This window comes from Musa acuminata, chromosome BXJ2-3 (genome assembly GCF_036884655.1).
Source record: "Musa acuminata AAA Group cultivar baxijiao chromosome BXJ2-3, Cavendish_Baxijiao_AAA, whole genome shotgun sequence".
NCBI classification, from domain to species: domain Eukaryota; kingdom Viridiplantae; phylum Streptophyta; class Magnoliopsida; order Zingiberales; family Musaceae; genus Musa; species Musa acuminata.
This window is the reverse complement of record NC_088340.1, coordinates 33,906,926-34,017,500: the sequence shown is the minus strand read 5'-3', so window position 1 is coordinate 34,017,500 and position 110,575 is coordinate 33,906,926. Positions and strand designations below refer to the sequence as shown.

General features: G+C 38.9%; 12 protein-coding genes, 1 long non-coding RNA gene and 2 other non-coding genes across 38 annotated transcripts; 9 read left to right on the top strand and 6 right to left on the bottom strand.

Moving 5' to 3' along the window:
• Window positions 1-488: 488 nt before the first annotated feature.
• Window positions 489-14,207, bottom strand: LOC135607822 (cytochrome P450 71A1-like). The gene is made up of 2 exons (XM_065099941.1): window positions 13,154-14,207; window positions 489-1,247 (listed from the first exon to the last, which is right to left on the bottom strand). Exons 1-2 carry the CDS (start codon window positions 14,084-14,086, stop codon window positions 672-674), a joined length of 1,509 nt encoding a protein of 502 aa, XP_064956013.1. The 5' UTR covers window positions 14,087-14,207; the 3' UTR covers window positions 489-671.
• A 1,355-nt stretch (window positions 14,208-15,562) lies between these two features.
• On the top strand, window positions 15,563-16,467 carry LOC103978593 (LOB domain-containing protein 1). The gene is made up of 2 exons (XM_009394438.3): window positions 15,563-15,895; window positions 15,962-16,467. Exons 1-2 carry the CDS (start codon window positions 15,617-15,619, stop codon window positions 16,304-16,306), a joined length of 624 nt encoding a protein of 207 aa, XP_009392713.2. The 5' UTR covers window positions 15,563-15,616; the 3' UTR covers window positions 16,307-16,467.
• A 2,314-nt stretch (window positions 16,468-18,781) lies between these two features.
• Window positions 18,782-27,299, bottom strand: LOC135607821 (tetraspanin-3-like). 2 transcript variants are annotated; one of them, XM_065099939.1, is made up of 7 exons: window positions 26,997-27,299; window positions 24,160-24,252; window positions 23,548-23,841; window positions 23,383-23,416; window positions 22,279-23,234; window positions 19,256-19,604; window positions 18,782-19,181 (listed from the first exon to the last, which is right to left on the bottom strand). In XM_065099939.1, exons 5-6 carry the CDS (start codon window positions 22,810-22,812, stop codon window positions 19,260-19,262), a joined length of 879 nt encoding a protein of 292 aa, XP_064956011.1. In that variant the 5' UTR covers window positions 22,813-23,234; window positions 23,383-23,416; window positions 23,548-23,841; window positions 24,160-24,252; window positions 26,997-27,299; the 3' UTR covers window positions 18,782-19,181; window positions 19,256-19,259. The 2 variants fall into 2 exon arrangements, with proteins under 2 accessions (XP_064956011.1, XP_064956012.1); XM_065099940.1 differs by having other exon boundaries at window positions 18,782-19,168.
• A 669-nt stretch (window positions 27,300-27,968) lies between these two features.
• Window positions 27,969-35,976, top strand: LOC103978590 (uncharacterized). 17 transcript variants are annotated; one of them, XM_065099925.1, is made up of 11 exons: window positions 27,969-28,647; window positions 29,230-29,287; window positions 30,493-30,616; window positions 30,712-30,858; window positions 30,939-31,055; window positions 32,065-32,177; window positions 32,507-32,566; window positions 32,908-33,024; window positions 33,099-33,894; window positions 34,581-34,681; window positions 35,552-35,976. In XM_065099925.1, exons 1-8 carry the CDS (start codon window positions 28,397-28,399, stop codon window positions 32,986-32,988), a joined length of 951 nt encoding a protein of 316 aa, XP_064955997.1. In that variant the 5' UTR covers window positions 27,969-28,396; the 3' UTR covers window positions 32,989-33,024; window positions 33,099-33,894; window positions 34,581-34,681; window positions 35,552-35,976. The 17 variants fall into 17 exon arrangements, with proteins under 17 accessions (XP_064955997.1, XP_064955995.1, XP_064955999.1 ...); XM_065099923.1 differs by having other exon boundaries at window positions 32,908-33,894; XM_065099927.1 differs by having other exon boundaries at window positions 32,908-33,898.
• Window positions 35,977-40,771: 4,795 nt separating this feature from the next.
• Window positions 40,772-49,652, top strand: LOC135607818 (calcium-transporting ATPase 1, endoplasmic reticulum-type-like). Its single transcript, XM_065099920.1, has 8 exons — window positions 40,772-42,557; window positions 44,403-44,472; window positions 44,582-44,703; window positions 45,277-45,555; window positions 45,651-46,028; window positions 47,710-47,819; window positions 47,978-48,206; window positions 48,816-49,652. The coding sequence occupies exons 1-8, from the start codon at window positions 41,151-41,153 to the stop codon at window positions 49,398-49,400; spliced, it is 3,180 nt and encodes a 1,059-aa protein (XP_064955992.1). The 5' UTR covers window positions 40,772-41,150; the 3' UTR covers window positions 49,401-49,652.
• Window positions 49,653-53,605: 3,953 nt separating this feature from the next.
• On the top strand, window positions 53,606-59,027 carry LOC135607819 (UDP-glucuronic acid decarboxylase 1-like). Of its 2 annotated transcripts, none has more exons than XM_065099922.1 (7): window positions 53,606-54,362; window positions 54,853-54,995; window positions 55,182-55,261; window positions 56,504-56,587; window positions 56,699-56,773; window positions 58,390-58,482; window positions 58,574-59,027. In XM_065099922.1, exons 1-7 carry the CDS (start codon window positions 53,725-53,727, stop codon window positions 58,766-58,768), a joined length of 1,308 nt encoding a protein of 435 aa, XP_064955994.1. In that variant the 5' UTR covers window positions 53,606-53,724; the 3' UTR covers window positions 58,769-59,027. The 2 variants fall into 2 exon arrangements, with proteins under 2 accessions (XP_064955994.1, XP_064955993.1); XM_065099921.1 differs by having other exon boundaries at window positions 53,608-54,358; window positions 54,849-54,995.
• A 1,255-nt stretch (window positions 59,028-60,282) lies between these two features.
• On the top strand, window positions 60,283-69,905 carry LOC135607816 (ABC transporter B family member 20-like). 2 transcript variants are annotated; one of them, XM_065099918.1, is made up of 12 exons: window positions 60,283-60,550; window positions 60,631-61,216; window positions 62,580-62,634; window positions 62,713-62,888; window positions 63,042-63,242; window positions 63,872-64,131; window positions 64,216-64,526; window positions 64,644-64,864; window positions 64,958-65,298; window positions 65,606-66,393; window positions 66,471-66,712; window positions 68,405-69,905. In XM_065099918.1, exons 2-12 carry the CDS (start codon window positions 60,827-60,829, stop codon window positions 69,632-69,634), a joined length of 4,215 nt encoding a protein of 1,404 aa, XP_064955990.1. In that variant the 5' UTR covers window positions 60,283-60,550; window positions 60,631-60,826; the 3' UTR covers window positions 69,635-69,905. The 2 variants fall into 2 exon arrangements, with proteins under 2 accessions (XP_064955990.1, XP_064955988.1); XM_065099916.1 differs by having other exon boundaries at window positions 60,283-61,216.
• Window positions 69,906-71,067: 1,162 nt separating this feature from the next.
• Window positions 71,068-73,642, top strand: LOC135607817 (soluble inorganic pyrophosphatase 4-like). Its single transcript, XM_065099919.1, has 5 exons — window positions 71,068-71,187; window positions 71,805-71,946; window positions 72,054-72,082; window positions 72,387-72,650; window positions 73,435-73,642. Exons 2-5 carry the CDS (start codon window positions 71,814-71,816, stop codon window positions 73,513-73,515), a joined length of 507 nt encoding a protein of 168 aa, XP_064955991.1. The 5' UTR covers window positions 71,068-71,187; window positions 71,805-71,813; the 3' UTR covers window positions 73,516-73,642.
• A 1,829-nt stretch (window positions 73,643-75,471) lies between these two features.
• On the bottom strand, window positions 75,472-76,262 carry LOC135607815 (histone H2A). The gene is made up of 2 exons (XM_065099915.1): window positions 75,962-76,262; window positions 75,472-75,874 (listed from the first exon to the last, which is right to left on the bottom strand). The coding sequence occupies exons 1-2, from the start codon at window positions 76,172-76,174 to the stop codon at window positions 75,635-75,637; spliced, it is 453 nt and encodes a 150-aa protein (XP_064955987.1). The 5' UTR covers window positions 76,175-76,262; the 3' UTR covers window positions 75,472-75,634.
• Window positions 76,263-81,879: 5,617 nt separating this feature from the next.
• TRNAV-AAC (transfer RNA valine (anticodon AAC)) lies at window positions 81,880-81,953 on the bottom strand. The gene has a single exon. It is a non-coding gene; the product is annotated as a tRNA-Val (tRNA).
• Window positions 81,954-82,015: 62 nt separating this feature from the next.
• Window positions 82,016-82,089, bottom strand: TRNAV-AAC (transfer RNA valine (anticodon AAC)). The gene has a single exon. It is a non-coding gene; the product is annotated as a tRNA-Val (tRNA).
• A 74-nt stretch (window positions 82,090-82,163) lies between these two features.
• Window positions 82,164-85,064, top strand: LOC103974617 (THO complex subunit 4A). The gene is made up of 5 exons (XM_009389481.3): window positions 82,164-82,397; window positions 82,501-82,647; window positions 83,091-83,159; window positions 83,233-83,417; window positions 84,684-85,064. The coding sequence occupies exons 1-5, from the start codon at window positions 82,239-82,241 to the stop codon at window positions 84,841-84,843; spliced, it is 720 nt and encodes a 239-aa protein (XP_009387756.2). The 5' UTR covers window positions 82,164-82,238; the 3' UTR covers window positions 84,844-85,064.
• A 6,039-nt stretch (window positions 85,065-91,103) lies between these two features.
• LOC135607813 (E3 ubiquitin-protein ligase XB3-like) lies at window positions 91,104-94,428 on the top strand. The gene is made up of 8 exons (XM_065099914.1): window positions 91,104-91,420; window positions 91,510-91,569; window positions 91,677-91,748; window positions 91,862-91,980; window positions 92,091-92,231; window positions 92,338-92,445; window positions 92,888-93,143; window positions 93,686-94,428. The coding sequence occupies exons 1-8, from the start codon at window positions 91,238-91,240 to the stop codon at window positions 94,067-94,069; spliced, it is 1,323 nt and encodes a 440-aa protein (XP_064955986.1). The 5' UTR covers window positions 91,104-91,237; the 3' UTR covers window positions 94,070-94,428.
• A 1,583-nt stretch (window positions 94,429-96,011) lies between these two features.
• Window positions 96,012-104,579, top strand: LOC103974615 (uncharacterized). Of its 5 annotated transcripts, none has more exons than XM_065099911.1 (6): window positions 96,012-96,395; window positions 96,464-97,219; window positions 100,145-100,355; window positions 100,916-100,992; window positions 101,566-103,285; window positions 103,763-104,579. In XM_065099911.1, the coding sequence occupies exons 3-6, from the start codon at window positions 100,196-100,198 to the stop codon at window positions 104,440-104,442; spliced, it is 2,637 nt and encodes an 878-aa protein (XP_064955983.1). In that variant the 5' UTR covers window positions 96,012-96,395; window positions 96,464-97,219; window positions 100,145-100,195; the 3' UTR covers window positions 104,443-104,579. The 5 variants fall into 5 exon arrangements, with proteins under 5 accessions (XP_064955983.1, XP_064955984.1, XP_064955985.1 ...); XM_065099912.1 differs by having other exon boundaries at window positions 96,012-96,808; window positions 96,877-97,219; XM_065099913.1 differs by having other exon boundaries at window positions 96,012-96,808.
• A 580-nt stretch (window positions 104,580-105,159) lies between these two features.
• On the bottom strand, window positions 105,160-106,161 carry LOC135606524 (uncharacterized). The gene is made up of 3 exons (XR_010484840.1): window positions 106,004-106,161; window positions 105,755-105,841; window positions 105,160-105,422 (listed from the first exon to the last, which is right to left on the bottom strand). It is a non-coding gene; the product is annotated as an uncharacterized LOC135606524 (long non-coding RNA).
• Window positions 106,162-110,575: the final 4,414 nt, after the last annotated feature.

Below are 110,575 nucleotides of genomic sequence, written 5' to 3'. Positions count from 1 at the left end.
TGAATAAAAAATGTGCTGCTTTGAGTATGCTATGGATTTTTGTGCTTTGTTGTATTGTTGTTTATTTATGCAATGAAATTAATTCAGAGAAAATTCTCCGTTTTGCTTAAAGAAGAGATAGGCGCAATGTTGATGAGGCAAAAAGAGCTATATATATGCTTTTTGCTGATTGTTCTTTGGATGCTAATGCGTTCTAATCTAAAAGATGTGATGTGTGAGAACATTTGCGCTATTGAGAGGAGATTATAATATACTTTTGTGGATTCTTGTTTTATATGCTCAAAGTTCATATTGGGCCTCATTTTTTTGTGCTTCCGAGGTAGACAGGGGGGCCTCGGGACACTCGGAAAGGTGGATACAATTATTTTGGCATCACAGCTCGAAGAACATCTGAAGGTAGGTGCTATATAGTGTTATAATTCGAGATAGACAGGTGCTATACAGCGTTCCACATGCATCATGCAGATCACAACATACACACAACAGTGTATTATCGAAGCACCAACATTAGAATGCCGAAAGGTAGATACAAGTGTTTAAGCATCACAGTTTGAGGAACATTGTGGTATCGTTCGATGGGCTTATGATAATGCTCAGGTTCGGAGTTCATATGCATCATTTACGTCATAGCATGCACACAACAAGTTATTACTATTTACTAGTTTCCTTTTCTAAGCACCCCATGGTTTGGCAACAAGATGAAGCCGCCCTTGTCGTTGTGTTACGATTCCAGGGGCCTCGTTCATTTGCAGCTCCTCCCTCGTCAATCCACCAGGCAGCTCCCAGTCGAAGCGGCTCACCAGGTTCGCCAGCGCCAGCTCCAGAGCAGCGACGGCGAAGTTTTGACCGGGGCAAATCCTTCGGCCTGCTCCGAACGGCACGTACCGGACATCGTTGCCCGTGAAGTCCAATGCGCCGTCCGCGAACCTCTCCGGCCGGAACTCCTCCGGCGACTCCCAGCTCCGCGGGTCTCTGCCCATCGCCCACGCGTTCACGAAGACGCGCGCCTTCTTGGGGATGCTGAACCCTTGTATACTGCAGTCTTCCAACAGCTCGCGCGGGAGCAGCAACGGGGCCGGAGGGTGCAGCCGGAGGACCTCCTTCACGACTGCTTTCAGATACGCCATCTGGCTCACCTCCGCCTCTCTGATCAATCCCTCCCCGCTGCCTCTTCCTCTTCTCACTTCGTCTTGTAATTTCCGCATCGCTCGGGGACTCCGGATGAGCTCCGCCATGGCCCATTCTCTCTACGATGTATCGGTACCGGCGGCGAACATGTCATGCACAAGTTGGTTTTGTTAGAAAATAAATAGATAAACAAATTGCAGAAGAAGTTGATTGTTATTAACATATCCCCCTTCCTTTTATACAGGTTAGAAGAGAGAATTTTCCTCAACAGGTTAGAGGATTTCTCTCAACAGAGTAGAGAGATTTCCTCAAACAGTTAGGGAACCCGCAAGATGGTGCTCCGATCAAGGAGGCGAGCTAGAGGCTTCGTAAATGAGTCGGCCAATTGATCAGCCGTATGAACATGAGAAATACGAAATTGATGGCGGACAACTTGATCGCATACAGAGTGGAAATCGATAGCAATATGTTTCATACGAGAGTGGAATACCGGATTAGCGCACAGAAAGGTAGCTCCAATGTTATCACAATATATTGTAGGGGTGGAATCGATGTTGAGTTCCTGGAGTAGATTCGTGATCCAATTGAGTTTTGCAGTGGTAGCAGCAATGGCACGGTATTCAGCTTCAGTTGTAGACCGGACGATTGTCTTTTGCTTCTTAGAACTCCAACTGATTAGATGAGCACCAAGGAAGATAATATACCTTGATGTGAATGTTCTATCATCAAGTTTACCTGCCCAATCAGCATCGGCAAAGGCATGAAGACAAAGTGGAGAGTGTTTACGAAAAAAGAGTTCATGATTTAGGGTCCCTTTAAGATATCGTAGAAGTCTCTTGACCGCAGACCAGTGTAGAGTAGATGGTTGATGCATAAACTGTGATAATTTGTTGATAGCAAATGAGATGTCTGGATGCGTGAGAGCTAAGTATTGTAAAGAGCCAACAACTTGGCAGTATCGAGTGGGTTCCGTAGCAGGACTTCCATCCGATAATTTGAGAGAACCACTAGTAGAGATGGGGGTTGTAACTGCATTTGCATCATGCATGTTTTTCTTTAATAACAAATCTTGAATGTACTTGCGTTTGTTAGGATTGGAGCGGCACTAAGAGGGGGGGGTTGAATTAGTGCAGTGGATTAAAACGTCGGTTTTGACAAATCTTTCGTACGATAAAAATCGAACTCAGAAGTACTTAACTTGAAAGCGTATTCGCAAAGTTGTGCAGCAAAGGTAATGAGGAAATAAAGCAAGTAAGAAGGTTTGCAGTAATGTAAATAGCAGTAATGAAATGCAAACCAAAGATTACGCCGATTTTAAAGTGGTTCGGTCAAATGACCTACATCCACTTGCGAGGCCCCTCTTCGATGAGGCTCCTACCTTCCATTAGCAAATCTCTTGAAAGAGAAGGGTAAATACCCCTCTTACAACTTTCTTTACAAACGGTTCACTCTCTTACAGATTTTTAGCAAGAAAGAAGGAGGTGAACACTAGCAAATTGAAAACAAGACTAGCTAGGACTTTTCTAAGACCTTTCTCTCGATCAGTTGCTTCTCAAAAAGTTCTAATCTCAACTGAGATTTGAGGGGTATTTATAGGCCTCAAGAGGATTCAAATTTTGGGCTCCAAAATTTGAATCCTCTTTGGTTCCCGATGCTGGCGGTGCCACCGCCTGTCACTGTCAGACACTGACAGTGGACTGGTGGTGCCACCGCCACGCCAAGCGGTGCCATCGCCTGCACTATTTCAGCTCACTGGTTGGGCTCCAAACTTGGCCCAAACCAGTCCGAATTCGAGCCCAATTGGCCCCTACTTTAACACCTAATCCTAACCCTAATTAATGTGCTAACTATGAATTTAAAGACATTTCCTAAGCTATTACAAAGTCCGTAAGTCAAGACTTTTTCTGGCGAGCTTCCGGCGAACTTCCGACGGTCTTCCGACGAACTCTCGGAAACCATTCTGCGGACTCCCGGCAAGCTCCTAGACTTCACGATTTGATCTTGGCGAGTTCCAATGAGCTTCTTCGGCAAGCTCCGATCTTTCTCGGTGAGCTCCGTGAACTTTCAACGAACCTTCCGGCGAGCTTCCGAAAAACCCTTCGGCAAGCTCCCTACTCATTCTCGGTTAGTTCCGGTAGCAATCCCGACGAACCTTCGGACTTCCGTCGAACTCTCGAACTCGCAACAAATCCTTCGCGCGTGACTCCAACACTTTGTTTCGCTTTATGTCTTCATCGTTATCGTAGTTAATCCTGCACACACAAGCCAAAACTCTACTCCGATTTAGACAATTATTACAATGCGAATTCACATTCTGTTGCCCGGCACGTCATTGGTTGGCGCTTCGTCCGATTCTTTGGCGCATCGTCCTCTCTTGCGGCTTTTTGCCCAATCGGCGGTTGACCTCTGCAACCCCGATATCCTTGGTGCAATTCCGCTCTTGGCCCGATGCCCGACGTCCGAAGTGTTCTACCATCCAATATCCTAACGTGATCTCCTCCGGCACAACGTCAATTCCTCCTGCGTTTATTGTCTAATCCTAATCGAGTAGACCTGCATCACTCAAAATACAGTTAAACATCTAAACACAATCAATTAGTTTCATCATCAAAATCCGAGATTCAACAATCTCCCCCTTTTTGATGTTGACAACTAATTGATGACTAATGGAGTTAACCTTAACTTCCCGGAGTTTAACCAAACTCCTCCTATCAATATGCCATTGATAAAACACTTGGATTATCCCAAATCCAAGCAACATTCATCACTTGTTCTGATAAACATTTAAACCATCATGCAAATATATAAAATATTCAATTTAATGCATGAAGTCATCAATATACTTCTCCCCTTTTGTCATCAACAAAAAGGAGAAGTTCTTACTCTTATGTGTTTAGAGAAAAAAAGTTCCATACATTACATGAAAAACATAGTATCAAATTTTATCGTCATGCAATCTAGCAATTAAAGATGTGTAAGTTTAGCATGTTTGCTTTTCTTGAGATAACAACTAATTGTTTCTCTTTAGACTACAAGCTAGCAATTTTCATGATATGCAAGTTGCAAGCTTAGCAAATTTTTGCTTCCTTTGCAATGTTTGAGCTAGCAATTTTGCTTCCATAGCATGTTTTGTATTTTGAGATAGGCAAGATAGCACATTTGCCATTTTTGAGATAATGATTATAGCAAATTTTACATCATGTAAGGTAGCAAATTTTTGTGATGTTCAAGATAATAAGTTCTTTCTTCTCTTTTGAGAAGTGCTATTTTTGCTTCCTTTACAAAGTACAAGCTAGCAAAGTATTTGAAAAAGTGAGCAAGTTTTGCAATATACAACCTAGCAAAAATTTCGAAAGCAAATACAAGATAGCTTTCTTGTGTAAGCTCATGATTCTTGCTTCCTATTGCAATGTACAAGTTGCAAATTTTGCTTCTTGTGATAGGCAAGATAGTACTTTTGCAATTTTTTTTGTTTCTTAAGATAGGCAAGCTTGTGATGTTTAAGATAGCAAGCTCTTTCTTCTCTTTTGAGAAGTATCATTTTTGCTTTCTTTGCAAAATGCCAAACTACCAAGAGACAATGTTTTACATGAGGCAAGCAAACAATTTAGCAAGTGTTACATTTGCATCTTCTCTTTAGATGTGCATGAAAGTAAATAACTTTTTACATTTTCTTGACATTCCAAGCTAGCAAATTTCGGTGATGTTCAAGATATCAATTTCTTCTCTTTTGAGAAGTGTAATTTTTTGCCTTTTTCTTGAATTGTGCTAGCAATCTATCTCCCCTTTGTTATTGTCAAAAAGAAGGGAGAACTCAATGGCTAAAAATTTCAACCATTCAACAAGCCAAATATGCAAAGAATTCATGAAAGATATCAATAAGGATCAATTCGTGAATACCAAAGATATGATTCATGGTTTATTAAAATTCTTCTTAACAAGTTCACGATCAAGATTCATTTGAAAAGATATAGCACAAAGAGCAACTTGAAACATTATTATCAAGATCACATTTTAAAATATTCTAAATATCAAGATATCAATATGACACACTTCATTGAATTCTTAGAAATCAAAAGACAAGTTACACTTCATTTGAAGAATTCCTTTTTGATAAATGGAGGGAGCATAATGAACGATCTTGATTTATAAAGAACTTCATGTTATAATTATCAAGATCATGATTTTAATAATTATTTTTTTTAGCAAAGAATCAAAAAAACACTTTATTTTTGTATAAGAAATCTCATTGTATTATGATTTATAAATTCTTTCTCTACACATGAATCATAGGAGATATAATAGCAATGATATCATGATTCATTTGGTAATAAATAGCAAGGAGAACAATTTGTTTCATGCATAAGAAATCTCAATAAGATCACATTTCACAAGAAATTTCAAGTATCAAATATCAAGTAATCATCATGTTTCTTCTTAAGTCAAGAGGTCAAAGGGAAAGTTCATGATTCGGTTAAAACAAAATTTCATTCAAGTTAATTAAAAAAATCATAATCAAATTATCATTTTTGAGATTCATAACATGAATAACGTTATTACTATTTCATCAAAATCAATTTCGAGATTCACACAATATCATGAAATCATTAATCTCGATAAGATGGGAAAACTATTTTCTTTTTAAGTGATTCTTTTAACACATAAAAAAAAATCATTCATAATTCAAGTGATTTACAAGATCTCATAAATAAATTTATCACTTGTATTTCATCAAAATCGAGAACTCTAGAGATAAAAAATGATTGAAGCATTTAACATGATTGAAGCATGATTCATATTTAAAATGTATCTTATGTCGTAAATACGAATCAAGCATTTGTCAAATCTGAAATCATCCTCAAAATTATATTCAATAAATTCATATATGACAAGCACAGATTTATTGAAAAATCAATAAGATAGAGGATTACTTTTCATTTTTATAAATTTCTATATTAGCATGCCTTTTTCATTTATGTCAAATCAAAACATACATCATTTTTAAAGCCACTTTTATGTCAAATCAAAAACTACATCATTAAGCTTGATCATTATGCATTACTTCAAATCAAACATGATTTCATTTATTTTCAAAATATTTATCATGATAGAGCATATAAGCCAAAGAAACTACTAAACATAAAATATATTCATCAATGATGGTTTCATTGAGTATAAAGTAATTTCAACCAAAATCATTTGTTATTTGTTATAGTCATACATTTTTCTTTTTAGGTGAATCTATCTTTTCATGCTTAGTTTGCATGCAAAAGCCGTGCATCATTTTCGAAAGCAACTTTTATCATGGTATAAATTGATAATCCATAAATCGTAAAAGATCATTATGAAAATCTTCAATAATCAATAAACTATAAATTACCCAAAACTCATCATCATCATGCATAGCTTCAAAAAATAAATTTATTAGGCATGATATCATATTTCATAAGATATTTTTAATCAAAATCATTTTATTTATCATAAACATACAATTTCATGATTATTTTCAAAATTACTAGAATGATAAGCATGATTTATAATTTTTTATTTTCATGTAATTAACCCTAAACTAAATTAAAAATAACTCATGAAAAGTATTATGTAATTTTAAAATAATTCAAGAGAGTTGAGTTACTTACCTTGTAGTCGAAGCTTGTCAAAGCCCAATTCGCCGTTTCACCTTTGGAAGTTCTTGATTCATCCTGCCTTCATATTCTTTGGCCTCTTCCTCCGTTCAAGTTCATTATTTATTTTAGATTTTTGTTTAATGAACTTATTAAGATTTAGTGTCCGAAGTTCAAGTTCATCATTGTCCTCATCACTTGAGTCATTGCTCAAGTGGTATTCATTTGTTCGGAGTTCCAAATCCTTCCTATTCTTTGGAAGGTGGTTCAAGTGTTGATTGTGTTCATCATGTGCATTGCACACCATTTCATATGTCATCAATGAGCCGATAAGTTCTTCAAGTGGAAAAATATTTAAATCTTTTGTTTCTTGTATTGTCGTTACTTTTGATTCCCAAGCTTTAGAAAGTGATCGTAAAACTTTACTAATAAGTTCAAAATTCGAGAAACATTTGTCAAGAGCTTGTAAACCATTGACGACATCCGTAAAACGGGTGTACATGTCAACAATGGTTTCGCTCGGTTTCATTCGAAAAAGCTCAAAATCATGCATTAAAATGTTAACTTTCGAGTCTTTGACTCTACTAGTTCCCTCATGCGTGATTTCAAGTGTTCGCCAAATATCAAAAGTCGTTTCGCACGTTGAAATCCGATTGAACTCATTTTTGTCCAAAGCACAAAATAAGGCATTCATAGCCTTTGCGTTTAAAGAAAAATACTTCTTCTCCAAATTCGACCATTCGTTCATCGATTTAGAGGGAAGTTGAAAACTGTTTTCAACGATATTCCATAAATCCAAATTCATAGAAATCAAGAAAACTCTCGTTCGAGTTTTCCAATAAGTGTAGTCCAATCCGTTAAACAACGGTGGACGAAAAACCGATAAGCCCTCTTGAAAGCCATGAAGAGCCATTTCTCTCGGGTGTAAATCCGAAATGAGAAATACCGGGCTCTGATACCAATTGTTAGGATTGGAGCGGCACTAAGAGGGGGGGGGGGGGGGGGTGAATTAGTGCAGCGGATTAAAACGTTGGTTTTGACAAATCTTTCGTACGATAAAAATCGAACTCGGAAGTGCTTAACTTGAAAGCGTATTCGCAAAGTTGTGCAGCAAAGGTAATGAGGAAATAAAGCAAGTAAGAAGGTTTGCAGTAATGTAAATAGCAGTAATGAAATGCAAACCAAAGATTACGCCGATTTTAAAGTGGTTCGGTCAAATGACCTACATCCACTTGCGAGGCCCCTCTTCGATGAGGCTCCTACCTTCCACTAGCAAATCTCTTGAAAGGGAAGGATAAATACCCCTCTTACAACTTTCTTTACAAACAGTTCACTCTCTTACAGATTTTTAGCAAGAAAGAAGGAGGTGAACACTAGCAAATTGAAAACAAGACTAGCTAGGACTTTTCTAAGACCTTTCTCTCAATCAATTGCTTATCAAAAAGTTCTAATCTCAACTGAGATTTGAGGGGTATTTATAGGCCTCAAGAGGATTCAAATTTGGGCTCCAAAATTTAATCCTCTTTGGTTCCCGTTGCTGGCGGTGCCATCGCCTGTCACTGTCAGACACTGACAGTGGACTGGCGGTGCCACCGCCACGCCAAGCGGTGCCACCGCCTGCACTATTTCAGCTCACTGGTTGGGCTCCAAACTTGGCCCAAACCAGTCCGAATTCGAGCCCAATTGGCCCCTACTTGGGTTATAGGATTAACACCTAATCCTAACCCTAATTAATGTGCTAACTACGAATTTAAAAACATTTCCTAAGCTATTACAAAGTCCGTAAGTCAAGACTTTTTCTAGCGAGCTTCCGGCTAACTTCCGACGGTCTTCCGACGAACTCTCGGAAACCATTCTGCGGACTCCCGGCAAGCTCCTAGACTTCACGATTTGATCTTGGCGAGTTCCAACGAGCTTCTTCAGCAAGCTCCGATCTTTCTCGGTGAGCTCCGCGAACTTTCAACGAACCTTCCGGCGAGCTTCCGAAAAACCCTTTGGCAAGCTCCCTACTCATTCTTGGCTAGTTCTGGCAGCAATCCTGACGAACCTTTGGACTTCCGTCGAACTCTCGAACTCGCAACAAATCCTTCGCACTTGACTCCAACACTTTGTTTCGCTTTATGTCTTCATCGTTATCGTAGTTAATCCTGCAGTACGCCAATGCGGAGATTTTTGGGCTTGATGAAGGTGGTGGGTTCAACGTTGGGGGATGAGGAATTCATGATAGCTTGTAGGTTAAGTACCTGACGAGGTTTAAAAATATCATGCTTAGAGCGAGTGGTCATAGGATGATTAGAGACGACAGGGTTGGGACGTGATGTTGGGTGAGGATCTGTGACACAAGTCGGGTCAAGTGGAGACACGTCAGGGGCACTTGGGCAAGAAGGAGGTAAAGAGGATGGTTATGTTTCGGAACATATTACCCCATCAATTGGGGAAGAGTGGAATGGAGTAGGAACAGAGGAAGCAGGCAAGTGTTGAACTGGAGTGATATAGTGCGGATCAGGAGGGGAGGAAGTAGACGAAGTCATGGGAGGCTCGTCCGATTGGTCCGAAGGTATACACTAGTGAGATAGTGAAGTGGTATATATGGCAGGATATGGAAGGGTTTGGAAAGGAAAGTTAGACTCAACAAAGACAACGTGACGTGATATGAAGATTTTGTGAGTGTGGAGATTATAGCAGCGGAAAGCATTATGTTCAAGTGAGTAACCAATAAAGACACAAGGAGTATATCGGGATGTTAACTTATGGGAGGCATAGAGACGTAACCAAGGATAATATAAACAACCGAACACTCGGAGTTTACGAAGGTTAGGGGGTTTGTGAAATAGTATGTCAAAGGGGGACTGGTATTGTAGAACTAGTGTAGGCATTCGATTAATTAGGTAGATAGCAGTTTGAAAGGCTGTTGTCCAAAAAGTTGAAGGCATGGAAGCCTGATGTAGAAGTGTGAGTCCAGTTTCTACTATATGCCGATGTTTCCGGCAGAACCAACTAGTTTAGGAGTATGTGGGGGAGACTTGAGATGTTGAATGCCACAAGCTGAGAGATGGGATGCCAGGGCTTGATATTCACCACCACCATCAAAGTAGACTGTTTTAATGGTAGACTAAAAATAGTTTTCGACCAACTTCTGGAAAGTGGAAAAAAAATGAGAAACATCATATTTATGGGAAAGAGGATATATCCATGTGTACTTAGAGAAGTGATCTACAAAAATAACATAAAATCGGAACTTATCAAAAGATAAGATTGGAGCAGGACCCCAAACATCAGTATATATAATTTCAAAAGGTTTAGAGGAGGAAATGGAAGATGAGCCAAAGGCTGCCGATGACTCTTATTACTAAAACAAGCATCACAATGCATCATAGAATTAGTGGACTTAAAAATAGGAAGAGAGTAACGATATAATAATTTCTGCTGAATAAAGGATGAGGGATGACTAAGCCGACGATGCCACATATCAATTGGAGCCGCAATAGAAGAATGAACAGTGGGCTGGGTTATTCGAGAGGCTGATAGCCATTCGTAAATGTTGTCTTTATTTGGGCCTTGGACCAATGATGCCCCCGTGCTCAAGTCCTTAACAAGAAATGAATTAGGAAAGAATTCAATGGAAGTAATGTTATGTTTGCAAAATTGAGAAACAGAAATGAGGTTGCGTTTAATATGAGGGGCGCATAAAACATCATCGAGGGTAAATGTATTAGAGTCATAATTAAGCGTTGTGGAACCAGTATGAGTTATAGGAAGTCCTTTACCATCACCGATGATGATATCTTCATCGCCGCCATAGGGATTGTGAAGAGACAAATTCTGAAGATCAACGGTGATGTGATGAGAGGCACTAGAGTCGACAATCCAGTTGGACTGGCTAGGTGTCGGAGAAGTTAGGAGATTTGCCTGAGGCCAATGTGACGGAGCAGGGAGGCGGGGACGAGACCGGCAAACTTTAGCGGAGTGGCCGACTTTGTTACACAGTTGGCAAATGACCCGTCTTTGATGGCTCGATATGGTAGGATGCCAAGACGGATGATGGCTGGAGTTGCCACTTTGCGAGAAGTGATGACTAGGAGGATAGGAGGGGTGTTGCATGGAACTCACAAAATCAAGAGGTGCATTAGCCAAACCTTGGGTGATGTTCAGCGAGTACCGAGTGCTCTTCCGTTTAGACTTGTGACTGACTTGAGCAGTGATAGTAGATCCAGGTAGTTTGTCTGCACGCTTCAAGTACATCTCGTAGTCAGTCAGCTTATCATAAAGATCTTCAAAAGAGACTAGTGAGTCGCGTACCCGAATTGCAGCAGTCAATTCCTTATAGTCGGTGTCGAGACCATTGAGGGTATGAATGACAACCTCTTCGTCACATAGGGAATGACCTATCAAGGCCAAGTCATCAATGATAACCTTGATATGTTGTAGATAATCAGAGATAGTACTTCCCTCTTATTTTGTCACCATAAGCTTGGATAGAAGACTGAGCTTGCGAGTACGCGAATGATTTGCCAGGGTGGTTTGCAGTGTAGACCATGCATCGACAGCTGTCACACATGAAGATATCAAGGGAGCAACGGATCCAGCAACTGAAGCTTGAATAGCTTGGAGGATGAGACGATTTTGACGTAGCCACAGTTTGTGAGCTGGATTGGGTACTGGACTGGGATCGCCGGGGATGTTGAGCATGGCCGGAGGACAACTGAAAGAGCCATCAATGTAATCTAACAAGTCATATCCAAATAAAAGATTAGAAAATTGAGCTCGCTAGGACGCATAGTTGCCACCCTTTGATAACTTAAAGGGTATCAACGTGGCAGCATTGATGGAGATAAGCCCTGTAGAAGAACAAGAAGTGGGAGTCCCTACAGGAATTGAAACATTAGAAGAAGTGAACGAAGACTTTTTTTTTCTCTCTCTTCGGCTTTTTTTTTTTTTTGGAAGAGATGCAACGAACCTTGTGTGATACTCAAGTCACACAAGGTGGAGAATGAGGGAGGGGGCTGCTGCTATAGATTGCTGCAACAGATTGGGCAATCTACAACAGTGCCCAAAGCTGTCGGCAGTTGCTGTGGATTGCTGCTTACTGCAGCAGATTGCAGAGGCTGCAGTTCACCGGAAGATGGCCGCGAAAACTACAACGGTACTCAAGATTGTGGTTCGCTACTGTGGATTGCTGCTTGCTGCAGCAGATTGTAGAGGCTGCAGTTCGCCGGAAGATGGCTGTGAAAACTGCAGCGGTACTCAAGACTGCGGTTCGCCGAGAAATGGTCGCGAAAATCTGCAGCGTTACTTAAGGAAACTGCAGTGAGAGAAATCTGCAGCGATTAGATGTATAGAGAAAAGCGACAGCGAAAGCTGTTGCGGTAGAGGAAGGAAGATGCAGCGGTTGCGGTTGTTGTTGGCTGGGAAGCGACCGCGACAGCGAAGGAGGAAGACGCGGCAGCCGTCGTTAAGCAAGGAAGACTGAGCGAGGAAGACACCGTTGTTCGCCGTTCGTCGCTATTGAGGAGGAGGACACCGCTGTTAAGGAGGCGCCGTTGTGTAGAGGGAAGCGACAGCGAAAGCTGCTACGGTAGAGGAAGATGCAGCAGTTGCGACTGCTGCTGGCCGGGAAGCGAGGAAGACACTGCTGTTCGCCGTTCGTCGCTATTGAGGAGGCAGTGAGAGAATGTTTTCCTCCTTGCGTGACGGCGACGGAGAGTGTCTGCTGTAGGCAGCAAATAGGAGAGGGAGCAAGGCCGGCGAAGAAAAGCAAGACCAGCGATGAAGGAAGAGAAGAAGCGGATGAGCAGAGCCAAGACGGTGCTCGTTAGCACTGGCTCTGAATCCGTGTCTTGTGCTTCTTCAATGACTCCGCTTGAGGCAGTGTGTTACTGTGGCCGCTTGGCTAACACTCGGCGATACTGTTGTCGCCAAGGAGAAACTGCTCTGATACCATGTTAGAAAATAAATAGATAAACAAGTTATAGAAGAAGTTGATTATTATTAATATATCACATTCTTTTTATAAGGGAGAATTTTCCTGGATGGGTTAGAGAATCTTTCTACAGAGAGATTTCTTTAAACAGTTAAGGAAATCTCATCTAGTTTAGGGTAGCGGGGGTGAACTTTGGATCAGCGGAAATAGCCGTAAGGCATCGGCGTTCGACAGTGCCACAATGGGACAAAATATCATCGTTTATTTTGTCTCTCCTGAGAAAGGAAGGAGGAACGGTCAGAGTACATGTCGTCGATCGATTTCAGAGATGGTGGCCGCGAGAGACAGATGTCAGGGATGAGGCAGAAAGTCGCGTGGCGAGCGGTTGGTAATTTCGATTTTGACCAACCGATTCGAAGCGGAGACAGGACCATGTGAGAGAGAGAGAGAGAGAGAGAGAGAGAGAGAGAGAGAAGCGTACCTCCAGAAGTGCCTTGATATCTTCAGTTGTGAGGACGAAGTCCATCGCTGCATCTTTCTGCAGAGAGAGCAGAACATCCACGAAATCCTTCTCCTCACCGTCGTTTTCCTCCCCACCATGCTGCGCCGACCGAACTGCATGTTCCTTAATCACCTCATCTAGCAACTTATCCCACCTCGCCTTGTTCTTGTTGCATCTGGCCACACTACCGAAGAACATATCCAGCCACCCTAGCCACGGGAAGTAGTCACCCACGTAGATCTTGGACAAAAGCACCGAGTTCTCGCCGGCCAGCTCGGAGAACAGGCGATTCCTCCCTTCTTCTCTCGTGAACTTCCCTGAAACAACTCGACAGAGTACATCGTTGGCGAAAGAGTACAAGACCTCGGATAAGTCGATGACGTTCGCCGAAGCCGAAGCCTGGGACGAGATCTTTCCCATCATGGATTCCACCTCCTCCTCCCTCATTAGCCGGTACGACTGCACCCTCTTGGGGCTCAGCAGGTGGACGGAGCAGATCTTTCGGAGCTGCTTCCAGTAGTCGCCGTAGGGCGCGAAGGCCAAGTCCTTGCACCCGTACACGAGGATTCGGGCCGGCTTGATAGCTGGCCGGCTGGCGCAGGCGTGGTCCTGGTTGCGCAGCACCTCCCGGGCGGCGTCCGGCGAGGAGACCACGAGCGCCGGCACCTGGCCCAGGCGAAGTAGCATGAGCGGGCCGTGTTGCTGCGACAGGGCATGGAGGGAGCGGTGCGGTAGTGGGCCCAGCTGGTGGAGGTTGCCGATGAGGGGAAGCCGCGGCGGGCAAGGGGGATGCCCACGGGAGTTCCTCTTAACCTGCAGCAGAAGCAGCAGCAAAGAGAGAGGCACGAGTATGATGAAGAGGGTCGTGAGTAGAGATGGGTCGAGCGGCGCCGTCGGCAGGGTGGAAGACATGATCGCCTGTGGCTGCTCGTCTTCTCTCGTGCATATCGGAAATGAAAGAGACCAATCGAAGCACGCAAGTATTGCTTCCAGCCCAACATGTAAGAAAAATTACCACACAGGAGAGTAAGTGAAACGGTGTTATGTAAAACCCTATTGTTAAGGGTCCAGTTTTTGCTATTGTTAAGAGTATATTTTGATTGTTCGAACAGAAAGTCTTCTTTTTTTTATAGTTTATTTTAAGGTGGGAATTTATGGAGTTAGACATCTAAAGCCTACAAAAACTAAGTGGGCTCATTCCAGATAATGCCCTCAGATACTAAAGTTTTGAATGGTCATGCTTTCGTTGTTCGATATATCTTGGGGGCACTTGCGTAACCCCTTTATTAGTGACCATATGAGAGAAGGGTGTTATATAGTCTGTTCAATAAATAAGATGTGAAAATTGATCACAACCAACCATCCTTGCTGATCCCGAGCCATTCGATTGGAACTGCCATCACCGACTGTTATGCCTATTTACCATGTTGTTTATGTGATATTAGCTCGGCCATGTGTCAGCTAGTGGCTTGGACGTATGGAGAGGACCCTTGTTGAACATAAAGTGACAATGATAGCATAGAGTGTTTGATCAATCAACCACGTCACCTTTATCGAGAAGTTCTAAAATAGTTGGTCGGGAAGTACGGTTCTGTAGTTAGTGTAAGAGATGATAAAATGTATCCAACTTAGTATTCTTGGGCTATCTAACTCGAGCTATTGGACTCGATATGCTCGACTTGACATGCAAACTCAATAGTATTAGTGTGTCATATCGATGGAGTACTTGATTGGGCATGATGACCTATGGAGATGATATAGTCGAGTGTGGTGGTTCGGTATGATAGTATGATCGGGTGTGGTGACACGATAGCAGTGCATGTAGATCGATGAGACCGCAAGGTCAGGGGCAATGGTACTCAAAGGGCCAATGAAGCTAGGCGTGTGGTGAACGAAGGGCTAGGAGGTCGGGGTGTAATGGCATGCCAAAGGCCCCATTAATAGAGAGGAAGACTAAAAATTGTCCAGCCTTTATCAATTTGTTTCGGACAAAGACATTTGATTATTGGAATTTAAATCAAATCTATTGATTTCCAACTTTGCTAGCTGAGAGCCTAATTTCTTATACCATTCTTGTGGAAATCCAAATCCTCATTTGAGAGAATTTAGAATCATACCATCTCAATTTAAAACAATAAATTATAATTATTATATATAATAAGACTGTATGTTATATTTTAAAAAATATTAAATAATTTAAAATTATATATATATATATATATATAAGTGATAATAATAATAATATCAATGAGCATAATAAGCATTGATGATAATTAATCGGATCAATTTATATTTATTTCTCACATCAATTCTTAAATTTTGGATAAAAAGAATTAATGGTCAAATTCCCAATTTTTGTGTATGCTCTGTCGGCGGGATCTTTGGCACTCTATAAATTGCAATGGTCTGAGGAGCCCCACACGTTCGTTGCACTCTCTCATCATGTCTTCTTCGAGTGACACAACAACAGCATCGGCGACTACAACCATCGTCGCTACTAAGACGACACCTCCTCCCTTCTCTCCCTCGCTTTCCTCTTCTGCTAACTCAGCTCCTCCTCCACACCCAACTGCTCCCAGCCCTTGCGCCGCTTGCAAGAGCCTCCGCCGGAGATGCACCGTTAGCTGCCTTCTCGCGCCGTTCTTCCCGCCGACCGAGACCCTCAAGTTCACCACCGCGCACCGAGTTTTCGGCGCCGGCAACATCATCAAGCTGTTGCAGGTAAGCCGTCGATAGTTCAATTCCACGGTCGAGAGTGATCTTTGATGCCGTCTCGGACGCTTACAGGACCTGCCGGAGAGCAGGAGGGCGGACGCGGTGAACAGCATGGTGTACGAGGCGAACGCCAGGTTGAGAGATCGAGTCTACGGGTGCGCCGGAGTCATCTGCCACCTCCAGAAGCAAGTGGACGAGCTCCAAGAGCAGCTGGCCCGAGCGCAGGCGAAGCATGTCATCTTGCAAGCTCAGCACGCACAGCTGTTGGCTTCAACGGCGACGGCTCGGTCGCAGCAACAGCGCCCGGCCGAGGCCACGGATGGCGTCGTCGCCGATTCTTGCATGCTTCAGAACGGCGGATACTGCGTCGACGACTGCGGCCTGGGATCGGTTTGGGAGGAGCCCCGGTGGGCATGAGAAATCTGCAGGTGCTTCTCGACACGCATGTAGGTAATTTAGCTTCTCATGAGATGAAACAGAGCAAGAAAGAAGTTATCCATGTCGTTGTAAGACAATCATAAAGTGCTTATACTTTAGTGCATAGCATTACAATTCTATGAACATAATACTATTCTATTTTCTGGGTCTCTGATGAACACATCTCCCAAAAGAGGGAATGAGTAGCAAAACATTAAAAAATCAACTTTGCAATTAGAAAGCATGAAGTTTGAGAGAGACATTAATCTAACAAGTAGCAAATGTCAACAGAAGGAAAGAGCAAATTTTCCAAGTAACCTTAGAAGATGCAGCAACAGTACAAGCCTCAAGTCTAGCTTTGATTTGATGGTCAGTAAGTTTGGCCGAAAGCCCTGTTTTGGATCAAATGTTAGGGGAGGCTTCTATAATTAATCTTTGTTTTGTTTCTCAATAAGATTGATTGATTGATTTGCTAAGCCATGACTTCAGTTGTTTTAATGTCCAAGAATTGGTCCCAAAATTCGATCACCATCATGCAGAACTTCAAAGTAGTATAGAGATGATGATGGTGATACCAATTATAATTAAGTAGTTATAGTGATGGTATCAATCAATAGATAATATAATCATTCTACAGGATGAACTGCAACTAAACATCAAAAACCTTTCTTTTGGCTTCAGCATGACTAAATAAAGATTGAAAACATACACTTGGAATGAATCATGTATTGACTCCATCAGACTGAATGCAAGAACATGCTTTTGACTGTTTCCAACATGATCAATAAGAAACAAAAAAGGATTTATCAGTGGTAACAAGTTACCTAAATGGTGGGCTGCAAAGTTCTAGCCATCTTCCAATATGAATAATTTTTGACTAGGAACAACACCCCAAGGCATGCCAAACTTATCTTAGACCAAACATGTCATTAAAATAAATCCCAAAAATAACTTCTTGGTCAATGTAAGTAGAAGCTTTGATTTTTCTTTACAATTCTTACTTGCTGTGGTGATGAAAAAGACGGTCTTGGTGACAATATAATACCTACACTACAGGTAAAGATCACCATAGGTTTGATGTAATTTCAACAACCACAAGTCTCATTCATGGATACAAGTTGACAAGAAGGGGTCAGTGCTAACAGGTTACCTAAATGGTGGGCTGCAAAGTCCTGCAAGCTTGCCATCTTCCAGCGTGAATAATTTTTGACTAGGAACAAGAAGCTAAGGCAGGCCAACCTTATCTGAAACCAAACATGTCATTAAAATAAATTCAAAAAATAACTTCTTGGTGAATAGAAGGAGAAGCTTTGATTTTTCTTTATGATACTTATTTGCAATGGTGACAATATAATACCTACACCACAGGTAAAGATCACTACAGGTTTGATGTAATTTCAACACCCACAAGTTTCATTCATGGATTCAAGTTGACAAGAAGGGATCATACCAGATTCAGGTCAATGAAGCTTTCTTTCTTGGTAATTTTGCACTCCTCATGAATTTGGTAATGATCCAATGAGAGTTGTACTTTACTTCCAAGCAATCACATCTTCAAACAAATTGCAGTTTATATGATCTACTACTAGCAAGCTGACAACTTGAGATAGAAAAATCTGAATTGGCTACTCATCAAGATAATAGCTGCATAATAAACTTTTTTTGCCAATGATATTATCCAGTTAAAATATCATTGTCATTCACAGCAACAAAATAAGCCAAATGGGCATGAGCCTAATTCCATATTATTCCTACAAACTTAATTGTACATCTGAAGATAGTATATAGTAAGCATTTGAAGGTGAAACTCCCAAGTCTGATGCAATGAAGAATGCCCAATTAACTATGAGCAAGAATATGTCCTTCAACAGAGTTATATTTCCTGTAATTAATTATTTCCAATTCTTTTTCCACCAATTGGATATTCAATTGTACTTCAATTTAATTGGAAAGCCTTCATATTTGTGCACACTAAGACATAGACAATAGACAAAAGTAAATATGCACATACTATAGCTTCTTTGCCCTAAAGCATGGAACATTAGTTGGGGTTCTTTCACAGATTTTCCCTTTAAATATTGAAATAGCATTTTGACCCTAACTATTTTAATATAATATTGCAGTATATATATATGTATATATATAATTAATATACAAATTTTATATAATATAAATATAATATTTTAATAATTTTGAATCAAATGCTTAAGCTTTTTGCTGATCACCACCCTGTCTCATACATAGCTTTATATTTCCAACATTAGGAGTCATATGACAAATGAACACTATCACTGAAGCAGAATCTCAAACAACTAATATGAGCAGCAAAGAGCAAATGCAATGGCAATTGTTCATGGCATGAACTGATGAATTAAAATTTTTAAGCAAAAAGATGTCAAAATACAGTAACGTCAAAGCCAAATTATCTATTAATCAATATCAGTTACACATTTGCCCAGGAATTAAGCATCAAAATAACAAGAAGAACAATTTCGTCAAACGTGAAAAAATTCACAAATGAGATCAATTCGAGCAATCTTCTATACTAACACAACTAGTATGGATGTTGGATTTGGCGATTTGATAACATTCGATGTCCAAGTTTAGAAGAAAACTATAACAAGTCCTGCAAACTTCACTGGCTTCTTAGTGAAGTTAAATATGCAGATCATACAAACTAATGAAGCATTTTCCAGGTATACAAAGTTTGACACAAGCAACAGAATATTGAAGATTGCAGACAACATTTGAAGTGCGGTTGACTGAGGACTGTGTAGCATACAAAAGAAAACTGAGACAAATTGAACTATTACTACATGGGAAACGCAGCCAGTTGAAATTTGATGAAGCCTTTCCGCTGTGCTACAAATATGAACTTTTTAAAAGTTTAATCAAACCTTCAAGCATCCAAAATGTCTCTATTGTACATAACAGCACTGATCTACATACCTGTCTAAAACTGGAACCGGCTAGGCCTAGATTTAGACATCCTGTTCTCTCCAAAGGGCTCATCATTGTCTGCCCTTTTTGCATTTCTGAATGCGGCACAGCCAATCACATAGACAATGACAAGGATTATGAGCACAACAATGTTAATCACGGAGACCTTTCTCCAGCTATGCCTGATGCTTGCAAGAACCCCTGCCTTACACGAGTCACACTGGTAGCACAGCGACTGCTGATCATTGCTCCATCTGGTGCAGTCCATGTCATTCACAACCATCCCTGCTCCTGCGGCCCAGAATGTCTCATTTATGTATGTATAGCCGCATGATGTTGGAGGCTTACAACACCCAGACTGCATCATTGAGAAACAAGAAAGTTGAGCAAATGGTTGTTGGTTAAAAAAGCCAGTTTACTCAGAAAGTAAATCATCAAAAATGTGTATGGCAAATAAAACAATCTCTAGGTTTACAATTAAGGTAGGTTAGACACAAATCTCACACAAAATACTTGATGTATAATTTTAACAGCTGAAATATCTCACAACTATGATAAAACTATTTGGAACTTATGATCAACATACTTGAATTGGGACAAGCAAATTAGGTAGAAAGAGGTGGTGATATACCAAATTCACTTATCAAAGGTTGAGAGTTCGAAACCTTAGCTGATATATTTATACACTTAAACATTGGTTTAGTGGTGGTGCACCAGACTAACTTACCAATGATCGAGGGCTCAAAACCTCATTTGATAAATTTTACATCTTAATATTGATCTAATGGTGGTGTATCAAACCCACTTATCAAATATTGAGGGTTTAAAATCTCATCCGATATATTTTTACACCTTAAACATTAGTCTGGTAGAACTAGACTAACTTACTAGAGGTTGAGGGCTTAAAACCTCATCCGATATATTTTGCATATTGAACATTGATCTAATGGTGGTGTATTAGACTAACTCACCAAAGGTCGAGGGTTCAAAACCTCATTCGATATATTTTACATCTTAAGCATTAGTCTAATGATGGTGTTACCAAATACATTTTTACACCTTAACATTGGTCTGGTAGTGGAGTTCCAAACTAACCTACCAAAGGTTAAGGGTTCGAAACCTGATTTGATATATCTTAACACCTTAAACAATGGTCTGGTGGTGGTGGCCGTGTACCAAACCAACTTATCAAAGGTTGAAGGTTCAAAGCCTCATTCAACCTATTTACACATTAAACATTGATCTGGTGATGGTGTACCAGACCTTCTTATCAAAGGTTGAGGGTTCGAAACCTCAACTAATACATTTTTTATACCTTAAACATTGGTCTAATGGTGATAGTGGTGTACCAGACTAACTTACAAAAGTTGAGGGTTTGAAACCTTGTCTGATATATTTTAAAGATGTCAACTAGCTTAGCTCACCACTTACCCTTTGTAAAAAGAAAAAGACAGAAAGCAACCAACTAGTAAGGATACTCAATATTATGTAAGTTAAAAAGTATGGCTAAGATATGCATGTATTGGTGTTTGTAAAAAATATCTTTTAGACCTACAGAAGCTATGTTACCACTTAAAACCAAGGTGCAAATCCTTTGCAACCTTGACTGTAGAGATTCTCTGCAATCCATTATATGAGAATGTCATATTGGTTGAAAAAGTGTATTCTCCAAATATCATCACGTCGGGAAGGATAGCTATCATTAGGGAGTAAGATATACTACAGTGAGGATTGAATAAGAAATTGCCACATATTCAGGTTGTACAAATCCTCTACAACCTCATAGGTAGAGAATCTCTACTGCATAAACAGAGTAAACTCTCTCCATGCTATATAGTAGATAAGGTAATCAGGGCATAAACAATTACAGACAAACAAAGTCTTCAACTAAGGTGGTATAGTGCAGGAGATGCAGGGAGGGTTGAAGAACATGAATGACCATCCACTATAAAAAAGAAAAAGCACCGTTGATTCTATATGAGAATGATGCCACTTCAATGCTACCTATGTTTTTTTTTTTTCAATTCCTCCTATACAGGATCCCACCACTGAAAATAAGTAAAAAGAATACCTCATTATTCAATCATGCAGCTATGGTGACCGTCCTTTTCACTTGCTAAGTAAAAAGGTAGAAGAAAAATAAAGAGAAGACTTATTCTAAGTGGTTCAGTAATTGGCGCAGCTCTGGTGATCCTTGAGGAACTTTGTTCGACAAGGCTTTTTAACATTACTATCTGTCTACTTGCTTTGTTGTCTCAGCTACCATTCTTTTACTTCCTTTTATTAAGATTCAGTCAAATTAGGACTGAGCTTCCTGTTTTATTTTTAGATCTTGATATGACTCCTGGACTTCTTAAAGATGATTAGCATAAGATTTCATTAAGGGAAAACCAAAAAGAAGCAAGTACACCTTTGTTATGGACATTCTAGTTACTTATCCTTTACACGCCAGAACTCCAATCTTCCATCTATACGTTGCTTATGGGCAAACACGGTCGGAATTTTTCATTTTCTTTTCCACATAAGCAAAAATAAAGAAAGGGAAGAGTTGAGTAGGAAAGCAAGAAAGGAAAAGGTTTCCGAAATCAGAAGAAAACCAGTACTGTTTCTCCACATTCTCCATATGCTTGCACTGGTAATAGAGACCAAATCTGATTGGACATGCTTGTAGAGGAAAAAAGAAACAATAACATCAAAAAGCAGGTGAAGACACTAAACATTTAAACTATTTTACTAAAAGTATTGCTCAAAAAGCAAGAGAAAATCCAAGATCTAATCTTCCAAAATCAATTATCACTAAATCCGTAATTAGGATATCCCACTAACAAAATTATTACTGTTCTAATCCTCTGCTCGTTAAATAAATAAATAAATGTTTCACCAAAAGACGGCATCTGTTGACTTGTCTGCTCATAAAAAATCGATCCTTAATCCAAAGATGCCCTCTTTTTTATCGCCTCCTTGAAGAAACTCCGATCTTTCGCAAATGCAAACAAAGATACAAATAAATGACAACGAATCCAAGTACTGACCTCGATGGGGGAGAGATTCCTCCGGTAAAACATATCCGGAGACTCAGGTACCAGCAGCCCTGTGGTGGGATCTCGGGAGTATCTCGTCATCTTGGAGCATGCATGTCCTTCGCGGAGGCAGGCGCTGATCTTGGCCCAGTACCCGGGGTCGGATACGCGGTCCTTGAGCCAGCCGGAGTAGTCCGAGAGCTGGTACTCGAGGAAGGCGCGGTTCATAACGACCTGGCCCTGTCCACGGTCGGTGACAGCGAAGGCGAAGACAACGAAGCCAAGGAGCGCGGTGACGACGAAGAACATGGCGAAAAGGTAAAGGCGGAGCAGCCACGCGAGGCGGTAGCAAGCTCCGGCGAAGCCCATGAGAGAGATGACCATGATGGCGACGCCGATGATGATGAGCGGCCACTGGAGGAAGCGGAGGCAGTCGGTGGAGTTGGCCTTGGCGCTCAGCCATATGCCGCCAGCCAGGATAGGAATCGATATCAGGAACGTCACGAAGTTCACAGCCCCTATCAGGGTGTTGGTACCTCGCATCATCTCTCTTTTATTATCGATGATGACACTCCGTCTCGCTGCCTTCTCTGCTCTTCTCCTCCAAGGTAGAGTCTTTATTGCTTAGCTCTCTCTGTTCCCTTACTTGGCCTTGATGTTTTGGGGGAAGCGAGGTTCAGGAATGGATGAACGGAGAGAAGAGAGACTGCTGAAGCTCAGGAAGAATAAGATATACTTCTGCTGCTGGGTTCAGGGAATGGCAGGTGAGCTTTAATAGACAATGGGGGAGTATCATGCAGTTCGAATGTGAGAAGACTTGAAAAGAGAGACAAGGGGACAGGTTCATGTATTGTTTAACCTTTGTGGAACTTGCCAGGTAAAGGGGGGAGTTCAGTAAATCCAGGTCTCCAAGAAAAGAACAGATTCTGCGAAGGTAGAAAGACTTCCAGGAGCTCACAATTGGTTGCCTGGAGAAACAGTAACAAGTTCGCCATTAATATAGCTAATAGAAGTTTTGATCGACAATGTTCATGGTATTCTAACATAAGGAGCAAACAATCATTAAGATTGTTTGATCATCCCTTGGTTGCATCCCTTGCAGGAATTCAAGCTGACCTGAGAAAGTGATTGCTCCATTGACGCTCATCTTCTGCTAAGAATGGACAAATTCTCAAGATCTCAGTTTGTCATCTTGAGTAAAGCAAAATGGAACTCGGTAAACAAGTGAGATGAGTGAGATTGTGTTCAGAGATGACTAAGATGCATCAACGGAGGCGTTACCTTCAAACTTTGGACTGACAGGTGTGGCTTTCTGTCGTCGAATGTTGCCCATAACTTTCAGCAACGCATCATCTGACAAAGACACCGCCCAGAAGAACCCAAATCGTAAGTGAATCATAAAGCCATTTTGGTCGGCGATTGCGCAGGAAGAGGAGCACGGAGTATAAAGGAAGAGGGGAACAGCGGAAGCGATGCAGACGCGGGTCGTGGGACCACGTGGGGTTCCCCTTTCGTCGGCGCAAGCGTGGGGGAGCCCACGCCCTCGTGGGTCACATGCACCGCTGCCGGGCCCACCTGCTCGTAATACGCAATTCATTCAGCTAAAACGCCTATACTAATCGCAATTAACTGTAATCAATACTAACTAATTTGAATTAAATATATATCTTAAATACTCTTAACAATTTTATGATCATAAAAAGTTTTTAAAGGATATTAATGTCATTTAAAGATTTAATTAATAATCATATATATATATATATATATATATATAAACAACTTAGATTTACAGGAATAAATTGAAAAAAATCACTTACTTTGATATACATATATATAATTTCAATAAAAAAAGAAGAATATAAAGCATCAGGTAGTTGCAAGTGCAATATGTACCAGAGTGCATTTCCATGAACAGTATACTTTGTCATCTTTAATGAATCTTTAAATATCTTTCATATTCTTATGAGCTCCATGGCTAATGGCGTTCTGAAAATATAAACAAGTAAAGAAAATCAGTGTTATAATAACTCCTACATTTAAGAAGAAAAACTTCAAGTTGGGACATGAAGAATATTCAAAGAAATATTATAATCTTAATGGACTTCATTCAAGCATTTAACTATACAAACTCTTCATTCTAGTCATGGTAAGACAAGTGCTATAAAGTATTTTAAAGCCTAGCTTTGAAGAATGAGCGCAATACAATTATTCCAATGCATACACTATATCAGTTTCCTAATTGCTTTCACAACATAAAATCAATAAATAAAAGGTAAAATCCACAGATTTATGGAGACGTGAACTAACATTAGGATCCTTGATATAGATTCTTAGTACATAACAAATGTGCAAAATAAGTACAGATATAGGATCCTTGATATAGATTCTTCTTCAAGTTGGGACATGAAGAAGATTCAAAGAGACATCATAACTTTAGTGGCCTTCATTCAAGCATTTAACTATACAAACTCTACATTCTAGCCATGATAAGACAAGTGCTATAAAGTATTTTAAAGCCTAGCTTTGAAGAATGAGCGCAATACAATTATTCCAATGCATACATTATATCAGTTTCCTAATTGCTTTCACAACATAAAATCAATAAATAAAAGGTAAAATCCACAGATTTATGGAGACGTGAACTAACATTAGGATCCTTGATATAGATTCTTAGTACACAACAAATGTGCAAAATAAGTACAGATATAGGATCCTTGATATAGATTCTTCTTCAAGTTGGGACATGAAGAAGATTCAAAGAGACATCATAACTTTAGTGGCCTTCATTCAAGCATTTAACTATACAAACTCTTCATTCTAGCCATGATAAGACATGTGCTATAAAGTATTTTAAAGCCTAGCTTTGAAGAATGAGCGCAATACAATTATTCCAATGCATACATTATATCAGTTTCCTAATTGCTTTCACAACATAAAATCAATAAATAAACGGTAAAATCCACAGATTTATGGAGACGTGAACTAACATTAGGATCCTTGATATAGATTCTTAGTACACAACAAATGTGCAAAATAAGTACAGATATAGGATCCTTGATATAGATTCTTCTTCAAGTTGGGACATGAAGAAGATTCAAAGAGACATCATAACTTTAGTAGCCTTCATTCAAGCATTTAACTATACAAACTCTTCATTCTAGCCATGATAAGACATGTGCTATCAAGTATTTTAAAGCCTAGCTTTGAAGAATGAGCGCAACACAATTATTCCAATGCATACACTATATCAGTTTCCTAATTGCTTTCACAACATAAAATCAATAAATAAAAGATAAAATCCACATATTTATGGAGACGTGAATGAACATTAGGATCCTTGATATAGATTCTTAGTACACAACAAATGTGCAATAAAAGTGCATATATAGGATCTTTGATATAGATTCTTCTTCAAGTTGGGACATGAAGAAGATTCAAAGAGACATCATAACCTTAGTGGCCTTCATTCAAGCATTTAACTATACAAACTCTTCATTCTAGCCATGATAAGACAAGTGCTATCAAGTATTTTAAAGCCTAGCTTTAAAGAATGAGAGCAACACTATTCCAATGCATACACTATATCAGTTTCCTAATTGTTTTCTCAACATAAAATCAATAAATAAAAGGTAAAATCCACAGATTTATGGAGTCATGAACGAATATTAGGATCCTTGATATAGATTCTTAGTACACAACAAACGTGCAAAAAAAGTGCAGATATAATTCCAAAAAGTCATAACAGAACAGATGAATGATGGGTGATGATCCTACCTTTGCTTAGCCAAGGTTACACTACTTTTGTGCCTTGGTCTGGATAGGAGGTACTCAGCTTTCAAAAGATGAAACCAAGGCAACCAAGCTTTGGCAATACTTGCATACCTGAAGCAGAGGAGGCAAGATGACTTGGAAATGACTACAACATATATGGGTGATGATCCATATATAATCCCCCAAGTAAGCTTTATGAATTGGAAATGACTAAAACATTGGTGATTCCTCATTGTCTGATGAGTATTTCTGAATAACACCTTCCATGAGTTACAGCTGAGGGCTTAGATTTTGGATCTCAGCAACACTGCTAAACCCAAATGCTTTCTCCCCTTCTATCCCCTTACCATCTTTTCATCAAGATTACACAAGAAAAAAAAAATATATTTGTTGGCAACTTTAAAAAAGGATATGACAAAGTTATATAAAGACCTTGTTGCTAAAATGGAAAACATATCAACAAATCTAACCATCATATTCGATAGATCCTTCTTGACTAAGTTTCTAGTTGTACATTTTTGGTTGGAGAACAACTAGTGTTGAGAAATGAGGACCTCCACAACAAATAATTTCATATTTTGAAGAATTTCCTGGAGGAAATGAATATTATGCTGCACAACAAATATATTCAAAATTCAACCTGCGCATAAAAGAGCAAATCAAAGAAAACCCTTTGAAATGCTAAAGGCATTGACTTGCTTCAACAAATAAAATTTGAGATTTCCAAATCTGTGAGCAGTTTGCATTCTTCCAATGCAACATCCGACCTACAGGGCGTTGTACACAGCATTAATCATGCATTCACATTTTTTACTGAAGTCTACTTAGTTTCATGGTACATCACTGTACTAATTCCCAGTTGGACCGGTACATACAGGGCAGTTTACTCGATGTGCCATGATACTAAAAACCTTGGTTTCTAGGATTTGAGTAACAGTGTCTTTCTTATCATAACTTACCATATAGACTAAACATCGTTTCCGAGGAGGTCGCGGTACCCGCCCTCCTCGGACGCGGTTGGCTGCCGCTCCTCCCGCTGCTCGATCACCGCCTCGGAAGAGATGGAGGTGAAGGGCGCGGTGCGTCCGGGTGGTAGAGAAATCCAGTGAGGTGGAGGGAGGGTGAAGAAAAAGGTACTAGGGTTCGGGCGGGAGAAGAGAGGCCGCGGCGTAGAGCGTCGTCTTTGAGGAGTCTCGCTAAACACCGCGGTCGAGTTGCAGCAGAGAGTTTATCGTTTGGAAGCTCGGGTGGTCGGCCAATTGGTATTGGATTGGCCCATTATGTGGTGAGACTTGGATCCGTTGATCACGACTTCGATCGATGCAATTGATGCCATGGAAATTGACCTTATTTTATAATATAACATATATCAATTAAATATTTTAACTTAAATCGTTCTTTTATTATTGGGTATTTATGTCCCTAAATATCACTGGATGGATAGGCTAATTTGGTATTACAATCATCACATCTTTTCCAGTCATCCAACAATGATTTTGACGGTCTAAACGACCTTTTAATTTAATATAGTTAGTAAGGATTTTTTTCTCTTTTTTTTGCATGTAAATGCCTTTTGTAAATACTAAATTACATACTTACCCCTTAAAAGTCCAAATATAAAAAATCCTGATTTAATATTTACGAATCTTAAAGTTCTTATAAATAAATAAAATATATTTTTAAAATAAAAAAATTGACATATATGATGCCTAGACTCGAAACATATCACTTGTGCAATATATTACATAACTAATCAAGATATTTAAATGAAAGAAATAATAATATAATCAGAAATAACAGCCCAAAAGTTGGGCGATTAGGCTTGATAATGAATCACGTGAGTATCACGTGACGGGCGATTTGATTCGATGCCGTAGCTTCCCTCTCCCTCCCTCGGCCGAACTCTTCCAAGAAGCCAAAACCAAGTGGGCGTTCCTCCACCGCCCCCCTTTCCGCCTGCCTTCCCTTCTTCCATGTGCGCGACGCTGAGAGGAACCCACTCCTTTGCCTCTCCCAAGCACAAAGATGGCAAGTAGTGTTAGGCTGCGCAACCTCCGCTCTCCACCACCGCCCCCCAAACGCACAAAAGACGGCCCACCATTCCCCCAATTAACCCCATTCCCCGTGCGTTGCTGCTACGCCACCCGCTGCCACTTCCGCGGCCCTTGCCCGACCTCTTGCGCTCCCTTTCGCGGGCACTTGCTCGTGGGCTTCTCTGACCGCCCGCCCATTGCCGTCGCTGTCAGCCGCCGTCCCTCACCTTCTCCCCCTCGTTATATGCCCCAGGCTGTGCGCCGAATCGAGGTATTGAGGTTGGGGGCAGAACCGTTGAGGGGAGGATGGGTTGATAACGGCGTCGATGGCGGTCCACCGGATTCTTAGCCTCCGGCTTCTTTCCTACCTCTGCTTCCCTCTCCTACTCGGCTTCCGGTTCTACCGATGTTTTACGTACCCGACGGAGAGCGCGAACCGCTCGACCCCGTCGTCGTCCCGCCCCGCGGCGGGCGTAGACCGGACCACCAAGAAACTGCGGAAGCCCTACACCATCACCAAGTCGAGGGACAGGTGGACGGCCGAGGAGCACGAGAGGTTTCTCGATGCTCTCCTGCTGTAATGTCCACTCGTCATCCTCCTACTCTCGTTCTCTTTTTACATGGTTTCATGTTCGTCGATTATTCTTCTCCTCTGAGCAATAAAATTTTTATGATCCTTTGATTGGATCATATGATGCGAATTCTAGATGAAAAGAAATAGTAAGAGTTAGTTTGAGTTAGGTGACTAAACCAATGAATTAAATTATTCATACCAATGATTTTGTTAGGTAACATAATAAATATCAATTCCGACTTCAGCTTATTAAATTGATGGCTAAATCTAATATTTGTCAACTGACTCTTTCTTAACGTTCATTGTCCTCTTAAAATCTCTCATCTTACACAAAAATAATATATATATATATATATATATATATAGAGAGAGAGAGAGAGAGAGAGAGAGAGAGGTAGTGTATGTCCTGTTAGTAATTTCTTTGTCAAGTTGCAAAATAAAATAATCACTCATAACTTGAAAGAGTAGATTATGAATTTGATATAGATAATGATTTATGGATATGAAAAGTCATAGTTTGAATTTTGAGCATTCCTTGATGGTTAGAACTATGGCTTCTAAAATTTATATTGTGCTGCTAATCAGGTTTGGTCGTGATTGGAAGAAAATTGAAGAATTTGTGGGTACCAAGACAACTATTCAGGTACATCTTCAGTTTTGCAACTCTGGCATCTGTTACTCTAGGTTTTATTTCTTTCCCTCTAACTTCTCTAATAAGATTTAATATGGCTGGTAGTGGTGTATCATGTATTAAAGCTTGTAAATGTAAATCAAGTGTATATATATATATATATATATAATTTAGCCACGAAAGATTTTAATAGTTTATCATAAAATTCAAATCGCATCTTCAGCACTTAATCTTTGGTGAAAAAATAAATTTAAAAGATTTGACCAACATTTGTTATTCTGCTGTAAGCTTGTCATAGAGGAGGCTGACATGCTCATTTTTGTTTCTTTCTTTTTATTCGTCAGCTTTGCTTAGGAGATCTTAAAGAACATAATATTCTTATCCATTTCCTAATAGCAATTACATATGACATTTTTTGTCATAAAATGGTACATTTACTGACATAAATAGATATGATCTTATTGTCAGATGATTAAGATCTCCTCAATGCTAATTCTTATTAAATAAGGATATAAATAGATGTCATGATCACAGTTTGTCACACAATATAGCAATATCTTCTCTTCAGTTTGTACTTTTATGTATATGTTTTTTCTTGCCTTTCTTTGTCTCTAATCGCTTCTCGACGACCCTATTATTAGTTTCTTAGAATGTTCTTGATATCTTGTTCCTTGATTGATTATGTTTTCTTGGTCCGTTCTTAATTTCTCGAGTCATTAGCTAACTTTCTTTAGAGGAAAATATGAAATATTTTAATTGTTTGTTTTGGTTTTTTCCACGATCTTGTTGATTAGATAAAAAAGAATATACATAAGCAAATATTAAATGGGTAAACAATAAAGAGTAGAGTGAAATGAAAATAACAAGGTTATATATATATATATGTATGTATGTATATATATGTATGTATGTATATATATGTATGTATGTATATATATGTATGTATGTATATATATATATGTATGTATGTATATATATATATGTATGTATGTATATATATATGTATGTATATATATATATATGTATGTATGTATATATATATATGTATGTATGTATATATATATATGTATGTATGTATATATATGTATATATATATATATGTATATATACATAGATACACACACATATATAAATTACATATATATTTTTTGATTGCATCAATTTGAATAAACTAATTTACTTGTTTTGATTGTTCCTGGGCCTGTATTTGTTGTCAGATTCGCAGTCATGCTCAGAAGTACTTTCTAAAGGTACAGAAGATTGGGTTAGCTGCTCATGTGCCACCTCCTCATCCTAAACGCAAAATGGCTCATCCAACCCAGCAAATCACCCCCAACAATGGTTTTTATTCTGATTAGAAAGCAATATATTTCCTTTTTTTTGTGTTGGATATACCTTCCTATGAATTTTGACATTTAATAGACTGCTTTTGATAGAGATAGTATCTGTGGATTGCCTTTATGCATCTTCTCGAATTCTTCCTGCATGCTCTGTCTGGGATAATACCTCAAATGATATAAATTACACATCCAGTGAAGCAACATCTCTACCTGCTTGCTATACCATCCGTCCTGATATTGAAGGTCTGTACTGTCCATAATTGTAGAAACATCCTTTTCATTTTTTGCTATAATAATTCGTTTCGTCAATTTGGTTATTGTAGGTGACAGTGGAATATTTGGCAAAACAAGCATATATAGTCAAAACATTGATTGGAGTGGCAATTTAAGTGGATCTTTGTTAACTCATCGGGCAACAAAACAAAGAAACCCACATCCAGGTAATTTTCGCACTTGCCACAGACTGTACCCTTCACTTTTTATCGTTTAATATCTGATTCCAACTTCAACGAATTTCAAGTATGCAACGCATAAAATACTTGGGAAGCAGTAACTTTATGTAAATTAAGTTTGTTTTTTGTATATTTATATGAATAGTTGAATTTACACACCACTAGCATATTCAATAACCTAAGGATCACCATATTTGTAAAAGAAATGATCAAAAGAACTGGAAAAGCAGAGGCTTTTAGTGCCTTGCATTTATTATAGTTTTGCATGAAAGGGGAGGTCTGGTTATACTCCAACAATAGTGAAAAGATTATATACATGTACTTCTCTATAGAACCTTTCATCAGTGACCGCTTGGCATGGTTTTATCCTCTGTTTGAAATGGCCACGTACAAATTGTTTGTGGACATATCCATATTCTTAATACAATTAGTCATTTTTTTTTATTTCTAGGAGGATATTAAGTATGTCTAAGTGGGATGGAAAGTTCCCAAGGGCAGCAAAGATCCCATTATTATGAGCGAACTGAAAATTTGCAATCTTTGGTACTCAGTAGTAATTTTTATCTTTTAAAGGTTAATTATTTTTCTCTTTGGACAGCACCTATGTAGAAAAAAAACATCTAGGAAAATGTATACAACTTTTACACCCAACTCCATCCATATTATGTTATTGAAGATTGTTGTCATAATTACAATCACTTTCAACTATCTGATCGAAGTTGTGTACAATTGTTTTTTTCTTTTGATATGCATGTACAAATAGTGTATGATATCATTCACCCAAAATGGGGTTTGAGTGAAGCAAATTGCATTTGTTTACATTTATATGTGAATTTGTACTAGTGATTGTACATTTATGTGCTGGTGATGCATTCAGTCGTTGGACCGCTGTCAAGCCTTATTCAGCATTTAATTTTAATTTCTATTCCATTAAGTCTCAGCACTGTTTACTATTTTCAAGTTATATCTGCATTGTGCTTATTACTTACTGTACCAGACTTTGCTCAAGTGTATACCTTCATTGGAAGTATGTTTGATCCGAACATTACATGGAGAGCGGAACATTTCTTTGAAAAGTTACAAGATGTCGATCCAGTTACTGCTAAAATTGTAAGTCAGCAAAATATTTTGAACTTCATATAGCCCAGTATTTACTATGTTTATCGACCATGGAACTTCCTTCAATTCTAGTTGGAGGAAAGAATTGTGAAATGTTAAGAATCTGTATAGTCAATTCTTTTTCATGGATATCTTCTAACTTGCCTTACTCGAGGAAAACAAAAGTCCTCGATCATCATGTAGAGTTGTATGGATGATTAATGGATATAAACACTAAACACATACCTTGGATCTAAAGAATGAACTTATGTCAGCTTGGATACTAAATTTAATGTTTCTATCATTGCTTCATTGGACTAATTTTTTCTATTCACATGCAGATTCTGATACTAATGAGGAATCTTGCTGTAAATCTGACTAGCCCTAGTCTTGAACCTCTGGTGAGTATACATTTTGACTATTGTTTTGTGTAACATCATGTGTTGTGATCTTACTGATCCTGCAGTTTGTAACTAGAAATATGTTGTGCCATTTTAAGATAACTGCTCTGTTGTATGGAATTTGTCTGCCATTCCTTTTCTCCTGTCTTACATGCATGAAGGCCTTCTTTTTTGGGCATCTTGCGAACAAAATACCCCTCTTAATTAAATTGCCTTCCCAAAATGATTTGAAGAAATTGCAAACTCATTTACGTTTTATGGATTACTTGTTCTTTGGATATGCAGCGTGTGTTCCTTCTCCGATGTTAATTTTGTGTATCATTCCGTGCTTCGTTCCACAGATAAGGTGGCTGGGCAGGTATGACGTGAACACAAGAAAAGTGGCAGCCATCGGCGGAACTGCTGCTTTTGCAGATATATAATCTTACCTTTTCACTTCATCTGAATAACTTGTTTCCGTACGTGAAGTCTTCTTATCATCTTTATCTACTTCATCTGTGACACACCTGTACTATAATTCTCCATGCAACAGAGGACATCATCAAAGATCCGGAAGACGTGAGTGAACAACTGGGAACCATCGTCGAACGTTTGATTCCTGCAAAAAGACACACCGGATTACTCCCTGAATTCCACCATCCTCATTTGCCATGAATATTTATTGCATGTGTTTGAAGTAATTCTTGAACTTATGATGATTTAGTAATCTTTGATACGATAAGTATTTGGATGACTAGTTTTCCTTACAGTGCATTAGTTTTGATGATACCACTCGATACAATGGTACCAAAAGACCCTTTTGCTTTTTTTTGATGGTTTTGAATAGATCTTTTGAATCGTTTATTGCAATAAAGAAGTTTATTGTTGTGATGAAAGCCTTTACTCGCAGTAACTAAATTTTATTTGATTTAAATACTCTTATACAAGCGTTCAATGCTCTAAAAAATAAATTGTTCTTTTCTATTTTTTTTGGAAAGTTATAAATGAGAGCGGAATATGTTTTGTTTTATTTAATTGCTTCTGGAGATTTGATGGAGTCTGACAGCCCGTAAACCCGACCAAAATATCTGGATGCGGATCCTTTTGGTTCAAGATCCGATAAACTAATTGGATCGGATACGAATCCTGAATCCTGAACCTACGCGCGATAATCTTAATATTATCGGATGCGGATTCGGATTTAGCTCGTTTCAATCCGATAATATGTTACCGTCGCGGTGGCATATACTGAGATACCAACGACCGTTGACGGGAGATTGCGACAACGATCGAAAGCAGCCACCGCCACTCCGGTCGCGGTGCCGAACGCTAATCCCGACAACTCTTCCGTCAGTACTGCACTTCTCTCTCCTCTCTTTCCCCCTCTCTCCCCGGCAACAAAATTTGGGTATTTTCCACTTCTTTGAAGATTCTGATGGGCATTAGTTGTTTTAGTCGTGTTTTCGTTTCTATATGAAGAAAAATGAAATTTTCATGTTGATTTTATTGTTAATTTGATGCTGACTTATATCAATTTGATGCCTTGTTTGCCATCATGTTGCATTTCGATTTCGATTTCGATTTCGATTTCATATCACGGCATGGCACTTGGTTAGGGCATTTTGGGATCTCCCTCAAAGAGGGCTTTTTAGAGTTCATGTTTGGTGTAAATTTCAAGGGGTTTCGACATAAATGTTTGTGAGGTTTAAGGTACTTTGAAAAAAAAAAAAAGTGAAAATGTATAAATTACGGCAAACATCAATCGATTGAGCTAAAACTTTGGGTTATAAGTTCTGAATCGCTTGGCCCGATGATATAATTATGAACCTTTAATCATTTAATGTAGTCAAGATCATCTTTTGGTGAAGTTTTGTTTACCAAGAGGATGCATGTTTTCTGTCCCAGTAGCTCTAAGGTTTTCTCTCGTTCTCTTTATTTCCATTTTGCATACAGTTTCGATGACAAAACTGATTGAACCCTTGAACCCATGGTGAACTAATTGAACCTTGATTCTTCCTTCATCTTGTTTTTTCAGATATCTTGGTAGATTTCCTTTTTGAATTATTAAATGGTTCAATTGTTTGATCAAGAAAAGTGCAAGAAACCAAGCTTATACTGCAGAGATTGGTTTTGCAGGTAAACAAAGACTTTAGTTTCCTGTACTGATGACAATTTACTTTTCTTATGGATCATTTTCGTTCATTGATGTATGCCATTCTATGTGAATCTTTGCTATTCTCTATTTATGGACTTTCCTTCTGGATTTCTACTTCATATTCTGAAGCTTTGTTACTTTAATCGTTGAGCCCGTCAAATATGACCATCTTAAGGTGATGAATATCATCATTTTACTTTTGAGTGAAGCAAACATATTCAACAATGCTTGCCCTAGGAATATGGATATATTACCAATCAAAGTTTGAGATGCTCATCCTCACCCTCAAGTCAACCATGTTAATTGGACAGATTACCCTACTGTGTTGTGGGAGAGTTCCTGGATAATGCTTAAAAAAAAGCATCCGAATTTGTCTATCTGGTCTTGACTTTTTAAATTGGGAGTAAGCCTCGTAGAATCTGGAAGAGTCCATTTTGAGAAGGGAAGGTTGGAGTTTGGCGCTTGGAAATAAAAGCTCAGATTTATAGGGCAAATGAAGACAAAAATCCTCCGTCCATTAATCTAACCACTCGAGTCATATTTCGTTCCATTGATGCTTGGACTATATGCATTACGACAAAGGTTGGAACGTGGATATCTTTCTTGATTAATGTGTGTGAACTCAATTCAGGCATGATCAGGCATGATCGCCTATGGAGAGAGTAAAATGGGTTTCATCAGGGAAATGCAGAAACTTCACTTTCATTCTGGTTATGTGTTTGTACATAGGTGTATTCATAACCTCATATCATAATATTTGTTCGTTATATTTTTTATGTTGTGGTAAAAGTCCTGACGACTTTGGTAAGAAACACCTGAATGAACTAAAGTTTCATTTTACTTGATTGCAGATTAAAGAAAAATGGGAATAATTAGGAGCAGTTTCTCGTTTTTGCTAGGAGTCGGCTGTGGTGTTTACATTGCTCAGAACTACGAGGTTCCAAACATAAAGAAGCTTGTGAGTACATGGATGTTGAAGACGAAGGACATCGAAGAGACTTATCGAAAGCCCAAGAAAGATGAAGACTAGAAGCATTCACCTATGGAAAATTACACTTGAGAAAAAAGATCAGTAATACACAGCAAAAACCGCCCTGATGCCATACAGTGGCACAAACAAATAAATCTTGGGATCACATTTGTAACCCCTGAGATCTTGGCAAGTAGTCGTTACACTGCATTCTCAGTTTTTGTCTATATTCATAATTGAAGTGTTTTCGCCAATTGCCTTTTGTTAATGTGAAGTTTTGAAATAGAATTATCTTTTTTGGTACAATTCTGCATACTGAGTGGACTGTTATATATCTGATATGATTCGGTACAATTAGAACATTAACTTATCGGCACGCGGACCATCCTAACCAGATGGTGTGCTTCCGAAATCGGATTTACTGTCTGTGTTATTATAAATAAAAGTAAAAAATAGTGGTAATAAATAAGTCTAATTAATAAATAAAAAATCCTAAAATAAGTCTGGAATTATTACATTGTAGAGAGTAAAATGTTACACGACCCATTACAAAGCCACGAAATGCAATCAGAGTAAGATTCGTCAAAAATTAATTAGAACATCATTCGATGTATTTGTATGAAAATAATAATAATAATAATAATAATAATAATAATAATAATAATAAAGGAATATAATTATTCCAATGCAAGGAAACCTAACAAGTTGAGGTAACATGGTAAATCTCTCTATTATTTTGAAAGAAACACTTCATAGAGTACAAATGGCAAAAAATATATATTCCAATAGAATGAATAGGTTTAAAATACAATTATAATTTTCTTTCATAAATATTACAATAGAAAGTATACAAGACATTTTTTGTGTAAACTCAGATTCGTACAACTTCATATTATCACACAAATGTCTCTCATGTATATTCGAAAAAAAATTCAAGTATATATTGTAAGCATAAAACTATCATTATCTTAAAAAAATTTAAAATCAAAATTAAAATTAAATAATAATAAATCAAGATCAAGCTTATATACCTTTATGTCATAATCAATGAAATATCTCTGTCGGATCTAATAACATACCATAGTCTATAAGTAGCAAGCATCGATCCTTAAAAATCATAATAAGTAATGGAGTAAAGACTAACAGATCTACAATATCTATCCATATATATAGTCCCTAAATGATCATATATATATATATATATATATATATATATATATATATATATATATATATATATATATATATATATATATATATATATATATCGATTAAACATAGGTTATGTATGGTGCGAAATTAGTCGCGAGATCATGATCACGTTGGCAGATGAGTCAAAATTGGGGCCAGAAAGCGAACAACACTTTGGATCCCATCATAAATTATCCTCTTATATTTCATATTGAATTTGCTAGTTTCGACTCTTACACATGAATTGAAGTTCCTCAAATAGTTCTCTTTTAATCTTTATCCCACAAATTCGTGACAGAAACTGATCAACTTTCATTCATGACTTTAGTAGAAACTTTGACTGAATTATATATATATATATATATAATAGAATTTTCTATCCCGCCTTATCAAAAAATTATAGGATTTTGATTTTTCAAATATACCAACTATCTTTCCAAATGATACTTGGGAGTTTTCTTTTAAGTAAGCAATTCGATTAACTTTATACGTTGCGAGAAATATTATATTAAAAATCTAGAAATCTTATGATTTCAATCAAGATTTTTTTTAAAGTATTGTTAGTTAGTTTAACTTCACCTTCTAATCAACTTTTGTTGATGCTTTTAATTGAAATAAGGGGAGTTAATTGGCAAAGTGTAAAATTTTGTGTTTGCAATCGTAATAGGATCTATATTAATCGATAAAAATATCTATGATCAACATATTATTATTATTTATTATTATATATTTTTAAAAGAATTATTATATCACATTCACATGTGAACTTAAATCAAACCGAGACATACATATCACTTGTGCAATAATACACTATGACAATAACATAGGTCATTATTATACGATCGATAAATGCAGTAATTATTATTTTTTATGCATGCTTATACAAAATGCACAAATCTTTCTATTAAAGTAAGTTGATAGAGTCCATGCCCACTTAATATCATCTCTCTTATGTGTTTTATGTCCACAAACATGATTGGTGGTATGTGTACTAATTGAGGTATTAAACATAACATAGGGAGGCCATGGCCTCGCGTGGGCCCCCACAATTTTATGGGAGGCTGACGTTGGATGTCGAGTCAAAGTTGAAGCCCGTTAAGGGAATATAGGTCTCATGATAAAATATCATTTTAATTTCTTTCCATGAAATCTACGAATATGTTGGACTCTTAAGCCTAAATCGAATTAGGCTTCGGATTTACGTAAAATTATGTTACATCGCATAGACAAAAAGTATATGTAAAGATTTATTATTTGATTTATTTTTCATATTAATCAGTTTTTTTATTTATATTTTCTTGAAATAATCATCCTCTTCTCAAGTATGACGAGTGTTACCGACTTAAATTTTTTTACTTATACTCAATAATTGTGTTATTTCTATGACACAAGCTTAATTGATGTGGATTTGGTAATGAAGTGAGAGAGAGAGAAAGAGAGAGAGAGAGAGAGAGAGAGAGATTTAACATAGAATGTCATTCAACATGAGTCAAAAATAAGAAATCTTTTTGTATGACAAAAAAGTTGAAGGAATTAGGTGAATTAAAATGAAATAACTGTACACATAGATTTCAAAAAATAATAATATATAAATGTTTTCATAAATATTGTATAAAAAAGAGTACTATATATATATATATATATATATATATATATATATATATATATATATATATATATATATATATATTCAAACTTAAGACTTATCAACCACACAATAATATACTAACCGATATATATCAATGCATACAATCCTCTATTTTCTAGATAATAAAAAAATATAATAAAAAATGACTTACATAGATATGCCCTAAAAATGTGTGATTGTCTTCTCTGATAGGATATTATCTACAAATGCTACACCTCTAAACTTCATCAATCCATCATCACTCATAATATCATATTATATTTTCTATTGTATCTTTTTATAATTGGACATTAATTCTTACATATAGGAGCGAATAATGTGATGTATTTCCATTAGTGTGTTACACTCATTTTTTCATACATGCAATGACAAAATCATAGTAACCATTTAGTCCTCATCATAATATATATGGCAAGAATCATGTTATATATTTCCCATGACTTGTATAATTTGGCTTTGACCAAATGAATGAATGTATCATATCTTACTTATGGATTAAAAAAGAATCATATCTTCTTTATGGTTTTATTAAAATTATATTTTTCTTTCATCTTTCTTCATGGAAAAAAAATATATCTTTCCATAATTTACCCTTAGTCGATTCAAAGTATTCTTATATGGTTGGAAATCAATTAGTATAGAATCATACATACATATATACATACATATAAAGATATTTAAACTTATTATTGGAAATCAATCGATTGATAATTATGAATACATGAATGCATGTATACATTAGCACGAGCATTAAAATAAAGTCACATTAAAATCAAAGTCATGATAAAAATCCTAATCATTCATATCACCGAATAAATCTTTCTATTTATCTACTAAACTTAAGACTTAATATCAGGACACAGTTTCATGAAACATTCGAGCTAACGAGTCTATTCGGATGAGATTATTATTTGGTCTCAGCGATGTGAGACTATTTTCTAGAGGTGTATCCACTCTTACTGTTCCACGAATGCTACTTAACAATCACTTGAATCTTCACATCAATTTTCATTCATAAATCTAATAGAAACATATTATCCACAATTATGCATTCAAGCATGCATTATACTAATTAACAATTACATGTACATTAACATACGGATTAATTTTAATCTAGTTAACAATTATGTACACAAGCATGCATGTGGAGATAGATACATGTACATCAACATTAAGAAAGATTCATATACGATCAATTTATACAGTGTAATGCCTCTTTATACAGAGAAATTTAATTCATGAGTTAGATTCTAATAATCTGTTTCACGGATTCCTTAAACAACAATTCCACTAATACATAAATATTTTTGAATATTTCAGTTAGAATATAGTGTTATCTTTCATTCATGAATATAATTGTTTGTCGCTCTAACTAATTAAAAATATTTCTTTTTAGATCGCTTCTTACAATGCAACTGCGATAAACAACATAAAACGTCAATCATCTTAGTATCCTAAAATCTTACATAGTGTAAGATTGGATGAAGCTCCTCAATAATAGGATGGTGCTACACCATACTTCGTGACAAAAAGAAGATCTAATTTGAATTGTTTTTAGATTTTATTATTGAGTACTACAATGTCACATAAATAAGATAAAACTAACTAGATTTATGACATGAGATATTAGGTTTAGGTTTGGATCAAATATATTTGAATAAAAAATATATAAATCAAATACAATCTTTATGCTTTCACTTCTCTCATAAATATAATTGATTCTCTCACATAAAGTGTATATATTAACCAAATGTTCCCCTCAATAAAAACAAAAAACACCCAAATAAGACATCATAAGTGGGAGTGATGCCCTCCTCATACATAAGTCATAAATGACAAATCTAACAAGGAATCGTCTTCCTCTAAACCATCAATTGGATCTCATCATCCTCTGACACTCACTCTATTTGTATTATAAGTCTGCCGACTTTCAAACAATTAAAAATGAAAGCCTTTATGTGCATACGACACACATCACCTACTTCGGTTATAAACTACATGCCACGTGGATCCGATCACGAGACGACACGTCACCTAACATTTTCTGATCGCGTCGGGCCACGGTGGCCCTCGGAAGTTTCCCGAAAGTTCCAGCCTTTGAACTTTCTCACCCACAAAATACACGAGTGGGTCCCACGCCGCCCGCGCCATTGACCCAATCGCGAGCGGGTGAGGGAAACAAAGGGTTCGGTAAGTGGTCGCACGTCAGTCGGGAATTAATGCTGTAATGGCGTTATAAGAACGGTGTGGGTCCCAAGGGCCTATCTCGCCTCGCCAAGCCGTTGCTTTTCCCGAGGGCCGATCGCTTGCTTTGAGGGATCGCTGTTCCCGTCGTAGTGAGACAGCGCTACGGGAGCGAAGAACTCCGACCCAAGACGTCTGCTTCGGATCGCAAGCCCGTTTTGATTTCCCTCCCATTTTCGATTTGTTCTTCATGACTGGGATTGCTTGATCGGTAACTGGGCCTCATGTCGGTGAAAGATTAGGGATTTCTTTCTTCCTTCTGGCGGGGAGATTGTTGCTAGGGTTTCTGGATTTGGGATTTTAGATCGGTCGGTTGATTACCGGAAGCGTGGGTTCGAGGGATCTGTAGAAAAGATTGGTTTCTAGTTTAGGGATTTCTGGTCGGAACGTGGTGGGGATGGGGAAAGGAGGGCAGGATGAGCGGAAGAAGGGTGGATTGGATCCCCCGACCACGAGTTTTCCGGCCTGGGCAAGGACCGTCCAGGAGTGCGAGGCTGAGTTCAAGGTTTCGGCAGAGTACGGGCTCCGATCCGATGAGGTGCTGAAGCGACGGGAGATTTATGGGTTGAACGAACTCGAGAAGCACTCTGGGCCGTCGATCTGGCAGTTGGTTCTCGAGCAGTTCAACGACACGCTGGTCCGGATCCTCCTTGTGGCTGCCGTCGTCTCCTTTGTGCTCGCTTGGTACGATGGGGATGAAGGTGGCGAGATGGGGATCACTGCCTTTGTTGAGCCGTTGGTGATCTTCCTTATTCTGATAGTGAATGCGATCGTTGGCGTTTGGCAAGAGAACAATGCCGAGAAGGCACTTGAGGCCCTGAAAGAAATCCAGTCTGAGCATGCTGCCGTTAGAAGGGATGGGAATTTGATTCCGAATCTGCCTGCTAAGGATCTTTTGCCGGGTGACATTGTGGAGCTCAAGGTTGGAGATAAGGTCCCGGCAGATATGAGGGTTTTATACCTGATTAGCTCCACTGTGAGAGTAGAGCAAGCATCTCTTACCGGAGAGAATGCTGCTGTGAATAAAACCAACCACCATGTTGAGCATGAAGACATAGATATCCAAGGGAAGGAATGCATGGTTTTTGCCGGTACCACTGTTGTGAATGGCAGCTGTGTCTGCTTGGTCACACAGACGGGCATGAACACTGAAATTGGTAAGATTCATTCGCAGATCCATGAAGCTTCACAGAACGAGGATGATACACCATTGAAAAAGAAGCTGAATGAATTTGGAGAGGTCCTTACGGCTATAATTGGAGTAATTTGTGCTTTGGTTTGGCTTATCAATGTGAAGTACTTCTTTACCTGGGAGTATGTCAATGGCTGGCCAAGCAATTTCAAGTTCTCTTTTGAAAAGTGCACTTATTACTTTGAGATTGCTGTGGCCTTGGCTGTTGCAGCAATCCCAGAAGGGCTGCCTGCGGTGATCACTACTTGCTTGGCACTGGGTACACGGAAGATGGCACAAAAGAATGCCCTGGTCAGGAAGCTTCCAAGTGTTGAGACTTTGGGTTGCACAACTGTGATATGCTCTGATAAGACTGGGACATTGACCACAAACCAGATGTCTGCTGTAAGGCTTGTTGCAATGGGGCGCTGGACAGATACACTTAGAAGCTACAAAGTGGATGGTACCACATACGATCCTCATGATGGGAAGATCTATGATTGGCCAGCCACTAGCATGGATGTGAATCTTCAAATGATTGCTAAGATTGCAGCTGTCTGTAACGATGCAAGTATCACTCAGTCAGGACATCATTTTGTTACCAGTGGTATGCCGACAGAGGCAGCTTTGAAGGTAAGAATACATATGGTCGCTTCCTGCCAAAGTTCATTCCTATTAGTAATTTTTAACTCAATATCAATTATCTAGTTCTTCTTAAAAATAATGTAAAGTTTTTGTAGCCAAGTTTCATGGATTCCTTTCGACTGTAAATAGGGGGATCTAGCTAGAATATAGGGCGATAGGCCCCCACTGACTTCTATTCGTTCCCCAACAAGTGGATCTTAAGGTTCGAAAGGAAGACTTGGGTGCAAGGAGAAAGGAGATAAAGACCAGAACGGAACTCTGCCTCTTCTTCTCTAGGTTCCGTTTCCGTTTCCGTTCCTAGCGAGCTAACATCAAACAATTCCCTTCCAAACTATCCTACTGCTATTCGCTTGCCAATCACCTCCAAACTCAAAACAAAGAAAGCCCAGTTGGGATGGCAAAAGAAGGATTCCCATTCCCCTGCCTGGCAAGAGACTGCATGTAAAGATCTAACAATCGAAGGAAGCGCTTACTTCACGTAGTAAAGCCTCCAACTCGATGAAGTACACTCTCAGCGAGAAAGAATGAAAGTGGAACTGCCAACTCAAACCGACGGTAAAGGAACTCGCACTATTGATACGTGTCAAAATACTTACATACTTACACTTTTGGGAGGAGCGGAAATCCAATTCTGGAAAAGGGACTGCACCAATCCGAACTCACAAGGTAAGGCGGGTCACCTATTCCCTCAGCTGGCACAACAGCAAAGATATGGCCCACAGCTCGCTAGAAACTTCTTCTAAATAAAAGGGCTTTACTTAAGAGTGCAATTATATGATATGGGCTTAGCCTTAGGAGCTTACCTTAGTGCTTCCAATGAATCAAAAAGATTATGATCAGAATTACGACTGGCAATCGACTTTCTTTATCATATAATATGAGAAAGCACTTTCGTTAACTGTATTGTTTATTCGCTTGTGACTTAATAGAATTGAAGGAAGAGGGGGGAGTGCCAACTTGAAGGGATATCTACCCTTTTTACGGTATGTTGAAAGTCAAAAGTCAACTATAGACATTTAAGCTTTTTTAAGTCACAGTAAGAAGGTATCTGTTTAAGTTCATCTATATCTGTTTCATAAGTTTAGATATATCTGTTTAAGTGAATCTATTCTCCTCTCCTCTCTTTGGGGTTATGTTATCCTGAGCCCCCCCACCACTGCAGTCTTAGTGTGATTCCGTCTAGCACTAGCAAAAGAGAGTGGCATTCCCCTTGGTTTCACCCGGCCGATAGAAGGTTAGATTAGGAAGTGGAATTCTGCTCTAGGCGAAATACAAAGAAGGATCTTCTTTCTTTCTTTTCCAGCCCTGATTCGGCCTTAGCTTAGTTACTAAGGAAGCGGATCTCTATCTACAGGGATTCTAGACTTACCGGTATTGGAAAGTCGCTTCTTTCAAACTTAGCCTAGCCTATTTGGTTCTTGGGTTTTTTTTGTTCCTGATGACTGCCCTAATACGTTCTTTCGTTCATTGACATCACAAGGCTTGTTTTGAAGTGCTTAGGATTTTTAATTTAAAAATGAGAAGTTGAGTCCTTGCCTAGGTGAAATACACTATGCACCTTTTTAATTAAGTAATTAATGACAGAGGTAAGTTTAGAGTATCATAGCATGAGTAATTTTCAGCAGTTATACTAGACAACATACTATAAAATAATTATCTGTTCTATTTTGCTCTTGCTACGAAACTATTAGTTAGTAGATAAGCTGTGTGTATCTCTATTTGAGTCGTATGTATTCAGATGTGACTTGAGAGGTATGCATGTAATTTGGTTTTTTTGATTTGATATTTACTTGACCTATCTTTGTTGATGAATGGTGAATATATATCGATCAGGTTTTGGTTGAGAAAATGGGACTTCCTGGAGGATATGATCCTTCTTCATTGGACTCGGCTGAAATATTAAGTATGTTTGAAGCCTTAAGTGCAGTTTATAATTCAATGATGTAGTTCAGATTTTTTTGCATGCATGCATGGCAGTCTATTTATTAATTGACATCTTTTTATAATTGGAGGGTGCTGTAAATGGTGGAATGGAATTGCCCAGAGGGTTGCAACTCTCGAGTTCAATCGCACTCGAAAATCAATGGGAGTTATTGTGAAATCAAAATCAGGAACCAATTCTTTACTTGTGAAGGTATTTCTCGTTTTCTATCCATCTAGATAAAGATTATTTGGAATCATTCTCTGAATGTAACTGATGGACAAATAACCATTTGTGTTTCTTGGCATCCATGTTGAGCATGTTGGTGCATCTTATTCATTGAGAAAATTTGGTACCAAATATATAGATAATGTACTGCTTTTAAGCTCCTGGCATCTGGCATATCTATATTGTGCTAGTATAGTATGAAGTCACAATGGCCCATATAGCTTATGCATCCATTGTCCTAGGAGAATATCCATGATATACGGACTGTGAAAACACTTGATGTTGGTTTTATCTGCTGATGAGGTTCTATTTTTGGTGTATGTTAAAAGGGATTTTTCTTTCTCTTTTACACTGTTATCTCTTTCTATTTCTTAGTCTGTTGTGGATGTATAATTCGTTCCTACTTTGTTTCTCCTAGACATATTAATTATTCTGCATGCTTTGCAGCTATTAAGTATTTGGAAGCTCATACGATACTTTATCATTTGAACTTCTCTGCAGTATCATCTGGCTGGAAAATCTTTACTATAATAAATAATCAAAGTTACATTGTGGCAGGGTGCGGTGGAGAATTTGTTGGAAAGAAGTACCTACATTCAGCTGCTTGATGGTTCTGTAGTGTTGTTAGATGACAATTCAAAAAATCTGATTATGAATGCTCTGCGTGAAATGTCAACAAATGCATTGCGCTGTTTGGGATTTGCCTATAAGGATGATCTAGCCGAATTTTCAGCATATGATGGAGGAGACCATCCAGCTCATAAACTTCTTCTTGATCCATCAAATTACGCATCCATTGAGACTGGTCTCATATTTGTTGGATTAGTAGGGCTGAGGGTGAGATATCTTGTTTGAATGAGTCAGTCACTGAGTCTTTTCCTTTATGTGCTCTCCAGCCTTTGTCTGTATTCTGATTTTTGGAATCATTCTAGGATCCTCCACGAAAAGAGGTTTACAGAGCAATTGAAGATTGTAGAGCAGCTGGCATCCGTGTAATGGTCATAACAGGAGATAACAAGGAAACAGCAGAAGCAATTTGTCGCGATATAGGCGTATTTTCACCTGATGAAGATATACATTTGAAGAGCCTCACAGGCAAAGAGTTTATGTCATCCAATGATAAGAAGGCAATTCTGAGGCAAAACGGTGCTCTTCTGTTCTCTAGAGCAGAACCAGGGCATAAACAAGAAATTGTGAGATTGTTGAAGGAAGATGGCGAGGTTGTTGCAATGACAGGGGATGGAGTAAATGATGCTCCTGCTCTGAAAATGGCAGATATTGGTATAGCGATGGGCATTGCTGGGACAGAGGTCTGTTCTATCCTGCTTCTTATTTGTTCTTTTATTCGTTTTGTTCTTTGTAATTGTGTATTGTGGTATACGAGTAAGAATTTTCCCATGAGATATGGTGAAATCATCATATCAACAATGATTAGCAACATAGTGTTCGTTAAGCTATATCTTTCCTTAATATCTGTTTCTATGATTTGTTAGCATTGACCTTCCTAATTAGGGTTATTCCAATTCATGGAGAAAGGCCTCCCAAGGTGACTAATGAGAAATAATCTACTTAATTGCTAGAAGGTAGCAAGTATTTTACAAAAGTGAAATAAGATGCCTTAAGAAGGTCTTGAAATGCTTACTCGCAGGCTTTTGTCTTCTGTGCCTAATTACTTTTGAACTAAATCTAGGAAAAGTGAAATAGAATCACTCTTATTTATTCTCAGTGGCTCTTCCTAAATATTTCACAGCCTTTAGCTTATTTCTTTGCTCAGGCATAATTTGTAATTTCTTTTATGGTGGAACAATTTTCAGTTCTTATCGAGAAGGGAACTGGGATACTTTGTTTACAGAAATCAATATGAATCTTTTGGGGTGAACTGTTCTATAAATGTCATTAAAGATTTCAAATATATGTTTCTAAAGAAATAACTTATGTTTTTTAGTTAGTGGAAGGTCATATGTCACACTTAAGCTTCTTGTCTGTTATAGCCGAGTGACCTGTGTAGGGATTTCAAACCTCGGTTTGGCATAGCACCTTAATTGATGGCCTTGACTTTCTAGCAAAAGCTTGTAGTGCAGGCTTCATTTGCACATTCCCAATTGTTCTGGCCAAAGTATTTAAATCTCAGTGCAATAACATTTTAGGTAACTAATCATTGCTATACCAGATGATCTACTGATCTGTACTGCTTGATATCAACAGAAAAATAATTAAAAAACAATTCAATACTGATCGGTTTTGATCTATATAGTCCAGTACCAGTTCTTCTTAAGAAAGGTAATTACTGGGCAGTATGTACCACTTCAACCAGTATTTGGTTCCATGATGTGTAGGGTTTGGACTATTTCTTTTAGTAGCATTCCTTCTCCTTTAGGCATGACCTAAGTTTGTAAGGAACACAATTTGAAGTTTCAGCCATAGCCGGTGGCCAGATTGAAATGTTTTAATAATCTTGACATTTCAGCAAATCTGGATTTTTTTTACTACTTTGCTTACAACATTGTTAAAAAAATAAAGAAAATAATGAAAAGGGAAATCAATGGAAAGAAAAACTAATTATTTTTCCTTCTGGTTACTGAAAATAATGTTTGATGCAATTTTATGATAACATGAATTTAAAATTGAACAATTGCATGAAGCTATTAAAAAACTAAATTTTAATTAGTTTAGAGCAATTGAAGTTCATTAAGCCATAAGAAAATAATTGAAGTCCCATAGACTTCTATTTGCTTTATCCGCTTAAAAATAATTGTTTGTGTTTCTGCTGACTGAAATACATGATCCTGATCTGAGATGCTTGATGACTACTGCTGGATGGTTATACTTCTTCCTTTTTCTCTATGCTGTTAGCCATCTGAATACTTGTACGGTCTTATGATTTTGGTGATGGTGAGTGTTGTTTAATGAGTTATAAGGCAAGGGCCCGTCTGCCATATTAGTTCCCTGCATCAGCTGTCTTTTAGTATCCTTGAGTATTTCTTCTTCCAGGTTGCTAAGGAAGCCTCAGATATGGTGTTAGCAGATGACAATTTCAGCACGATAGTGGCAGCTGTTGGTGAAGGAAGATCAATTTACAACAATATGAAAGCGTTTATAAGGTCTTAACTCTTTCCTTCTGTTCACTCATTCAAGCCATCTATCTGAGGCTATTTATCAGATGTATAATTATATCTTTTTGATCATAGGTCTTGATGTTTTATGTACCTTGCAAAATTTCTTTGATGATCTTATGTACACGTCTCTTTACTAATTGCAGATACATGATCTCCTCAAATATTGGTGAAGTTGCTTCCATTTTTCTAACAGCAGCTTTAGGCATTCCTGAGGGGCTGATACCAGTTCAACTTTTGTGGGTCAATCTTGTTACTGATGGCCCTCCTGCAACTGCTCTTGGATTCAACCCACCTGATAAAGATATTATGAAGAAACCACCTCGAAGAAGTGATGATTCACTAATTACTGCATGGATTTTATTTCGTTATATGGTGAGTCATTCTTTTTTATTGTGATTTATATTATTAATGAGTTTGCAATGAACATGAATGGACTCTATCAATACATCATGGATTTTGCTGTTATTTGATGCCTAAGCCAGATCCTAATTCTGATTTCCTCTGAGGATGAACCTCTGCCTCCTGCTTTGACTTGACTTTGATTCAGTTTCTACCTTGCTTGACGATGGCTTGATTTTAATCTCCTGCTTCTGTTACATACCATAAACTATGGTTATTTATACACCCATATTTCTTATCAATATTAGTGTTGTCCAACCTATATGTGAAGATGGCCACTAAAGTAAGGGGGTGGAGATTTAGAAAATCTTGAACTTTGGGAGAGGGGATAAAGCTTTCGGATAATAATGTTTTTGCAGCCAATCCACCATAGACTTCAGTTTTGCCTATAGATTGTACTTTCATAACTTTTATCTTCCAATTGACTGACTAGGAGTCATTTAATGGAAATTAGAGACATGAATAGGAGCTGAGGTGTTGTTGCATGCATTACTAGTTGCACCTTCTACCGAAAATTTATATGCTCATAAATACGGTGCCTGCTTCATTCATGGCAGCTGACTCTTATAATTCCTTGTATAGGTGATCGGGCTATATGTGGGGATTGCCACTGTAGGTATCTTCATCATATGGTACACTCATGGTTCCTTTATGGGCATTGACTTGAGTGGTGATGGCCATACTCTTGTAACCTATGCTCAGCTTTCTAACTGGGGAGAATGCTCCTCATGGGATGGCTTCAAGGTCACTCCATTCACTGCTGGTTCACGTCGCTTCACCTTTGACACTAATCCCTGCGACTATTTCCAGACTGGTAAGGTGAAGGCAATGACCCTCTCGCTCTCCGTCTTGGTGGCCATTGAAATGTTCAATTCCCTTAATGCATTATCGGAAGATGGGAGCCTCCTGAGCATGCCTCCCTGGGTTAACCCGTGGCTTCTCTTGGCCATGTCAGTCTCATTTGGATTGCACTTCTTGATACTATATGTCCCGTTCCTGGCCCAAGTGTTTGGAATAGTGCCTCTCAGTTTCAACGAATGGCTCCTGGTGTTCGCGGTTGCACTTCCGGTGATCCTCATCGACGAGGTTCTCAAGTTTGTAGGGCGCTGCACAAGTTCTTCAGGTGCCAGGAGACGATCTGCATCCGCAAAACACAAGGATGAGTAGATGCTAACAGATTTGGAGATGCATTTCGACAATTTTGCGTCACCTCGGAAGGTAAAGGTTGTTCTGGTCCCTCATTCAGTTTGAGAATTAGGCAACCGGGATCTGTTCAGAAACCCACCTGGCAATGAACTTATATTGGATTTGGAGATTCTCGATTTTTAAGAAACATTTTTTTGTCATGCTGGATTACACAGATCCATTTCATTGGTAATACTTATGATGTTAATGTTATTACGAGGGGAAGTGTGATAAGACCCTAAAGTCTTAACGTAGGCTCTGATACCAAATGATAAGATCCTAAAGTCTTATCGTCGAAGAAAGGGGAGAAATGAGATGATAATGATCACTTCGAGGGGATCGGTCTCCTAGGGTTGTCCAAAGACATAATAGTATTTTTCATAGATTACTGAAAAGAAGCAGTTACATCTCTATTTATAGAGTTTCACCCAGAGTCCATCAGGACTTGAACTCTAATAATAAATAAATATTAGATAAATCTCTACTTGACTCTAACTGAACCAAATCGACTTAATAAATAAATGGATTAAACAGACTCAATAAACATTATTCAAAAGCTCAGAAAAATGGTCCTAACAGTTCCTCCCTCTTCAAATCAGCCTTGTCCTCAAGGTTGAGCAGCATCAATCTCGGGGAGCTTGTCTTTTAGCACTTCAGTCATAGGTTATCTGTAACGCATCATAACTCGTTGATCAAGTAAGTATGATCTCCACTTTTTAATAGTGTAAGTAACAAGTCGGTCTTTCAATGTAGCAATCGTTGCATGAAACTTCTGGCCCTGTATAATCAATTTTATCTTTAAACCTTTGCTATCACAAGTGAAAATCCGTCCATCAACGATCTTTACTTCGAATCTGTCATAGTCTTCAATGTGGTGGGCCAATCGGTCAACAATCTCACTGTCCATAAAATTATTAGTGCTATCGGTATCAATCAAAACTATAACAGGCTGATGTTCCAGAGTTTCGCCAACTTCCATAGTTTGCGGGTTAGAGTAGTCGGTTAATGCATGTCTTGTATATATGGTAGGTCCAACATCTTCATTAGAATTTATACCTTCATGATCGGAGTCCACATTCTTAGCTTTCGGTTCCTCTCCAATTGGTTCAATCATCAAAAATTGCCCTTGTTTACATCGGTGCTCCATACTCCATTTTTCATCATAATACAAACCCCTTGCTGATCTTTCCTTGCTAATTTTTTTCTCATGTAGATTTGTAAATGAGATCGCAACTATCATAGTACGGGGTTGACGAGCCTTAACTTCACACCGGATCTCTGGAATAAGTCATTCAATAAATGTATCCAGAAGTTGTCGGTTCGACCAATCTCTAGCTTGATTTGATAATCTTTCAAACCTACTCTGATATTCTAACACTGTAAAAGTTTGATGAATTTTGGCGAGCTGGCAATCAATATTCTTATATTCGGATGGGCCAAAGCGAACAAGAAGCCCTCTTTTGAACTGCTCCCACGAAGGAACTCCGTGAAAAGTTTCATACCAATCGTACCACTGGAGTGCATCTCCCTCGAGTTGGATTGAGGCCACTTCTACCTTGGATTCTTCTGAGGTTCTGTGAAAACGGAAAACATTTTCTGCCTTAGAGATCCAATTGGTCGGATCTCCATCTTTCCATCTCGAAAATTTCATCTTCATGTGTGAGTAATTTGTGTCATAAGGCTCCCCAGTAAGTCCTTTTTAAAATCATTAAGTACTTCTTATAACCGGTTCTCAATTCTAATTTCCAATGCTTCCATTTGTGCTTTCACTGAGTTATCGGTGGCCATTGCGTATGACTGCAAATCTGTAATCTCAACTCCTGTTTTTGGTGTCGGTCAAGGGCATCAATACTGTCGATGCGAAGTTGCCGAGGAGGTGGACGCCAATGACAGTGCTGCAGTCGCTGCGTTGGAGGAAGAGTAGCTACCCTGTTTCTATCGTTGCGTGTGGTGAGAGCACCGGGGTTGGAAGGCGATTGCGTTGATGTGACTGTAGCTGTTGCGACCCAAGGGGCGATCGCCGAGCAACGGGGTTGAGGCTGCGGTGATGGCAACCTGTGGTTGTGGCAGAATATGCTAAGCAAGGGGGAGGCAGCGTTGATGCGACCGAGGTTGAGAAGAGGAATCGATGTTGCGTGCGCTGCTGGGGTTGAGGCAAGGCAACGTACTTGCTGTTGTTGCTGCGTTCGCTGTTGGAGGGCGACTGCTGCAGAACGAGGGGTTGGTCGTTGGCCGGGAGCGACGACGGTGGTTACAATCGACAGCTACGGCAGTAGAGGGTGCCACTGTTTTTGTTGCTGCGTGGTGGTTCTGTTTTTGTCGCACCACCGAAGGAGTTGGCCGGAAGGATCACGAGCGGTTGAGGAGAAGGCTGCGGTGGCTGGAAGCACCGGTGGTCACTGGCCGGAGCGCAGCGTTGGCGGTGGAGAAAAAGGCAGCGAGCATCGTCACTGGCCGAGAAGTTGCGATGCTGGAGATGGGAAACGGGGTGCTCTGTTTCTATCGCACCACAGCCGGAGCCGCTGGCGATGCTGGAAACGGCAGCGTGGCGGTGATCGTGCGGTCGAGAAGCAGCGGTAGCGGTGGAGAAGGAGGAGTCGGCGGTGTCACGGTTGGGAACAAGGGCAACCAGTGAGTTGCCCTGTTTCTGGCACTACGGATGCAGAGCAAGGAGGATCGGCTGCTGGAAGGCGTGCGACGGTCGTCGCACGGTGGCCCGCAGCGGTGATGGGTCGGCTGGTCGGCAACGGCGCTGGAGGGAAGAGGAGTGCTGGAGGCGGCGCGGCTGGTGGAGGCGTGGCTGCGATCAACGAGGGGCTGCGGCAACAGAGGAACTCTGTTTCTGCAACCGTTGCAACGAGGGGCTGCGGCTGCGACCCAAGGGGGGGACACGGCTAGGGTTGCCGTAGAGAGGCAGCGGTGGTGGCGCGACTGGGAGCAGCGTCACCAACGATCGCCGAGGAGAAGAGTCGAGCGGCTGCGGTGCGACGCAAAGGGAGGCGGGCGACGGCAGTAGGGCTGGGATGGACGCTGGCAGCGTCGTCTCCTGGCCGGGGAACAGCGGCGGTGGTGGTCGACGGCCGGGAAGCGGGGCGATGGTGGGCGCTGGCCGGAGAGCAACAGCGGCGGGTGGGCTGGCCGGAAGCAGGGGACGCAGGGGTGGCTGCGGCTTCTTCTTCCTCTCGTGTTTCTTCTTTTCTTTTTCCTTCGTTTTTTTTTTTTTTTTTTTTTTTGGTGCGAGATGAGGCAGCAAGAAGGTTGAGCGGTGGTCGAAGGTCGCTGGCCGGGGAAACAGCGACAACGGTGAAGAAAGAGTTGCCTTGTAGTGGTGGTGCGGAAGAAGGGAAGCAAGGTTGCAGCGGGTTTCGCCAAGGATCGTTGCTCTGATACCAAATGATAAGACCTCAAGTCTTATCGTAGGCTCTGATACCAAATGATAAGACCCTAAAGTCTTATCGTCGAAGAAAGGGGAGAAATGGGATGATAATGATCACTTCGAGGGGATCGACCTCCTTAATCGCTTCGAGGGGATCGACCTCCTTGATCGCTTCGAGGGGATCGACCGGCCCTCCTTGATCACTTCGAGGGGATCGACCCTCCTTGATTACTTCGAGGGGATCGACCTCCTAGGGTTGTCTAAAGACAGAATAGTATTTTTCATAGATTACTAAAAAGAAGCAGTTACATCCCTATTTATAGAGTTCCACCCAGAATCCATCAAGACTTGAACTCTAATAATAAATAAATATTAGATAAACTTTTACTTGACTCTAACTGAATTAAATCGACTCAATAAACAAATGGACTAAACATACACAATAAACATTATTCAAAGTAATAAATATTATTGAAAGCTCAGAAAAAAATCCTATCCTACAACTGTAAATCGTCGCATGTGCAACGTGACAATCAATAATTTTTATCTAGTTTTTGTTTCTATAGGGGAGAGAATGTTGTTCGTACTTCTCTGCAGTTCTTTTGTTATCTTCAGCTTCAATATTTGGATCTTGGGCCCATTCACTCTCTTCTGGTACATACGTCAGCGCCATGTCAGCAACGGCCGAACAGTCAATTATTCTTGCTGTTGATGTTATTTTAATTACCATCAAGATTATTATGAGGAACACGGGCTTATCCATGACATCCGCACGCACAATGCACGTGCTGCGTCGGGTCACCCGTCATGGTCCTCTCCCCCTCTTCTTCACCTCAACACTTCAGCTGGGTCGGCCTCGCTCTCACCGTACCCGGTGGACTGGAGGCATAATTCTCCGCCTGCGGAGCGCTTCAGCCGTCCGATCCCGCGATGAAGCAGCTCCACAAGCAGACCAGCCACCAGATCCCCACCCACGCCGCCAAGCCTGCCAAGCCCCCCTCCCGGTCTGCCGCCTCCGCTTCCGCCCCCACGTCCTTCCTCCGCGCCGCAGCCTGGTACCTCCTCCGCGAGCAGCGCCTCGTATTCGTCATCGCCGGCGCCGTCATCGCTTCCACCTTCTTCCTGCTTCATCCCTACCACTCCTCCTTTCCCCTTCTCCACACCTCCGATCGCTTCTTGCACGAAGGGTTCCTCCCCGGCGTACGCCACCCCTCTTTCTCCTCCCCCTCCTCCTCCGGCGGCAGCGTTGCCGTAGGTGGCGGTGGGCGGAGGGTGCCTGTGGGGCTGAAGAAGCCGGCGAAGCGGATCGTTGTGACCGGAGGCGCCGGATTCGTCGGGAGCCATCTGGTGGACAAGCTGCTTGCCAGGGGGGATAACGTGATCGTGATCGATAACTTCTTCACCGGGAGGAAGGAAAACGTGGTGCATCACTTTGGAAACCCCAGCTTCGAGCTGATCCGCCACGATGTCGTCGAGCCGATCTTGTTGGAGGTGGATGAGATCTACCATCTCGCTTGCCCGGCGTCGCCAGTGCACTACAAGTATAACCCAATCAAGACCATTATATCCTTCTGAGTTTGCTGATGGTTTCCATTTTGTACATTTTATTCAGGATTCATACTTTGATTTGAGGAATTGATGCCTTTGACCTGAGATGGATTTGGAAGAAAAATTCGTTTCTGCTCTAAATTATGTCGTAGTAATTGCTTTGGAAAAGAAACTATTTCCATAGATGATTTAGCCTCAAAGTGCAATTTTCTTTTTCAGTTGATGTGCATGAATTTATAGCTTGTTACTGTATCTTTTGTAAGTTCTTGTGTGATAATCTACTAATTCAAGTGTTTGTTGTTGATTTTTGTTTTTGTGCACTGCAAAGATAGGAATGACACATCTTGCTAATCTTATGCAACTTCTCAGCAATTTGTTATCCCTTTGTATTGCTGAATGTTTGATTGGATTCTTTTGGTATTGCAAATGATAGGCTTCTTGATGTAGCAGCAAAGATAATGTTTTATTCTGATAGAACTGATTCAAATTCTTAACATTTGAGTACAAGACAAATGTGATGGGAACACTAAACATGTTGGGTTTAGCAAAGAGAATTGGAGCTCGATTCCTATTGACAAGTACCAGTGAGGTGTATGGTGACCCACTTGAGCACCCACAGAAGGAGACCTATTGGGGCCATGTCAATCCTATAGGTGGGCAAACTTCTTTTCGATCTCATTCATGCTTCTTTGAAGAAAACTATGAACCCTACTGACACACTCGTTCTATTATTGCACACATCAGAAAGAGTGTTAAGCATTTCCATTTTGTTTGTATGTGTGTATGTTAATATACCCTCGAATACCTAAACACATCTTAATGTTAATGTTTATCCTCAGGTGTTAGGAGTTGTTATGATGAAGGAAAGAGAACAGCAGAAACTTTGACCATGGACTACCATCGTGGTGCTGAAGTTGAGGTGACTTTATGCAGTTACACTCGAAATAAAATCTTTTTCCCTTTGAATTGTTAGTTGCATGGTGAAGTAGTGGTGCACAAATGTGACAATGGCTAAATATGTGGTGCCACTAAAGAACCCATAGTGATTCAACTTCATGTTTGTTAGGTTTCTGATGTCTTACGCTAACACACTTGCATAATGATACCAATAATTTTGGCACATGTTTTTCACTAATTAAACATGATCTAGTTGAAGTAGATCTTGAAATCATTTAACCAGGCAATATATCAGCATTAAGTTTAGATGTCTTTTTCCTTCTTAAACATGAAACAAAATTTGTGTTCATTTGGGTGCATATACATGTAAGACTTCTTGATTTAGGGCTTTATATATAATATTTCTCATCATTAATGAGGTGTATAATTCCATAATATTTTTGCTGTTGTGTATTTTTATAGTTTAATTTGATCAAAGTTTTGGATATTTGTACCAACAGAAAATCTTCTCCCAACTGCATTTTGCATCATATGTCTTGGGAAAGAAGAAAAGTTCATAATTTGAAAACATAAATTAAAATATCATGAGCAAATGAAAGTGATTAAAGCAATGTTGTTCATTGTAAAATTTGAATGATGCAGTGCACTTGATACCATAGACTCGAGCCTAATGATCCTAGTTCACCTTGATTTATTACATGCAAATAGATTCAAGCCTGACGGAGACACTTGGTAAATGCACCCTTTCTAATCATGGGTTAACAAACACTGTATGCACTGTTGGCATGTGCCATGCTAAAATGCAAATGAAGAAAAAAATTTGACCAGCCAAGGCTTGGCTTGGTGTGACTTGGGCCTGGAAAACACTTGCGACTTGAAAAGTAAAAACAAGGGATTCCTTGCTAAGGATTGTGATCATTAGATTGTCTTCTGCCAAGATAGTGTCACTGTGTCAGCACCGATAGCTGCATACTGGCTCATAAAAGAAACAAGAGATTTCATTTACCGTGTCGTTAGTGTATCTTTAGACTGAACCAACCCAAGAAAAAACTTTGCCGGGATAAAGAATTTAATGGTTCCATACTATTTTATTGCACTTATTATCTTTCTCATCCTTGAGAAAATGCTTGGGAACAATCTGGCTTAATATTTGAAAGTCATATATTGCCCTCATGCAGATACTTTTCTCGGTAGCTCAATAGTTGCCAGATTTCTCCAAGTAGAAAACTTGTTTATGAAATTGATATGTGGGATGCATTTTCAGGTCCGTATTGCACGAATATTTAACACATATGGACCTCGCATGTGCCTAGATGATGGCCGGGTTGTCAGCAACTTTGTTGCACAGGTATCTCTTCCTTCATGTGCAATATCTTTTCTTTTGTCATGTACATTCATGATCAGTTGCCATGAAGTATGAGTATAAGGATGTTATGATCATAGGAATTAAACTTTGCAGGCACTTCGTAAGGAACCTATGACGGTTTATGGCGATGGAAAGCAAACTCGAAGTTTTCAATTTGTTTCAGACTTGGTATGGAATCATGCTATAGTACTTTTTGTGTTCAAATGTAGATTTGATCTACGTGATTCCTCTTGTGGTTTTACGAATTGTTGCCTTAATTCCCTATCTCTTTTGATATAAACCTATTTTTTTATTAGTCTGACCTTTTCTCCCTGAAATTTTGATGGTTGGCATGAATGCCGGATTTGAAATGCTTCTCATCCTTGAGATATTTAAGTTTCTGAAGTCACGGATAATTGTTAAGATCCTGGTAACCTGAGATCAACATGGAGCTTGCTATCTGAGAATTCCAACTTAGGAACCATCCAGATATATTCCATCTATGGTTCTCATGGTAAATATATTAAGTTTATTCAGGGAAGGGGTTCATTTATATTGAGTTGAACAAATAGGAATTCCCACCATGTGGAAGTGACACCAAGAGTGAGATTTTTAATGGCTTAGGACTCTTCTCCATAGTTGTTGTGTTTGATGGCTATCATTCTCCTTAAAGATTCTTGTCAAGCCTTTTCTCCCAGAGTTTAAATATGTCGACATGAGAGTTTCACCATTGGCTTAAATTTGCCATTATTATCAATTTTACTTTGGGTTGATTGCACGCGAAGCACTATTATGGTATTTGTATACCTGAAATGTGTTCACTATATACTGCAAGTCCACAACATCATAAGATTATGTAGATATGGATAACAACTTAATTTATTATTAGCATAGGATCATTTATGTATACTGGCTTAGTTCATAAGACAAATGCCCAGCAGACATGGTCAGCTGGAGTTTACAGTACATGTAAAATTTTACTTTTTACAACTGTTCAGCTATCACAATTATAGGGCAAACGATAGTCATATTCTTAGACTTATCCTACGGTGTGTTGTTGCATGTCTATATGTAGAAGTTACTTCATCATGAGGTACTGGCCCTATAAACACTCCTAATATTTAGGTGTCCAATTCAAACATAAGATGCTGCAGAACCAGCGACATTAGTTTACAATAACTTTCTTGATGCTTTCTTTAGGTAGGTGCCTGGCATTTCTTTATTAGTTTCCACAATGTGCATGCTCTAAAATTAGCCTACTATGACTTCATTTGCTGACAGATGCTTATATCTTTTCAAAGAGTCATTGTTTGATGAAAAATATGGCTTCTCGTTGTTTTTGTTTTTGCTGGTGTTCTCTATTGTTCTTGCTCGTTATAAGAAGGATTCCAAAAGGAGGAAAAGGGAAGAAAATTTTGATATTATTTTAATCAAGCACTGATATAGATCTCTATTAGGGCTTCTACAAAATACACTTCTTGATTATTATAAAAATGGCAAGAAATAAAGGTTGAAAAAGATCATGACAGAATATGAATAGGAGGTAATAGTCTTGACGTTTGGGAATTTAGGAGGTCTTTGCCTATCAATGTTTGCTCGGCCTACAAACTTCTGCACCTTTTTTTTGTACCATACCGCACTTTCTTCCTGTTCTCACTTGCAGTTTCCTAAGTCAGAATTTGATTGAGATATCACGAAGAAGAACGATCCTTTTCTCAGATCATTTATTCTCACGCATTAGATTCGTGCTGGCAGAGTTACTAACATAAACTCTTTTTAACAATCTCGACATATGAACTTGCTAGGTTGATGGGTTAATAGCACTAATGCAGAGTGAGCACATTGGACCTTTCAACTTGGGTAATCCAGGGGAATTCACCATGCTGGAGCTAGCTGAGGTATCATCACAAAACTTAAAGACATAAAATTCCACTAATCCGTTCCACCCATCTTCATGTTGTAGTAACAGGAATTCCAACATCTTTGCAGATTGTGAAAGAGGTTGTTGATCCTTCTGCAACCATAGAATTCAAGCCCAATACTGCAGATGATCCTCACATGAGAAAACCTGATATATCCAAGGCAAAAGAACTGCTGAACTGGGAGCCGAAGATTAAATTGCGACAAGGGCTACCCCTAATGGTGACCGACTTCCAAAAGCGTATCCTAAGTGACGGAAAATGACCTGTCATGAATGCCAAGTTAAGAGTGTACCATACAACACACCATCAGCTTGATCAATCGGTATCTCCGTTGTTGTAATTTATGCATCAGCTTGATCGTTTGGTATCTATGTTGTTGTAATTTCCACAAATTCCAACAGTCAACGGTTGCTTCATTATGTATTCCATGTGAGATAGGTTTGACCACTCAGAACTTAAAAGAAAGGAAACTTACTGTATTTATGCTGTCTTATCAAGTGAAGGAAACTTTATTGGACTCATCATGGCTGGCTTATTTCAAGTCAAGCATTCCATTAGCTTGGTCTCTGGCAGATTTGTCTTGACCACACTAGATTTCCTTTTAGTGACTTGACCGGAGTTTATTCTTCCCGATGTGTGTCAAGATCTTATTGGTCAACTTAGTCCAAGATGCACTCTTTGACCACCATTTTTGACTGTTGAAATGCCTGAAAAGAACTTCTTCCACTTCCCCTTATGATTATTACTAATTTATTGCTGTTGTCGTGGTTACCTCAACCATTATCAGTTTCCTTTTTCATGCAAAGTTAACTCATAAGTTATCTTTAGTATGTCGATTTTTATACTTTTAAAAGTTATATTATAATTTTTATATTTACGAAAATAAAAATATTTAATTATATTTATCTCAGATATTTTCATCGGTAATATCGAAATAAGATTAAATATTTTATTTTCATAAATATAAATATTCTAATATAATTTTTAAAATTATAAGAACAAAAGAACTGCCGCAGTCTCCGTTTTGTCCGACGCCGCTGTCCGTTGCGTCGCCGAGCTCGGAACTCGGACCGTTCCCAGCTCTATAGAAGGGCCAATATGCGTGCGGTACGCTCACCGGTAGCGCACCCGCCGCGCTTCTGTTCTCCGGAACGCCACCCCTGCCACGGTGGCCCACCGCTGTATGCCGGGTCAACGTAGAAGGACGGATTCGACGCGTCATCGCCTGCGAACCTGCAGGGACGCAAGCCACCCAACCCAGCAGCCTACCCAGTCGGGCCCCGTGAGGCTCGGAAGCCCTCCACGTCAGCCGAGGAGCGCCTGTCTGCGCTGCTCGTGTCGTCCGTACCCTGGCGGGTCCCACGGCCTCTGCCACGATCTCGAAACGCCTCGGGTGGACCGGTTTCTCGGTGCCGTTATAATCAACCGTAACTCATCATACACACGTTATTCTTACATGTGTCGATTCAACTAACACCACCAATTAAGTGAACTGCTTGCATCCATCGAAGTACCATCGCATTAAATTATGTTGGCATTCTACGAGGGTTATATGTTACTCGAAAAGACGGTAACGCCGCGTGTTACGGGACGCGACCGTGTCATGGCAAAAGCGTTGTAACGGCTATAAATGCCACCGGTGCGGCCCGCATTGATGGGCACGGTCGCGGCGGTCGATCTCGGCCGTCGGATCGCTGCACCAACCCCGTCTCTGTTTCACGCCCAGGATTAAAAAGAGGGAAAAAGACAGCGAAGAAAATAATGGGCACACCCGTCGAAAAGCTAAAAGCCACACACCGCAATGATGCGTTCCCTTCCCCCTCCTCTCTTTTAGCTTTTATCCCCGAGTCGAGGAATCGAATCCCTGCGCTGAGTCGAGGCGGCCGAGTCCACCCCCCTTCTCCCTTCTCCCGTCTTCGAGACGTCTCCCTCGCGAGCTATCGTTTGTTACACACGCCTTCCTTCCCTTTCCTCTTTCCGCCCACCTCGTTTGACCGAGTCGTGGAATCGTTGGCCCGGTCACCCCCACCTCCGCCCCGACTCGGTTCGATCCATTTTAATAACCTCCGATAGCCATTATTGTTGTTGTTATTTTTATTATTATTGTTGTTAAGCGTTCGCCAGGAGGAGGACGGCTTGGCCAGCCACCGCTGTGGAAGACGAGGAGCTCGAGGAGGACCGGAGAGGGGCAGAGAGAGGGAGGGGAAGAGGGGAGGCGAGGCGAAACCCTAGATCCGGTGGATTTCTAGGTTTTGGATGCGTCGCTAGGGTTTAAGGTTTTCGGGGGAAGAAGAAGAGGGAGAAGGGATCGGGGGCGAGGATGATGGTCTCGAGGGGGTTGTTCGGGTGGTCGCCGCCCCATGTGCAGCCGCTGACGCCGGTCTCGGAGGTGTCGGAGCCGCCGGAGTCGCCGTCGCCGTACATGGACAACGGAGCTGATACGGTGCCGGTGGAGGACGATGGGGCGGTGGATGAGGTGGAGGAGATCGAGCCGCCGCCGGCCACCGTGCCCTTCTCGAGGCTCTTTGCCTGCGCTGATGGGGTCGATTGGGCACTGATGGCTGTTGGGGCCGTAGCTGCAGCCGCCCACGGGATGGCCCTGGTGATCTACTTGCATTTCTTTGGGAGGGCCATCAACTTGCTCAACTCGCAGAGCGACAACTCCGAGATGCACGCTAATGGGGATCTGCTGTTTAGAAAATTCAAGGATGTGAGTTCGATTCTAGTACATTTATTTTTTCCTCTGCTACTTTGAACCCCTTTTGTTATAACTTACTATTTGTTCCTGCATTTCGGTGCCTATGGTGAGGCTGTTGTGCTATAATGGATTGTTTTGAAAGAGTGAAGAAGGTTATGCCTAAATGAACTTGTTAATCTGTTGGGGTTGAAAGTGCTATAGGTTAGAGGGACATAGTTCGATTGAGGAAATATGAGGTTGGAATTTGCTGTCATTTGCTTGCCCGAAAGAAATTTCAGTAGTTGGAGGATAAAAGCTTAGCTAGGTCGAGTAGATTTGCTGCAGTATCCTCAATTTGGGTAATCATCAGTCAATCATTTGAAGCATTATGTATTTTTTAAGTTGACGTAGACATCCTTAATCTTTAATTTATGCTTTCACCTATTTTGCTGAATTTATCCTATTCTAGCAATTAGTATGTTAAGAAAGTAATTAGTGCTTAGGGAACTTTGATTTATTTTGACATCTTCGAACTGATGAGTTCCTTGGTCGCTAACACAAACTTGAAGCTTGGCCGCACTTCTTGCTTTCTATGCTCAGGATATATCATTCTTGTACACCAGCTAGATGGTACAGCAGCCTTAGGATGTCTACACCGCAATTACATTTGTACACACATAAAACCACATATAACGATATAGACAAGCTGAATACTCGACCTATAAGTTACCTTTGGTATTCCATTGTGGAGTAACTCAAGGGAACATGAAACCACATATAACAATATAGACAAGTCGAACGCCTGACCTAGAAGTTACCTTTGGTATTCCATTGTGGAGTAACTCAAGGGAGGCTATCTTGGTATGTTGATGCCTTTTTGACATCATTAGCCCATGCACATAGCTTAGAACCACTTTCCGGGGACAATTGTGTTTGAAACATGATGGAAACACAAATAGGGTAGTCAGCGCAAAGTAAACTTCACCACTTGCTCTTTTGGAAACTGAATCCTTCAAGAGATTGAAGAGCATCATATAAAACCAGTTCCAAGTAGTCTAAGCACATAGAATTAGAAACAAGTTGCCAAAATGTGGAGTATTAATCAATAGTTTTTGAGTTTCTCCTCTCCTCTGTCATGCAATGAACACCTCAACCAGTAAAGGCACTCTTGGAAACACAAACATTCAAGTTATAATAATTACCAGCAATGCACTAAACATATACAGAAGCACACTTCAATTCATGACTGCTCAGTTATAAGCACAAGGCTGATGGATCCATAACCACATAGAAGATAATCTATGAAGAGCAATCGCTTTTTCGTTTGTTTTGATAAAAGTTATTACAAAAATTTTGGTTCTTTGCTAAATTGTAATATTTTGTTCTTTATCTGCAGCATGCCCTATACATTATTTATATAGCTGTTGGAGTATTTGTTGCCGGTTGGATAGGTATGGGTTAAAGCTTTTCTACTAAATATTCCTGTTGCCTATATGTTCTCCATGCATACTGAATGAATGAGTTACCAGAGGTCTCATGCTGGATTCTCACTGGAGAGAGGCAGACTGCAGTCATAAGGTCAAAGTATGTCCAAGTCCTGCTGAACCAGGACATGAGCTTTTTTGATACCTATGGAAACAATGGAGATATAGTTAGTCAAGTGTTGAGTGATGTGCTGCTCATCCAATCTGCTTTAAGTGAAAAAGTACGGTAATGGATGCTTTTGTAATTCTGCTCATCCAATCTAACAGTTCTTTTTTGGCAAAAGAAAAGAATTCTGAATTCTAATTTGTAATTTTAGATTCAACATTGTAAGATTGTTCTTTGATGGTGGTGCATCTTTGCAATTGTGTCACAGGTTGGGAACTATATTCATAACATGGCAACGTTCTTTGGTGGTCTTATCATTGGTTTGATCAACTGTTGGCAGATAGCACTTCTAACACTAGCAACTGGTCCTTTCATTGTTGCAGCAGGAGGAATATCAAATATTTTTCTTCATAGACTTGCTGAAAATATTCAGGATGCATATGCTGAAGCAGCAAGCATCGCAGAACAGGTTTTCACTTGCTGCAGTTTGCTTCTTCTTTTTTTTTTTCTCCCTTATAAACTTGATCCCAGCTATTTCGGATTTGCTAGTTTTTTTCTTTTCGTGCATGTGACCTCTTTTACAGGCATAGCTAGATAATAAAAGCAAGTTTTGTGGGATTAAGATTAAATTCAGTATCACGAGTAGGACTTATTGGCGGACTCATCTAGATAAGCTAAAATGCGTCATGAAATTGGTTTTTGTAGAGCACTATAAATCAGCTGGGGTCGATTGGTGAAGTCATGTCCGTTTGGAACTTGCTTTGCCTGATCCTAGCCCAACACCTAAAAGAATCAGGGTCTTGGTTGGACTTGACGAAAGAGTAAATGATCCTGCAAAACTTTAATCCGAGTGTCATCAGATCCAGTTGCCTACATGTTTAAATAAAAGATTATCTACTTATAGATTTGTAAGATTAGTTTGATATGTGTATATTACCCATATTGTTTTCGTCCTTGAGATGCTTTTTCTCTTGTAGCCAGATTAACAAGTCTACTGAATTTGCTCAAATGATGAATGATAAATCATCAAAATCAGAATCAGTATATTGTAGCCATTTGCTTTTTTGTTTACATTTTTTTTATTTTTCGTTTATGCAGGCAATCTCATATATTAGGACATTGTATGCCTTTACAAATGAAACTCTTGCAAAGTACTCCTATGCAACCTCACTTCAAGCTACGCTACGCTATGGGATATTGATTAGTCTTGTGCAAGGTCTCGGTCTTGGATTCACATATGGACTTGCTATATGTTCTTGTGCTTTACAACTTTGGGTTGGAAGGTTTCTGATTTCACATGGAAAAGCCAATGGTGGTGAAATTGTGACAGCTTTATTTGCTGTAATTTTAAGTGGCCTGTAAGTGTCTGATATGTTCATGAATCTTACTTTGTTCTCTATCCATGTTATCATTGTCTTATATAAGTCTTTTGTCACCTATAGTGGACTAAATCAAGCAGCTACGAACTTCTATTCATTTGAGCAAGGGAGAATTGCTGCTTACAGACTTTATGAGATGATAAGCCGTTCAAATTCTACTGTTAATCAGGATGGCAACACCCTAGATTCAGTGCAAGGAAATATTGAGTTCAGGAATGTATATTTCAGTTATCTTTCTCGGCCAGAAATCCCCATACTAAGTGGTTTCTACCTAACTGTACCTGCTAGAAAAACTGTGGCCCTTGTTGGTAGGAATGGTTCCGGGAAAAGCAGTATAATTCCTCTCATGGAGCGTTTCTATGATCCCACGTTAGGTATGTCTTTTTTAATTATGTTGTCTTGTTTGACTATGTGTTTTTTTCTGTTTGCACTGATGTGCAGTTTTTTATATGCATTAACAAGTTGAATTGTACCCTTGTCTTTTGGTTCAGGGGAAGTTCTATTGGATGGAGAGAATATAAAACATCTAAAGCTGGAATGGTTGAGAAGCCAAATAGGACTAGTCACCCAGGAGCCAGCTTTGTTAAGTTTAAGCATCAGGGATAATATAGCCTACGGACGATCTGCTACATCTGATCAGATTGAAGAAGCTGCTAAAACAGCTCATGCACATACATTCATTAGTTCACTTGAAATGGGATATGAAACACAGGTTGGTTGGTCTTGCAAATGTTTTCAACTTGAACAAGAGACATCTTTGTTGTCTTTTTTATTTTTTGTAATTTTTGAATTGAATGCAATATAGGTTGGTAGGGCTGGTTTGGCATTGACTGAAGAACAGAAAATAAAGATATCAATTGCTCGTGCTGTGCTTTCAAACCCTTCTATTCTTTTACTAGACGAGGTCACCGGTGGACTAGATTTTGAGGCAGAAAGGGCTGTTCAAGAGGCATTGGATATTCTTATGCTGGGAAGGTCCACTATAATAATAGCTAGACGCCTTAGTCTTATCCGCAATGCTGATTATATTGCAGTAATGGAGGAGGGTCAACTTGTGGAAATGGGTACCCATGATGAATTGCTGAATCTTGATGGCTTGTATGCAGAACTTTTGAGATGCGAGGAGGCAGCAAAGCTTCCTAAGAGGTACTTTTGTGCTGAAACATTTCTGACAAATCTTCTACAGAATTATTTGTATACAATTTGGCAAAAAGTTCTAGTTTAGACTTAGCATGGCATAAATTATGCACCTTTTAATGGCTGCTGAAAATCATTACCCTTTGGTTTTTTGTAGCAATAGTTCTTGACTTTGTAGTTCTTTGGCATTTGTCTCTACGTGCATGTGACCATATTCAAGTATATTGCCCAATTTGAGTTTTCTTATAACTTTTTGTTTTTAGATAATTCTTTTTAGAATCCACCAGGATTAGTGATTATTGTTAAAATGTTACAGGATGCCCATCAGGAACTATAAAGATCCCTCAAGTTTTCAAATTGAGAAGGATTCATCAGGAAGTCAAAGTCTACAGGAACCATCTTCTCCTAAAATGTCAAAATCACCTTCTCTTCAGAGAGCACATGGTTTTCATGCAATTAGGCAGCCGGATGCCAGTTATAACTCGCACGAGTCACCAAAGAGTCAAAGCCCACCCTCAGAGCTTATGGTGGAAAATGGAATGTCCTTGATACCATCTGAAAGAGCTCCAACTATCAAAAGACAGGACAGTTTTGAGATGATGTTGCCCGAGCTTCCTAAAATAGATGTCCATTCCATAAACCGACAATCTTCAAATACTTCAGACCCAGAATCTCCTATTTCTCCATTACTCACATCTGATCCTAAAAATGAGCGTTCTCATTCTAAGACTTTCAGCCGTCCCCTTAATCAGTTTGATCATGTGTACACTAAAGAGGAGATGAAGGACCTTCAGCGCCACAAACCTCCATCCTTCTGGAGGCTTACTGAACTCAGTTTTGCTGAGTGGCTTTACGCTCTTCTAGGAAGCACTGGTGCCGCAATTTTTGGATCATTTAATCCTCTCCTTGCTTACACTATTGCACTTATAGTGGCAGCATATTACAGAATAGATGTCCGTGATATCCATAATGAAGTGAACAAGTGGTGCTTGATCATTGCATGTATGGGTATCATCACAGTGGTTGCAAACTTTTTGCAGCACTTCTATTTTGGTATAATGGGGGAGAAAATGACCGAGCGAGTTAGGAGGATGATGTTCTCAGGTAATTGGTTTTCTATAGAATAACATTTTATTGTTATATTCATATCTATTCTTTTGACAAACTCTTTTCATATGTAGCAATGTTGCGGAATGAAGTTGGATGGTTTGATGAAGAAGAGAATAGTGCTGATACATTGTCCATGCGTTTGGCTAATGATGCAACATTTGTTCGTGCTGCATTCAGCAACCGGCTTTCCATATTCATACAGGACACTTCTGCAGTTGTTGTTGCCATTCTTATAGGTATGCTGCTAGAATGGCGGGTGGCACTAGTTGCACTTGCAACTCTACCCATCCTAACAGTTTCTGCTGTTGCACAGGTCAGCTTAATATTCTATATCAACATGATTCTGTAATTTACTTTGAGATTTTATCAATTGGTTTATGCAAAATGAAGTTCTCTCCTAGAGATAGGGCTTTGATCTGTAGTTTGCAAGCTTACTGTTCTCAGCTATTTGGTCTCTTATATAAATGCTTTGAATGATGTCTTCATAATTGGAAGGTTAGACACATATCAGGGAGTCTGCTATCTTCGGAGAATTATCGCTTTTAGTGTCTTAATGATCAGTGATATTCTTAGAAGTCTATTTCCAGATAATTTGTAGATAACTGGAGTTTGTTAATATGACTTGTTTTTGCCATTGTTGTCAAGCGAGATATACATGTTAGTTGGAACTGGCATCTGTGGTGAAATTTTATTGTAGTTATATCTGTTCTCCATTATATTTTTCTTGATAATTCTAATTGTGATTTATTTGATGTCTTAGTCTACAAATCGCAGGAGTTTGATTTCTGGTCAAAGTGATGGTAGCTAGTTTTTTCATCTGTCAGAATCATTGGTTTATTGTTGATTTTATAGGGAATATTTTTTGAGCAACTCATGTTAGTAATTAATCTGCCTTTGACGTAGTCCTCCTATGCAGATGATAGCCAAGATTGTGAGCCACAAAAATGATTTAGGCACAATACCCGTGCCAAGTACTACATTTATGGAAGGCTTTCTAATTTCCATGTTGATTCTTTTAACTGAAATACATCGATCTGCAGTACTAGCACCTTTCAGTGCCTGTAACTATTGATGCAAGTAACTATGTTGCTATTGAGCTGTGCAAATCAGTATTGTTCATCAGCCCTCCCGTCATAGCATTTTGAAAGAAATTCCATTGAAAACATGGTTATTATGTGTGAAACTTTTATTTTTCTCATTATAGATCCACTATTTTAATTGTGAAAGAAACTTGAGATTTTGTATTGCATTATATTTCTTTCTTTCTTTAACCGGCAACTTTTCCTTTCAATAGTGAATTCTGGGAAGAATGATATAAATAGAAGTGCACCTTCAGTCTGTGCTATTTTTGTTTTACCCAAAAGAAGTTGCGCTGTGGTGGCATGCAATTGTTGATTCATTTTCTTGAATGCTCTTATTACTTTTGTTGCTTTAAAAGTAGATTTGCTTGTACAACTTGCATGAATCTTTTACTGTCAGCATGCTAATTATGTGTGATTTTCCGACATAATCTTTAGAAGTGCACCTTCAGTCTGTGCTATTTTTGTTTTACCCAAAAGAAGTTGCGCTGTGGTGGCATGCAATTGTTGATTCATTTTCTTGAATGCTCTTATTACTTTTGTTGCTTTAAAAGTAGATTTGCTTGTACAACTTGCATGAATCTTTTACTGTCAGCATGCTAATTATGTGTGATTTTCCGACATAATCTTTAGAAGTGCACCTTCAGTCTGTGCTATTTTTGTTTTACCCAAAAGAAGTTGCGCTGTGGTGGCATGCAATTGTTGATTCATTTTCTTGAATGCTCTTATTACTTTTGTTGCTTTAAAAGTAGATTTGCTTGTACAACTTGCATGAATCTTTTACTGTCAGCATGCTAATTATGTGTGATTTTCCGACATAATCTTTACCACTTTTATACTACTTACAAGCCTTGCATACAGAATGTCATCAGTGGATATGTTTTGTTCATTTCATCAGATCTGTTAAGTATTTTCTTTACTTTCAGAAAATGTGGCTTGCTGGATTTTCCAGAGGAATTCAAGAGATGCACAGGAAAGCCTCGTTGGTTCTTGAAGATGCAGTTAGAAACATTTATACTGTTGTTGCATTTTGTGCTGGTAACAAGATAATGGAGCTTTACAGATTGCAGCTTAGTAGAATACTAAAACAGAGTTTCATTCATGGAATGGCAATCGGGTTTGCTTTTGGCTTCTCACAGTTCCTTCTTTTTGCCTGCAACTCTCTTCTTCTTTGGTATACTGCTTTTTCTGTGGACAAAGGTTATCTAACGATAGCCACAGCACTTAAAGAGTATATCGTTTTCTCTTTTGCAACCTTTGCTCTGGTGGAGCCATTTGGCCTTGCTCCTTATATACTAAAACGGCAGAAGTCACTTACCTCAGTATTTGAGATCATAGACCGTGTACCAAGTATCGATCCAGATGACAACACTGGCCTAAAACCGCCTAATATTTATGGGAGCATCGAGCTTAAAAATGTTGATTTCTGCTATCCAACCCGACCTGAGGTGATGGTTCTCAGCAATTTCAGTCTTAAAGTGAGTGGGGGACAAACAGTGGCAGTGGTGGGGGTGTCAGGATCTGGTAAAAGCACAATAATATCTTTAATCGAGAGATTTTATGACCCTGTTGCTGGCCAAATTTTGTTGGATGGCCGGGATTTGAAGCTTTTCAATTTGAGATGGTTGCGGGGGCACATGGGTCTGGTTCAACAGGAACCAGTTATATTTTCAACAACCATTAGAGAGAATATCATCTATGCGAGGCATAATGCAACGGAGGCTGAGATGAAAGAAGCTGCAAGGATAGCAAATGCGCACCACTTCATCAGCAGCTTGCCACATGGTTATGACACACACGTGGGCATGAGAGGAGTTGACTTGACGCCTGGACAGAAGCAGCGGATTGCCATTGCTAGGGTAGTACTAAAGAATGCACCTATATTGTTATTGGATGAGGCAAGCTCTGCAATTGAATCCGAGTCGAGTCGAGTGGTGCAGGAGGCACTTGGCACACTGATCATGGGGAACAAGACAACTATTCTTATTGCACATAGGGCAGCGATGATGAGGCATGTGGACAACATTGTCGTTCTGAATGGTGGTAGGATAGTTGAACATGGCACCCATGAGTCGTTGGTGCAGACGAACGGTTTGTATGTGAGGTTGATGCAACCTCATTTCAGCAAAGGCCTACGGCAGCATCGGCTTGTCTAGGCAAGTTTTTTTTTGTGGTACTTGTAAATTGTAGCAGAATATCGAGTTCTCTTTCGCCTGTTATTTGATCATTAGAAGGTTATTGGATGTGTGACATGTCAATAGTCAGTGGCGCCGCTACTGGGTGATATATGTTGGTAGTGACAATTTGGAGAATGGGTGGAGTGGAGAATTGATGCGCTTGTAACATGGTTGATTTCTACTGGTCGTGATAATTAACATTGTTAAAACTGGAGTGCCATTAGGATCAAAAAATGTTTTATGTTGATTAGAGGACAAATGGGCAACCGAGGCAGCATGGTTTGTGTTGTGCATCAATTCTTTTGGAGGCCTGCATTTCCACACTGGATGCTGCCTCCGTAGTGTATTAATTTCTTGTTCCAAGAGAGAGCTGTAATATTATTTTTGTGGAGGTGATGCTGTGTGTCTTCTGTAATCACTGTCTTTCTCCTAAAACTAATTTTCCACATGAACATGCAGCCTATTGATTTCTTCTTTTCCTCGTCTTCTCAAGATTTGGGAAGGACAATAGTACCACCATTAGGAGCTCAGGTAATGACAGCCACTGGGACAAGTTGATTTTTTTTGCTGGGTGAACTTGACATGGTTTTATGTTTTCCCTCGGTGGGTAGTAGATTATACTTTGATTAATTCATCTCCTTTTAATCCATGCTTATTGCTTCCCTATTCTCTGTACACGTATATTCTTGTTATTTATATTAATTATGTTCTTGCAGCCCACATCTTTGACTGTGAACATGACTTGTGCAGCCCTCTGTGTATCTGCTGTTTACTGCAATCGCTGTGAATTCAAAGTATTTTCATGATCTTGAAAATCATGTCAATCATATTTGAATAAGTAGTTTTATATTTGTATTTTTTTTTCTATTTTTCGAGGTCTTTTTTTTTTATTTGAGGTTAACAAAAATGCTCCGAGAACATCTGGTCGACATTATCTTGTTCTCTTTGGTTGATGTGGTGAATTTATTGTTTATCTCGTATTAATTCATATTAGCATTGTTTTTATCCTCGATGACATTAATTATATTTTAAAACGTTAAAATATATTTTATTTTGACTTACTATTTTATTTTATTTTGACATCCCATTTAGTGTTTTTATGTACATAGCCACGCTGTGTACGCGACGCATTGGGCCGATTCCCCCACTCGTCAGCATCAAAGAGGCGGCAAGCGGCTCCGCCTAATCACCAAGTACACGTGGCTATCTCGGAACGAGTCGGAGGAGCTCGTTCTTTCGCCATCAGATGGACAACCGTTCGAGGGATCACAGCCGTCCGATCACACCACGAATTCCCTCGCCTGTGAGGCAGTTATCAACCAATATGGATCATCCACGTGTCCTGATTAAATATAGAAAAGGAATAAAAGAAGCGGGAAGCAACAGAACCCATCTCCCTTCTCTCTCCCCTGTCCTATTTGTTGGTTCCACCCCGCTGTCGGTTCCATTCTAGGGTTTGGTTTCGGCGTTTGCTATCGGTTGCTTTGGTGTCCGGCCGAGAGCCGTTTCAGCTCCTTCTTCCGCTTCTTCAGGTATCGTTTCCTGTGATCTTTGTCCGCTGGGGATTGAGCATTTCCTTTCTTTCCCCCTTGTTTAGATCCGTTTACCTCATAGGACTGGGAGGTACTTCATCGAGGAGAAACGATCTCTATCTTTTATTCGTGTATATGAGTTTATCTGCACGAAATAATTGCTATTGTTATTGAATCCAGATATAGAAGCTCTGCTTCTTTCATATGCACAATGCCATGTTTTTGTAACATGCATCACCTTTTGGACCAGAATGTGTGAAATTGTACGACTTGGATGATGAGGTAGAAAATGCACAAAAAATTTGCTAATCGATTAGCCTGTTAATTGTCTTCAATACATCTTTGGCTGCATACAATGCCTTAAGAAAGCAGTTCCCTGATGAGCCATGGTTGACTGCAAATGTCTCGAAGAACATGTTTTTATTCATGAACTGCATTCGCTCATTTTCTGCGAATATAGTGATCCAAAACATTCACTTTTTGGTGTTTCTATAAGCAAATGTTTTTTACATTTCAATCGTAGCCAGTCATTCCGTGTTAACACAAATTTTCCAACAAATATAATTTCAATATCCAGATGATGAGCGTTGACTGCATATTCATTGCATGTTCAACAGCTTGTTGTTATGGCTCCGTCTCTGGAGATACCAATCATCTATTCGGACTTGCAACTTTCATGGCCACCTCTCAATGAAAGGATTCTTTCATCCATGTGCAGAAGGTCTGTTGCAGCACATCCTTGGCATGATCTTGACATAGGTACTTGATATTCTTATAAAAGGTTTCGTATGATTATTTATTTATTTTGCCTCTCCCTGCTGCTGTCTTCTTAAATGGACTTTGGATTCCATGGATTCGACATGCAGGTCCTGAAGCTCCTATGATATTTAACTGTGTAAAGTCTCTACACTTCATTTAATGTGACTTATTATGAAGTTTGATGCTTAGCAATGGACCTAAATGAGATGTTATCACATACATGGGGGACAGATCCGCTTGGTTTGTCATGAAAACCAAGTTCCTTGTACGCTAGCTTCAAATGTTGGGTCACCCTGTTCTAGTAATCTATGAGCTTTCCGATCATCACTTGATTGGATGAAAGATATGATACTTTGAATTTGTAGTTATGTGGATGATCATGATACATTACATTTGCACTTACAATATGAACCAGAAATAAAGACAGCAGATTTCTGCAGGTGGTAGAAATAGGAAGGGGGAGCAAAGTGAAATATGAACTTGACAAGAGAACTGGGCTGATAAAGGTATTCTTGGTATTTTACTCTGTTGCTTGCTTTCTGTTTTCTGCTGTGAATATCATATTTGTTTCTTCTGTACAAGGAGATCGTGTGCTTCACTCATCAGTGGTGTACCCTCGTAATTATGGCTTCATCCCACACACCCTTTGTGAAGATAGTGATCCAATTGATGTTTTAGTTATCATGCAGTTATGTGGCACTTCAGTTCCATGGTTATAATATTTACGAATGTAGACTTCTACAGATATAAGTCATATTCTTTAACACGGGAGTGTCTAATTTACTACAATCTGATCATATGAACCTTGATTATGATATGGTATTTTTTTCAGCTAACAACGATGCCTCATAATCTTTAACCCAGCCCACTCAAATATGACAACTCATCAGCATATTCCCTACACAAAGTTAAAGCTGTTTCAAGATGCTTTTCTTCATGATAAAATAATACATTAAAGGAGTTGGTTAGCAGCTGTGAATATTTCTTCATGGCCAAGGAATGTATTAAAGGAGTTGGTTAGCGACCATAAACACTTAATTTTAAAATTCTCTATGCATGAAGGGTTGTTTCATGCACTAGTATTTATTTTGGTGTTTAGGACTTAGAAAGAATTTTAGAAACTGATGATATTTTGTCGAAGCTCTTTTGAAGTTCTTGTTTAAACTCTGTATCTCTTGAATGCTTCATTGAATGGTGAGTCTTTTATTTTCAGTTCCGTTTCCTTATTTAATTTCCTTAGGGTGGTGAGTTGTTTTTCGATTTTATTGAGTTCATATATTTTCCATCCGAAAAAATTATACTATTGGTTTTCTTTCGAGTTCTATTCTTCTTTACCCCCATTCTGCATCACGCCGGTATCATTCTTTTATCATAGATACCAAAACAAAAAAATATTTCCAATTTTCTGATATTTCAGAATCTTCACTGGTTGTTCAGACATTCAAGTAGTACCTGTTAAATTGGTTATTGCTGATGCTTGTTCAACAGGAACCAGTAATTCCAGGATGTTTTATTCGAGCTAAAGCCATAGGTCTGATGCCTATGATTGATCAGGTCTGGCTTGGTTAGACAAGTTGGAGAACTGATTTTGTAAATCGAAGCATTAGTGATTCACATATTGTTATATAACGCTTCTAATGATTGCTTAACTTTGGTAAAAGCCATGTTGATGCAATTTATGATGTTGGAAACGGGGAGAAAGATGACAAGATAATTGCTGTTTGTGCGGATGACCCTGAATACAACCATTACAATGATATCAACAAGCTACCATGTCATCGTTTAGCTGAAATCAGGCGTTTCTTTGAAGATTGTATCCTTGTATATCTACTAACACAGACTAAACATGACCAACTTTTTTGCAGTTTATGTAAATAAGCAGACAAATACTGTCAATTGAATCACTGGACTTATGTTTCTAGAACACTGGTGTGTGTTGCTAAAGAGACTCGAATTCTGATGTCTCTCACAAAATTCTGTGCCATTAGAGGTTTTGCTTCATCAAAGCCTGTCCTCGAATAAGATATTCAGATAAGAAAAAGGAGAACAAGGAAGTTGCTGTGAATGACATCCTGCCAGCATCTTCAGCTTATAAAGAAAGCCATACAACACTCCATGTAAGTAATCATCATGTTTCTTAGTTCTAATCTTTTAGTTCTAGGAAGTCATCCCTGCCGAATGCTTGGGCAGACAGATGAAATTAAAAGGGAACTTTTCCTCATCAAATGTTATTCTCACTTCTCAGACCTTAAGTCTCGGGCTCCGTGTGATTCTGCATGTTCTCCTATTCTTGGGTTGTTTGTCTTGTATAGATATTCTTTTAACAATATATATCTAAGTGATGTATGTGATATTTGCTTAAGACTGTTCTAATCATTTTAATTCTTTGAACTCCATTTGCAGGGACCCTTATGGCACTTGCATTGTCGAATACTTGAGGAAGTAGGAGGCATCTTGACAAATGGAGCTGAAAGTAATTGGTCATTTCCACAGTGATTTTATATACGGCAGCTATCATTTAGTAATAGTTACATATGATACGCAAAAGTGACTGCTCATATTCTGCATCGCATGGTTGTGGTAACATTTAGTACAAAATTTTGTGGAGCTAAATAGAAATCTGAAGTGCATATATCAAATAGGCATTTCACAATTTTGGATGTGCTAGTTTTACCAGCAAATATGAACAACACATGGATGTTCTATGAACATGACTTATCATTTGGAGATTTATTATACATACCAACTTCTTCCATTGGAATCAATATTCCTAATTCAATTGTAAGAAAAGGATACTTGTCATATGTAATATCTCACTTTTCTTCAACATCATTACACTGTTCTAGTAATTTATATGTCATCTGGCATCATATGTTACCCTCATTAGCATCAATCTCTTTAATTTCCCATCTTCAAAGGTGCATGCAATAAAAATCTAAGAATACATGATACTCATACAAACTGAATTAATCTATCGTGATGTAAATCAAATCAACAAAACAACTATTAGAGTAGAACATTGTTTTTCTTAGTGCCTGAAACTGCACGTCCAATGCTAGCACGTCCACTGCAAATTAGGGACTTTATTATCTATTTTCCTTCTCAAGTTGCAAGGCAGTATCTCCCTAATTGCAATTCATATGAACTCTTACATGCACGTCACATTGCAAATCTAATGAATAATCTCAAAAGGCACAGACCCTCAATAGCACCATCAGCCGATAGAAGTTGATATCATCAACCAAAGCCACATCAACCATCACCCTATAGAATCATCAAAGAGACTCTCTTTGATATAGAACAGTCATTAAAGATTCAATTGACAGCTACCAAAGAAAGACTAGTTTTCATGCCATTAAAAGAATATTTCAATCGATCCAAAGGAACCCAACCCTCTCGTATAACACATAATAACAAAGCCCATTAACCTTCTTCCTCCTCCAAAACTCCCAATTTCTTACAGCGGCTGTTGTCCCTTTCACGAAAGGGTCCAAGTCAAACCAAATAAAACCACACCAAATCACATATAAATCACTACTATCATTAACAATGCATGAAACATAGGAAGAAGAAACATTTGGCTTCATCTAATTCATCTCTTTCTTCCACCTACACTATTCCAGTCCTACAAAATACACAAAGAAGAGGAATTGCAGGAGATAGAAACCCCCTTTCAAATCCGCTAACCCTAGTCTTTCTTCGGTGACTTGGTGGCCTTCGATGGCGACTTGGGCTCCTTGCCACCCTTGTCAGTCTTCTTCGGCAGAAGAACAGGGTTAATGTTGGGCAGAACCCCTCCGTGCGCGATGGTCACCCCAGCGAGAAGCTTCCCGAGCTCCTCGTCGTTCCTGATGGCAAGCAAGACGTGCCTCGGTATGATCCGGTTCTTCTTGTTGTCACGCGCCGCATTCCCGGCCAACTCCAAGACCTAAATATCCAAGCAAAGGGAAGATCATGAGAAGACGGAGATGCCGCGGGCGAGGTAGGCGGCGATGATGGGGGTTCGAGAAAGCACCTCGGCTGCCAGGTATTCGAGCACGGCGGCGAGGTAGACGGGAGCGCCGGCGCCGACGCGCTGGGCGTACCGGCCCTTCTTGAGGAAGCGGCCGATGCGACCGACGGGGAACTGGAGGCCGGCCTTGACGGACCGTGAGACGGGCTTCTTCTTGGGGCCACCACCCCTCCGGCCAGCGGCTCCCTTCTTCACCTTGCTCCCTCCGCCTTCCATAGCCACACCACCACTTTAGGACGCTCCTGGTTGACTTGGGAATGGAGTAAAGATGGAACGAGTTCACACGGCCCGACCGAGTCACGAACGAGTGAGTTGGCGAAAGAGATGTCTTGCCGATGCGAATATATAGTGGCGAGTGGGCTCGAGGCCTCGGATAGAGAAACCCGCACCGTTGGATTGGAATCAGATCAACGGCTAGCTATGCTTTAAGTCACGATCCGTGGGAGTACAGACGGACCAGTGGGGAGCGACGCCCTCGTGCGAAGTAAAGTGTGCTTCCTCATTTTTGAGACCCAATCCAAGAAAACGACGCCCGGACGGTTCAACGTTCGAATCGTCAAATCGAACCGGCCTTTAATTTGTCACCCAATCAAGAAAAAGGCGCCCGGACGGCTCAACGTTTCCAATTTAACGGGTTAATCTGGTTCAGAAAATACAGAAGAAAAATTCAATGTTCCTTCCGAGTTTCTCAAAACGGAGTTACATATATTAAATTTAATGGTTACTTAAATTTTTTAATCCCTATTTAAATCCTTTAGAAAATTGTATAATGCATTGAGGTGTATTTAATTATAATTTATATTAATATCCTTTAATTAATGTCAATTTAGGTGTGTTTTATTTTTAGGAGAGAATTAATATATATATATAGTCAATTAGTATATACGGATTCCTCCAAAACCTGAAAATTTGCATTGATGCAATTGTAGTTTATCTTAGTAAGATAGTTAACTTACTGTTAGTTGAAGTTTTAATTTAAATTTATAACCTTTGAGGACTATTAATGAATGATGATGTAAACGTTTAAGATGCGTTGTATGAAATGTTATGTGTGTGTGTGTGTTTTGGTTTTATCATTGTGGCATTTAAAGCATCTTAACTATGGTTAACCCTATTGGAAATTAAAAATTACATTAAACACATAGCTGTATTATTTTAGTTTGATTAAACTTGATTTCTATAGTAAAATTATTTAAGTTCATTTAAATAATACTAAATAAAGTTTGATTACTAAATAATAGTAAAATCATTTCATTGTGGCATTTAAGTTTGATTAAACACATAGCTGGTCACCAATTTCTTCCATTCACATCTATAAATTAAATCAAATACTAAATAACTCCAAATTTTTTTCGCTGAAACAAAGAAATGGAAAATGAGTCATTTTGTTCAATATCATACATTCGAAATAAGAATGGCTATTTACTTTTTTAATTTTTTTTATTAAAAAAAAATTAAAATAATATTTTTTAAATGATAATTTTACTCCTCTGTTCCATCTTTGTGCAACTCAGCTTATTAGCTACCATCTCCAATATTACTCTCGTTAAAACCTAAGTAACGATCGAAGTCAGGGGTAACCTCGCATGCTCGATTTGTTATAGCTCTTGCACAAATGTTATACAAAATCGTAAACCTTCATATGAGAGCTATGGGTGATGGTAAAACAACATAGACAACAATAAATTCGATGAAAAAAAAGGATAAAATAATTTTTTTTTCATAAAATTAGGAGAACTGTTTTAGAAACTTTTTTTAAAATAAAAATGTTCTATTGGAAATTTTAAAAAGTAAATTTTTTTTTAGGAATTCATGCAAGTATGAAATGAGTAAATATGTAAGTTATATATATATATATATATATATATATATATATATATATATATATATATATATATATATATATATATATATATATATATATTGGCATTTGGTTTTTGGATTACATTAATTTTGTTTCCTTAAGATGTGATTTTTATTTATTTATTTTTTTAAAGTCAGTAGTTTTAATGTTAATTTTGGTCACACTAGATATGTATCTGACATATAATTAAATATCTAATGTTCTCAGTAATATCACAAGGTCCTTTAATAACATAAAAAAGCAAATATAAATAAACTATCATCCTATCGAAGTATAAACTTATAATCTCACAAGTAAATATTTAAGTAAATATTTTATAATCAATACGAGTTAAAAGATAGACTTCAAGAGTTTTAAACAATCATATGATAAATGATCCAAAATAACTTGTCACATATAAAAATTATTGTGTAATATCATTGCGGAACCTAGTCATCAATATATTATTCTGAAGTTTTATCTTGTCACCTTGGATTCCAAATGTAAGAGATATCTCATGTCATATGTTTATCTCTGGATAATAAGTCTATATAAATTATAATTATAAATCATAAATAAGAATAAAACCTAATCAAAATTGAACTATCAAATCAACTATAAGTCTCAAACATATTGTATCAAGCATGAAAAACATGAAAAAAAATAAACATTAAATCAAACATTTTGATACGAACAATTTGCTATATATCGAGTCCTGATATAAAAGATATTGATGTTCTTCATAATCGGTTAGGTAGGATGGAAGTTATATATATATATATATATATATATATATATATATATATATATATATATATATATATATATATATATATATATATATATATATATATATATATATATATATATATATATATATATATATATATATATATATATATATATATATATATATATATATATATATATATATATATATATATATATATATATATATATATATATATATGCATTAATTTTAATGTTAATTTTGGTCACACTAGATATGCATAGTATAATCTGACATATACTTAAATATCTCATGTTCCTAGTAACATCACAAGGTCCTCTAATAACATAAAAAGGTAAATATAAATAAATTATCACCCTATAAATTTATGATCCCACAAGTAAATATTTAAGTAAAAAATTTATAACTAATATAAATTTAAAAATTAATTCTAAAAATTGTAAATAGTCGTATGACAAATAATCCAAAATAACTTGTCGTATATAAAAATTATTGTATAATATCGAAACCAAGTCATCAATCATCCCTAGACATTATCCCGAAGTTTCATATAGTTTTATCACCTCAGGATATTAGTCTTATCACTTCGGGTTCCAATGGTACGAGATGTTTCATGTCATATAAGACCGTGCTTTTAAATAACTTTTTATCTTCGGATAATGAGTATATATAAACATCAAATCGAACATTTTGATACGTACAATTTGTTACATATATCACTTTAGATCCAAGTCATCATAACATAGGTTCTAATTATATATGGTTGAAATGAATTTATGTTATTAGTTTATTTAAAAATTAGGTTGAGATGGTGAATGAACTGGATGGGATTTGTATGACATGGAAATATAGTTTATTTAAAAATTAAGTTACAATTTATGAAAAAAAATGATGTTCTATGTTGATATAGGTGGAATAATACTTAGGCAACTTGATATTGTATTGCATAATTGACACGTTAGGTTAATCCCATCATACAAGAATGATAATATGGTATCAACAAGGATGATGACTTTGATATGAAATAACAATATTTGGTCTTTGATATTAAAGTGATTATTTCATAATTATATAGATCATGGTTCAATGCTCTTATAATCAAATGATATCAAGATGATGTACATAAATATTAACGATATTTATTACCGTTCATCCCGATAAATTATTAAAAAAAAGATCATAGTGCATCTTTGAAAAGAATTTTTAAAATTTTTATTAATATTTAGATCATTTGAATCCATATATAATTTAAACATCAGAGAATTTTTATCGTAAATGCTCTAATATAATTTTGTAGGTTTGAATTATTAAGATCAAAAGCACTAAGAGAGGGGGGGATGAATTAGTGCAGCGGAAAACTTTCGTTGGTTCAAAAAGACTTCATATGAAAACCGTTTCAGAAAGATCTTTAACTTGAGAGCAAACGAAAAAAGTATAGTTAATGTAAAACAACGAAGACAGTTTGCAGTTAATATAAAGAGCATAATGTAAATGCAAACCGAGATTTAGAGTGGTTCGGCCAATCTTGACATACATCCACTTTTGGCTTTCCCCTCCGACTAGGTCACTGATGTCCACTAGAGGTCTTCCTTCGATAGGCGAAGGTCAACCACCCTTTTATAGTTTTTCTCCTTTTGACGGGCTTAGGAGACAATCCTTACAAGTTTTCACTCCTCTTTTGAATAATCAACACTTCGAAAGAAAGAGGAAGAAGAACTCTAGCTTTTACAACACTTTTAAGTTCTTAAATACTTAGAATAAAAGCAAGCTTTTGGTTGCCCTTTCATGCAGAAAGGGTGGGGTTTATATATGTCATAATCAGTTTGAATTTGGAGTTTAAAAGTGTCATCTCTCGGATTTTCGGGGTCCTAGCAATACCACCGCTAGAGCTGGGCGGTACTACCGCCTCGCATCTGACACTGAGCGGTACTACCGCCTGCATCGCTCAGAGATCGAGCTCAAGCGGTACCACCGCTTGACAGGGGCGGTACCATCGCTGGCAGTAATAACTACCGATGGTACCATTGTTGGAAATAATAACTGCCGGCGGTACCACCGCTTGACAGGAGCAGTACTACCGCCCAGAATTCCTGGGAGACCAAGTTTCCTAGGCGGTGCCACCACCTGCAGGAATTCTGGGTCCGAATAGACTGATCCATTCGGCCCAATTTGGGTCTGCCAAGAGCCCAATTGGCCCCAGATTAAGTTAATGGGATCACTTCCCGATCCTAACTTAATCTACATGCTAACTACGACAATTAAGACATCAATACTACCTATCGTGTTCCGGTGCGTCAATCGCTTCTTCATACGAGCTTCCGACGAACTTTCGGCGAACATCCGACAAACCCTCGGCGATGCTCTGGCGGACTCCCGGCAAACTCCTGGACCTACGACAATCCTCTTGGCGAGTTCCGACGAGCTTCTTCAGCAAGCTCTTGGACTTCTTGAATTGTTCCCGCAGAACCTCCGACGACTGTCCGGACTTCCGACGAACTTTCGGCGAACATCCGACAAACTTTCGGCGAACATCCGACGAACCCTCGGCGATGCTCCGGCGGACTCCCGGCAAACTCCTGGACCTACGACGATCCTCTTGGCGAGTTCCGACGAGCTTCTTCGGCAAGCTCTTGGACTTCTTGAATTGTTCCTGCAGAACCTCCGACGACCGTCCGGACTTCCGACGAACTTTCGAACCCACAACGTGATCTTTGTCTTGACTCCGGCTCAACACCTGCTGCCTGTCTTACTACCACCGTAGTTAATCTTGCACATGTAAAACAAACATCGATCTAGACAATTAATACTAAGCATTAATAAAGTTGTCCGGCATGTCACTAGTCCCTCAACGCTTTGTCCGATTTTTCGACGCATCATCATCTCTTGCGGCCTATTGTCCAATCAGTCAGTTGACTCCGCAACTCCGATATCCTTAGCGTAATACCTGCTTTTCTTGGTTCGATGCTTGAATCCACGACCCGACGTCTAATCTTCTGATATGTTCCTCCGGCCCAACATGATTTTTCTTGCTTTAATTGTCTCATTCTAATCGAAGCATCATGTGTAACTCAAAACGTAGATTAAAATATAAACACAATTATCAATTGGTTTCATCATCAAGAGATTCAACACAAACAATCAATGTTAAAGTAAAAAAAATATTATTTTATTAAAAAATTGTGTACAACATTAAAAAAAAAAATTTTGGAATGAGCTATCTGTTAAAAAAGTCTGAAAAATAAACTTAGGCTGCAAAAAAAGTGATATGGAAAATCAAAATAGAATTTGCCAGGAATCGGAAAATAAAATAGAAAGTTAAGCTAAAAATGGCGTCGCCCGGACTCGAACGGGAGACCTTCAGTGTGTTAGACTGACGTGATAACCAACTACACCACGACACCACTCGTCATTTTAAGTTTATATATAATTTTATAATTGAGGAACATAAAATATAAGGTAAAAATGGCGTCGCCCGGACTCGAACCGGAGACCTTCAGTGTGTTAGACTGACGTGATAACCAACTACACCACGACACCACTCGTGGCAAACTTCGTCTGAGTTATATAAACATATTATTTCTTTATCTGTCTTCGTCTCTTCTTTTGTGAGTCTGGCCACGTCCTCTTCCCCCAGACCCTATTCACCGATCCCACCCTAATCCTCCGCCCTTCTCGATCGATCGGAGATGTCGAGCGGTTTGGACATGTCTCTCGATGACATCATCAAGAACAACAAGAAGTCCGCCGCGGGGGGCCGCGGCCGGGGCCGTGGTTCGGGCACTGGACCCGCCCGCCGCGTCCCCAACCGGTCGGCGAACCGATCCGCCCCATACTCCTTCGGGAAGGTACGACTAGGGCTTCCTCAGCGCGTCGATCCTCCATCTCCGCCGATCCGGTCCAAACATCTCCTCCGATTTTAGGGTTTCTCACTTCGATCTCCGATCCCAGGCTCCCGACTCGGCGTGGCAGCATGACATTTATGCGGCTCCGATGGGCGGCTTCCCTGCTCCTGCGGCTCGGGCTTCCTCTATAGAGACCGGCACCAAACTCTATATTTCCAACTTGGAATACGGTGTCTCGAACGAGGACATCAAGGTGATTTCCTATTTTTTGCCGTTCGGTTTCTAATATCACTTGTTATTGGTGATTCGGAATCTTGATATTTTGTCTTCAGATATCCAGGATCTGTTTGTGTCGTTGTTTTGTTGGTTAACTGGAGAGGTTCATTTGTATATATATATATATATATATATATATATATATATATATATATATATATATATATATATATATCTCTGGAAGTCCGCAAATCGTTTTGTCCAATTTGGGTATCCTTTTAGCTTAAGAGCTTTGCCTTAAGATAAACATACTATGGCAAGTTATTGTAATCAATACACATGTAAGCCAGAATATTTGGGGGATTCATTTCTTTATTTTTGCCTGTATGATCACATGCTTTTGTTTTCTGTTCTTCCCAGCATTGGTTGAGGCGCCCCTTTTGGGCCTTTGTTTGTGATGTGATGTTTTATTTGTTCCAGGAGCTCTTTTCAGAGGTTGGTGATCTGAAGCGCTATTCAGTAAATTATGATAGAAGCGGAAGATCTAAGGTACTTCTTCAGATTGACTGATTTTTAGTTTCAACGTTGTTGTGCTCATTTTTTGGGAAAAAATATATTTAAGGGAACGGCTGAGGTGGTCTTCTCAAGGCGGGCTGATGCTTTAGCAGCTGTGAAGAGATACAACAATGTGCTGCTTGATGGAAAACCAATGCAAATAGAAATTATCGGAATTAATATTCCAACACCAGCTGCCGTGCCTCAGTTCTCTAATGGTGTCTCCGGAAATCCTAACGGTGCTCCCAAAAGGTCTGTTTAATTCTTGTTTATGGAGATGCCTTCATTTGATTAAGTTCTGATGAGTTGTACAATTTCCAACTTTGTGATTGCACTATTTTCTTGTATATGGTCGTTACGTAATCCATTGATTGTTACTTGAGATGTATAGTTATTACCAAGCATCTACCAATGATCATTTTTCTGCTATATAGCACCTGTCATGCTGACCTAAAAAGCATCATTGTTTACATTTTCTTCAAATTTGGCTTTTTGGGCCAATATATGTTCTATAAAAGTTTAGTTATTGGATAGGAGGCACTGGGCCTTGTTCGGATGTAATATTATCTAGATGTAACAAAAGTAAGATCAAGATTCGTAACTCTGAATAGGCACAAAAGAAATATGATATTTATATCTGTCACGAGTTTAATTAATGTATTTACACTTTAGTCATTGTTAATCTCCTTGTCAGGTTTTGGGGCTATTGTAAGAAGAGAAAGTGTACTCTTGCAGAAGATATGTGCTTTGTGTTTTATGGCTAATTTGGTTAATTGAAAAAAGTATAATAATAACATGTCTCATGACGATGTATCAACAGACAGGAGAAAAGGTTGGCCCATAATGCGCAGAGAAAAGGTTAAAAGGGGATGGCTGATTCTTCTTTTTAGCTTAAGCGAAACATGTATCATCAATTTACTTTAACTTTCACTAAGAAAAGAAAAGTTTTTAGATTGTTTTCTACTATCTTAGGTTAAAATATCATGCTCCAGTGAAAGTTATGGTATGCTTGTTGCTGTTAGCAGCATATCTGGGCAAAGATTCTTTTCTCTTGTTTTTTAAATGTATATTGAAAGTGTGTATTAGAGAAATTTTGATGCATGCATAATGAAAATAGTGATTTCTCTTCTATGTTTCATGTTCATATATGAAATTATTTTGAATCTAGATTGGTACACTAAGATTAATGATTTGTCATGATCATTTTAATAATATAAATTATTAGCAGTGATGGCAGTCAATTCTCCAGAAAATACAATAATTATATTTCCCCCATACTTTCCACATTTATATTAGATATATTTAGTAAAGTTGCATGTTTATATTGTTTTTCTTGCCTAGAGTATGCTTATATTTCCCCCTTACTGGGTCAATACATCATTATTTAAGTGGTTTCTATATGCAACACAACAGAATCTAATAGCCTTTTTAGAATTTGTGGTATTATTGGTTTGTCGTTAGGCCTATCTATTTCTGTTTTATTGGTGTAATTTTTCTTAACTTGCTTATGTATTGCAGAACTGGACCAGGAAGGGTTTCTGCAGGATGGCCACGAGGTGGTGGTCGTGGAAGGGGGAAAGGTCGTGGCCAAGGTAGAGGCCGTGGTGAACCAGTATCTGCTGCAGCACTTGATGCTGATTTGGACAAGTATCATGAAGAAGCAATGCAAACTAACTGAATGCTTAGTTTGCAATCATATCTTGCTTGATGCTGCTCAATAGTTAAGTAATTCTGCAAACGTGCGTAATGTAGGAAATGGAAGATGATATTGTTAAACTACTTATTGGGTTTGGGGGCTTTCATTTTCATATATTTATTGCTCTTAGACTTCTACTTGCTGATGGGGTTAAAGCGACATTTGATGTCTGGCCTTAAAGTTCCTTTCATTTGGTTGGTCAAGCTTCTTTCTCTTTGATTTTGGGGCTCAAATGTCATTGTGATACAAACTAGGGAAGTTGGACTTTCTACAGGAACCTGCATGACAAGTACTTGTGCAGTCATGATCTGTGCACCCTGCCTCAGATCAAGGTAAGCAATATGTTTCTGCTTGCAGACTGCTTTTGTAGTTACTGAATAAACTAATCCTACTCTTTTTCATATCTGCTGAACAATGCCTCCTTTTGCTCTTTGGATAGGTGGGTCCGATGAATCCTTCTTTGGTGAGATAGCTTTCCGCCACAGCTTATCCGGAGTTCATATTTAAGATCTCCATTATCTGTATTATGAGGTTTCTTTGCTCTACCAGAGATTACGTGCTGCACCTTGTTTGATTTGATATACCTTTAGTTATTATAGCTTCTATCATTACACATGGTGTTTACTGGGCTTTTTGGGAAATATTGCTTAAGAGAAGCTTGCTGCTCGTGGAATTGCATCGATTTGGGGTGCCAGGGAAAACATCTTTTGAAGACGGGAGATACCCATTATATCTCATAGCTGTTTAATGTTGATAGATAATTGACAAGCTTATTTTTTTGAAAGTATTTAAGTGTTAGGTTGGTAGATTTTGGGGTGCCTATGGATTTGGGATGGAGCGAGTGATCACTCACAGAATTGGTTTACTTCTCAAAGTTCATCAATCCAATTTTTTGTTGCGAAACAAGAAGGGGGAATGAAGTGTTCACAATTGAGGCTCCTCACTGGGGATGTATCATGGTCTGACAAATGATCAACCTTGCCCAAAATATATCTCGAAGTTTTGTTTGGACTTTGGAGTTGTTACAGCTCTCTGTTATGGAAGGCCAAGTATTCCTTATGATTCATGTCCAAAGTGTGGTTTTCTTAAACCAAACTTGAAAATTAAGAGTGTAGCAAACTACTTGACATGGAAATGTCTGCTTCAAATGTGAGTCTTAGCTGCAGATGGTACAAATGAAGTCCAAACTTGCTATCTAGGGCTTTCCTCATGCTTTTTAATGCATGAACTGCTTAAATCAGTATCTCAGTGCATTTGCATCCATCATACTGCTTTAGTTTTTGTGTTTCTCCCAGATGTGGTTTTTAGTTTCTGTTAAACAGTGTAATGTTTTCTACTTAGTTTAGGGAATCTGCTGGCAAGAACAGGGCTGTGGCCGATCTAGTTCAAATATGGAGGTGAACCTGGGCCGTTACTGCCAAATGATATTTCTACTTTATGGTGCTCGGTAATTATGTGAAATCAGCTTGTCTGATAAATTATTGAGTAGTTTGTGAGGTGCTATTGTTTTGCAAAACATGGTGCTCTATTGAATGTTTTGTGCAAATGACTTTTTCTTTATTACTAGTGTTAGTTACCCTTGTTATGTCTATTACTGAATTGGTTCTGCATGTTATTGGACACTACTTTGAGATATGGATGCACCATCTGCAGTTTGCACTTCATTTGTGTGAACTTCTAAACAGCAACCATTGGAAACACTCATACAGCAATCTGTTGTATACACATGTAGATATAATAGAAATGCTCTTACCGTAACAAGAGGCTGCAATAAACTGGTTAGCTGCTGCTGTGTATCGCATTCACATTCATGTCGGGAGAGAAGCTCAAACTATGGGATTCAACCGCTTGAAATGTTGTGCGGAAGTGTGGTGTTGCATGCAGCTGTACTGTACTCTAGTTGTAAATTAGTGCTGTAGATCTGCTTGTTCATGTTGTTGTTGCTTTAGTAGATTTGTGATGCTTGATTTTAGTATTCGTCAAACTATGGATGAATGCTGTGTGGAAATGTGGTGTTGCATGCAGCTGGACTCTACTTTTAGTATTCGTTCATGTTGTTGTTGCTGCTTTAGTAGAATTGTGATGCTTGCTATAGTATTTGTCAAACCATGAATGCTTTAGTATTATTTGCATTAAATCGTGACTAGAGTTCTGCTATCCTCTGAAACATCAACAGGAGTTTGCTCTGTGACTGCTGTCATGCATCTTAGAGGTGTTTCAGATTCATCCAGCAGTTTGACAATGTAATGATGATGAGAAACTTGAGATGTGCAAATATATATGGTGATGAGCATTGTTGATGGGGATCCACATTTGATTACATCGGAGTGAGACTGTATGCTATATATAGCCAGCTTCGCGCTACAGCGCAGTAAACGGTGTGTAGTATGCACAGCGTTTCGCTTTAAGATTCGCGAAGCTAAGGATTCATACTATCGCATCAATAGTGACTCTCTATCTAAAGGGCCCCATCGCGCGAATCTCAAAGTGCATAGGTGGTGATCGTTGCTGTGAAGGATAGATAACGCGTCGTGTGCACAAAGTCTTCGCAACAGATGGTTAAGAAGCGGTCAAAGAGAAACAGAGCGTAGATATAGTGCCTCCATCTGTTTGTTGTCTTGCCATCTAGCTTTGATCCCTGTTTTGCTCGCCATCGTGCTTTTTGTTGATTATTCTCATCACAAAGATGGGCATCTTCAAGAAAAGAAACAAACAGATTAACCCTCCCCAGATAGAAGAGGCTACACACACACACACACACTTTAATGACTTTGCATCTTGAATATAATTATTATATGAACCAGTTGAATTATACATCTATTATTTTCCAATTCAATTGCCATATAATAAATGTAATGTTGTCCTATATTCATTCATTCATTCATTCATTCATTCTTGCAGACGACTCTGAATTCAAATCCTGCACCAACATATAACAAATTCCAAGAGAAATAGAAGAAATCAAGAAGAAGCTCACCGTGCCACCGATACTAAATTATCTCCGATTTAATTTAAAGGCAAATCATCAAGCAGCTCAAAAGCCTTGCAATGTTCTTTGGGCGACGCAAGAAACCAAGGTAGCTGTCCATCTTAAGAAATCCTATAAAGGCCAACTTTGCTTCGATGGGTGGACTCTCCTTTTTCGCTTTTCTGCAGCATGTATGTATGTATGTATGTATGGTCACTCGTTTGATCCCAAAGCCACGTTTGTTTGTCCTCATGTTCTTATTGGCATTTGGCATGACTGTAATGGCAGAGAAAGAAGAGTATTCCAGTGTGATCACCAGAGGCACAAATAGATGCTGAATACCATAAGCTTCCCACTCAAAAGTCACAGCCGCAGCAGTGCCCTTTAATTATTCTTCTCAGGAACATGGAATAGGGTGCCATTCTCGTCTTTGTAATGCTCAAAGTGTTTCTTGCTTGCTCGCTTGTTTTATTTAGCTCCCGATAAAGAAAGTTAGAGAACCTTATCGATTTGGTAACATTGAAATGGAAACTTTCTTTAAGCCGCCATTTTCCACAAAGCAATCTGATTTGACTTTCTAAGCTATATTAAAACTTAATTTGGACCCAAAAACACTTCATACCCTCCAAGCTTCCTGCTGATCCTTTCATGGTGAGGAGGATTAAAGAAAAGAACCATCGACACTTGAAGAAAGCTACTCGAGATTTAAAGCCTAATATAAGAATGAATGATTAATCATAAGACTTGCACTGAAGTTTCGTATGTGAGAGATATTAGGGGACATCAGACTCCCTTCATAGAACACTAATGAAGCCATCAACGATCACCTTTGATCAGTCTTACAGTTCTTCTTCGTTTTACCTGAACGACGACTAATCTATCAAACTGATCTGTGTGGCACAACCTTTGTTTCATAAGCAAGTCTCCACAGCCTTCTAAAAGAAAGAAAAGCACATTAGATTCTACATAAAGAAAAAAGGGAGAATTCCATACCAACTCTGTTGCTCAACCTCTCTCTCTCTCTGCATATGAAGTGCTGCATAAGCAAAGCAACAATTCAAGAAATATATATATATATATATATAATACATAGTCCTTGTTTTTGGACTTATCACATTACACCATTAATATTATCATCCCGTCGCTAAATGATCTTCTACAGAATTAATTCATGGTCTTTACCGATAACATTCATCGTAGGAGATTGTCACGATCTGAGTTTGATGAGTTAACTGACTAATAATTTCATTTTGGTCCTTCAACCATAGACTAAAATGCTTAAACGAGAGTTAACATAACATACTCATCAGGCCCATATAAGTCAATCATACTTATCGTTTACTTTCGATGTGGGACTAATGAGATGTTACATAGATAATCTTCAATATTTGATGTACAAATGGACCAATAATCTTTTATATATTAATTATCACACGTCAATCATTTTTTACATTTTATTTTTTTACTAAAAATATTATTAATTATCATTATAATTTACTAATAATCTTATTTAGTATTAGAGTTAGAACCGTTCCTTATGAATCCTCATTAGGCTGAACGATGACATGTCAAAAACTACTTAGATATTTTGAGATAGATATATATTAATTATGTTATTAGGTCGGATAAGGACGTCTATGATACCGTATCGACGGTGCTAACACTACTTTGTCCTTGTCAACTTCGTCCACGTGGCTTCATTAGATACGGTGGACTTTGCTCCACCGTTGGTCGAAGTCATTAGTTAATCTCGTAGCGTAGTCTACAAATTAGGCCGACATCAATTGTCATGCGTGCATACTTCCTCTTCATCACCACCACATCACTCACTGTCTCTGAATCAACGTCTGTATATGGATACGAATTTGCATATCAGTTGTATTGCAAACACTACTTACTATAAGAAAGCAATCATAACAAGTAAAAAAGAATTGCACATCATCTTTGATGTTAGTATATTATATTAGTATTATAATATAATATACTTATTATATTAGAATTGCGCATCATCTTCCTCGGTCCACACACCCTACTATATTATATTAGTATTATTGTCACTAATTTTATAATATTTTAAGCATATTCCAAAAGAAAAATTCTATTTTTTTAGATTTTCTTTTTCCAAAAAGAGTCCACTCATCTTAAAATTCTCTGTTTTTTTTAAACCAAATATATAGAATATATTTTTTTTATTTTTCTAAAAATTAATTCATAGGATGAACCACTCTAGTTATAATATTTCTATACCATTATAATAGTTTTAACAATATAAAAAAAATATAACATAATTTTGTATAAATTTTATAAAAAATATTATGTTTATATTTTTGGACCCCATGTTGTAGTATTTTCAATAATATTATGAAGACATAATACAAAAAAATACTATAACATAATATTTTTGTTTTCAACAATACAGAAACACTATAACACATTATAAAATATATAATGTAATATTTTTATACTATATTATAATACTTTTTGATATTATTAAAAATAATATAACTGGACTGGTTCACCCTATAAATCAGGAGGGAAAGAAAGTAGAAGACTTTGGAAATTGAAATGTTTCTTGAGAAAAATAGAAAAAGAAAGTTTTTATAGGAATTCACCCTTTTAAAAAAAAAAATTATGCTGAGATCAATTTGTCTAAATTTTGCATTCTTGCCAGGAAATTATGTATATATATATATATATATTAACATATTTCCAATATTTTCAATATATATATAACATGAGAATTCATTGATAAATATTGAATTGATGGCATCTGAATGATAATCTATCCTTTCAAAGTTTCAAATTATTATCTCATTTTCAAATTTGATATTACATATATATATATATATATATATCTGCTATTATTTTGGTTCATATATATCATCACTCCCATTAATAACCATTTAATAAACTTAAAATAATAGCTACTGATAATGATTATTAAAAGGCCTTTTATGGCTTTTATTGATTAATTTACATATTTTGTCCTTAATCAAATGTATATGAGTAAACTTAAAATTATTAACTTTTATGTTTATGTTAAACATAAATTCATAAGGGCGAAAAAAAAAGAATTAAAAGCTGTTGAGGGATATATGTGGAATTTGTCAGTAAAAGAGAGGAGGCGGTAAAAGACGTCTGACTTTTTCTTGGGAGTCGACCGATGGCAATCAATGCAGTGAACTGTTGTTTTACATGTATTGCGGTAAGCTCACCAATGGTGATGATATATGATACACTCCTTGAGACCAAACCATAAATGTAGCAGTTGGAGAACTGTACCTATCCGCGTGCTGCCTGTCGTCTTCCCCTCACCAGCTCCCACCCCGGCTCTCCTTTGCTCCCGCCTCCTCCCCCTTCGCCGCCGCCGGAGCCCGGAGAGATAGAGGGGGGGAAGAGGAGCACGAGATGGGCCAGCGGCTGAGCTGCGCCGGATCGAGCTACGACCGTGACTTCTTCACCGCCGTCCAAGCGGGCCACTTGGAGACGGTGCGCAGCGCCGTCGACGAAGATCCCTCGCTGCTCCGGCGCACTACCGTCTACGATCGCCTCTCCGCTCTCCACATCGCCGCCGCCAATGGGCACGTCGAGGTGCCGCAAAAGATTACCTTTTTCTTTCGCGCTTTCTTTTGGTTTTTCTTGTTTTGGTATCATCGAGGCTGTTTGGGAAACTCGTGCAGATTTTGTCCATGTTGCTGGAAAAATATGCGAACCCTGACATCGTTAATCGACATAAACAGGTGGGGAGTTCATAAAGATCTGATCTTTTCGCTTTTCTCCGCATTTTTTTTCTTTTTCGGAAATTTGGTAAAAATATCTGATTTTACGGGATCTGGTTGTAAATTAGACTCCGCTGATGCTGGCCGCGATTCACGGGAAGATTGCCTGCGTGCAAAAGCTGCTCGAGGCCGGAGCAAATGTGAGCTAAGATTCTAATTTCCCCCAATTTAATCTTGTTCTTCGTTGATTTGTTCGGTAGAAAATAATCACTGCTACGGGAGGATGATCTGGTTTTTAATTTTGTGTGGTTAGATCCTGATGTTTGATTCGATAAATGGAAGAACTTGTCTTCATCATGCTGCTTATTATGGCCATTCGAATTGTCTGCAAGCCATTCTATCAGCCGCCCCCATTTTGGTTGCTGATTCTTGGTGGGTTTTTGTCAAGTCAATGAGTTCATCGTCGGTTGATGGATCTTGAAATTCTTTATTACGCTTGTTTCCCTTCTAATAATGATTTGTCCTTGCGATTAAAACTGTAGGGGATTTGCTCGGTTTGTAAATGTCGGAGATGACAACGGAGCGACGCCTCTACATCTTGCAGCAAGGCAACGACGGCCCGAGTGTGTTCACATTCTCTTGGACAATGGAGCTCTTGTTTGTGTTTCAACCGGCGGATATGGGTATTTTGATGGACAGCTTCATTCTCTGTTTCATATGCACATGGGCTTCTACCGGTAAATGTGTGTTCAGAGTTTGTGTTCTGTGCTCACAAATTCCAATTTGCAGTCATCCTGGGAGCACCCCTTTGCACTTGGCCGCTCGTGGAGGGAGTTTGGATTGCGTACGTGAGTTGCTTGCATGGGGAGCTGACAGGCTTCAGAGGGATTCATCTGGGTAGGGATGTTTTGCCCTTTGACCTTGTTTATACCATCGAAGAAATCAGAATGCATGATGTACGACTTTGTGCTTGTTTGGTGACTAGATGACATCTTGAACAAACTGATCTAATAATTATCTTGTCCAAGATCTTGATTAAATTCCTGACTATTAGTTCATTTTTGCATTTATATTACAAATGACTATAGAGTCTAATTCTCGGGGATTAGCTGCTGGCATTTGGGCATCTTAATATCTTTAGCTGTCTTATGCTAGTGAGATAATATAGGATGGATTCTCTGGGACCATTTCTTACATAATGTTCTAGCTATGAGTAGTCCAAACTTTCTTTGTTAGAAAAAGCACAATTATTTCTTTTAACAATGACGATCTATCATTTAATAGGAGATGATGTTTTCTTTCTGCTGCCAGTGAACATTTTGCTGGTTTCTGTTTGCAGTCAAATACCATATGTTGTAGCTCTGAAGCGAAACCATGGAGCATGTGCAGCTCTACTAAACCCATCAGCAGCTGAGCCTCTGGTTTGGCCTTCTCCATTGAAGTTCATCAGTGAACTTGATCCAGATGCAAAGGCTTTGCTAGAGGCAGCTCTGATGGAGGCTAACAAGGAAAGAGAGAAGAAGATCCTAAAGGGAACAAAATATTTGGTGCTATCTCCTGCCAATTCAGATGAAGTAGTTGATGATATGTCTGAGGTACCATAAGATTTCATTTTCAACTTCAGTTTTTGGTTTTTTGGAAAAAAGAAACCTTAATGCTTATATCCATGTTTTTTATTGACAATGATTATTGCTTGCAACAGTTACAAAGGATGTTAGGCTTGATAGATTACGTGACCTATTAGTGTCGGTGCTTAAGTTGTTTGTGGAGATTATTTATACTCTTTTTCCATGATTAATTGAAGGTTATAATATTACATCACCAGTAAAAAAATTAATTCTAATAATTAGATTATAACCAGTTTGAGTTATGGTTATGCAGTTATTTGTGGAATGACTCAATTTGTTGCAAAATAAGATTTGCATTAAATGCTGGATGAACATTATGCCATAGTACAATAAATCTGATACTTTTGTTTCAACTATCAACATAACCTTTTAGCTGTTTCGCTGACAGAAATTTTCAAATGCAGAATTTTGTAGAATATTTTTAGATGATGCTTCTTCCCTAATGAAGAAAACTACTAGTCTTCAAGTTTTGTTCTTGATTTCATTCATATGAGGAAATAATCTTGCAGGCAAGTGATTCCGACCTTTGTTCCATCTGCTTCCACCAAGTCTGCACCATCGAGGTCCGAGACTGTGGGCACCAGATGTGCGCTCACTGCACGTTGTCTCTGTGCTGCCACAACAAGCCCAACCCAACAACCTTGTCCGTGCCTTCACCATCTTGCCCCTTCTGCCGCTGCAACATTTCTAGATTGGTGGTTTCCAAGACAAAGGCCGCAGACGAGGGGGACAATGCCACCAACTCCATGCTAAGGAGGTCTAGGAGGTCTCGGAACTTCAGTGGTGGAAGTGGCAGCTTCAAAGGTCTGACTTTGGCTATCGGATCATTCGGTAGGATGGGTCGTGGCTCTGGGCGCATAATGGATAGCGACGATACTGTGGACAAGCCTTGATAATTGCATTCAGGTTCATATGTCTACCAGTTCTGGAGCCTCCAATAAGCATTGCAGAGGGAGTCGACTGCTAGTGTAGAATCTTGCACTCTTAAAGGAAAAATAGTCATCAAATAATTAGTTTCTTTTTATAGCTTGTGTTGCCAGTTCTTCTCTACTACAGAGATGGAAGTCTATGGTTCTTTTGGTAAAACAAAGGCAATATATGCCTATCAGGGAAGTTTTCAGATCCATCTAAGTAGAGAGAGAGATCCATTTGGTAACTTTCCTACATCATGGACTTCCTGTCTGCTTGGAAGCATGATGAATGATGTAATGTAAATTAACATTTCATTTATAAGTTTTGGGTGTTGGCTTGATATGAGACTTTTTTCATATAGTTTAGCATTGGAATGAAGCTTCATTGTGCCTCGGTCCTTTTCTTTGTGGGTGCAGTCCAGAGGAAGAAGCCAAAGATGTCTTTATCAAGCTAGAGTCCTGTTGTTCCTTGACAGTGATCAATCCATTATAAGACCTCCGAAGTCAGCTGGTGCTATTGGTTTGTGGTCAGAGTTACCCTTCAATGTTTGAAGTGTGAAACAGATTCATCCAGATTGGATCAGTGATTGGTTGAGAAGAGACTTGAGTAATGAAGAGGTTCTTCACCATGGAGTACATTTGGTTTTCCCCAATGGGTAATCTCCATCCATTGGTTGCGAAGGTGATGATCTTCCACAATGGATTGGATGTTTCATAGGTCAACTTAGTGGACACCAGAGGAGGATGTGGGTTGGCCCTGATAGGTCAAAAAGGATGACACAAGCTGTGGAGGGCCCCACTTCCCGTGTCAAGGAAGGAAGAATGTGCCACAAAGAAGCCATCTTCAAGATGAAAGATGTGAAACAGAGGGGAGGCTGTCATGCTTTATCTGAACAGAGTTCTTTTTCTTATAACTTGTTGAGCTCTCACCACCACATTCTGATGTGTCTCTGTTTTGGCATCCTCTGAAATATGTGTAAAACACACTGTGCGGTGTGAAACAGAGAGGATGATGATGACATGGTTCCATCTGACTACATTTCTTTTTTCTCAATCTTCAAAATATCTTTCTCACACATCATCATGTGAGGGGTGACAAGAGGCCAAATCATGAATTCTACTGCAGGTTGCCAAATGATCCAACATATTGCAACATTATCAGGGATGTGATGTTTTTTCCTCCTCCCTCTTTTTTCCTGATTGAGCTCTCAAGTGCTGCTGTAATGGCAGACACCAAAAAATGACCACCTTTTGGATTGGCTTAAGATTCATGGCCATCATGACAAAGTGCTAAGGTATCTGATGCACCGTTCATTAATAGTTTTATACAAGAATTTTATGTCCTGTGGTTAGTGGACAATGACATGAAAATGGTAGATCTAACTTATATGTCTCTCTCTCTCTCACTTATTTTTCTTTATTCTTTAGAATAAGGTATGTAATACCGTATCATACCAGTGTTTCAAGATTGACTCGGTATGGTACAGTACCAGTATATCGAGCGGTACACTAGGACGTATCGAGCGGTATACCCTGATGTACTGAACAATTATATATATCTATATATATATTTCTTCCTACTATAGCACTATAACGGTATCGGACGATCCGCGTATCGGTATGTCATTAGATCGGTACGTACCGCTTGTACCGAGTGGTACCGATACGGGTGGTACCATTTGATACTGCATATCATGTTTTAGAGTCGAAAATAAAAATTTGACAGACTTTTTAATATATTAAAAAAATTATACCTCTATGAGAAATATTATTTTCGATATCGATCACATATGACAACCACCTAATTCGATTTAATTTAATTATATATATATATATATATATATATATATATATATATATATATATATATATATATAGTTGGTGATCAAACGGATAGGGGACTCATAAATTTCATGTCATTTATCTGACCTTTAACCCTCCGTAACAGGGGAACGCCCCGCACAGCCGTCCGTTCTTTAGATGACAGCATCCTGTATCTACACGTGTCCACGGACACAAAGCGGGAAGTGCAACCGTAAGACCATAAAATCGATCGCCGGCGGCTCGCATAAGAGGAAGAAGACGACGGCCAAGCACTCGCCCTCTTCCTCCTCGCTCTCTGCGCCTCCGCTCGGGGCTCACGCGTTAGCCTGGAGTGGGTCGAAGAGCGCCATGAACGCCGTCATCAAGGACGACGGACGGGCTCGGATCGAGGAGGCGCGAAGGAAACGGGAGGCCGTTGTGCCAGAGGAAGACTGCGCGTTGTGGTCGTTTCGGCCGCTCCCCCCACGATCATCATCGAGGCGAGGTAAGTGGCTCTCGTCCTCGCTGCTTGCGCTTGGATTCGTGCTTTCGGTTTCGTCGATTGGTTCGTAGGGATTGATCTGAAGTCGGATCAACAAGATGGGCCTCGATTAACAATTTGGCCCATATGAGAATGGGTTGGGTTGAGACCATAAATCGATCGCCGGCGGTTCGCATAAGAGGAAGAAGACGACGGCCAAGCACTCGCCCTCTTCCTCCTCGCTCTCTGCGCCTCCGCTCGGGGCTCACGCGTTAGCCTGGAGTGGGTCGAAGAGCGCCATGAACGCCGTCATAAAGGACGACGGACGGGCTCGGATCGAGGAGGCGCGGAGGAAACGGGAGGGCCGTCGTGCCAGAGGAAGACTGCGCGTTGCTGGTCGTCTCGACCGCTCCCCCCACGATCATCATCGAGGTGAGGTAAGTGGCTCTCGTCCTCGCTGCTTGCGCTTGGATTCGTGCTTTTGGTTTCCTCGATTGGTTCGTAGGGATTGATCTGAAGTCGGATCAACAAGATGGGCCTCGATTAGCAATTTGGCCCATATGAGAATGGGTTGGGCTGATACCATAAATCGATCGCCGGCGGTTCCCATAAGAGGAAGAAGACGACGGCCAAGCACTCGCCCTCTTCCTCCTCGCTCTCTGCGCCTCCGCTCGGGGTTCACGCGTTAACCTGGAGTCGGTCGAAGAGCGCCATGAACGCCGTCGTCAAGGACGACGGACGGGCTCGGATCGAGGAGACGCGAAGGAAACGAGAGGCCGTTGTGCCAGAGGAAGACTGCGCGTTGTGGTCGTTTCGGCCGCTCCCCCCACGATCATCATCGAGGGGAGGTAAGTGGCTCTCGTCCTCGCTGCTTGCGCTTGGATTCTTGCTTTTGGTTTCGTCGATTGGTTCGTCGGGATTGATCTGAAGTCGAGTCAACAAGATGGGCCTCAATTAGCGACTTGGCCCATCTTAGAAATGGGTTGGGCTGGGGCCTTAAGGATGATGGATATTTGGGTAATAATTTAAGAATTCACTTAAATTAAGAATTCACTTAATATACAGTTTAATAATTTTTTTTAAAAATAATTTGTATAAAAAGGCTTAAAACTATCTCGAAATAATGCATTTTAATTTTTTTAGGAAGTCAAATCGATTAAAGATTCCTTTTATTTTGGTCTAAATAAGCTGCAGCCACCTAATCACATTCTAGAATAAAGGTTTTCTAAGTCAAGCAGTGTGTTCTGAAACTTCCTTGAGAATAAGATGTTCGAGTCACGGAGGAGACTTAGGAGACACACGCACGCACTTGGGAGACTAGGATAGGCAGAATCGTGTCAACGATGACTGGGTTACATCTTTGACCGAGAGTACGTACTGCCCCCAAATTGTTGACTGTTGACCATCACAGAGGGTCCACAAGGAAGTCAAGGTCACCTACTTGATGTGTGGTTGACTTCCAAACTCCAATCTCCTACGTCGTACGCAACGGAAGGAACACGATATGACGACAGCCTTATCAATACAAACAACAAAAATGATTATTGATAATTGTGTAGTTATAGGAGAATCTCATTGTTAGGTTTCTGATTTGTTTAAAATTTGATTCATTTTGATCATCATTACATTTTTGTATGGTAATGTGCCTAATCTTACTAGGATGGATTATAAATTTATATAAAATAATAAGAAATAATAGAAATATCATTCTTATGTAATTAGAACTTTAATGAGATATGGAGATAATTAGGAATAGAAATAATGGTATTTCACTCGTTTTGAAAATTAATAATCTTGTATACCAGTAAATATATTTAGTTTCATATCGGTTGTAAAGTAGGAGAATTAACATCATAGAAATGAGAGTAATCTCGTAGACAAATGATTAGGGTGTTGACGAAAAATATTTAGTCGAAACAAAATTGTATGGATAGTCGAAACAAAACAATGATTCATCACATTTAATAACTAAAATGACACCAAATCTGAATAGGAATATTCATGAGTTTTTAATCTTTTATGGATAGAATGGTTATTGAATAATTGCAAAACTAAGAAATGCTAAGATGGAGAAAATAAGTCCATATAAATCATAGAGTTATATAATTTGGTTCTTCTTGCACTCTGAATTGTAAGAGATAGTAGCATTTTGGATTTGACACTATGGAGTTTATTTTGAAAATTCCCAATTTAGTGCTCAAAACATATCTACATTTTCCATCCAAATCACATCCTTTCTATGGTATGTATTCATGTGACATATAAGTCATAAGAAAAGGGGGATCAATGTTACACATACATTAACATATTGATGATATTTTGGGAGTCCATACTCCATATTACAAGTCGCAGGTTCCATTCCAACAACTTAATTTCACCTACCGTTCTCCCACTAACCGGACCCCACCTTCCCTGGTCTTCCGTTCCACTCATCCGTCTGTGACCATTAATTATATATTATCTTTTATAATCAACTTATTTTGATTGATCTATATTTTTAAAAATTATATTGAGATCATTATATTTACGAAAGTGAAATATTTAATCTCGTTTCTCCTTACGTTATTAACTCTATGATAAACTAAAATAAACAGAATCAATACTTAATAATAAATCTATCATATTTTTATCAACATAATTTCTTAATAGTAAATCTTATAGTATTTTCACCAACATAATCGATAACGTGAGAAGAAATATGATTAAATATTTTATTTTTTTATAAAAAATAATAATATATATTTTAAAATATAAAAATATTAAAAATATTAAAAATAATTAATTACAGGGATAATCTTTAATTAGCCTTTAAAGAAACTTAAAGTGTTTATTAAAGAATATATATAATTTTAATTTTAGTATAAATATTATATGCTGTCGTTTTTTATTTCCATAAGCCATTGAAAATTAATCTATTTGATATTTTGATTTATATAGTTATCTTTTATAAGTTCTATGTCACTTTAAAAATATTAGGGCATTTTAAAACAACTATATTTTCATATGTTTTTAACACAAATAAAATTGATATTAAGTATATTACAAGTGCTTACTATGAATTTTCTGAATTGATGTTAACGATAATATTAATCTTTGGAGCAATATCTATTATATCTATAATACTAATATTGCATTATCTATTTATTTGTGGGCACGCCACGTTAAAAGACTTGTCTTCGGTGGTGAGATCTTAAGCAAAAGAAAGGGTCCAATTTAACGGGCAAAGAGAAAACGACACATAATACAGAATCCCTCTTCCCCTCTCTATATTTCTTTCCTTTTCTTCCACAACGAAGTGTGGAAGGATTCAACTGCGCCCGCCAAAGTCGCGAGGCGATCTTTCTACACTTTCTCCCCAGTCTTCCAATCCCTAATCTCCCGCCGCCCTCCAACCTCCCACCTCCTCCGCAGGTTGTTAATGCCGCCTTCTCCTCACATGGCTGTATTTTGGTTTTCTTGGTTCAGTTGCTTTAGAATTGTTGTTATGGAATCGCAAGAAGATGTTCGTAAAGAGGATATTTCACTGCCATGTTTGTACATATCTGTTGCCCTTCTCTTTGTGTTATTCTTTTGCTCTTTATCCGAGAATTCGAGAAATAAGGATCGGTTATGGTTCGGAAGTTGTCTCTGGTACTCTGTTTGTTGGTGTTTTTGATTGTTTGTTGCAACTTAAGTGCACAAAGTTCAGCGCTTTTTCTTTTTCCTTTGTTTGGATGTTTCTCTGCGTTGTTTTCTGTGGTTTAGGCATGCTTATTTATCTATTTCTATTCCAGGATTGAAGCTGCGGTCCTCAGGCATCTGTTTTGGTACGTTGTGTTGGTCTTATGGAGGGACTATTGCAGCATCAGAACTCCACCGCCTCGTTTCAGAAGAATTACAAGAGCTGCATGTGGGACTGGCTTCGGATCTTTGACTTACAACATCGTCTCAGTGTGAGGAGGCTGCTTGAGGATGACGGTCACGGCAATCGCAGACACGTCAGGAGTGAGTGTTTACTTTCTTCTTGATCTAAGCTCGGGTAGCTTCTTTGTTTTTGTTACTTTCCTGTTTTATGGTGTTGAGCTCTTGCCATGACAAATTTGGCACAAACGTCATCGTTTAATTTGAACAACTTACCGGTTTCGTATGATTAATCACAGTTGTCTTGTGTGGAACATATGCTTCTGAAATGAATACTCGGATCACAAGTCTAATCATATACTTGAATAGATTAGACAAGCTTTAATCCAATAAAATCTTTTATTAATGTTGTTGTTATTGTTTTTGTTATTTTAGGGTTTTAGGGTAGCACTTGCCCCATAGGAGAATCACCTACACCTGAATCTAAATTTGGCTTTTCACTTTTGCATCGGTTCTTCTTTATTTTGCAAATTTTCCACCACAATATTCTTCTAATCAAGTGGGATTTGACTTTTGAAACCACCAAATTTGTTGGCACCATTAACTTTCTAACTTTGTGGAATTTATATTAGTCTCCTCATTTATTATCATTGAAGAAATCTTTTTCTTCTTATGTTTGCTGATGATGTTTAATTTTCTTGTAGGAGTTAAAATCCCAGAAGTGCATGTTCCTGTAAGTGTAGATGAACATGACAACTTGGATGATGAAACCAAGCTCCTGGTGAGTTTTGATTCAAATGTTTATAAAGCAAGTTTCAGATCATTTTTTGACTCAATATGTTGCTATAGTTTGTCATGTTCTTCTTGTATAATTTGCATCTGTTTAATAGGCTTTCTTGTACTGCTTTACTTTTTTCATATGCTTCATATTTTGATGGCTAGAATTTATTTTGATAATCATACATCCCAATCTATGGCAAGCCACATTTAGATTCTCTTTTTGGTCCAACCTTGACCAACTTATGGACTGCTAAGAGTATTACCAGCAAATGAGATGTGGTTTTGTGTAGCAGCTCTTAATTATGAATGTCAAAGAATTATGTAAACTTGTACATTTTCAGTGCTAGTAAATTATCAGTGTATCAAAAAAGTGGCCTTGTGATCTGATGCTTTTGGTATATTATTAGACAATGATGTGTCCAACAGTCAACTGTCTAGCATATTATCTTCTAGTTTCCTTTTGTCTGTTTATTTTTATCCAACTATCTAACAATCTATAAGGTGTTGTACATTGGTGCCATGGTCTAGCTACCCTACGTATTAACCATAGCTGCTTTCTTGTCATCTGCATCAGATTGTAAACAAGGGCAGCCAAACAAAAAAAAGTTCAGGAAAGGCTCTTGTTAGAGCTTTGATTTTCAAAAAAATGTTTAGGAAGCATAATCAGAAGCAAAAGATGCTTCCTGTGAAGCCACGCCTGATGCGCACCGTTTCCATACATCACTTGGAATGCAGTGATTATGTTCTTCCAGTGGAAATGGCTTCTGACACTGCTACCCCGAAAGTTGATTTCCGTTCACAAAAGAGTGATTCTTCTGAAAGCCATGAACATGATCAACTTCCGCCTGCAAGTAAAAAGCATCAAGTATGTGGAACAATAAAACATGTTAATCATGTTAGCCACACTGAGCTTAATCAATCAACTGAAAAGCAAGCAAATCACTGGGATGCCTTTTCAAAACAGATGGACTCCTTTGAGGAGTTGGGAAGAGATGTGTTCCAGTCTAATGATTTGATCGGTACAAAGGAGTTTATTAATGAGCAGGGTGAGTCATTCCTGGGAATTGTTGAAGAACCAGACATTTTGTTGGAAAATTATTTACAGAATCTTCATCGGTGTAGCTCTGAGAGAGCATTAATGAAGTCTGGCTCATCCCCCATGGTTGGCTTGTCAGCTAAAAGGCACAATAAATCACCCAACGATCACCTTGTTAACCAAGAAGTGAAGTCCCTGGTTCTGAAATCAGAACCTGCAGTTGTTGACAAGTATAATGCTTACTATAATTCAGAGTTTTCACCCAGATCTTTTCTTAAGCATACAAAACAAGGAGATCATGGAACTCTTTTAAGTCATTCTAGGACTGTTAAGAAAAAGTTAAAGGATGTATTCAATGAGAACAGGAAGGAGCATCTTCATATTTCGATGGATGGGCTTCTGCATAAAATCCCTTATGGCCACACAGCATCTGGGAATGTCATGAAAGAAAAGCTATTCCGATCTGCCTCAGCCAGACATTTCAAAGAAAGCATAGAAGACAATGTTAGTATTCCTCCAAAAGCACACCCACGTCAGAGTTTTAGAAGATCTCGATCTCTTACTGAGTCATACAAATATTCTCATGTGTTTGAGTCCATTTTAACCAGTGAATCCAAAAGGCTGCAAGAAAACTTGACCTCGACTGATGTGGATTTTGAGTTGCAGGATCAGACGGCACAAAAGGTCTTTGAACAAATTCACTCTAATCCTGAATTCAACTCCTTTTGCTGTAAGGATGTCCCAAATGAACCATTACATGGAGCTCTGTTGTCAGAAGCGGCAATTAGCAATCCTTTGAATGGAGATGAGGCAATTGACGTCCATACTCCTGCTGAGCCAGAGTCAGGAAATTCACTGGTGAATGTGAAGGAGAGCATTGAACCTGGTGTCATTCTAGAACAAACTCTTGATGTACATGCTAGCGGGAAAATTTATGGAGGACTAGAATTACCACTGATCGCTAGCAAACTTACAGAGACAGAGACATGCAGGGTTTCATGGACGTCGAACATTGGTTGTATCCCTTTGCCTAATGAGTTGTCTGTGGACCAACAAGATTCTCATATTGAGCTTCACCAGAGTGAAGAAGTACATGAAGTTTCAGATTCACCACAGACGGGCAATAGCCATGTTGCGCATGAGCATGCGCTGGAAGTAGATTCAAATGATGAGTCAACTAAACCAAGGCCAACCTCTGTTTTTCAACTAAATTCTGAAGATGATCTTTTGAAACCTGCAAAACATGAGTACTTAGAAGGTAAAGTATCTCATTTAACCCACAACTTTTAACCAAGATATGTCATCATAGAAAGAAATAGTCCACAGACATACCTTAAGCCATAAAGTTAAATGTGTGTCCTCAAAACGTGGTTTGTCCTGATGTCTGTGATCGCCTAGATTATGAGAGGGGCAGATTCAGTTTTCTTTGTTATATTATCTTCCATTTACTCTTCAATTGATTAAGTTCATCTAGTGATTGCTAGAAGGTTAAGCATAGTTTATGCCACTAATCTTTTCTGATACCATGTTTCCATTTGCACACAACAGCCCAAACACATGCAATTGACAAACACACACACACACACAAAAGAAAAGGTGAAAAGCCATTCTGAAAAAAAAAAAAGAGAATAAATGAAGTCATGAAACATAGCATGCCACATCTCTTATTATAAAATCTTTATTGGAGCTCTTCATTATAGGTTTCAACTTCTTTTATTTTTCCTGGTTTTTGCAGATTCAGAGACTGAACCAAGAAACCTCCATTTTGAGGAAGTCGATTTGTTGGCCAAAACACATAATTTGTCGGTTTTTAAAGTATCTGATGAGATGGATCCTGCTGAATCTAATTTTGGTAAAAAGCAGCAGGAGGCTTTTGCAAATGTTGGCAAGTTCCACATTCAAGTGGATCAAAAGGATGAGGCTGATTTCAACTATGTCAGGGATGTATTGAGAAAAACCGGATTCAATGGTTTCGAGTTTGTTGGTGCACAGCACTTCCCCAGTCAACTAGTTGGCCCCTTACTATCTGATGGACATGAGGTTGCATCATATGATTCTGATGATCTCTCTCCTGAGCACCAGCTCCTTTTTGATCTAATTGATGAGATCTTATTGGAAATGTCAGAAAAATATTCTACTGGTAGCTGGTTCTCACGCTTTGACTCTGACACTAGAACATTGCCTGCGGAACGTAATATCCTCGATGAGGTTTGGCGAAAAATTAGCTCACATCTTAGTCACATGCATGAACATGTTGTGGCTCGAGACTATGCAAAAAATGATGGATGGTTGAACCTGCAGCAGGATGCCGTGTGTCTGGGTGTGGAGTTAGAGGACCTTCTTTTGGATGGTTTGCTGGATGAATTAATTCTTGATTGTGATGATATCTCAGGTTATTATTCTGTATTTTCCTAGTTTATTTTGCTTGTTGTATATATCTTTGTAGCTACGTAGTTCAATCTGATCGATGTCATTCACATCTGTATAGAGTGAAATTCATTGTACTATATAAATTTTGCAATCTAAGGTAGTGAATCAAAGTGCTTTTCATCTGATCTTTGTGTGTTGTTTAGCTCCTTTCTTGTCCTTAGCTTGGTGTAAGGTTGTTCCTTTGTGTGATCAAAGTGATCATGATTCTTGTATAGATATCCTATATTATTAAGATAATAATATACTGTCATAGCTTGCAGATTCATACTATACTTGCCAGAGATTTTGTTCACTGGTTTCTTTTACCTTGAGTTGGTTTGGTTTCTTATGGATTTATCTTCAGAATAAAATTTAAACTACTATATTTCTACTTGTAAAATCAAGTCTTTTTAAGCATACTTTGGGAATCTTTTTCTGCCAAATGCTCTTCCCTGGATAACTTAACATAATTTCAAGATTCTCTTGAAAAATCACAAAATCTGTGAGATCTTTTTCAAAGATTGTGTGGGATGAAATTTGTTTCACATTCCCTTCCTCACAAAAGCAGTAATTGTGTGACATCAATTACATTAATTGGTGAAGATAGATAGGACAGCTTTCCCTTTTATTTTTTCTTTTAGTCACTATTAGTGATAACTTAGTCCCTCTAATCTACATTACTAAACATGATGGAAGACAAAAGCAACAATAGAATCATATCAGTTCATAGTAATAATAGGTCATAATATGATGACACTATAAATGCCACTTAAAGCAGAACCAATATTACATGATAAAAGCCATTACAGCTCTGCTCATACTCCTCTTATTTAGCTGTCTGCATATACTGCTCTCTCTGATGCTAATAATACATGTCTCAGTTACAGCCGCAGCAAGCACAGCTGCAGCTGCTTCCGCACTTGCACTTGCTGCAGTCACAGCCTCCTCCCTCAGACCCATTTGCCACCTCAAAACCTTCAATATGCCTGCAACCACCGATTCATTTCTTTCAAGAAGACGAATTAAGTATGACAATGTCCTAAAATCATCCGAATCATCTATTTCAGTTCTTATAATAATATTCTCTGATCCAGACATGATTATTATTTTATGTCCGAAATAAGATTACGTACATTGATCCTCTTTGAGTTGTAATGATGGATTAACGAGAGTGACTAATATTAGGTCTGTAGAGATAATTTTTCTTGCCGCAGTTACGAGGGAATTATGAGAGTTCCTTTTCTCTTTTTCCATCAAAACCCTAATCCATGTTATAGGTGAAGCAAAATGGAGTTATAAGAGTGAGATGACGGAGGACCCTTTCAGAGTTGCAACACCGAGGTCAATGATTCCCGCAGCGGTGGTGCCACGCTCCCCACCCAAGTCAGGGAACATCTTGCAGCAGCTGCACCAGAGAAAGAGCAAGTAAACACCTATAGAACAAGAACGGAACCAAACAAAGGGAAATCTTGAATCTACTTCCATGTCGCAACCACACACACACACTCAACATGCATCACTGAAAGAAAGATTAGGTACAAGTCAGTGAAGGGGTGGCGACTCGTACCTTCCGCATCCACCGCCGCAGCTGCAGCTGCAGTCGGAACCGCATCCGCATCCGCAGGAAGACATCTTCTCAGAGAAGCAGTGGCACGAGGAAGAAGACGAGAACTGAAGTCGGGAGAGCTTGTTCTGTGGGTTGAGGCAGACGCCTCCTATTTATAGGCCATTTTCGGCAATGCCGGCGACACCATCTTCATGCCTTCTTCTCTCTACCGCACAAATATGTTGGCTGTGGTCAATGAGAATAGTAGCACCCGATGCTACGACTAAAGAGCATCAGACGGGGAAAAGGGTCGGAGAGAGCACCAGTCTTCTCCTCTCCGCCATCCATGCATCGCAGAGAGGGGCCACATCATGTCATAAAGAGCAACACAACGCAGAAAGTTCCCCTCTGTGGGACAGCAAGTGGGATCGGGTGAAGCTCAGTGGATGGTTCACTGCAAGCGAGAGAGGAATCCCATCCTCATCCCACTGCAACCTTAACATTCATATAAAGGAACACAAACAAAAGGAGTGGATGCTGCGACTCCTCTCCCACACGCATGCGTGAACCTTTCTCGACTCAACTGCTCATGAAGCAAACATTGGATTTGGCAATGGAGACATAACATGCAGATTGTGATTGTGGGATGGAAAGAAATCTCCAAAGATACTTTAATGTTATAACCAAAGATTATATTAAAGTTATTTAGTCCGATATTGATTAAAGAGCATGGAACGAACGACTCATAAATCCTCCGGATCTCCTTACCCTCAAAAGATATTTTTTGAAGCTCACATATTCTAAAATGATAAAATTATCGTACGTACAAATGATCGGTCAATCAAATAGTTCCTTTATCAATTATTATTTTTATTCATTAAATTTTTTTAATTTTTATTATGTGAAATCAATTAAGGGATCGTCAATTTTTCTTATATACCTTTTTACATAAACTTTAAAGAATTTATATATTTTCTCTCATCTTCTCTATAAATTTTAGAGAGTTGAGAAATCAAAGAGTTCTTAGTATCTTTCTCTATCTCGATCAAAACTTAAGTCACACCTTAGATATTTATAAACATAAATAAATTTTAAATTTTGAAGTTTTCTTACTTCTCCTCGTATTAGGATTTCTTTGGCTCTAGAAATCTAGAAATAAAATAAGAATTTTGAACATAATCCAAAGTATTATTATTGTTATTATTATTTTGGGATAGGAAAGGTGAGGTGAGAACAAAATTGGACTAAACATATATGGATTAATCACTTTAAAGGCACCCGATTACTTGCAGTTAAATATATGCTTTCCTTTTATTTCCTCTCTATTTGATATCGGATCCGGATCCTCTCTCCCTCTGACGTAAGATCCGGCTGTTCATCGGTTTCGGCACGGATCATAAAGACGTCAAATTAAATTGCAATCGAGGGTTCGAATATTTGGGCTTTGGACTTTGTATTTTGGGCTTTAAGCGGATCGTTGAGAATGGTAGCCCAAATGCTACTTTTCGGCCTTTTAGGAGCACGAGTTTTGATGAAAACTAATATTGGGAACGATAATTAAATAAATGTGTGAAAAATGAAGTATATATATATATATATATATAATATTTATAGAATATAATGTTGGGAATGAAAAAGATGTTCGAAAAGTATATAAATATTAAAAACGAATACGAATATTAAATATTAAATTTATACACATATATGAGATGGAAAACAATACCAACATTTCAAATAATATCAAATATGAAAAACCATAAGATTCGCTAACACGTTAAACAAAGGAATACGACACTCACAGAGATAGATAGATAGATAGATAGAGAGAGAGAGAAAGAGGCCTCTGATTTGTCCTCCGGTTTGACGCTCCAGGCAGTGGATGACGGGCGCTGAGGGCAGCGGCGATCGTCCTCGGGCTTCTCTTTCTTTTGCTTCGATGGGTCTCTGGCTGGCCGGATCTCCTCCTTTCCTCTCCGATGGAGATGCTGCACACCATTCGGTGATGATGGCCGGTGGGACGACGATGTGGCCCTAAAAGCAAAGCATTGCATTGCAGTCATGGCAAAAGTCCCGACCTCGACAACCTGACATGATCAAATTAATGGATTGACGGCGAGGTAGACAGATGATCAGATACATAGATAGATACCGATAGAGAGCTCCGCTCGTCTTTGAGCTCTGAATCTGATATTACAACAATTTGTTGGAATCAATATACCCGAGGATAATAATAAGAATGAAATTATCTCTTTTAATTCAGATAAAAAGTAGTAACATATTATAATCTACACAGATAGTCTGTATGATTAGTTCATAGACTGCTCACTTCTTTTCTGCGCTTTCTTCGACCTTCCTCTGTATAGACTCTGAGCTGTAAAGGTTGAACACTTCATGGCGTCCAGTTAGATGAAATAACCATGAACAGTGTGTGGAAACGAAGGGAATGTATGTTTGATCCTGTAGGGCCTCCGCATTCCCGTGAGCCAAATTGCTTTGAGATCCAAAGAGGCACAGAGATTTGAAGTACCGACCGACCAAGCAGTAGGTAAACCCCACAGTGAGTTGCTAAAAAGGCTACGGGAAGCACTCAGCAACACAGTGGGTGGATTGCTCAGGTCAGGGATGGAAAGAGAACCACGTAAAGCCACGCAGGTTATGTGATTGCATGGGTCCAGTAACCGTCAGAGAAGAGGACGACAGAGGATGGGAAGTGTGAGTGCCGAGTTGAGCTGTGGAGAGGAGAGAAGAGGAAGCCGAGGATGGACGTAGGTAGAATGCTTGCAGGAAACGCAACAGATCCTCCGAACCTAAACGCCACCATTACAAGAGAGGTGAGATGGGGGAAGGGAGCGAGGAGTCCTTTCCGGTTTCCTCTTCCATGCTCTCCTTGGGCTGTGGTGTTTCCCTGCAGGGAAGGTTCCCTCGTACCTCTCACTCTCGCTCTCTCTTGCTCTGGTCCTTTGTTGGTGGCAAGTGGCCGAGGTCAGGAGGGAGTAAAAGACTTGTGTTTTTGAGGCGCCCGGATTGCGATGGATAACTGTTGCTGTTGTTGGAGTACCAGTCTTTACTTCCCTGACACACTCTCTCTCTCTCTCTCTCTCTCTCTCTATCTCTCTCTCTCTCTCTATCTGTCTTGGATCACAACACACAAAGGCCAACGGGGTAATCCCCAACACCCTCACGCCACTCTTAGCCCTGCTCCTATATGTATGCCCTCAACCCTCAGAGCCTCTCTCTCAAGTTCCTCTTCTTCTCTAGCTCATTAAGCTTCTACTTTTAGCCTTCTGTGAGCTACAGTTTTTTTATCCTCACTGTTGTAAGTTGTTCTTCTGTTCCTCTCTCTTCTTCGGTTCTTCTACATTTTAAAGGAGATGAGGAGATTCCCAGCTTTATCTCGTCTCTTCTAGCTGTAGATGCATGGGCTCGGTTCTTGTAGGGATCCCTTTAGCTTTCTCTCGGCAGTTTCTTCTCCACCTCTTTCATGTTAGCTAGGGTTACAGCCGGCTTTAGGAGTAGGGGCTGCTCGGTTTTATTATTACCTCAGGCAAAAACTGCAGTCATTGTTTGCTGGTGTGGCATCATCAAGATTCACAAGCTCTGAGGTGTTTTTGACTGAGATTTGAGAATCTTGATGATGCTGCATTGGCAATAAATGACTACCTACGAATGTGCCACCGACTGGAGCTGAAGAACAATGATGTGTGCAGGTATATACGTACATGTAAAACCCTAACTCAGACTCACTCTTTCTCCCGGAGAAGAAGAAGTTTCAATGATTCGTGCTATAGACCTTTAACCTTAACGAAGGAAACAAAAACCTAAGTAACTTTTCTCTTCTTCTTCTTCTTCTTCTTCTTCTCATTCTTCAAAATAAACGATCATGAAATCTTTATCAGCAGTAGAAGTTTATATATGTAGACAGCAGTCGATGATGGCATGATTGAAAGCTCGAGCAGGTGATGCCCTGAGATGCTGCAAAAGAGTACTTTTTGATCTCTGCCTGATTGTTCTCTCTGATCGTAGCAGCCTTTTTCTTGGTTGTTGCATCAAAATAAATGAAGATGATTCCTTCCAGTAATCCGTACCCATCGTTATAACTTGAGCTGGGATTTGTTGGATCTCGAGAATGCAAGAAGAAACCAATCTCACTTTTCAGCCATATTAATACGAATTTATATGGGTATTTCAGATCAGGCTTTGTCAGCGATGGCCGTCAAAGTCGATATTTCAGCTGACTCCTACTACTTGGTGTTCTACGCAGAATTTGATTGGCTTCTTGGAGTTCCTTCTGTGATTTGTACTGTATTCTCGAATCTCTTTCTTTTAATTCATGATCTACTGCAGCAGAGGCATGGAAAAGTATTGATCGAATTCTCGATCCACGGTCGTCTTCCTCGCATCAAATCCAGCATCTGCAAGACGGTATTCGCAGCATTATCTAACGCGTAGCTTTGGGTGAGACATGGCAGCACCTTCGACGCCTCGCCGTTGGAATGAAGTACTGCGTCGTCTTCAACGGCGGGATCTAAATGTGCGATGCCATCCAAATCCTCCAAGCCTGCGTCTTCCTCGGCGTATCATCAGTTTCTTCTG

Excerpts from the sequence above, each read along its gene's own strand:
- LOC135607816 (XM_065099918.1), top strand. The coding sequence starts at position 60,827 with ATGATGGTCTCGAGGGGGTTGTTCGGGTGGTCGCCGCCCCATGTGCAG. Across the intron at positions 61,217-62,579 it reads TGTTTAGAAAATTCAAGGAT|CATGCCCTATACATTATTTA; the intron begins GTGAGTTCGATT and ends CTTTATCTGCAG. Across the intron at positions 65,299-65,605 it reads GCAGCAAAGCTTCCTAAGAG|GATGCCCATCAGGAACTATA; the intron begins GTACTTTTGTGC and ends AAAATGTTACAG.
- LOC135607818 (XM_065099920.1), top strand. The coding sequence starts at position 41,151 with ATGGGGAAAGGAGGGCAGGATGAGCGGAAGAAGGGTGGATTGGATCCC. Across the intron at positions 44,704-45,276 it reads CCAATTCTTTACTTGTGAAG|GGTGCGGTGGAGAATTTGTT; the intron begins GTATTTCTCGTT and ends ACATTGTGGCAG. Across the intron at positions 48,207-48,815 it reads GGATTTTATTTCGTTATATG|GTGATCGGGCTATATGTGGG; the intron begins GTGAGTCATTCT and ends TTCCTTGTATAG.
- LOC135607821 (XM_065099939.1), bottom strand. The coding sequence starts at position 22,812 with ATGATGCGAGGTACCAACACCCTGATAGGGGCTGTGAACTTCGTGACG. Across the intron at positions 19,605-22,278 it reads GGAATCTCTCCCCCATCGAG|TCTGGGTGTTGTAAGCCTCC; the intron begins GTCAGTACTTGG and ends TCAATGATGCAG.
- LOC135607813 (XM_065099914.1), top strand. The coding sequence starts at position 91,238 with ATGGGCCAGCGGCTGAGCTGCGCCGGATCGAGCTACGACCGTGACTTC. Across the intron at positions 91,981-92,090 it reads ATTTTGGTTGCTGATTCTTG|GGGATTTGCTCGGTTTGTAA; the intron begins GTGGGTTTTTGT and ends TTAAAACTGTAG. Across the intron at positions 93,144-93,685 it reads TAGTTGATGATATGTCTGAG|GCAAGTGATTCCGACCTTTG; the intron begins GTACCATAAGAT and ends ATAATCTTGCAG.
- LOC135607817 (XM_065099919.1), top strand. The coding sequence starts at position 71,814 with ATGGCTCCGTCTCTGGAGATACCAATCATCTATTCGGACTTGCAACTT. Across the intron at positions 71,947-72,053 it reads TTGGCATGATCTTGACATAG|GTCCTGAAGCTCCTATGATA; the intron begins GTACTTGATATT and ends TTCGACATGCAG. Across the intron at positions 72,651-73,434 it reads TGCAGTTATGTGGCACTTCA|GAACCAGTAATTCCAGGATG; the intron begins GTTCCATGGTTA and ends CTTGTTCAACAG.
- LOC103974617 (XM_009389481.3), top strand. The coding sequence starts at position 82,239 with ATGTCGAGCGGTTTGGACATGTCTCTCGATGACATCATCAAGAACAAC. Across the intron at positions 82,648-83,090 it reads TCTCGAACGAGGACATCAAG|GAGCTCTTTTCAGAGGTTGG; the intron begins GTGATTTCCTAT and ends TATTTGTTCCAG. Across the intron at positions 83,160-83,232 it reads ATAGAAGCGGAAGATCTAAG|GGAACGGCTGAGGTGGTCTT; the intron begins GTACTTCTTCAG and ends AATATATTTAAG.
- LOC103978593 (XM_009394438.3), top strand. The coding sequence starts at position 15,617 with ATGTCTTCTTCGAGTGACACAACAACAGCATCGGCGACTACAACCATC. Across the intron at positions 15,896-15,961 it reads ACATCATCAAGCTGTTGCAG|GACCTGCCGGAGAGCAGGAG; the intron begins GTAAGCCGTCGA and ends GGACGCTTACAG.
- LOC103978590 (XM_065099925.1), top strand. The coding sequence starts at position 28,397 with ATGGCGGTCCACCGGATTCTTAGCCTCCGGCTTCTTTCCTACCTCTGC. Across the intron at positions 31,056-32,064 it reads ACAAAGAAACCCACATCCAG|ACTTTGCTCAAGTGTATACC; the intron begins GTAATTTTCGCA and ends TTACTGTACCAG. Across the intron at positions 32,567-32,907 it reads GCCCTAGTCTTGAACCTCTG|ATAAGGTGGCTGGGCAGGTA; the intron begins GTGAGTATACAT and ends TTCGTTCCACAG.
- LOC135607815 (XM_065099915.1), bottom strand. The coding sequence starts at position 76,174 with ATGGAAGGCGGAGGGAGCAAGGTGAAGAAGGGAGCCGCTGGCCGGAGG. Across the intron at positions 75,875-75,961 it reads TCGAATACCTGGCAGCCGAG|GTCTTGGAGTTGGCCGGGAA; the intron begins GTGCTTTCTCGA and ends TTGGATATTTAG.
- LOC135607819 (XM_065099922.1), top strand. The coding sequence starts at position 53,725 with ATGAAGCAGCTCCACAAGCAGACCAGCCACCAGATCCCCACCCACGCC. Across the intron at positions 54,363-54,852 it reads CCAATCAAGACCATTATATC|AAATGTGATGGGAACACTAA; the intron begins CTTCTGAGTTTG and ends TGAGTACAAGAC. Across the intron at positions 58,483-58,573 it reads CCATGCTGGAGCTAGCTGAG|ATTGTGAAAGAGGTTGTTGA; the intron begins GTATCATCACAA and ends ACATCTTTGCAG.
- LOC103974615 (XM_065099911.1), top strand. The coding sequence starts at position 100,196 with ATGGAGGGACTATTGCAGCATCAGAACTCCACCGCCTCGTTTCAGAAG. Across the intron at positions 100,993-101,565 it reads ATGATGAAACCAAGCTCCTG|ATTGTAAACAAGGGCAGCCA; the intron begins GTGAGTTTTGAT and ends CATCTGCATCAG. Across the intron at positions 103,286-103,762 it reads AAAACATGAGTACTTAGAAG|ATTCAGAGACTGAACCAAGA; the intron begins GTAAAGTATCTC and ends TGGTTTTTGCAG.
- LOC135607822 (XM_065099941.1), bottom strand. The coding sequence starts at position 14,086 with ATGTCTTCCACCCTGCCGACGGCGCCGCTCGACCCATCTCTACTCACG. Across the intron at positions 1,248-13,153 it reads ATATCAAGGCACTTCTGGAG|AGAGAATGGGCCATGGCGGA; the intron begins GTACGCTTCTCT and ends GATACATCGTAG.